The 144,179-nt window shown below is 31.5% G+C and overlaps 3 protein-coding genes across 3 annotated transcripts; 2 read left to right on the top strand and 1 right to left on the bottom strand.

Annotated features, from left to right (window-relative positions):
- Positions 1 to 54,415: 54,415 nt before the first annotated feature.
- LOC142317292 (uncharacterized) lies at positions 54,416 to 58,511 on the top strand. The gene is made up of 2 exons (XM_075353723.1): positions 54,416 to 54,958; positions 57,491 to 58,511. Exon 1 carries the CDS (start codon positions 54,576 to 54,578, stop codon positions 54,915 to 54,917), a length of 342 nt encoding a protein of 113 aa, XP_075209838.1. The 5' UTR covers positions 54,416 to 54,575; the 3' UTR covers positions 54,918 to 54,958; positions 57,491 to 58,511.
- Positions 58,512 to 92,541: 34,030 nt separating this feature from the next.
- LOC142317293 (E3 ubiquitin-protein ligase RBX1) lies at positions 92,542 to 100,708 on the bottom strand. Its single transcript, XM_075353724.1, has 3 exons — positions 100,588 to 100,708; positions 97,649 to 97,734; positions 92,542 to 92,932 (listed from the first exon to the last, which is right to left on the bottom strand). The coding sequence occupies exons 1-3, from the start codon at positions 100,666 to 100,668 to the stop codon at positions 92,920 to 92,922; spliced, it is 180 nt and encodes a 59-aa protein (XP_075209839.1). The 5' UTR covers positions 100,669 to 100,708; the 3' UTR covers positions 92,542 to 92,919.
- Positions 100,709 to 118,315: 17,607 nt separating this feature from the next.
- LOC142317962 (uncharacterized) lies at positions 118,316 to 129,881 on the top strand. The gene is made up of 4 exons (XM_075354494.1): positions 118,316 to 118,396; positions 126,251 to 126,404; positions 129,027 to 129,199; positions 129,804 to 129,881. The coding sequence occupies exons 1-4, from the start codon at positions 118,316 to 118,318 to the stop codon at positions 129,879 to 129,881; spliced, it is 486 nt and encodes a 161-aa protein (XP_075210609.1).
- The last annotated feature ends 14,298 nt before the right edge of the window (positions 129,882 to 144,179 follow it).

Below are 144,179 nucleotides of genomic sequence, written 5' to 3'. Positions count from 1 at the left end.
CATAACTGTAGTCCTCATTAATCAGATTCTTGTTTTTATTGTTTCGATTATGCAATTCTTACAGTTATATCTTCAGTTATTTCTTCTTTCTTAATATGATATGCACCCCTATCGTACTTTTTACATAAAATTGTCCTTCTTCTATTCTAGTCATATGCCCAAACCAAACTAAATTAAATCTTTCATTCTACGGACTGCTTCACAATCAGCATTTCAAAATAAACATAAGGCAGAGGATTGTCTTACCCAGTAAAAATTTTATTCACTGATTCAGCAAGCCTTTGTTTAACTACATGCACAATCATAAGAAAGGGCTTTTTAATAAGAGTTACAGTAATAACCCCATTATTAAGAAAGGTTGCTAATTCTCATTTCTTTTTACTTATATATGCTATTTATACACCAGATTCCTTGTTAACTGACTAGACGAGACCGAGCAGTTAAGCAAACAAGTTGATTAAATGAATTATTTTCCTATTAACAGCAATACTACTAGTAACAATCTGAAAATTCTTAAGATAATAATGGTACTATATTTTAATTATAATTACATTTTTTATACATCAAATAAACTTTTGTTTAAAATTTTAGTCCATTAATAACAATGAACTCTCTCTATGAATCATGAGACCTTGTCAATGGTGAGGGGGGCTTCAGTGCTCAGTGATACAGAGTAGCTGGACCAATGGTGCAACCATATCAGAGAGGTATCTGTTGAGAGCCAGACTAAGGAATGATTACTGAAAGAGGGCAGCAGCTCTTTAAGTAGTTGTTAAGGGCATAGGTCAGGAGGACTTAAATGGCCATGTCAACATTACTCAATCTTCTGAATACTGCACAGCTGAAAGCAATGGAAACTACAACTGTTTTTTTCCCCAAGGAAAGTAGCTCTACATTTTCATGTAACAAAGTTGAAGGTGCCTTTCTCAGCAGAATATTCCAGAGGTAAGCCAGTTCCCTGTTTGGATCTCCAAGTGAGGAATACTAAGGAAGGGTCACTAGAAAATTAAAAAATAACATTCTACGAGTTGGAGCTTGATATATTAGAAGTCTAAAAAAGGCTGGTAGGTTAGAAAGTTTAGAGGGAAATTGATAAGTTACATGTACATATAGTAGAAATTAGCAAGGTTTTGTGGGAAGAGGAAAATAACTTTTGGTTAGATTAGTTTAGAATAAATAACTCAGCATCAAATAAAGGGCAGGCAGGAATAGGTTTTGTAATGAACAAGACAATAAGGAAGAGAGTAGAGTATTTCAAAAAGCTTAGCAATAGAATCATTGTAGTAAGGATAAAATCAAAAACCTAACCCGACAACGATTGTTAACATATATGCCTACAAGTACCCATGATGATGATGATGAGTTAGAGTGTGTATAAGAAATTGAAGAAGCAATTAAAATATAAAAGGGAATGAAAATGAAATAATAGTTGCAAATTGGAATGCAAGCATTGAAAAAGGCAAGGAAGGAAATATTGCGGGTGAATATGAGCTGAACAAAAGGATAAAAGCGGGGACCGACTTATTGAGTTTTGCACGAAATATAATTTAGTAATTGCCAACACCCAGTTTAAAAATCATAATAGAAGAACATACACATGGGAAAAGCCAGGTGATGCTGAAAGGTATCAGATAGATTATATCATGGTTAAACAAAAGATTTAGAAATCAACTCGTCAACTGCAAAGCATATCCAGGAGCGACCAAATATAGCTATCATTATCATTGATAGGAACCAAATTTAGTGACAAAGAAATCTTGTAGATTGGGATTTAAAAACCTGAAGAAAAGGAGTCAGATGTATTGATGGAATTTAGAGAAGCTTGAGGAAAAGGAGGTAAAGAAGATTTTTGAGGAGGACATTGCAAGAGGTCTGAGTAAAAAATATAAGGTAGAAAATATAGAAAAAGAATGGGAGAATGTTAAAAAGGAAATTCTTAAATCAGCAGAAGCGAACTTAGGTGGAACAAAGAAAACTGATAGAAAACCTTGGACATATTGCAGCTGATGGATGGATGGAGAAACTATAAGAATGCTAGTGATGAAGAAAGTAAAAGGAGCTACGGCAATTAAGAAATACTATAAACAAGAAGTGCAAATTAGAGAAAAAAGAGTGGATTAAATAAAAAAAGAAATCAAAGAATTTCATAGAAATGGAAAGAGACATGATCACTGGTAAAACAGACGGAGGATACAGGAAAGTTAAGGAGAATTTTGTGGCAGATAAATTAATGTCTAATAATGTGTTAAATAAATATGGTACAGCGATATAATATAAAAGAAAAGGTTGATAGGTGTGAAAATATTGAAGAGTTATATGATGGAAATAAATTAGAAACTAGTGTTATAGAGGAAGAAGAGAAAGTTGAAGAGGGTGAAAAGAGAGATACAATACTGAGATCTAAATTTAATAGAGCATTAAAAGATTTAAATGGAGAAAGAATCCTGAGATAGTCAGGATACCTGCAGAATTACTGTGCAGTGCAGGTGAGAAATCAGTAGATAGATTATACAAAGGGGTGTGTAATATTTACGAAAAAAGGGAAGTTCCATCAGACTTCAAAAAGAGTGTTATTGTCACGATACTAAAGAAAGCAGGAGCAGATAAATGTGACAAATACAGAAAAATTAACCTAACTACTCTTGCATAAAAAATCTTAACAAGAGTTCTGTACAGAAGAATTGAGAAGAGAGAGAAAAAAGTGTTAGGAGAACACCAGTTTGGTTTCAGAAAAAATATACGGACAAGGGAAGCAATTTTAACTCTCAGATTAATAGTAGAAGGAAGATTAAATAAAAACAAATCAACTTAGATGGCAGTTATAGACTTTGAAAAGGCATTTGATGATGTAGAATAAAATGTTCAGCATTTTAAACTATCAAGATCTGTATGAAGGTATCTGTTAAAAAATCATCGCCTGGTAAGTTACCTCCAGCTATCCAGGCTTCCCCCCACCATCTCCTCTTCAAGGATATGAAGACTGATGAAGTGTCCAAAGAAGCAAAGCACTTTATAAAAGTTATCAATACTTAAAAGAAAATCGGATAGTATTTGACAAATAATCTGCACACATAATTTTGTATATAACAGAAAAAGAATATTTATATGGATACAAATATTATTCAGTGAAATCTTTCCGGTCACTGTACTCGCCGTGAGAATGTCGAAATCCTACTAAAGGAAGAAAATCCTTCAATACAGTTTCTGCAGGAAACTCACTTCCTTCCCCAGGATGATGTATCTTTTTGCGGTTACATCTGTGAAAGATGCGACCATTAAACTGAGGGCAGAGGACGTGAAGATGTGGATGTTTTCCTGGAAGCAATCGTATTAGCCACGCCTATTCCACCAGCGACAAACATTCCTGCCGTCTCACTGAAGATACTTGCGCCATTTAAAATAAATATGCACAACTTATATCTTCCGCCAAATTCCGATATCAGTGACGATGATCTGTCCAGTCTGTTTTCAGACATTTCATTTCGCTGCCTAATAATTAGCAATTTCAACACCGATGAATCATCATCATGTTCTCAAAGCACTATAGTTAATCAACTGAGGGAGAACTTAAATCTCTTCTTACTGAATGATGGATGGTACAGATTTATGTCATCTTCATCAGGTACATTTTAGTGCATCTATCTGTCCTTGTGTTCGTCATTTCTACTCCTACGTCTTACCTGGAAGAGATCACTGATCGGTTGTTATCTCAGTCGTTAGTAGTAATTGTTATCTCAGCGGTAATAGTGAACGCGACAAATCACAAGAGCCCTTAATCGAATAAGAAACACAGAAATGTAAACTGTTGTGTTACACACCAAATGAAGAGATCGGAGACAAGTTTAGAAAATACTAGAACATTGGACTCGAAAAATAGACGCAACAGAAACTAAATGAATACTCTTTATTATTAACCAAGGACCGAAGAAAAGGGTGCCACAAGGACCGGCTTCGTCGATTGTGACCATCAAGAAAGAAAGAATGAAGTAGGAAGTCTGCCTACGCAAACTTATTGAAACAGGTCAAAGGTAGTACTGGCGAAGATTTTGCTGCGTATATCTTACCTGTTAAAAAAGGCAGATCTGAAACTTTGGAGTTACGGGTCATCGACTCGCCAGCAAAAAGAGATGAGGTTAAGAGACGCCTGAGTTCTAAATTTGCAGATGCTGTGGTAGAAGATAGGCCACATGAAGGCAGAATGATAGCTTTATACGTGAAAGATTTAGATATTGACGCCACTGCCGAAGAATTCACCGCGGCAATTAAAAAAGGAGTTTATGACATCTCTTCGAGAAAAGAAGTAGTTTCGAGTCTCTTCTAAGCGACCCGCGTTCGGCACAACACAAAAAGAGACGGTCCTATTCCGGGCACGAGATGCCAAGATTCTAGACGATAAATACAGAATTAAACTAGGCTGGCATTCTTGCCGTATCGAGGTTAGATCTGATGAAGTGAAATGTTATAAATATTGGTGCTTAGTTCGTGGTAATTCACGACACGGCTAGAAGACCGGGCGCAGGCGGCCTTGTCAACCGCAGAGGGGTGGATCAACATTCAAAATTTAAAGATTTCTGTGTCCAAGACGAAGTTTATGCTTCTTAAGGGTGTAGACAAATTATCGTACATTCGTAACCCCCGTATTAAATATAAAGACTGTGTAATCAGTCGAGTTAGAGTTCATAAGTACCTAGGTGTTTTGTTTGATGAAAAGTTGCTCTTTGGTAACCACATTAGGTAAGTAGTGGCGGTCGCCGTCTGATGCACAAACTTAGGAGGATTGCTCGGAATGACTATGAGTTGTCGGGCCGTCAAATGTACATGGTGTACCGAGGTGTCTTCGAAAGCATGACCTCTTACGCGGCGCCCGTTTGGACGCATAGATTGAATATGAATAGAGTATTTATTTGAAATTAAAGTAGTTTCTAGTGCAGAGCCTTAATTATATGCAATGGTGTTTTTAAAACAACCTCCTACGAGGCTACCATCGTATTCGGAAAGGCTCTCCCAATCGATTTACTGATGAAAATTCGGGCAGTCATGTCCCGAATAATCACTGACCTCTTCGTAAAGTCATGGACAAGCCATGAGTTTGCGAAGAGGCAGGGAGGCTGAGGTATTTAGGATACAATTTCGAGCCGGACCAGTACCGGAGCGGAACGGTGATCACATTGCACCGGATCTAAATTTCGTTCAATTGCCCATCTCCCGCAGAGGCTGCAGAGCCTTGCGATGGAAGCATGGCAACTGGAATGGGACACCACAGCTAAGGGAAGATCCCTGCATAAGTTTATCCAGGATCTGGAGGGATGGTATACCTCGAGCTCCTTTTTAAGAGCAACGGGTGCTCACCAACCACGCTAACTTGAACCAATAATATCTGTTTCGGTTCCGCCCACCGCTGATGAGCTGTACGTCTGCGAGGAGGTCCAGTCAAATGAACATCTAATTTTGACCGTCCTGCTCTAGGGGGGACCAGTGACCGGGCCCCCTGGAACTTAGAGGTCAAGGGGAAAATTGGCCACTCACAAGAGGCGAGTTAAAGTGGCGAGAGCCGCATTGTCGCGTAGGAGTTCCCAGATACAGTTGATTGGTTCAAACAGCATCAGTAGTTTATTTAACGGAAAGACTCTTACCGCATGGCCGTGGGAGGCTAACCCTGAGTATAACTGACCACCAGCCAATTATTATGACTCCAAGCACTGTAAAATGGTGGACAGGTACTTACTGGCATTCAGCGACCTAGGTGTGGCAGCGAATTGCTGCCTAGAAAAAATAAATTTTATTATGGATGTCATACATATTTTTAGTAGTTGACGGGGTGCGCATACCCATTTTAGCAAATATATGACAAGTGAGCGGTTGGGACACGAAAACCGGTGGTGTATGGCACCGCGCTTAGTCCGCTCACGCTGTTAGGTAAGCTCTAGGAGCTATGTTATGATAAAACTGTTCGGGGTTCATTAGATGATCTACTGTGGCGAAAATCCGCTATGTTCGGGACAATTAGGGTGTTTCTCTCAACAGTTGTTTGTGGAATGCCAGTCTCACGTCAAGTTGATTTCTTCGACTACGTGCAATGCTTTCATTTGTTCCACAGCTGCTTCAGGGATGTATGGGTCCTGGTGATTTTTAATGTTTAATAGAAAGAAATTTTTTGTTTCTCAACGAAAGTTTTGTGCAAAGCGTAAATTGTATACCTACCAAGAGGTTTCTTAACGTACTATGTACAAAAATTACGTTGAACCGCAAATTATAAAACCAAAACATAGTGACCATGTTCCACACCAGTAAATATATCAACTTTTAAAACATGGTGACCGAATTAGGTGCTAATGAACTAAGTGAATCCAAAACTTGATGTGTTTTGCTATGAGACGAGAGCTCATCTGAATCCGTAAGTTATCTAAAAAAATTTTATATTCTTTTTATAAATTGTTAAGTCCCTTTTGAATCACCAGCTACAATGTGTAATTTTTCTAATATGTTTATATTCATTAAACATTTAATAAGAATGATATGTCTGAAGTAATTTTTTTTGTCAAATTTAACCAACTTTTATATTAAATTTAACTGAATATTTTGTAACCTGTTCAATAACACTGTACATTCTTTTGATCAAATTGTATGTTCTCTGGGTCAAAGTTACATCTACAGCTGATTAAGCTAAGTTTATGAGATTCTTAAACAGTACTGGATCATAATCCAAAATTCTGTATATACTTCATGCTGAATTTGGTGAAAATATACAGGCCTACTAACTGGAGTAATTTTGTTGTGGTCAGCATTCATAACAATACCAAAGTTCACACAGTTTGATTAACCCAGGACAGAAATGAATTAGAGCGGCAAAACTTCAATCTGACTGTGTATTTGGCCAAGGGATTTTATGCAACAGGTTTATAGAGCTAATAAAGTTATTGGATGTTATCAGTATTAATGGAGATTATGTTAAAAAAAGTAAAATGGTTTTCAAGAAGACATCTTGTTGAGTATTTTTATGACAAGCATACACGATTTACTTAATGACTCCCTCCAGGTGTACCTGGTATAAATGCTTAAATTATAAATTAAAAAAAAAAAATTAATTATTTAACAACTCAGTAATAATACCATGGATAAATTCCAACACTATGTTCGTACAGTAACATCTACACACACGTCTGGGGCGGGCAACAACACAGTACTTTGGTACCTTTACTTATGTCGGCCTAAGAGGCAATGGTTTTGCTCAGGAGCTCCCTATGGAGTAAGGGATTGACGGTACTTAGGTGGTTGTGATTGTGTTTCTTGGTTTCACTGTTTGGGACGGGGGTAAGAAGCATGATTGTGATCTACTTTTGCTGATGCTGGGTAGAGTGCTCATTCCTCTTCCTGGTTGTGGAGTCGTATTTAGTGTGGGCTGCTATGTGCTTGCTCCACCAGAGTCTCGTGCCGCCAGTGTGTTAGTCAGTTGAACCCTTGGTGGGGATTATCCCATGGATAAGGGTATTGGGGCCCTTACTCCTACATGTGAGCCCTGGGATGTTATCATGGATCAGGCAGTACCCGATTCCCTAGTCAGGATTAAATTTATGAGGAAACCCAGGTACGATCAATCATCTGGGACACGCCAAACTGTCTCTCTGTCTGTACCTTGACATATTAACTGGCGTAAATATAGGCTATGGAGACTTCTACATCAACAACTTCTGTGGCAGAGAGTTGTGTAAAACCCCTTGTCTAGCGAAGCCTTTGTCTTCAGAAACAAAGTGTTTTCAAACATAGAGAAGCCGGATTGAACCAAAGTTTCAAGTGAAAGGAAGCACAGTGATACCAACATATTTGGCTATTTGAAGAAAGGACAGAGATTGTAGCAAAAATCAGTCCATTCATGATAACCTGAGGCATCACATTAGCCGACGGAGTAGTGGTAAAGGAGGTTTTAGACTGTCATTGGACTGTTTGTAGAAATCATGAATGATGTACAATCGTTACGGTTACTGAAAGCTAATAAAACTGGAGTATTAGACACTGAGGTCATGCTGGATGGAACATTAAATAACTCAAAGGGTGTTATGTGGAGGGACTTATTGAACTGCACCAAAGAGGAAATTGATGATGAGTTACATGTACAAACTGTGCTGATGATTAGATACTCAACGAAACAGAAGTTGTTCCCTCCTAGTTGCACCTTTTATAAACTGAAGTGTTTAGATAAAACAAAAGCAAGATTTCACAGATTGATTAAAGGATTTCAGATTCTTTTATCCTGAAATCATTATGATGCTTTGGATGTCAATGATTCAGACCTACAGTGACAAAATATATCAGGAAACAAAACTGCATTTGTGGCGAGTCATTGCATCCTGATGACCCATGCAGGGACCTTCATATGTGTCAATTGTCATGGGCACCATTCTGTGAGATTCTGGAACTGCCCAACTTACAAGGAAGAAGTAGTTATTCAGGAAGTGAAAACAATTCAAAATTTAGCCACTTGGAAGCTAGGAAAATTGTGGTCAGTAGAACACTGAAGGTTGTGACATATGTGCAGGCTGCTGCAGCCCCGATACCTCTAAAGGATGTAATCTCTGAACTAGGAATGGTCCTACCAAACATAGTCAAATGTAGCATCAATTAAAAATTGAAGAGTCGACCATCAAGAGGAAATAAACCAAAATTGATGCAGAAGAAAGCAGACTCATCTGAAGAAAAGATTATATCTTTAAGCCTAGGCATGAGCCTATGACTAGTAATAAAGTAAAGCAAATGGAAGCCAAAATTGAGAGAAAGCCTGAGCCTACTACTTAAAAATTAAAAGTTCAGATTGAAAAAATTTCCACTAGGGAACTGCAAAACCAGAGATAAAATTATAATGAAAAGAGCATTAAGAACAAAAAAAAATGCAGCCTCGAAGGCATGGAGACCTTTAAATGTGAAGACGTGCACTTCAGCTGCCTCACAAGCTTTAGTGGGAGGAGCATTAAGTTTTGATTCTGATACACCGCTGACCACACAATTGCAGCTGGTATCAACTGAAGCTGGCACCAGAAGATCCTTTGTGATTTACTGCAATCATAAGAATCCATCACTGAGGCCTCTGGCATTTGACATCGAGGCCTTCAGGAAGATGGAAAAAAGAAGAAAGAATGGATGGCCTTAGGGTAAACCTAAGCGATAGATTTTAAGACATTAGTTCCTTTAGGGCACCATCGCCTGACGTTATGATCAATGGTCGAGTTATGCCGAAGTGTACAAGTTTTAAATATCTTGGATCTATATTGAATCAAAGAGGCGGCTGTGAGCAAGATGTGAACCATCGAATCACCGTGGCATGGTTGAGGTGGCAGCAGATTTCGGCTGTTCTTTGCGACAAGCGTATGCCTCCAAAACTTAAGGGCCGAATGTATACTACAGTGGTTAGACCCGCACTTACATATGGAGCAAAGTGTTGGACACGATACGAGCAGTTTGATCGAGATCTCACGACCGCAGAGATGAAAATGTGTCGAATGTCTCTTGGTGTAACTAAGTTGGACCACATCAGAAACGAACGAATACGAGGCTCCCTTCAAATAAAAGAGTCGGTGGCGGAGAAAATCTCTCGAGAGCGAAACGATTGGTTCGAAAAGATTGATTCTCAGCACCCTTTAAGTGTTACAAAAAAGATAATGGCTCTTGATATCCCGCCAGTCAGGAAACGAGGAAGATCAAAGAACAGTTGGTGTAGGCAGTTGGAAGATCGACGATTCAAACATGGCTTGACCCGGCAAGAGAAGGACGATAGAATGACACTCCGTTCAATGAGACCAAACTGAATTGAAATTTTTTACTGTTTTACTGCTTACCCTGGAGACTTTTGTCTCACAACAGGAATTATATATGTAATATTAGTCATTATGTAAATTAATAAAGCAAGGAAGAGAGAGTTCCTACACACTTTTAATTTAATGTTTTGATTTATTTTGTTATTTTTTGACATTTCAGTTAGAATTGGTCAAGTGTTTTAAATGCTTCTAACATGTTTCTTTTTATTAGTGCGTTAGTTATCAGTGGCAAGGGTCTTTTACATCCTTGTCACGTTGTGTTTCTTTGGGGTTTTAAAATCCTTTGACAAGGGTGATTAGCTATGACAAGACTAGCCTTCTGCCTATGTCGCTAGCATTTTCATCCAGGAGGGAAAGAGATTTTTTTTTCTTTTTTGATGTGGAAAAGGGCTAATGATTTTATAACAACAAATAAGAAATATAATGAACACAACTATAATCTATTATTAACGTCATACTTGAAACATGATGTAATGAGGAAATTATTTGAAAATAATATAAAATTTAAATAGCTATAACAATACATTACTAAATTTCAACTCTTCAAACATGTAGCTTAAACTTAGTTCTTTCAATGTTAATATTTCCTCAGGATATTATATAACAAATTAAATTCTTATTGTTTAAAATAACTAATCTCTTATTTTTTTAACTTCATTTAATACAGAATAAAAAAAGAAAAATATGTTATCAACAATACCCTATTAAATGTAACAAATAATTATATAATAAGCTAAAAAATCATTTTAATTTTCTAAATAATTAACATTAAATTATATTTTGTGTACGGAAAGGGTACATCATGTAATACAAACAATTTTTAAAAATAACATGGCAAATATTTTTAAACAAATAAAAATACAAATAATAGATTAAATATATGGCACATTTTTAAGTCTAAAAGTTTCAAAATTATGATAAAAAAAATTAGGTTGTTTATAAAACTTCATATAAAATTCTGAATTATACTATAAACTAAGTGACTCTTTTTCATTACATGGTAATTACACAAAATTTTTTTATACTTTTAAGTAATTTTGTTGTATCAGGTATTTGCACATTTTATAATTGTTTTCTATTGCAATTTAATGGTATTTAAATTTATAGTAATATGTAATTTATAAGTCACAAAATTTTATACCTTTAATAAAAAATTTTACAATACTTGCTGTTTATACATGATATGCATTTTGGAATATTTTCATCAGAAATATTCTATGTTGATGTTCTGAATTATATATAAATTAATACAATCTTCAGTCTATGAAAGAATTACAATACAGCATATATATGATGTTACGGAGATACCCATGTTCCCAGTAATGCTAAAAAAGGACTGATTGAACTATGTTGGTTGTCTTTGTCTATATCTACTAAATTCATGTCATAGAATGGATTGGACTGGAAATTCTGGTGGTCATTTAATAACAGATCCTGATTATTTATGCCTAAAAAAGCTTTATAAATAAATTCCTTTGAAACATTTGTACAATGACTTTTTCACATATAAGTAATAACAACTATACAAAACTTCTAAAAACACAAATAATCAAGATCTATTATTAAATGACTGATGAAATTTCCAGTCTAACCCACTCAAACTCAAACAACACAAGTATGTTTCATCTATTTGTGCAGTGAACATCATGATTTTATTCATGTATTTGTGTTTTGATATTAATATTATGGTGAAATTCTTAGAAATCTGTAATGTAAATATCCTGAAATGTATAACTTTAATATAAGGATAATCCAATAACATATTCAGAAAGACGTTCACAATTTTTTTTTCTATGTGAAATGTCATATCACAAACAAAAATATTTATAAAGACATAATTTATACTAATATGAACAATATTATGATCTATTTTCTTTAAATATGTAAATATGAATTAAATACATTAATATGTTCATTAGCAAATAAAATTTAATTACTAGATTTGAAAACTTTGTTAAACAAGAAAAATGAGAGCTTATTTTGTATTTTAGAATCAAATTGTTGAAAGGTTAGAGAATGGTCTAACATATAAAGAGAAGCGAGTCAAGAATGTGTATTATTACCTTTATTATTTATTTTAGGAACATTTTTTAAAATAAGATTTAACGGAGAGTAATAATGTAATCAGTAATCAACAAAGAGATATTAAAGAAACAATGATACTAACTGATGATACTTCTGATCTCTAATTGCTGACTGGGCATCTGAGTACACAAGTCAAAGAATAATCAGTAAAGTTCATGATAGTCTCGGAAATTCTAATTTAACTCAAAATTTGCTAATAAATATGGAAAAATTTGATAAGAATAAGTATTTCTGTACCAAAATTAAAGAAAAGATATACAGAAAGAAATATCAATGAAAAGAGAAAAAACTGCCTTGTTAACACAAAAAAACTCATGTTTATATTACATAATTTAAATATGGAAATTTTAACTATGTTTGTGTTGTTTATCCGATTTTACTTTACAAAGTGCAGACATAAAAGAAATATAACACTGATAATAATACTATTGATGAATAAAAAATTTATTAATAAAGACAAAATTCAGTACTTTGGTCACATTGTAAAAGGAGTAAGATACAATCTGCTGCAGTTATTCTAGAAAGTAGGAGTTGAATTCCATGGTTATGGAAATCTAGGTGAATAGTTTATTATTTCATTGACTTTTAAAATCAGGTTTCACAAAATTAAAAATGCCATTAGAATAGCCAACCTCTGTTAAAAGATGCAATTCAAATAAAAATGAGATACTGCTAAGACTATCATATAGTAAAGTAGGCTTATTTTAGAGTTCACGGGGCAGCAGTAACTTATTTTACTTAACAAAAAAATTATGATCTTTATAAAAGAATTTATGGTGAGGAAATACATTTTTAGTTTCTTTAAATTCAATTAAATAACTGTCCTTTTCTTTGGAAGTGTTCAAAATACAAAAGTAGTTTTAAGTTGAAATATTATCTGAGTTTTAGAAAAATAAAACTGATTATTATACTTCTAATTTCAAGTATAAAAATTTTAATTTGTGCCAATGTAATGAAAAATACAAAAAATAACAATTCAGTTGTGAAATTAAATCACATTTTTTTATCAAACTATCAAACAGAAAATTGTTTTATTCCTTTATATATATATATATATATATATATATATATATATATATATATATATATGAAGTTAATGTGAAACATTTTATTACTTTTTATTGGGTTATATTTAGTAAATCGTAAAATATAAAAACATAAATAAAAGAATGATTAAAGCTATTAGTTACAAAAAAGTAATTATTCACAAATAGACTAACATACGTATCAATTTTTTAGGAGTTTCTCCCATGAAAGTATAATCATATTTTTATCAATAATTTCCCTCACCAGTACTTTTCCTCATCTGAATATATAGATAATATAACAATTACACATCAGTACTGGTCATCAGAATTAAAATATAATAATAGTAATGGCAAAGCAGGTATCTGACAAATTTTCTTTTCTTTTATCTGTTTTATTTTGACTTTTATCTATAAACTGTTAATGTGAAATACAAGTGAAACTAGAAATTATTAAAAATCTAATCTTTATCTATTCACATTTTTTGGTAAATTTATAAATATGTCAGTCAGAAATTTAGTTAAATAACCATTTAAATTTTACAAAGTTACCGTTTTGGTCAATTATTATAACATACTTTTGATTAGAATGTATCTTTTACATTAAAATTTCAATTAAATTACAGTAAACAATAGTAAAGCTAGAGTTAACTGATTCAATGGAAATAAGTTTAATGTTTCTGGAATTTATTTTTAAGTACAATGTTTACTAACTTGATCCACAAACATATGTATTTGGAGTATATTGTGATCAGAGAGATCAAGGCTACTTTTAATATACTAAAAGATACTACTGCTCCTACCTGAATGAGCCCATTTATAGGTTTATAATTCTCTTATTCAGCTCTTCCTTTTTCCTTACTTTTTCTAGACTAGGTACCATAAAACATTAGTGACTCTGCCCTGTAACACTGCTTAAGGGTTTTATAAAAGCCAAAATTAGTTGTTTACACTCATACTGGGTAAGCTAGGTTACATACTCCTGCTAAATTCATTATATGTGAATGATTTGGCAGATGTACTTTGTATAGTTCTACCAAATCCATGCTGAGCATGGTTCACCATGCTCAGAAATATATGATTATATAAGTGACATTTAAATCTTCAAACAAGTAGAATTTTAAATTAAAACTGTTTTTACGAGAAAAAAAATGATTTTTTAGAGTTATTTATCATTCAGATGTTACAATTTTTTTTCATTTAAATCATTTTTTGTTATTGTATGGTATTAATCCATCTGACTGGTTTTACATCCAATTACTGGAGAAAGAAGAATTTCATGTGCTATGAAACTCTTTCATCTCCCACAAAAAAAGTAATACCACTAGAAGTTACCCTGTTAATGTGATTATAAATAAATATTTGCAATCTTCATTTACCTGTTATATATATTAATATTTACCTTCTTGTAAATTTTTAAGTAATTATTTTTCTGCATTTGATATTTTAGAAATTGATAACTCTAAATGAAAAAATAATACTAAATCAACTTTTTTTAGCAGTTTTTATTTCTTGCTCAAGTTTTAACAAATAATTAATAGTTTTCAGTCCTTTTAATAACAATATCAGAAATTGTAACCTTATCCCTTTTCATGAGAAAATGTGTCTTTTTAAAAATATATAAATTGTTTTACCTTCAAAAATGTGTAATGAATGATGTATAAAAAAATAATTGTACAAAATTTCTAATTCTATATTTATTTTTCATAAATTGTCAAATCAATCTCAAATTTTTCATACAATCTCAAGTACATGTTTTAAAAAAATGTATAATATCAATTGCATTTTGAAAATCTGCATCAGCCATATTCTATTGACTTGTGGAAATCAGATACACAAAAGTTTGTTATTTGTCACTGTTAAGTTGTTTTAACTTGGAAGAGAATTTTTCTATGCCATGATAGAAAGTATACATACTACTAATCATTAAAAAAAAATGTTAGTGATAGAAAATTATTTACTTCTGAAAGTTGAATACACCATGGAGTATTTTAAACAGAGCGATTGATGATGTTTTCACTATACTATTACATCAAAGAAAGAAAAAATTAAATTTTTAATTTTATTTGAATCATAGAGATTAAAACTTAAATCCTATTCTATTTTCTTTTAACTAAATGTCAAACATGTACTGTAATCTCATTCCTCTTTGTAAAATCTTGTAATAAAACTTCAAATTCCTGTAAGTATATTATAATAGTTGTAAATGATATAAAGTATGAAATACATAATATATATGCATTGAAAAAATCTGATGAGGACATCACATGACTTTCTTGTATGCCTATTAAATTACATATAGACATTTTTTTAAAATGAAAAGTACATAAAATTTTAATTCATTAATTACTTCTGATATTTTTTCATGTTTTTTATTTTTTATTGTTATTATTTATTGCAATACCTTTCTTTACAATCAGAGGTTAATAATTATTAATAAATCAATATATTTAAATTAAAAAACAGGAAGTCTGATTTGAACCAATGTGCCTCCCAAGCTAAGATCCAAATATTTAATTAATTAAAATTTTATTTGGGTACAACTCTGAAACCAATGAAAAGAAGTACCACTTACGATACATCGCTGAAAAGCTCTCAATGAGGGCTTATTACTGCAAGAAGAAAACATCCAAAATAGGAGATGCACAACTAGATGTTACAACAGTTCTAAATCCAAAATTTCAACATCCTATGGCTAATTATTTTTGAGTTATGCGAGATACATATGTATATACGTCACACCAAAACTAGTCAAAATGGAATCAGGATAGTAAAAATGCATATTTCCATTGAAATCTGAGAAATTTTTAACGATTACAATACTTTGTACAAAGAAGAAAAAAAGGAAATAAAATAGAATGGTTTACAGATAAAACAATATTACTTAAATTATCTCTTTGGGTTTAGTATTTTATTTCTAAATGTTAAGAAAATAAAATAGGTGGTAATAATTAAAGTGTAAATAATAAATTAACAATAAAAATGAAATATTATTAAACAACACAAATATAATTACTAACTAAATTGTATTATTACGACTTATAACTCGGTGGTTAATAAAATTATCATAAAAGTATTATTCTAGTACATTCAATAATCCCTTGTAATTGGCAAATTTTTATCCACAGTTATGAAAGATTACTAAAACAAATATAAGAAATTACATAAATTACGTATTAAAAGTAAGTTGGAGGTTAATAATTATTATACAGAGAGAGAGAGAGTGAGTGAGTGAGTGAGTGAGTGAGTGAGTGAGTGAGTGAGTGAGTGAGTGAGTGAGTGAGTGAGTGAGTGAGTGAGTGAGTGAGTGAGTGAGTGAGTGAGTGAGTGAGTGAGTGAGTGAGTGAGTGAGTGAGTGAGTGAGTGAGTGAGTGAGTGAGTGAGTGAGTGAGTGAGTGAGTGAGTGAGTGAGTGAGTGAGTGAGTGAGTGAGTGAGAGAGAGAGAGAGAGAGAGAGAGAGAGAGAGAGAGAGAGAGAGAGAGAGAGAGAGAGAGAGAGAGAGAGAGAGAGAGAGAGAGAGAGAGAGAGAGAGAGAGAGAGAGAGAGAGAGAGAGAGAGAGAGAGAGAGAGAGAGAGAGAGAGAGAGAGAGAGAGAGAGAGAGAGAGAGAGAGAGAGAGAGAGAGAGAGAGAGAGAGAGAGAGAGAGAGAGAGAGAGAGAGAGAGAGAGAGAGAGAGAGAGAGAGAGAGAGAGAGAGAGAGAGAGAGAGAGAGAGAGAGAGAGAGAGAGAGAGAGAGAGAGAGAGAGAGAGAGAGAGAGAGAGAGAGAGAGAGAGAGAGAGAGAGAGAGAGAGAGAGAGAGAGAGAGAGAGAGAGAGAGAGAGAGAGAGAGAGAGAGAGAGAGAGAGAGAGAGAGAGAGAGAGAGAGAGAGAGAGAGAGAGAGAGAGAGAGAGAGAGAGAGAGAGAGAGAGAGAGAGAGAGAGAGAGAGAGAGAGAGAGAGAGAGAGAGAGAGAGAGAGAGAGAGAGAGAGAGAGAGAGAGAGAGAGAGAGAGAGAGAGAGAGAGAGAGAGAGAGAGAGAGAGAGAGAGAGAGAGAGAGAGAGAGAGAGAGAGAGAGAGAGAGAGAGAGAGAGAGAGAGAGAGAGAGAGAGAGAGAGAGAGAGAGATATTAATAAGAGTAATATGAAAAGTGAAGATGAGGAAAACACTGTTAAACCAAAATTCAGTCAATGAAAAATGTTTACTTTGGTAATAAATTTATAAAACAAAGTTCTGGGGTTAAAACCATCTATGAAATGAAGCATAAGTTAAACCAGCAGTAGATTGAAATTTAAATGCCACCAGACAGTTAATTTTGATAGAAACTTGAAAAAAAATTACAATAAAACATTACAAGCAGCAGCACAAAAAAGATGTAATCAATTTTATTATAAAGCATAAATGCTTTTAATACTTATTTAAAAAAATGCTACATTGTTATCTGTTCACTGCAGTAAGTGCACTTTGTAATATTAGAGAAGATATCATACAAAGAGATAGATTTAGAGGGAGAAGTTTGACGATGTTTGTTGGTAGAAATATTCTTACTGCAGGAGTGATTTATTTCTGAATGAAGAAATGTGTAGAAGTGTAGTAGGTTATGGAGAATCGCCATGAAATGTTAAAAATCATTTATTTAATTAGTATACTTTTTGTTTTGTTGATATCCTGGCTGAAGCCATTATCTTCTACTATATTTTTTATTTTTGTATGTTTACTAAACTGGTGGATCACTTATAGTTATGTAGTACGCTGTTTCTAAAATTTGATTTAAATTAATTTTATTTATGCAGTATTGCTTTTCTTTTGTTCTCGTTATCTACATTCTTTCTGGCAAAGAAAGAAATTTTATTTTTATTTCCATTTTTCTTAATTATACTATTTTCTTTTTAAGGTTCATTAATTAGTTTCTTTAAATAAAAACATTATCATTATTTAAAAAAAAAAGTGTATAGTACATATTTTTGTCATAACTATCTGTCAAGCTTCCAGCATTAGAAGAATCTGAGATATAGTCAATCCAGGTTAATAATTTTGAAAAAAATATAAAACAATCACACTAAATCTTGTCTCAATAAATCTTATTTTTTATGAAATCAAATATGACAAAAATATTTACTGAATGCACGATTTTTTTTTTATAAATAGTAAGTTTCCTTTGACATACCTTTTTAAAAATAAGTAATTAAAATGATGTAACAATTACTTAAAATATATAAATTTGTGGTTACATATTTATACGTACAATTTCTTTAATTTTAATGAAATAATTTTCATTTGGTTTGTGATATTGTAAGAACTAAGTACAAGCCCAATTTATAATAATTATTTGAACACCTCCATTATCTATGTACTTAGGAAATCGAGGATTTTTCTTTCACAGACAAGTTTTTAGGGAACCACTCTCCCCATCTCTTAGATGACTCAATGATGTTTGTTTTAACTCTAAAGATCTACAGAACCTTAGAATAGAAGCAAGTAAGCCTTGAACACCAATAAAACCTCTTGGGATAGAAGACAGACATTTTTACAAAGGATGGAGCAATGTATGACTGAATAAGAATTTTTAACCGACCAGATTATACAATAAATTTTTTCCAGAAATTGAGAAGCTACACAAAAACACGGTTAGGTTTTTTTAAAAGAATTATGCATCTCTGAAATTATATTGTACGTTTAAATATTTAAAAAACTATTTAAATCTCTTATAGAAGTTTTTTACTGTAGGGGATTTAATAAATTATTATGACTCAAATTTAACTAAATTAGCTGATAACAATGGTTGAATTAAAATTGGAGATACTGTTTATTATGTGAGGATTATGATCTTAAAATTATTATTTAAACTATTTTTAATGAGCGATTTGTTAAGTATGATCAATTCCACTTTTAAGTAGTAAAGAGTGTTTTTCCTTTAAATATTTTTTTATAAGAATAAATTTAAAAGTTTTACTCCATCTTTGGTTCCTTTTCTTCACTTAGATGTCATAATTTTTCCCGTTTTGCTTTACGATGTCAAGATATTTTAGTAGTATAATATGAGGGTGAATCAAATATAAACTGGAATACTTGTTGTTGTTGCATATGGGGGTGAATCAAATATACACTGGAATATTTGTGGCTGTTGATGCATGGCTAATGGAGAGGGGCTTGGCTTCTCAGTGTTGTACATAGAGGGGATCCTGCTCTTAGAAAACAAGCTTACTACCTTTTTCTAATAAGTATCACAATGTCAGAGCAGGAGGTATCATTGCGCTTGTGCAACGTATTATTATTTTTAAATTTCTCATGGCAGAGGGTAAGAAACCATCTGAAATTTTGAGAAGACTTCAGGCACAGTGCAGGGACAACACACTTAAAAAGACTCAAGTGTATGATAGGCATAAGCAGTTTTCAGAAGGAAGAGAACTAGTTGAAAATGAAGGTCACAATGTCGCCCAAGAACAAATGCTACTGCTGAAAACGTTCTCATGGTTCTCGCCTTATCAAGGACGACTGTTGATTAACAATTGCTTCTGAGTTTGGAATAAGCTACAGCATACTCAGGCAATCATTACTGGGGATCTTGAATTTAAAAACAAGGTAGCACGATGGGTCCCTTATCTTCTCATTGAAGATCAGTAGCTATATTGGGTAGAGGTGGGTAGAGAAATCAATAATTATAATCTAATGATAAAATCTACTACATAAAGCTTACTAACCGAACATTTATAATTACATACAAAAAGCATAAATAAATTTATATAGAAACAAAATATTAAAATGACAAGTTAGCAGCAGAATATTTCTGTATACTATATAAATGAATTAATGCGTGAGTAAATGAATAAAACATATGTCATTTTTAACAATAAATAATAACTAACTGGTAAGACTTTTTTGACAAAATTAGGCAAAATAATAAATACTAAACATTTACTGACTGTAGAGAAACAAGCAGTTGGTGAGATAGATTCAGTATCTTCTAATTAGTGTTGAATAAGTTAAGTAATTATTATATTAGTGATAAAATAAATTGTTATATTATCTAATGTTATTACTTATTAATTGTAAATGTACAATTAATATTGTAAATAAATTTTAGATTATTTTTTAAGAACAATTAATTATTTATAAGGTGTAGAACATTGACAATAATTTTATTAATTAAATAATAAATTATAAAATGAACATAATTTTTTCATATTAGACTGATACAATATTTTGTCAATTTATTACAATATTTTGTCATACAATTTATTTTATCACTAATATAATAATTACTTAACTTATTCAACACTAATTAGAAGATACTGAATCTATCTCACCAACTGCTTGTTTCTCTACAGTCAGTAAATTTTTAGTATTTATTATTTTGCCTAAGTTTGTTATTATTTTTTTAACATTTCTTCAATGCGGGACTGCGTGGTGTGAGTGGTAGCATCTTGGCCTTTCATCCGGAGGTTAGGTTCGTGTCCCGGTCAAGCATGGCATTTTCACACATGCTACAAATCATTCATCTCATCCTTTGAAGCAATACCTAACGGTGGTCCCATAGGTTAAACAAAAAAAATTTAGTTCAATACAACAATAATAAAAAATATCTTTTAACATTAATAAACTGACCAAATTAAACCAGCTAATACTATATTTAGGTTTACTTTTAAAGAAATTATAGTGTGATAGAGGAACTATTTTCATAGTAGACACTGAGGTGAATTTCACTATAAAATAGAATTTTTTTTTTTTTTAAATAATAGGTAAAAGTTTTAATATAAACTTACAATATCACACATTTCTTTTCAATCTTACTGTTTACCACTTGCTTCATTTGGATAAAATAAGTTCATAGCGAGGACAAAGTAAGTCCAAATAAGAGTTTTAAAGATGTCCATTTCATACATTTGAAATGACAAAAAACAAAACACGCACTTGTTATTGGTGGGCTATATTCTTAAGCTAACTCAAAATGTTAAGCACGGCAGTTCAATTTATCATGATTGTTTCCGCTCTAATAAAATAATGTATTTTCTGTAGTAAAAATGAAGTTTCTTTTTTTGAGATAACAAACGTTTAGGGTGCATACATTTGATGCATCTACTCTATAATAAATTATTACTGAACACTGGAAGCCCATTTAAAAAACAAAAAAAATAGCCTTTTTTCAAATTTCATCCATCTGCTCTCTTGATTTCTTTCTTAAAATTCATTACTATGTTATCAAGATTTAAATCTTTCTGTACGTTAAATACTAATTTTACAAACAACTATTCTATAGGCTGTCATATTCACTGGATCTTTTATGACTTTTACAATTGAATTATTTTTTTTTTTAAATTAAACAAATTTTTTATTACTTTTCTGTCATCATTTTTTAATTTCTTCCCATACCGTTAAAAAGTCCTTCATTTTTTGGAGTCATTCACCATTTCACTGGTTTAATGGAATTCTGATTTCTTTTATTCTAGGCGAACCTTAAATCTCAATTTCAAAGTAATTACTAATCCTATGTGTATATAAAAAAAATTTGTTTTATAAATTCCAATCTTTGTTTTTCTTGGGAGTTTCTATTCTCTACACATAGATTCCATATATTTTAATTTTTATCCCTACCATTCTGGCTATTTATTAGGCAAATATAAACAGTATACTAGAATAAATACTATAAACTAAAAACAAATTACTGTATCTATTACTAGAAAAAAGCAAAACAATTTACAGTAAAATAAACCTCTCATTCCTAATAATGAGTTTAAATTTAATATTCTACATGGAACATGCTTTCCTTTTATGGCACAATAACTGTACTTGGAACTACTACTAGTACTTGGAACTTCTGCTGTGGCCATTTACATATACGAGTACCAATTGTGTTATGTATTAGTGACAATTTTAGACTGAAAATTGGTTGTTTACTAAGTTAAGTATAACAAATATATAAAATTTTATTTGAAAAAAACATAAGTTTTTTGCATGTATAGGTTGTAGTATTGTATGTATGTAAGCATTAAAAATTCTTTGTTTTTTTAGATAAAGCTATTGCAATATTTATAATCCCATATTTTATTAAAATATCACCACATTTATTCAATGTCATTTTAATGTCTATTTTAAAACTGTATTATTTCTTTTTTTATTCCAGATGTTATCATATAAAAATGTAATGTAAGTAGAAAAAAAAATTTCAAAGAAATATTGGTTTTTGGCCAAAAAAATCAATCAATATTTATATTTTTTAAATACCTTCTTCATTTACCTTTTTTTTAAATAAAAATTGTGGATTGGTAAATATGAAAGAAGTCAATCCCAGTAAGTTGTTTAGCAATGAAAAACCAGTAAGCAGGAAGCACCTTCTATAAACAAGTACATTTATAAAATGTTTTAGATATATTAAAAATAAAAATATTTTTGCCTTTTAAATACCTAAAATTTATCTTATTTAATGAACTTTAAAGAAAAAATATTTAAAAATATATTAAAAAATATTTATAAATGTTTAATTAAATCTATGAACACAGGTTTTTTTACGTGAATTACTCTAAATTACCATAATAGGTTAAATTTTGTCTTGAGAATTCTCAATGTCAAATATTAAAATATGTCAATGTCAATTATCTTTTCAAAATATATAAACTGATGAATTATTTAATAATAATAATAATATATTTATTATCAATGTAACAAACAGTAAATTAAAATGCATTATTACTATATCAAGAAAAAATTAACACAAAGAATCTATGAGAGATTTGTAACAAAGAATTAGATTTAGTGGATAAAATTATAAAATGTAAAAGTTACATACTTCTAATAAACGTAATTAATTATATATTATTATGTTCAAAATGACAGACCATAATTAAAAAATTCAATAATGTAACAAAGAAATTTTACAATTATAAAAAAAACGAACATCAATCTGCTACCTTACCAATACAAAATGACAATAATACTACTTTAATTATTCTAAGGCAGGTAATATTAGAATTTATCGAGCCGTTTCAACAATTATCTTTTCAAGGCACCAGCTGATATTACTTCCTTCAAGAAAAAGGATTAGACGCGAAAAACCCATTATGTTCTAAATAATATGCATTTATTTATTATTGCTTATATTAAACCTAAAAGATTATCAGCATTCATATATCTGAAATAAATAAATTCTAATTAATTCTCATGTTTGCCAAGATCCTTATTGTCCTTATAAAATGCATCTCTGAGCTTTATGATTGATATCTGCTTACAAATCTTTATGAAGCACAGAACTGAAAGAAAGCTGTTTGAAGTCAAGGCATATTAACAAAAAGGATTTACAAATGTCAAGTATGAATTACATCTGTTAACTCTTGGTTAACTGGAAAGGAAGGAATTTTTTACGGCAAATTTGATCCAATTCTGAAAATAGCTAAGGAAATAATAAGTACATGAAACGTGGATAAGAGTTTTAATAAATTACAATATAGTTGAGATGTTTTTCGAAAATACTACGGAAAGAAAAAAGAAAGAAATTAAATTAAAATAAATAAATAAGTAAATTAACAGTCTATCAGCTGATAGAGTATTTAAAAGGAAGGATATGTTCGAATGAAGAGGGATAATTAAAGGAAAGATCGCTAGGACAGATATGCAAAGCACAGTTTAGAATCTATTCTTGCCTTAACTAGATTTTTATTATTTTAGAGATTATATCTTTGTATAAAGTGTCATCAAGAAAATTTTATATAAATGAATTTTCAAATTTGAAACAATTTTTTTTATAAATTAGTTTGCCTCGCCAAATGATCTGTGTTAATATGAAGTTATCTAATTACAATATAAAGCATGTCAAAAGCTATATATATATTTAATACATTCTACAAACAGACAAATAGAAAAAATATAATTTTACTAACAAATCTGACCAAATTTATAGACAGTAGAGGTATTGAAAAATGTCAAAATCTTTTTATAATGTATTTAAAGATAAGAAGCTGTTAAAAATGAAAACATTACTGCATTAAAAAGAAGCTTATATCAGGATACTCGATATAATTTGGACCTTACAAAATCCAAAAAGTATAGATCTGGTTTATGGATGGATTGATTTTAATTGTACATTTTTATGATATAATCTGGTGGCCAAAATTCTGATTTGTCAAATTCAAGAAATGTGTAATGGAGACATTTGAAATGATTCAGGTACTGGAGCAATTAAACTGGGTAAGGTATTTAGAGTGGTACTTATTCATGTCTCAAGGCCAGAACATCACTGGAAGATGAGAGAGGCAATCCTTCAAAAATACAAATCTCAACTGCATCAAGAATTTGGGTCTGAAGAATAATATTCAGTGTAAATTTTATTATTGCATGAAAGGAGTTACATGCTTTATCTTAAATGCTTGTAAAACATATACTCTCATATACCTTATAGAACATGATTATTTTTGCAGGAACAATATGTCATTGCTCCAACCCTCACACTTACCAGACTTTGTATTCCTGTGAATTATTTTTCAAGATGAAGCTAAAGCTGAATAGTTACCGTTTTGACACTAAACAAGATCTAGTGTGAACTGCAGCAGGTTCTCTTGAAACAGCTACAAGACAAGAGGTTTTTCACAGAATTTTGACAAAAGGTGTAGAAAGATGAGCAGTGTATCAATGCACAAAAGACTACTACTCTGAAGGGATGGCAGTTAAATTTATTTTAGTTACCATTCTTTTTAATAGACCAAGACACAGAATTTTTTCACACCTCACAATGTAATTAATTAGGAAGTAATGAATCTGTAGCAGCTGTAAGTTAAGTTGGTAAGGTTGGGAGCAGTGTAATGTAGGGAGCATATGCGATATATTGTTCCTTTAACAATTTTTTTTATTTTAAAATTAGAAATATGATGATTATTTAATTTCATGAAAAAATAAACAAAACATATTTTCTCATGAATCTTTTTCTCAAGTAAAGAAAAAAAAATTATTGTTTTTTTCTGCAGGAACTAACATATCTTTGCGGAAAAAACTTTTAAAAATGTTCTATATAACAGAGACTCTTATTGCATGGATCTAAATTGTATAGTCAGAAAGAAGGAACATTATTGTATAAACTTGAATTGTTGTGGTAAAACATGACAAAAAATGAAATGAAGGTAAAATATGAAATGGGGAATTATTGAGAAGAATAAGAAGCAAGGATTTAATGAAGATGATATGAAAGAGGAATACATCTTGGTCAGAGTATATTTTAGGTAGAATCTCATGATCTTCATTGAAGTATCATGAGAAGAAACATGGAAGGAAGGATTGAAGAAGGATTAAAATAGATACAACCAAGAGATGGAGAAATTCATTTGAGATCTGATAAAGAATATTTTCTGTACAATAGGTAACATAGGAATTTTTAATGAACAAATGATAGTTTCTTTTATTGGTACTTTAATTATACCAATAGAAAGAAGAATTCATACACGTTAATGTACACAAGACTTCTTTTTCTAAAGGTTTAAAATTGGGGATTTATAAAAACATTTTACACATTTTACATTTTACACTGCCAATATTAAAAATTTAATATGAAAACTTCAGTTCAATTTTTATACTTCTAATTTTTTTAACTGAAATTTTATGTTGACAGGTATAACAAATTTAATATTTTTTGAAAATATTAATTGAGTACATAAGCTCAAAGGTAATGTATAAGAATATGCTGATGAAATTTTTTAATGCATGAAAAATGCCACAGTTCATTGGAATTTTGAACACGGGATCTTCTGGATGAAAGACTAAGATGATAGCACTCCATCACAGACGTTGGCAAAAGTTATTTCTTAAAACTCACCAATTCATTCATTTTATATGAGTCAGTCTAGTACATATATATATATATATATATATATATATATATATATTTAATTAGTAATTTTTTATATCTTGAATTTACTGTTTATTACACTGTTATCAATGTAAATTGTTAAGGCAGTTTTTATGAAGGCTACATTAGTTTCATTAAGTAGTATACGCATGGGTAGTAAAAATTATATCAATTAATAATATAACAGATTTTAGATTCCTATTTTAATATTAATGACAATAATAAATTACATATTTGTAATTTATTATTATTATTATTATTTATAACACACTTAAGTATATTAACAATAATTCGTTTTCCTATTTTTATATAACAGTATATACAGACTGGAAATAAATATCATTAAATTAATGCCTACTTACTATTATAACTTAATAACGACTAGCATACATGAATTTATTTTCAAACTGGAAAAATAGAACAATAATAAGTAGTTTTAAATTTTATATAACATTAACATTCATACAAATTATTGTATTGTACATAATATATATTAGATAAGCATATATTTAAGCACTTGCACAGTAATAAATGTATACATTTAATGTTTATTTTGGGTATAAATAAAAATAAGTAATGAAAGTTAAATAGAACTATGACAGTAAATAATCATTTTTAACATTTAAAAAGGAATTTTTAAAGTAAAAGTAAAACTAAAAGTGAAGGAAAAGTATAATTTACAGTGATCTTTTTTCAATTTTATCTATTAAGTTTGTAGCTGAATGACTAGCTTCTTAATTGTAGTTAGATAATGAATGTAGTCTTATTTGATTCTTTAATCTTTTTTCTTTCATCAACAAAATTTATTTCGTAACTGAAAAGTCTTAAAAAGAAATTAAAGAAAAGTATAATTTTTTTACTTTTTTACATCATCAGTTTTACGTCCATGTAAAATATACATACACAATTTAAAAATATGATTTATTAATTGGCAAAGAGATTAATCTTTTACATAATTAATTAATGAACCGAATTGGGTGTTTTTTTTTTCAATGGTTTTTTCTAATGCTATCAGTCATTCTTCAAGTAATAGTTATTACAATCAGGAATGGTTACTTTTTAAATATATTAATATCAATTTTGATAAACTACATAAAAAAATATGAAATAAAATTAAAAATAATTATTATTGCTATTGGGACAAAGTAGTGTTTGAAAACAATTCTTGGAGAAGTCTTGCCCAAATAAGAGACAAATCATTTTCATTTGCAAATTATTATTCTATTGCCTATAACTTGGCATTTATAGACCTAGAAAAGGCATTCAATAATGCCTTTTGGAATAAAATATTCAGCATTTAAAAAAAATTAGGGTTCAAATACAGAGATAGAAAAACAATTGTTAACATTTACAGGAACCAAACAGTAACAGGAATAATTGAAGAACATAAGAAAGAAGCCGTAATAAGAAAGGGAGTCCGACAAGGATGTTCCCTATCCCCGTTACTTTTTAATCTTTACATAGAACTAGCAGTTAATGATGTTAAAGAACAATTTAGATTCGGAGTAACAGTACAAGGTGAGAAGTTACATATGCTATGATTTTCTGATGATATAGTAATTCTAGCTGAGAGTACAAAGGATTTAGAAGAAACAATGAACGGCATAGATGAAGTCCTACGCAAGAACTATCGCATGAAAATAAACAAGAACAAAACGAAAGTAATGAAATGTAGTAGAAATAACAAAGATGGACCACTGAATATGAAAATAGGAGGAGAAAAGATTATGGAGGTAGAAGAATTTTGTTATTTGGGAAGTAGAATTACTAAAGATGGACGGAGCAGGAGCGATATAAAATGCCGAATAGCATAGGCGAAACGAGCCTTCAGTCAGAAATATAATTTGTTTACATCAAAAATTAATTTAAATGTCAGGAAAAGATTTTTGAAAGTATATGTTTAGAGCGTTGCTTTATATGGAAGTGAAACTTGGACGATTGGAGTACCTGAGAAGAAAAGATTAGAAGTTTTTGAAATGTGGTGCTATAGGAGAATGTTAAAAATCAGATGGGTGGATAATGTGACAAATGAAGAGGTGTTGCGGCAAATAGATGAAGAAAGAAGCATTTGGAAAAATATAGCTAAAAGAAGAGACAGACTTATAGGCCACATATTAAGGGATCCTGGAATAGTCGCTTTAATATTGGAGGGACTGGTAGAAGGAAAAAATTATGTAGGCAGGCAACGTTTGGAATATGTAAAACAAATTTTTAGGTATGTAGGATGTAGGGGTATACCGAAATGAAACGACTAGCACTAGATAGGGAATCTTGGAGAGCTGCATCAAACCAGTCAAATGACTGAAGACAAAAAGAAAATTGCCTATATCAAAACAAAATCATATAATCACATATTCATTTTTAAATATCTTGTCCTTATCATAATAAAATAATGGTTGTTTTGAGTTTAATACCAAAATGTTCTTATGTAGATAAAACAAAAATAAGCTCATCAGTTTTTTTAATTATTTATCAAAAATAATCATTCTTATCAAAATAACTATTAGGTGTTTGAGAAAAAAACTGATCGTCTAGAAAACTTAATATAATAATTGACAGATTGGATGAAAACAATTAGTAAAGATTAATAATAGTATGTATTTAAAATACATTTTAGATAAACTTAAAATTCAGTATGGTTACAGAAAAATAAAAAAAAAGTTAATTAAGCTTTTCTTCAATTTTTTAATCTAAGTCAAATTTCGGTACTGAAATAAAATTGTGTGGTTAAACAGGAAACTAATTTGGAGATAAATTAAAACATTTTTTTTTACCATTAATATGAAGGTTTTTTATTATTAATCTTCAAACTCATCGACTTAAATATAATGCAATTAATGAAAAAGCCAAACTCAAAAGTAAAAGAAAATACCATTAGTATTAATTTAGTATGAATTTTAGCTACATTAGAAGCACTATTAAATTTTACTTTCAAGTTATAACACTTCAATATGGATTATAAAAAAGTCTTCTCCATTGTCTTGTAGAAAAACTCATGCTACAATGATAAGTTTAACTTGATAATCAAAGAACATTGCCAGTATGTGAAGGTTCATACAAAAACTTACTAATTGTTTAAAAAATTAAAAGTTCAGACTGAAATTTTATAAATCAATAAGAATGTAAAATAAAAAGCTTATTCAATTTAATAAAAAGAAATAATATTAAAGGATGTAATAATTTTATTTACTTAATGTTGCTTTTATTATGAATTTAATGCTTATTCGAATATTACTACTACTTTTAAGAATCTATTTAAAAAATAAATAAAACAAATTGATGTTTAAAGTGGTTTGTATTTCATGTAAATGTCATATGATTTTGACAAAATGAAATATTATCTTATTATTTTATTTATTTACTTTTTTAAAATCTATTACTAAAGCATTTTTTATATACATATGTTGTTTAAGCTTGTAGGGAAGTAATATTTATTTTGATACAGGAACTAAATTTTGGAGTGCTTTCCTATGATCCATAATGAATTTGGTATTATTTAATATATTGATGATGAATTTGATCAAGATGAAAATAAGAATGTAAACAACTAATATAACTACAATGTTAACAAGATATAATCAATTGTTTGTTTAGTAATAATATCCAGTTCTTTCCTAAACTAATCTTTCTTGACACATCATGTACAATTTTGTTCATAATGATTTATACAAATTAATATATTATAATTTATAGTTACAACACTTCATTTGATAAATATTTAAGTAATAAGTAATCATTTTGTCCTTTTTTTTAATTACTGAATTAATGGTTCTTGTTCTTAATAAAATCAACAAAGAAATATCTGTTACAATTATTTTGTAATAAATGAAAATTATCTCAAAATATTATGCATTTTTGTATTTTGGTTACAAAGCAAAAAACAAATTAAAAATAAATTTATTAGTACACTTTTTTTATTAAAACTTTTGCTTCCACTTTGTATTTTAATACATATACAATATAGTAATATATTGGTATTAATAATAAAAAAACACAATGTAAAAAAAAATAACTGAAACATGAATGATATGTAATCAAAACAACTAAAATATGGTTCAAGCCGATTCCATGATGATGTAACATAGGCAACATTCACAACAAAATAAATTTTAAAATTTACTTTTTTGAGAGCGGTTTAATGAATAATTTTCTACTGAAGCTTGAAGGCTTTTGAATTAGAAATGAGATTTGTAGAAAATTAAAAATGCCTTGTTTGATAGGGATTTGAATCCATAACCAAAAAAGTGACAGAGTGGTAGTCCACCATATATCTTAATTCAAGGTAAATTTTACAGCAAAACAATAATACTTGCTGTGTTTATTTTCCTTACCTGTGGCAGAAATGGTATTAAAAGGAAATATTTTACAATAACAATGATAGAAAAAAATTTTATTACATAGGCTACAGAGTTGCTCAATTCATATTTCTGTAAAGACACTAAAAAAAAAAATTAATAAATCATTGAATTTTCAATCGGACAGTAGACATTTTATTTCTTCTACCAAATAAAAATCACTGTTGCATGATTTCATATAAACTACTTTATGAAATGAGGTATAAAATCAAGTTAGAAATATTACAATAAATGGAAGAAAACAAAAATAACTCTGAAATGGCTACTATAATTTTTCATACCAACAAGGCATTTTTGGGAACTTTTTTATTTTTAAAATAAATTGATTTAAAAGATTTAGTTTTATTCTAAGATTTCAAATAATATATAGAAATAACCCACTACTTAAAAGGTGAGATAATTATAGTGATTATTTTTTTTTAGGTTGCAGCCCTTTGTAAACAATTATTGAATGATGGTTTTTATAAATATTTAAATGGCATTATTATTAAAAAATTGTATACTCAGTTTTATAAGCATTAATAATATATAAGTCATAACTGTTACTATTGCTTACTTAAAAAAAAAGAAAAAAAATTAAACAAGCCACCTAGTACAGAATATTAAGGTAATACATATATTAGGAGAGGTAAAAAAAAAAAAAAAAAATATATATATATATATTACTTAATTTTTCATGAGAGTACTTTTATGAGATCCTGCATCCTTGGTCATGATTAAAATAATTTCTTTACTAGATAATAAAAATTTAAAAATAGAAAGAAATTTGTTTTATTCATGTATAAGTACTCCCATGAAAAATTAAGGTAATATATGTTTATCTCAATATTCTGTACTGGGTGGTTTGTTTAATAGAATTTAAATATAATATAACACAACAGAGGAATAATACGAATCTTAAAAAGATTGATTTCTTTAAAATAATATATATATACTTATTATCCTTATTGTTACAATTAGAAACGTTTTTCTTCGCATTTTTGTTATGTTTTATTTGAGTTTTTTAATGTTTTTCTGTAAATAGTGTTCCTCAGGTATTAAAACTTCATAAAAATTAACTAAATTAATCAGTTAAAACTATTATAATAATTTTATACTCCAGTGTAGTAATACATTGTAAACTATGTTTAGTGTAAATATTATTAGATATATTTTTATGTAAATTAGACTCAATGGATATCAAGCATCAAATACAGCAAAATCAAAATATATTACAATGGCTTGATGAAGATATGATGGATGACGAATTTCTAGCAGACTCGAATAACAACAGTGAACAATCAGATGCAGGAACAATAAATACTGACCACAACAGCTATAGTTAAGTTTCTGATGAAGATGATTATAATTACATTAATGATCTGAACCCTCAGTATGTTGGCAAGGACAGTATTACTTGAACTTTGTGGAATGTGCACCACAACAAAGAAAAGGTATATATATATGGACGAAATGATTCCGGAACCGATTTAAACTTTCTCCATACTTAAAATCTCAATTAAAAAAAATCGGTTTGCGCCTCCACGTTGGTTCGTCTGGATAACCAGTTAGAAACGTGGAGATTTCTACTGGTGAACTAAATCGGAATCACCTCTCTGGATCACATCCAGAGTTGTAACTCGGGAATTTATTCCCACCCAAGGCTGACTTGCCTTTGAAAGTCAAATATGGAAGGTCTTTTAAGAAAAAATCCACCGTCTGGTAAATACCAGAGAAGGCTGCACTCGGATCCGGTGGGCAGCTGCTTAAAAGATAACAATGAATCGGAGCGTTTGGAAATACCCAAAAACAACACAACTTCAAAATTGAGGATAAGACACAAGCAAATAAACTACATTGCCACTCACAACATTAATTCTCTAACTCAACCCGGCAAACTAAAAACTCTAACAGACATAATGGACAAACAAAATATCCTAATCGCAGGACTTCAAGAAATGAGAAACACCGATCGAGAGCCGTTTGAATATCAGGGTTACAGAATTTACAAAGGAATCCCCGGGAAACGTGTGATGAAGAATTGCCCACAGTTCGGAACAGGATTTGCAATCAATCTTAAAATAATTGACTCAGTCGTAGAATTTAAGTCTTACTCCCCCAGGATTTCAACCTTAACCCTAAAATCAGCCAATAAACTCTACACCATAATAAATGTCCATGCTCCCACCAATGACAAAAACAATCTTAAAAAAGATAGAGAAGAGATGGACAAATTCTGGGAACTTCTTGACCAAACTGCAAACAACATAAATAAGACCCACACAAAGATTTTAATAGGGGACTTTAATGCCCAACTTGGTAAAGAACGAAGATATCGTGATATTATCGGAAAATGGCCTGCCCAAAAGAAAACTAACAAGAACGGCCAAAGACTTGTCGAATTTTGCAGAAACCATAATATGATCTCAAAATCCACCTATTTTATGAGAAAACCAAACAAATTGAAGACTTGGAAACACCCAGATTGGAAAAAAGGAGAATGGCAACTGGATCATGTTTGCGTGGACCGGAATTATCACAAGGAGATTTATAATGTAAAAGTCTTGAGAGGAACAGATACTGGATCGGACCATTACTTAATTAAAGTTAAAATAAAATTCACCCCGCATAAAAAGAAAAAATCCCAACCTAAAAACAAAAGAGCTTATGATCCACATAAATTAATAAACAATGCCATCTTTGAAGAAACAACAAAAAAAATCAAATTAACTAATAATTTAAAAGAACTGACATCCCAACTGAAAGAAATAGCTAAAGAACTAGCCCCTATAAACCCAAGAAAAAAACACCAATGGTGGAATGAAGAATGTGACAAAGCAGTCAAAGACCGACACCGGGCTTGGATCAACCACCAAACCCAGAAAACTGAAGAATCTAACCATGAATTCACCAAACAAAGGAAAATAACTCAGAAAATTATAAGAGGAACCAAACGACAAGCCCAAAAAAACTTGATTCAGCAAATAGAAGAAAGTTCCAAGAAAACTAATTTCCGAGACTATTATAAAATTTTTGGTCAGGCTCTTCAAAGAAATGAACCACCCACCCTTATGCTGAGAGGAAAAAAAGGAGATATGGCCCACACCAATAAAGAAAATGCTGAAATTTTGGCAGAAACCTTCAATAGACTCCTCAACTGTGACGACCCCCCAGAGCTTTTTGAGATTGACACTGAAACTCCAGTTAAAACTTCACCAGTAAATATCAACCCGCCAACAATTCAAGAAGTTCTCGCAGCCTTAAATGAAATAAAAAACTACAAAGCAAGCGGAGAAGACCAGCTTTTCGCAGAACTCTGGAAACACTCATCAGTTTATTCAGTCAAAACTTCCCTACATCTATGCCTCGTGAAAATATGGAACGAAGAAAAACTTCCAGAACACTGGACCACAGCCCTCATCCATCCATTACATAAAAAAGGGGATAAAACTAATCCTGAAAACTACAGAGGCATATCTCTCCTGGATTGCACATACAAAATCCTGTCGAGAATCATATACAACCGATGCAAAGACCAACTTGAACTGGAACTTGGGGAATACCAAGGGGGATTTAGGCCATGGAGAGGTTGCCCGGAGCAAATAATATCCCTAAAAGTTATAATGGACTTATATAAAAGACGGAAAAAACAACTAATAATCACCTTCGTCGACTTTAAAAGGGCCTATGATTGTATACACCGACCATCCATGCTGAATATTCTGAGAAACCTGGGCCTTCACCCTAAACTCGTAAACATGATAAAATTAACTTTAACCAATACCCAGTCCAGAGTGAAATTCAGAGGTGAACTCTCTCAACCCTTCTACATAAAAACTGGATTGAGGCAAGGAGACGGCCTCTCACCACTCCTTTTTAACTGCGCCCTTGAATTTGTCAAGAGAAAATGGTATGAAATAAATCCCAAAAATATAAAAATGGGTACTAAGAAAAACTCCATCACACTAAATTGCCTAGGATTTGCAGATGACCTCACTCTTTTAGCAAATAATATTCAAGAAGCCAAAACACAAATCATGAGCCTTCAAAACCTAGCACAAAAGATAGGGCTTCATATCTCTTTCGAAAAAACTGAACTAATGGCCATAGATCCTCTGGTAATAGAGCACATTACGGTAAACAATCAGAAAATTAAAATAGTAAAACAATTTAAATATCTAGGGGAAATAATAACTTATAATTTAAATGAAAAAGTGACATGGCAAAACAGGACAAATAAAATGATTAAATCCCAAAAATTAACTTGGTCAACATATAACAAAAAGTGCCTTTCTGCTAAAACAAAACTTAAACATTATAAAACTGTAGTACAGCCAGAAGTCACCTACGGAAGCGAGACCCTTTTCAAAATCACTCAGAAAAACCGAATTGAAAAAATTCTGAAAATAGAGAGGAGAATTGTCAGAACGTGTATCAATAAAAAACACCAAAAAGAAGGCCAATGGTGGATTATGCCAAATGAGGTGGTGTATCGAGAAATAGAGCCTGTTACTGATACTATGTGGAAAAAAAGAATCTCTTTCTTCGGTCATCTCATAAGGACACCGCAAACAAGACTGTCAAGAAATATCATTGAAAAGCTCAGGTTCCAAAAGCTAGAAGTAGGATGGATCAAAGAAATTAGAGAAGATATGAAAGAATTGGGAATTTCCCTGACTGACCTACAGAATAAAACTGGAAAAATTACAAAGCTAAAAGATAAAAGCATTAGATTTAAACAAAAGACAGACAAACGACAAAATACAACGAAGAGGGTGTTTACGGATGAAGAAAAGAAAGCAAGATCTGAACGGATGAAGAAATACTGGGCAGCTCGAAAGAGTAAAATAACACGCTTTTCTCAGAAAAGATCCAACTAAAATTGACTTAAGTGGTCCCATGTTGGCCGTAAAAGCATAATAATAATAATAATAATATATATATATATATACTGTTGAGATACATCCATCCATAATCAAAATTTTGACATTATATAAGCATTAACTGATACTGCTAAAAAATAACTTTTATTACTGATGTTAATCTTTTAATTTATTAAAAATAATTAAAACTTTAAAAAGTGCAATTAGATTTTATTACTATTTTTTGGGAAGCCTGGATTTATCAAATAGGCAGTTCATCTATTAGGCTTATAGGCTTATTGTGCAGCTACCAGATAGGTAACTGAGCCCCTGAATAGATTTACAAGCAGAACCTTATTAGATACTATACGGACGGAGTCATATGTGCACAACTGATAAGGAGGAAGAGGAGTGAATTCAGATGACCCACCAAGATAGGTTAGAGTAGTTTAAAAAGATCACTACTACAAACTTATTTAATTATTCTTTTAGTGATATAAATGCACACCTGATTACAATTAATTCCTTTTTTTATGAAGAGGAAGATGTGAATATTATAGCATGTGAAAAAGACAGGCCTGACCAGAATTTGAGCCCAGAACCTTCTTTATAAAAGACAGAAATGCCAAACAGGAAATAAACAAAGTATTGTATCAGTAGATTTAAAAAAAAACAATTCTAAATTTAAAATTAATGGAGATGTCAATGATCATAATACAAGGATTAAGGTTATATAAAAAGTTAAATTATTTCAAAAGACTCCCTATATACTTGGGGGCTAAATTAATACAAAATGTTTCAGTAAGAGTTGTAGAAATGAAAAATCAATGATAATCTTAAAAAAAGTTTAACTGATAATGAAAAATGTAGGAAAATATTCACAATTAACAACAAAAAGATCCATTGCATATATGGGTTAAATTAATGAAATTATTTCCAAGTAGACTAAAAGATTGTAAAGAAGAAAAATATCACTACAAGATCATTTAGGATATTTTTAACTGACAATGTCTCCTATTCAAATGATGGATATCTTTCATCAAAAAAATAAATATGTTTTATAGATTAATATATAATATTTGGTGGTAGTAGTATCATATAATTACATTTGATTTTGGTAGCATAGCTTGTTAATTTAAAAAAAATACTTATGGCTCTTCCTGTGCTTCTTTAAGCTATTTGGATTTTGTATGTTGCATATGATAATAGCAAAAAAAAAAGAAGAGCTGTAGTCTGTCAAAATAGTTTTAAAACCCATGATAATTAAAGATTAATAAAAAAAAAGAAAAGTCTATTGACATTATTTGAGTACAATGCTGAATGAATTCTATATATTTGAAGCTATATTATTTTCTCAGGGTTAAAAAAAATATTTCTTTACCTGAAATAATGATTATTTAATAATCAAAGATATAAAAAATGTATAGAAATAACTACATCCAAATATATTTACTTTAAGTTTTAAATATATTTATTTAAAACTTCCACTCTGTTATTAAAAAACAATAACATATTTCTAAATCAGAACTAGATAATCAACAATAACATCAAATTATATATAGCTCAACATAAAATAAATATTTTCTATTAATTTTTCTTAAATAACTAACACAATACTTGAAATTATCAACAATTATTCAATATATTACAAAATTAGGAATTTGTATATTTTCTAGTTAATAACAAATAGTGAATTACAAGAAAAACATAAATTAAAAAAATAATAAATATAACAAAATAATATTCTGAACATAAATTATAACTTCTCATTATTTTGATAATAAAATGAGAAGATTACAATTTGAAGATATTTACATTGATCTTGTAATACTTGCCTGTAACATTTTGAACAATAATTACTTGTTTGTGGGTTACCAAAAAAGCTACAACCAGCTGCTTGACATAATTGATTGGTTTCATAAAATGTTGATTTACATAAATAAACAGTAGTATCTTGATTTGTTGCCGGTTTAACTGGTGTCAACTGACTTACTCTATCATGTGATTCACTATCTGCTTCTGCATAGAACTGTGATTTGCCAACACCATATCTTGGGATACCTCCAGGAAGATGTTTCTATAATAAGAAAATATGCATAATATTGGGCATTTACTGTACTATTATGTGTTAAGTAAGATTTGTGAAGATCTTTACAGAGAGTTCCTTACATTAGATTATATTCTCTATATTAGATTAGATTATTTACCACTACTAGCTTAGCTTTAACTCATTTTGCAGTTTAGCAGAAGGTTTGACTGACTTTTTGTACAACCTCTCCTTGGATAGAAAACACTGTTGTAATTCAGTTTCTTACTTATGATCAATCTTGTATATCTACAACATCAAAGTAATGGAACATTTATCCACTAGAGAAGGAAATCAAAGTAAAAGTGTGACTTAAAATAAAAGAAAGCATGGTGAACAAATTGAAAAGGGAGAATAGAAAATGAGATAAATGAAAGAATAAATAATGCAATATCAAAGAAGATGTAGACAAATGAAGTTCCAATAAGATATAAAAGGTAATATATATCACTGAATAATTTAAATAGTTTGAGAAAATTCTTGTGAGGTCAGAATTTTGTTCTGTGACTTCCTATTACTTATTTGCAATTATGTTATTACTGCCATAGTTTATAGATTTTTGTGCTCTTATATTTTATTTTTAATTAGTTTTTCTAGATTCTTTTAGTTTACAGAGGAAATCAATCTAACATAATAAATATAATCTCATAAAAATAAGCAAAAAACACTTCCTTTCTAAGCATACATGCACATCTATGACAAATTGTCAATAAGTATAGTTGATTTTGATACTGTCAATGAAATATTAAAGAGGCTAGCCTGAGTAATTTTTGGCAGTGAGTGGGACAAATGCTTTCATCATGACAGTGCATTGAAGATTGTTAGCAGATGGAAAGAATGCTCATAAACTAGAAAAGTAGCAGTTAGCCTGAGACTATCTGAAAAAAGAAGCTTACTCGGTCAAAAAACCCAGAACTGTTGAGAAATGGAAGAATGTTATTTTCTTAAATGAGAGTATTTTACTTTCAATTTAGGCCAGAGAGTATCTTACAATCAATTTAAAATTTTGCAAAAGAGAAGACCAACATACCATCATTAAAAACCTAAATACCCGGCTAAAATGATGTAGGGTTGTTTTATCATGACAAGGTTACTTGTATTTGTAGGGAGAATAATGAAAAGTGATCAATACATTAAAATGCATTTTGAAAAGAATAGTCATGCATATTAAGAAGATTAAAGAACACATCTTCTAACAAGACCGTGGCCATGCAAGTGAGAGTCCTTCAAAAACAACAAATTCAGATGTTTCAGAAGCCAGATAATTCCTCTGAACTTCACCCTACTGAAAATTTACATGCCAATGAAAAGAAGATTAAGACTGAATTTGGTGGTTACAAGGCAAAGGAAAAGACTGGTTATGTTTGTAGTGTTGATGCCAAGTAAGATAAATGCAGTAATCAATAATAAAACAATTATTAGATTCGTGTAAGTTTTATTACTGTAAATATTTTCAAGAAAAACATACATTTTCTCAGAAGAAAGAAGTTTAGATTAATTTACTCCCCAATGAACAATGTTTAATGATAGATATGTACTAAACAGATTAAGAGCATCTAGTTTACTTGAAAAGCAACTTGTTCATCCATCAGCTATAACAGAACATTGGTTGGGAATTAACTGTATTTGAAGTAAAAGCATTAGTTTTATAATGAGAATTTAATAATTCTTTTTATCGTTAGTGGAATGATCCAGTTTCTTAGTTCATTCCCCAAAGACATTGACAGAACATTTTTGAAGCTGATGATGGAACATCATTGGCAGATTCCAGCATAACCTGTGCAACATCAAAACAAATCTCTTTCTATTCATAGAAAGCAACATAGGCATAAATTTCATAGCCAATCTTGTATGGTTAAATTGTCTGTTAAAATCACGTGTATGAAACCATCACTAATCAAGTGTTATTTATGATTTCTTGGATGTCAGCCATAGATTTTTTTTTATTATCAAAATGTACATGTCATTAATGATACTGAATTTTAACTTGGCCTATAGATACACTGGTCAGTCTCAACTGTAGTTTTTTAATTCTGAAAATGGCCACATTTTAATTTATGAAACCCTCGTAGCTTCATTCCTGAAAGCCAGCATAATTTTATAAATTGTTTTGCTTTGGATATCATTAAGCATTTGCAGAGCTTGATGCGATAATGTTGTTAAATGTATTCCACCATTATGCACAAAATAAAAATGTGATAAGCACCAGTTATGCTGACCACAAAATGACCTGCTGGACATCTATGTGCACTACCAGTTAAAAAAAGTATGTATGGCACTATATGTTTACTAGTGTTACAATAGACGTTTTATCACTTGCATTCAAATACTTTGAAAAAAAAAAATTGTCAAATAATTTTTGAACAGATGATGTATGAAAGTGTTTTATCATATTTTTGACCCAAACTTATGTGATAATTCACAGATGTTCTTCATAGTATAAAATGAGATACATACATTTTGAACATTAACCTATTTGTTAATGTTCACAACATTAACTTCTAAAAAAACCACAACTTGCTTAGGAAGCCAGTGGTGGATTCATCTTATACTAATACAAACATATATGTAAGGGCTATATTAAATCTATACTGTTTGTTCTGCAGCTGTGTCCAGATGGTATCTTCTTTTTTTTCATCCCTGAAAAAATGTAACTGTAAAAGGGATAAACAAAAAGTAAAACATAAAAGGTTAGAGAGAATACTATTAAAACATTTTATTTTGAAATAATTTTCCTCTTAAGGATGTGCAACAAATTCTGTAAGACGTGATCTCAATGTATGAATGATCATTGACTTCTGAAATTGAGGTTTTTTATTGTCTATTTTGTATTGTCGATACATTTTTAACAGCATCTTTCAGCAACAGCTTCAATAGTATCTTCTTCAGGTAAAAAGCAAACGAAAACCAGTTTCTATGTTTCATAAGATAATTACCACAGTTTTTCATGCTGATATTTAAATTTTTTTTGCTGGTGGAATATAAACAGTGCTAATGCATTGGCTGTCATCCAGGTTTTATTTCCAATTAATGTATATCACAATGTTAATCCTCAAAAAATGTGAGAAATACTTTGGTATACAGCTAATCAGTTTTTTGTTGAACATCTTGTAAGCATTTTTGGGCAATTTACAGTTCCTGATAGACTTAACTCTATTTAAGAGTTATAAAGAAACGTTTTTAATACATCAGGATACTGTCCATAAAGTTTATGGAACAATTAAGTTCTATGAACATAAATCTTTCCTACTATTTTCTGAATAATTTCATCAGTATCTTCAAGTGGTCTTTACCTTTATTATGATCAACATTTCTTTCTCTTTAAATTCATTGCAATATTTTTTCACATTGTGCCTACTTATAACATTTTTTTTGCCACGCATGTAAACAAGATGATATATTTCAGCAGTAGTTTTCCCTATTGTGCAGGGAATTATGTGTCTATACATATGTTGGTCTGGTGGGATTAAGAATGGCAAACATCACTTCAAATCAAACACTTAAAAAGTGTTTAACTATTCAGAAACAGTGACTTATTTCCTTCAGCTCTTGTGATGTGAAGTTCAGCCACTTGCAAAGTAAACCCCTTCTTATGAGTTCTTCAGTTTTTCTATAGGATAATACAAAAGCTTCCCACTTGAAATGTTCATATTGTTTTATTTGACGGGAGGTGCAGGGTCATTTCTTTTTTTTTGGAGAAGGCACATGCTGGCAGACAATAATCCTTTCTTGCATTTCTGAATCACTTGTTGCAATCATTTTACTTTTTTACAATACGATTATGTAATATGGAAATTCAAGATGGATATGACAATTTTGTGGAATACACGTGAATATTTTTCACTGACTTCATCAAGAATATGATGTCAAACCTACCTGATGAATACATTGATATTATCCAGTGAATCATTGTAATAACAGTTGGATGCTTAGTTAAATTATTATCATAACTTTCTTCTTGCATTTAATTTTTTAAACCATCACTACATTGTGATTTATCTATAAGATCACCATAAACATCATTAACATCTGACCAGTAAATTTCCGAATCATAAGTGGGCATTTACTGTGATGAATTCTAAAAAATAATTGTTCATAACATGGTACCGTTTTGAAATATATTGTTTTAAAACTTTGAATCATCAAACTGAAAACACTCTTAAACAAAATCATCTATTTACCATAACAGTTTTTTAATATTACCAATATAAATATAATCTGGTTCCATATCCTTAATGTAAAATTTTTCATCATTTATTTTTAATATTCCACTCAACATATTCATTTAATATATTTGAATATTTTATCATTAGACAGATGGTAATCATAATAAATCAGAAAAGTAATCATAGTAAATCAGAAAGATGGCATCATCATAATCAAAGATGGTGCCATAATAAACACAGATGACTGGTTTGGTAGAAGTAATGGTAAATAATGCCTGAAATAATAATTGTAAAATGAGAGGCCTAAAATATATATATACATATCATGGTATATATTACAGTACATAGCAAGAAAGCTTCAAAAAATTATCAACATATGAAATTTACAAAAAGTTTTGTTACATTTGCTTCAACAAAAGAAATACACCTTTAGTGATTATACATGTTTGCAAATGTTCATAAAGTTTCTAGAAAGATTCCTGAAACTCTTTCTTACAAATCTTCTTCAGCTACTTTATTGATAACCAATACTTTGTATTGGTTCCTTCCAGAGTTAACTTGAAGTAATGAAATTAGTAAAACTAGCTAATACTGATTTTTATTTTAATTATTACAATCTTAGGCATGCCACTAACAAACATGCTAAGATTATACTGGTTTTCAATTCTGATGATGACAATGGAGCCTATGAAAGACATCAAGTTTTTCTGTCTGAGTTCACTGTTTGATCTTTTATAATGAATTCAATTGGGGGTCGATAACTCTGAAACTTAAAAAGAACTTCCAGTATAACTTTTAGTTTGGTCTAGACCAAAGCCTTTTTCTATGACCAAAAACATGATATCAATAACTGAACATTCCAGTAATAGCCATAATGTCTGAAGACTATTAAAAATAAGACTAACGCCTCCTGTAATAAAATTGTTTAGAGAAATTTTATCATGATCAGTAATGAATATCTTCCTGCTAGTTTTCTTTTTTTATTTCTTTGTGATCTGTAGAAAACATTTCTAAACAATGTATTTTCAAATCATTGAAAGTAATCTTTCAGAGCGGTGAATGTTAGGTGTTATAACAGCAGTTATAATAGTTTTCTCTTATTTTTATTAATGTACAAACAGTATTAAATGATAATTATACATCATTTCATACTGTCCAGTATAATGATAAAATATACTTGATCATCTTATTCATTAAAAAAATAATTGACTGAGGTGTCACAAAGATATGGGATTATTTTTTAAATTCATATTCCAAACACTTAATTCCTGTTCTTCTTTTTCCTGTTTTAGCCTCCGATTACTACTATTCAGATAATACTTCAGACGATGAATGAGGATAATATGTATGATTGTATATGAAGTGTCGTATTGTACAGTCTCAGTTCAACCATTCCTGGTTAATTGAAACCCAATCACCAAAAAACACCAGTATCCACAATCTAGTATTCAAATCCATGTAAAAATAACTGACTTTACTAGGACTTGAACACTGGAACTCTCAACTTCCAAATCAGCTGATTTGGTAAGACGTGTTCACCACTAAACCAAACCGATGGGTTAAACAATTAATTCCTAGTGCGATTATAAAATATTTCAATTGTTTTTACAGTATTTTGTATTAAAAAAAATACTGTATTTTTTAATATGAATGTAATTTTTCATTAAGGGTATTATGTCTTAAAAATATTTGTTTTCTTATACTGCCTAACTTTTTAAATGATTTTTTTTTAACTCAACAATTTAGTTAATGATTTCTGTTTCTATGCTTTTGTATTGTTTTGTGTAATGTGTAAGTTACTATTCTACATTTTTACATTAATTAAAATTCATTATTATTACCTTTTATTGAATAAATAATTGGCATATTTAGGATGATTAATACATTATTGTTGGTGTACAAGATTACAAATGACAAAAAAAAATGACTGATCAGTTTAAATGATCAATTAAATTTTAAAACTAACAAAATTAAGTATGAAAGTATGTAAAAGAAGTATAAAATGTAAACTATTAAAATCAACAGTAATATAAAAAACTGCATTTGTTTAAAAGATGTAAGAATTACTATACTAATGATGTCAAAAAAACTGCCAACAAAATTTTACTACTTTCCTGGCATTGGTTATTTATTTTTATATATATAGTGTAGAAATAATTATACATGAAAAAGTTAGCTAAAGTTTATTTTTTTTTGTGGTGTGGGTGGAATTTATTGTAATATTATTAGTAGAAGTTTAAATTTAAACCTTTAATAATTTAAGTTTAAATAAGCCAAAAAGTTTTTGGTTGCTTGTACTAGTATGCTTAGGAAGATTATTAAAACAAATTTGGTTAAAAAATATGCAATAAATAAAATAGCTTTTTCAATTTTTGAAAAGAGGGAATTTTCAGGCAATTTTTTTTTTTTAACTGTAAGGTAAGCATGAACAAATAAACTGCGTTTTAATAAAAAGGGTTATCTTTGCAACTTCTTGAGTAAATCGACCCCAAAAAACTATCTAACCCACCCCCTGGAGATGTTGACACCAAAGTTTTACCAATAAATTGATTCATACACACAAGTTTCTTTAAAAAATTTCAATAAAATTAATTTATCCAGTCAAAAGTTGTTAGGCTTGCATACAGTTGTTAGACATGCCAATACATGTCCAAAACGAGGTTTGATATAAAATATATGTAGAATTTTACTTTTTCTCAAAAAATCTTTATTTATTCATCAATGTTGATTTTGTCATTTTCAAAGTATTCCCCTTCAGATATAATACATTTGTGCCAATGCTTTTTCCAGTCTTTGAAGCACCTGTGGAACATAATTTTCAGTATAGCGTTTAGCCATACATATGATAGAATCAGTGATTCTGTCTTTATCTCTTCAATGTTGGCAAACATTGTCCTTTCATGGTTCTTTTCAGCTTGGGGAATAGGAAGAAGTCACAGTGGGCCTTGTCCAGCAAGTACGGAGGCTGAGGTATCATAACGGTGCAGCTTTTAGCCCAAAAATTCACAAATAAGCAGTGAAGTGTAAGCAGGTGCAATGTCACGTGAAATTGCCTAGTATTTTTTCGCCAGGAGTTTTCTTCGGATTGCTTTATTCAAAATGGTGTAGAACTTCCAGGTAGTACTCTTTATAGACCTTATGACCTGGAGGCCACAACTCATGATAACTAAGTCGTTGAAATTGAAGAACAAAATGATCAGAACCTTCACATTTGATTGCACTTGAGCTTTTTTCGGTCTTGGCTCTTTAGGAAGTTTCCATTGGGCCTTACTTTCAATGTCATACCCTTACAACCATGTTTCAATCACCAGTTATGACTTGTTTGAGCAGTGGACATCATTTACTTCATTCAGCAACTCCTGAGCAATGTTCATTCGGCACTGCTTTTGGTTGAAATTCAATAATTTTGGAATAAAATCTTGTTACTATATATTACATACCCAAAACATCTGAAAAAATTGCTTGGCATGAGCCAAATGAAATGTCAACATCATTACCCACCTCTCTTGACAGTGATTTGGCAAGTGTCCACAATCATTTTTTTCACTCTTTCAATGTCACCAGTTGTTGATGTGCTGGGACGTCCAGGGCACTTGTAAACCTCAATTTCTTCACAGCCCTCGTGGAAATGTGTACCACTAGTAAGTACTTGTTTTATTCGTAGAAGAATTGCCAAAAGCAACATTCTACATTTCCAATGTGGTGCTGCACTTTATTCCACGTAAAGCAAAATTTAATGTAAATTCTTTGTTCCATTTTTTCCAAAAGTTAAAAATTACTAACCATATCGAAACACGTGTAACTTTTTCAACAGCCAACAATAAACTAAGCATCCGATATGGCTAAAAATGTAAAAAGAACAAGTGTACCAACACATTAAAAAAACTGTGACAATCAGACTTACATAGCCTGGGAAATTAAAAAATTCTGCTTATTGTTTTTATCAAACTTCATACCCATGTACATATGAACGAATATTACCCCGTTTTTTGTTTTTGGGGTTTCTGGGTCATGTAGCATAGCTCTAAAGCTATGTTGCCAGGAAAGTAAAAAGTTAGTTTTACTAAATTAAGCGAAATTTTAACACTATAAGTAAATACGAATTTAACAGAACAGATTAAACAATTCAACTCAGCTTGTAATCAACACAAGTATTTCTGCAAAAATACTGCTAATATTTCAGATGTCTAAGTAATAATAAGGTGAAAATAAAGAAACATTCTGTATCAGCAAATTGTAGTTTAATAAGTTTATAAGATGAACAGATTACATACATTAAAATACTAGATGAAGCTGCAAGAGAAAGATGAATAATAATAATAATAATATAATAATAATAATATAATAATAATATTATAATAATAATAATATTATAATAATAATATTATTATAATAATAATATAATTATTATATAATAATAATATAATTATAATAATAATAATAATATTATTATTATTATTATTATAATAATAATATATAATAATAGGCCTGTTATAATAATAATATTATTATTATAACAGGCCTCTACTTATATGAGTAATGAATAAGAGAAAAGTATGCTAGGATATAAGTTAATTATTCAAGCATTGTTGATAAAAAATCACATTGTTCATTTAAAATACTGAAATTTAGAATCCCCTAAAAATATTAAATTAAGAACAATCTTTCTGCAGTTATTATTTTTTTAAAGATCCAGTTTAAAAATTATTTTAACAAGCAAGATGGATAAAATGGTAAGTGAAATAGCATGGATGAAATGGTATAAGAAAATATGCCAGAACTTTTTCCAGTTATTTAACCTGAAACCAGCTGATCTTCTGCAACAATGTATCTTATGGTTAAGGGGTTGATTTACTGCCACTCTATGGGAACTGCTGATATAATTATAGTTATATTGTATTTTTTATTTTACTGCACACTGTACTAAATGACAGAACCAACCAATATTAAAATAAAATGATAAACAGGCACATAACTTTATAAAATTTGTAAAAGATGATTATGAAGATTTCTTTACCCAATGAAGACATTTTATACTTGCTATTTTCAGAAAAACTAACTACATGTTTGTTGTTATATTACATATAATAAATTGTATTTAATTTATTCCTTTTTGTAATGTAGAAAAAATTTAACTGTTTGTTTTAAAATCATTCTATTAAACATAACATGTACTGTTAATAAAATGAAGTAATAGCAAGTTACCATTTATTAATCATAAGTTCAAACAAATATTCTATTTAGTAATAATTTTGTTAATTTGTATAAATGATTAAAACATATCTATTTATATACAAACTGCTAAAGTGATCACATCAATCACATCTTTAGAAAACCATCTTGCTAGTCGTTTCATTTCAGTATACCCTCTACATCCTACATCCCCAACAATTTGTTTTACATACTCCAAACGTGGCCTGCCTACACAATTTTTCCCTTCTACCTGTCCTTCCAATATTAAAGCGACTATTCCAGGATGCCTTAGTATGTGGCCTATAAGTCTGTCTCTTCTTTTAACTATATTTTTCCAAATGCTTCTTTTTTCATCTATTTGCCGCAATACCTCTTCATTTGTCACTTCATCCACCCATCTGATTTTTAACAATCTCCTATAGCACCGCATTTCAAAAGCTTCTAATCTTTTCTTCTCAGATACTCCGATTGTCCAAGTTTCACTTCCATATAAAGCGACACTCCAAACATACATTTTCAAAAATCTTTTCCTGACATTTAAATTAATTTTTGATGTAAACAAATTATATTTCTGACTGAAGGCTCGTTTAGCTTGTGCTATTCGGCATTTTATATCGCTCCTGCTTTGTCCATCTTTAGTAATTCTACTTCCCAAATAACAAAATTCTTCTACCTCCATAATCTTTTCTCCTCCTATTTTCACATTCAGTGGTCCATCTTTGTTATTTCTACTACATTTCATTACTTTTGTTTTGTTCTTGTTTATTTTCATGCGATAGTTCTTGCGTAGGACTTCATCTATGCCGTTCATTGTTTCTTCTAAATCCTTTTTACTCTCGGCTAGAATTACTATATCATCAGCAAATCGTAGCATCTTTATCTTTTCACCTTGTACTGTTACTCCGAATCTAAATTGTTCTTTAACCTAATGTTGTTACACTGGATTAATGCTTAGTTGTATTAAAATTGGTTTAGGGCCTGTTGTTATCAGTTGAATAAAATAAATATGTAATCTTGTTTATAACATTGATATTACCAAAGAGTGACAATTTTACTATGATACGTTTTTCAACTAAACTAATTGCTATTAGTCATCAGTTGTAAAAAACGTAAACGAATAGACCGGTTTCGAAGACAGGCCCAATTCACATCATTTTCACACTTTCACAAGCTACAGCTCCAAAACGGTAAGTCGGACAAGAAAATTGTTTAAATAAAAATTGTCTTTTTTTGAGATTAACAACTTTTCCAAATGCAATACAGATGAAAAACAATTTTTTCTGGTGAAAAAACCAAAAAAACATGTTTTTTTCAACTTCAGCGCCACCTAGTATTTCAATTTCAAATTATACGGCATAACTTCAACGACATTAATTGTGGAGGAGAATGTCTTCTACATTTTTTATTTGAAAAACATTTCTCTAAAATGCATAGATTCACAGAAAAACGTATTTCATAAACCTTTTGAGTTTTTCAAAAATCTATGGGGTATGTTAAAATCTGGAGTTAAGCTTTCCTCATCACCCCTAACATAAGGAAAAAACATCAATCGGTAGGTAAGGATTTTCAATTAAAAATACAAATTGACTGTACTATATGTACATGGATAATAATTGATATGAAAACGGATCTGTAAACATGTATCTAAACTTTGATCTTCCAGAACAGAAGTAAATGAATGGCATGTTTCTTTAGCAGTGACTCAGAGTTGTTAGGAGTCAACTAAATCATTAACTTCTGAATTACAAGATATATGAAAGAGATAAGCAGTGTTTTTCAAGAACATAAATTTAAGAGTAAATTTCTTGTTTACAACATGAACTTTAGTAAAATTGCATGTCATATGAAACTAACTGAGCTGTATCGACAACTGGCATAAAAGGAGATATTGGTACAGTGAAAATTATTTTGAAGCAGTAACTAAGGGTGTTTATGTGAGAAAGACTTTCACTTTTTGATGAAATGGGATTGTAAATCTTGCAGGTATAATAACTTGAGATAATTATATGAGCATGGTTAAAAATAATACATTTATATGGTTTATGATGCATGAAGAAAACTTTGTGGAATTCAACATAATGGTGTTCGAGCACATTATGTCATTATGAACCAGGTTGTCAGATATCATCTCCTGATGGATCTTTTTTTTTGTTCTGGTAAAGGATTCAGACATTTTCTAGACTAATGGACTAGTTTAGAATCGATAAATAAAAAAATATTTTACTTGCAGTTTACTGAAAGTGTAGTCCACAATAGAATAATTTTTGTTGAGAGAGTTGCTAGGCCGACATATTTAAAATCATACTGCAAATAAGTTATTAATGTAAATGTAATATTTTGTGTAGTGCTGTTTGTAATTCTATTTAAAATTTTGGATGTCAAATCAATAATTTACAATAAGCACGTCTTTGTAATAAGATTTAATAATTGTTAAAAACATGTATCATAATGGATGAATCTATGATTAGTCTATAGAAAGTTCATAATATTCTGTATGATAATTTAGCATCAGAAAGGTTTGTTAGTGATTTACTTAGAGACAGATGAAGAAAGATTTAGATTATAACAGACTTATTACAATTTTTTTTCTGAGTATAAAAACAACAGTATTTTTTCTTTCTGCTGAAACACTTCCTGATTCCCTCAATAATTAGAAATAAGTAAGAAAATTCATCAGAAATATTTTATAAATAAAAGGTTTGTGTTTTAAAATGTTATTAGTATTGGTTTAGGGACTTCTATTTTTTTCAGCACATTAATTTTCATAGTGTTCATTAAAGTTTATGTTACATTTTTTCTACACCTCATCAACCCAATTTCTTAATTAATATATATATATACACGAGGTTATTTTTTTTCGAGGTCTGATTGGTCACGAAATTAAAACCAGAAAAAATAAAAAATTTTTTATTTGTCACAAGTACTTATATAGTTACGCTATTTCTCTACATAGTCGCCACTCCGATTTACACATTTGTTGTAGCGTGGTAGCATCTTTCCAATACCCTCCTCATAGAATGGAACCACCTGTGTTTTCAGACATGTTTCTACACTAGTCTGCAGCTCGATGTCTGTGCCAAAATGTTGTCCTCCTAGCCAGCGTTTCATGTGAGCAAAGAGGTGAAAATTGGATGGAGCCAAGTCCGGGCTGTATGGTGGATGATCAAACACTTCCCAATGAAAACGCTGCAGGGGCTTCTTTGTTACAGCTGCAGTGTGCGGCCGAGCATTGTCATGGAGAAAGACAATGCCTGATGACAACATTCCTCTCTGCTTATTCTGAATTGCCCTTTGTAGACATTGAAGAGTCACGCAGTATGAGGCTGCAGTGATGATCGTGCCACGTTCCATGAATTCCACCAAGAGAACTCCATTCTGGTCCCAGAACACAGTAGCCATACACTTTCTGTTGGAGAAGGTTCGCTTGAACTTCTTTGGTTTACTGGGAGAATGAGAATGCATTTACTGTTTGGATTGTTCTTTTGTTTCTTCAGTTTTGAAATGGACCAATGTCTCATGCCCAAATTTTTTGAAATTTTGTTCAAAAAATCTTCTCCTTCATTGTGGTAGTGCTAGAAAAATATTAGGGAGGCGTCCATTCTCATTGTTTTGTGATGGTCAGACAGCATCTTGGGAACCCATCTCGCACACAGTTTGCGCTACTGAAGTCTCTCACTCACAACGGTATAGAGAGCTGACCTTGAAATTTCAGGAAACGAACCACTCAATACAGAAATTGTGAACCGATGATTTTCTCAAATTGCCTCATCCACTCGCTCAACGAGATCATCGGTTGACACTCGCTTCCTTCCCTGACCGCCTGCATCATGAACATCTCTGTACGTCCTGTTTAAAGTTCCTGCACCATTGTCCGCACTTTGCTGTCACTCATTGAAGTTTCACCGTACACATTACTTATTCGTCAATGAATTTCAGCTGCATTACACTCCTCAGCCTGAATAATTGAATTACCGCACGCACTTCACACTTGGCAGGGGATGCTATTGTTGTAGACATGTTTACGTGCTAGCTGCGTGTTCAGAACTAAACAAAGTGAGACGGCGTGATTGAAGGCTATACTAGAGACGCTGTGCAACACATATGAGCAAAGGTTCATCCGATTTTTACGCGGGTTTTTATTTCGCTACTGAACAGACCTTGAAAAAAAAAATCCCTGTATATTTTTATTTTATGTTAACCCTGTTTTTATAGATTTATTATTTGTAATTTAGTGATCTCTTGATTGTACCAATTTTTTTATAGTTTAAAATTTACATCTGTTTCATAATAGATAAAAATATTGAAATTATAAGCAGTATTTTACATTATAGTAATGTAAAACATCTTTTTTTTAAATGTACAATAAATAAAAAAATATTATCCTTAATGAAAAGTTAGAAAAACTCCAGCTTACTGTAATATTAAGGGTGATGAACTTCAATCCTACATGAATTAAGAAGCTAAAAATAAATCATACAACTTATGTTTGAAAAGAAATGTGTCAACTTAATTTGATGTTGTGCTATATAAGAATTATATGTTGTGAGAATAAGAGCTTTTAAGCCCATAAATTTTTGTCTAACAGGTTTTCCTTCAGTCTATTATCTACGGTAGCTTAAAAGATTTATAAAATGTTCATTTAAAAAAGCTATTTCCTTCAAAAAAAATTTCTTTAGCTTCCAAACACGTTTACCACCCCCATAAACTTATTAGAAAAATTTCTGGAAAGCTTACTTGAAACCTGTTTCATTATATTAGATTGCTAAAATAATTTACTTTCTATTATACAATTCATTTAAATTATTTTAAATACATTTTTTTTTATTTTCGGTCAATTTCAAGTAAAGAAATAAGAAAAAATCAGCTGGTGGGTGCACTAGAGATGTTACATTATGCCATGCAAGGTACTTCTTTGAATCCATTTCTTGCTTTTGAATAGCTTTTTAATTCCTGAAGGAAGAAGAATTTTGGTTGCAGGATAATTTATGTTAATCAATAATGAGCTGCCCCCATTTCATTAAAATTTTTTTGATCTGGGGGATTTCAATCTAGTTTTATTTATAACACACTTTAGAAGGTTATGTAATAAAAAAACATACGAGAATCAGGAAAAAGTAATTTAGAAGGGTTAACATATTTACTTTTTTAAAATAATACATTGTGATAACTTTTTTACTTTATGAACAGTTGTCAATAGAAAATGTTATAAGTATGACTTTCTAAATAATTTACTGACTACTTTAAATTTTAAATGTTTATTTTACATAGGCAAAAATGCTATCTGATTTATGGTATGTACACTTCTAAATGTTATAATTCTCAAGTACTTTTGAAATAAAGTAACCATTCAGTTGTGTGGTAAACAGAATTTTATTTTTGATTTTTTAATTCAAACTTTATCTCATTATTTATTTTTTTATTGTTAACTACAATTACTTATAGATACACAATAAAAAACATTATTTTACACAGTTATTATTCACCAATAAGATTTTTTTTCAAGTTCTTTATAAGATAAAATTAAGAAAGACAATAGGATCCAAGAAAGCACTTCATCTTAATATTAGAAGTTTATTTTTACAGAAACTTAAATCAATTGTATTTATAGTAATATATATAGTTAGATCAGTAAAGTAGTTAAGGACTGAATATTAAAAATCTATACATTTTATAATGACTTTCAACGATTCTTATGTAAAAAAAACCTGTCAGAAGTAACATTAAGCTTTATTTTAATGAAAATTAAACTTTCCTAATTAAAAAAGTCAGTCACAAAAATGAAATAAAATCTATTAAATATGTTAGACTTTATATAATTATGAAATGTATTGCATGAAAGAAATTACAAAATTTTAGATATGAAATATAGGAGAGTGTTATAGATTATTTGGCCATCAGACTAATTGTCTTTAGATAATAAGTATTAAAATTGGAGATCAATGAACATTATAAATGATTGGTAAGAAGAGGACAGCTAATTTCACTCAGTGAAGGGTTAACAATGTAAACGTAAACCTTTTTAAAAATAAACCTGAAATTTATGTTTCTTGGTTAAATGTGAACTTACTTAAACATTTTTTCCTTTCAAATTTCAAATTGCTAATGTTTTATACTGTTTTGTCAATTTTCATTTACTAATTCTATATAGAAAAGAATGGAGAATAGTTTTAAACCAAAAAATAATCCAAGTCCAAAAAAGTCCCTTTCCATTATTTATTATTTTGCACATTTCTTAACAAATACAATTTACTGTTACAAAAATAGTTATTAAATACACTGCCAAAAAAATACTAACACTTCAGGCTGACCAACAAATAGGAAAACGAATGACTAAAAAAAATCTCCATTTGTTTTTGTTTGTATTCTCTAATTGTTGATACCACTTAAACAAAAATGAATTTAGAATAAACGTAATTAAAAAAATTCTTTATGGTGTGGTACACACCATGTCTAATTTGTATATTTTACTGAAATCAATGTTAATCCAGAGGTTAGTTCTACTATCAGATACATTACCATCTGCTTCCTTTGGTCTTAATTATTTTTAAAAATAATTAAATATATTAGTTTCACTGACTATATTTATAATATTATACTGCTATGTATTCAATAATTTAGGTTGGTGAGAGGAATAATTCTAAATCAAAATGAAAAAAAATATTATAAATTTCATTGTATTTTCAATTCAGGTGTTTTACTAATTTCCAATCCTTTCATTAATGCATGCAAATTATTTGCAGTATTGTTGTATGGTAATATATGGCAGTGAATTTAATTGTCATACTATATATACAGTAACTCAAAATGGCAACTGCTTTTCTTTTCCTTTGAAAATTGTCCAACATATTTTAAACAAAACCAATACAGTGAAATTTGATAAGATGAATTATATCCGCAGTAATTAATAGGTTAATTAATTTTTATTAAGGAGGTTTATATTTTATAGTGAACTTTTTATTTAATTTTTATTGGAATTAATTATTTTAATATCTTATGACACTGTTGTAATCTTGATTTTCTCCAGTTTTTTTTTATTCCTCCAGCCAAATGCTGATGTAGTTCCTTCTGGTACATTGCTAGATAATATGTTATAATTTATATCTGAATTTGTGAATTAAATAAATTTTCTGTTAGAGATTCCAAATATCATAAAAGATTAATCTATTGCTAAAAAAGTAATTTATAAATCAAAATTGTACAGGTGGACTTCCTTGAATTAAAAGAAAAAACTAATATACAGTGCATTAGGAAAATTACTGTGCATGGGAATAATGGAAGTGCAACGACGAAACTTTCTTAATTATTGCTCTACATTTTTACTCCATTATTTTATAGAAACAGATATTACAATAACTGGAATAGTTTTTAAACAGTGTTGAGAATGACCAACTCCAATATTAATACAACAATGAACACATTTTCAATTTGTTTTCAAACACTTTAACCAGCTGATGTACTGAAATGTCTCGTACATATGCGGTTTCTAGTTTATCAAACGTACATAGTGATACACTGCTTATTTCGCTGCCCCCCCCTACAGAAAGTAATCTGGGGAAGACAGATATGGGGATTGTACAGGCCACAAACCCCTTGAAATGATTTGTTTATCAAAGAAATTTCGTAAAAAAGTCATAGAGACGTTAGCTGTGTGCACTATGGCGCCATCTTGTTAGAACCAACCATGACTGATTTTGACTCTGTTAACCAAAGAAGTTTGTTAAAACGACTCAATAATGATCACTATTAACCCATTGAGTACCACAGCGATGATTTATCGCCACTAGAATAATATGCGAAAAATGCTATGGCGATGATCCGCCATTGCCACCCTTCAATTCAAAAAATGCCAGGAGACAATTCGTTGTCGCCATATATTTTTGTAAATAAAAACCAGTTTGCACCAAATTTAATTTAAAAGTGATCACATCTTTTAAAACTACATTTTATTTGGAAAAATAAAAATACATTTGGAAATATAATATTTTATATAAAAATAAAATAATGACAACGAAGCAATAAAAGAGTTACAACAGTTGACAGAACAGTGTCGATGAATAAAGTGTGCAGTTCATTCAGTTTACATTCTTTGTTGTTTTAAGGTTAAGGTTTGTTGTTCTTAAGGTTATGATACGTAAGTTAGTTTTTGTTGATGGCTTATTTTTATAAGTTAACTGTGTGTTCTAAATATTTACAAAATAAGCTTTGATTTTGAATATGGATGGCGATAAATTAATGTTAAGTGAAAGCGACAGGCAATTGCTTAGCGATTTATCTGATATTGGTAATGATGATAGCGATAATAATTCTGATTATTCTGTGTCCAATTTATTTGATGATGACCCAAGATGCACACCTGAAGAGGAAACGCAAGGAAGGCCTTTGCTCGTGAACCATAATCGCCATGTAGGCCTAGATGATTATGATATGTTACGTCAACCTGGCCTATCAACTAGAACTATGCTCAGATTGCCTATGCCCGCAATTGATGTATGCAGGAAAGTATTTAGTGACAACTCTTTGCATTCAGACGAAGAGGATGATGATATGCCAATGTAACCTGGAGGTCCATTAATGAGGGAGGAACCAATTTTATCCATGTAGGTGCTTGTCCTATTGATTAATTTAATTTGTTTTTATGCAGACTCTGCTGAATATTTTTGTCAATGAAACAAATAGGTACGCCAATCAAATAATTGTTGGCTGACACAATATTTCTTTTCACAATCACTTCAACGACTGGCTTTCTGTCACCTATTCTGAAATAAGGGCATTCATTGTTGTCATTGTAAACATGGGTCTGATAAAAAAATCTACAATAACATCTTATTGGACAGTAAATAATTCACAGTCTACACAATGGTTTTGAAAAATGTTCACCTGCAATACGTTTCTGATATGGTAAAAGGTCAATTAAGGTATACTGCAAACAAAATAAAATTTTAGGATTAGCCTACACAGAAAAAAACCAAAAAGAGCCAGTCATCTTTGTTTCTACAAATTCTGAAGTAAGGAATAAGGAAAATACAAAAAGGCATGGTGGAAGAGTTATCACAGAAAAAGCCAGCTACGGTTTTAGATTGTAACAAATATATGGGTAGAATCAACACCAATGATATGACATTATATGTGTATCTGGATGAGCGAAGAACTCTAAAGTATTGGAGAAAGGCAATTTTTATTTATTTTCAAGAATGGTACTAAATTTTTATACAGAGTGATTCCGGAGGATAAGGCAATGCTTTGACAACTCATTCTAGAGGCTAAAAATAAGAAAAAATTTCATATAAACATAGGTCCGAAAACGCTTCATTAGCGAGTTATACTGGATGAAAGATTTCGCCCGAGTTTCAGTTCCTCCGGGTAAATTAAGGCTTTCTGAAATTCTGGGAAGGTGAATTAAGGGGCAAATTCAATTGTTTTTAAGCTGGGAAATCGAAAAAAATAGGTCCCAGAACTGTATCTCTCTTAGTTTCTAAGATATCCCATGTAAAACGCCAAAAATAGGGTCAAAATCACATTTTTTACGTATGACATACAATAACGATGTTAAATTGGTAATAAATCATACATTTTTTAAAAGTAAATTGTAGAGAATTTAATTATAAGAAGATTGATGTAAATAATGTCAACAGAAAACAAATAAAATTTTAAACAAGTCGACTCTTATTAACATTGTTTATAAACTGTACATACTATTTTATTTTATACTTGGAAACAAACTATATATGGTATATTTCAGATAATAAAAATGTTAACGTATTACATGTCTTTACAAAACATAATTGGCTGAGTTAGGGGTAATCATTATTTATAAATAAAAAAGAAAATTAGGAATTATAGGCGAACTATTAAAAATACAAAATAAACTGTAAAAAATCCTAATGGAAAAAAATTTAAATAAATTAGTTTATGCACAAATGTTTGCTAGCAGTGATCAGTGCTAACCACCATGTTTGTAAGGGGAGCTCTCGTCAAAACTGAAAAACTAATTTAAAACTATAACCTATTTCTGATGCTTCTGTGCTTGGCTGTTGGAGGAATGGAAGTCATCAAAAACAACACCCAAAAAAAATGAAAAATATTTTAATAGATAAACTGAATATAATTAAAAAGCAACACATATTTAAGAATATTACTTTTATTAAAAAGAAATAAACTAGATGCAATATAGGGTAAGACTATTCACGTTGTACATATGAAGAATATTTACTGAACATATGGGGAGGTACATGTGCATGCAATAAGAGATTGTAAAGGGGCATTGATGATTGCTTATAGGGTGTATTGCACTCATAAGATAATATTTTTTTCATGAATATGGAACATTACTATTCTATTTTAAAGTTGGTAAAATTCCATTATTATAGGGAATATTATCATTAAATTTATGAAAAAGTCACATGACTGGGAAATATTCTATTGTAAATTGAATTCTCTAATTCCATGTTGTTATAAAAAAACATTTACAGTAATATGTAATGACAGAAATAAAACTATGTATTTAAAACAAACAATAAAGTATAAATAATTAATTATATTAATACAAACCACTTACTACAGAATGCTGAGATAAGATACGATGTTTAAGATTATGCTAAACTTTCAAAATAAAATTAATGTAAGATTTGTTTTATCTCAGTATTCTGCACCAAATGGTTTTATTAATAGAATTTAAAATATAAGTAACAGTAGAGCGGAATAATATGTATCATAAAAAGATTAATTTCAGTAAAAAATAACTAAATTATGAATTACAATAGGAAGGATGTTGTTAGTAAATCTGACAACTTTTTAGAATAATTTATGAATTACTTTAATTATTTAACTGAAGTTGATGTGAAAGCACAAATTAACTAAATGAGCGAGTTCTTGATACTCTTTTTAACCATATCACAGTGGTTTAAAAAAGAAAAGCTTAATAATTCAATGGCGATATAAAATACAAATGATCCAAGTTATTAATTGTTTAAATGTGAAGCATAATCTTTTTTTACAATTATTATTAATTTTCCAGTTTTTTATTTCAATCTTTTAAAATTTACCAACAGGGTTCGTTAGATATTAACAAAACAGTTATTCCACAAACAGATTAAATAAGATTTTATAATAATGAAAATGTTTATTTTCAGGATGACATTACACTAACATTGGTGCTACCTTAGAATATCAATATAACTATGTGGATGAAGACTTTAAAGGCAAAGTGACTGAACAAAATTGCACAGTATTATCACCTAAGGCATAAATTTAAATACTTTGAAACCTCAAATCAAATAAATTTATTTAGCAAAAAAATTAAAACCTACTGTTTTGCTATAGAGTCTTAATGAAATGCTCTTCTCATCATTAGTAAATATTCAATATGAAACCTTTGTTAAAAATTTCACATAGCCTTCTGCCTTAAGTTGTGACAAAAATGTTGGGTTGTGATAGGTTCTGTGGTCGATGGGTTCCATTACGTCTTTCAGAACAACACAAATTGCAGCGTATGGGATCAGCTTGACTTTTCTCAAGGGCTATGACACAAAAGATGAGGGACTAAAGATAGTTACAGGTGATGAAAATACAGTCTCATATGTAAATGTTGAAACTAAACTACAATCTATGAAATGGGGTTACAAAAAAAATGTGAAAATGTCGGAAAACACTGTCAGCAAAAAACAGATAGTTCCAGTTTACTGGGACAGAAAAGTAATCATTTTTGTTGAATTTATAGAGTGTGGCGCTACAATAAATTCAGAAGTGTATCATGAGACCTTAATAAAGCTACAGAGAGTAATCCAAAACAAGCAATATGACATATTAACTCTGAGATTTTCTTCATCTATGACAGTGTACATATGTACATGGCTGATTATACTCGAGAACTTCAGGGAAAGTTTGGATGGAAAATTTTTGATTATCCTGCATACAGCCCACATCTAGCAGTAAGTAATCACCAAGTCTTCCCTCACATGAGAAATTGGCTGGTAATTAAGCACGGTGACAATGAGAGGCTCCAGGAAGGTGTCAGTGAATGGCTGAAAAACCCAGGCGGCAAACGTTTTGACAATGGGATACAAAAACTCATCCCCAGATATGACTAGTGTCTCAATTTATTTGACAACTTGATATAAATGTAGTTTAAGGATGTCTTTTCAAATTGAATGTAATAAATTTTTTCCTACAACTGCTGTTTTTCTTATACTAAAATGTAAGTTACGTTTTGGGCGCCCTCATATTTTTTACTTTATAATAAACATTTTGATTAAATTTTATCATGGTTTCCTTGGATCTATCCAAGCAAAAGGTGGGGTAGTTCCTTTTTTTATCTGTGGAAACCCACCTGATCTAGCCCCCTACCATCCTCTATTCACTCTATTCATCCTGATATATAAAATGTATTATTATGTAGCAATTAGAATAAGAGGTTTTTTATTTCTAGAACCAATAATGTGAAAATTGGTGGAGATGAATTGAACTTTTACAGTCAAGTAATGATATTCATCGTAAGATCAATAAGTGTTCATAGTTAATCCTAAAAATTTTCAAAAGGTATGCTTACCATGAATGAATACAAAATTACCCTAATTGGGGGTTTGGTATTTGCAAAATGTTTCTCAATACACAAACACAGAAAAAGCGCTTAATAGAATTGTTTCTGGGGAAGTATATGTGTATGATTACTTAAGTCAAATCAAAGTGTGATTCTATGTAATGGAAACATCTTTCTTCACTTTCAAGCATTAATTCCAATGTTATGGCTTCAGCCAGTTAAGATTATGATTGTGTTTTAAAATTCTCAAGATCTATTCACTTCCAAATTAAGAGGATAATATAAATTCTGTATCATGCTGTCAAGTTTTGTTGATGATTTTTTCGCTGCTATTTGAAGAAAACATTGAAGCTGATCAAATGATGGAATAATCCTCTATCATAAAAATGTCACATGTCACATGGCTCAATCAACCCAAGTGAAAATCGATGGAGTTGTAATGTCTTCAATAACAATCTTACTGTCCTGATTTATCAATATCATTTTGAAAACTAAAAAGTTGTTTTCAAGTCAGCATTTCACAGAATATTTTTTTAACCTTTTCAGATCATGTAGTCTTGGAACTGGTTATGTACGGCGTCAGTTTTAAAACGCTGTTACAAAATCATTTTATATGGCATCTAAGTCTGTTATTTTGTTTTATATTCACAAAGGAATCAGTTTTATTACAGAATTTTAGACTAGAAAGAATATGACCATGCTTGTGTGTGTGTGTGTGTGAGAGTTGTGTATTATAATTGCTATGATGGTTACGAATTTATTTATTATTTACACAAATAGCTTATCTTACTAGCAACATATCGATGCATTGAAACATATAATAAATTATGATATACGGCACACAAAAAAAAGAAGGAATTTGTAGTCATAAATACGTCACTTTTACTTGAGGTCTATAAATATCTTTTGTGACAAATGATATTGGTAAACATGTAACGCATATCAATACGTAATGAATAACAGTATAAAGTAAAGATGGTTTTTTGTCAATCTGAATAGCCTTTTGAGTGGTGGGGATTTTTATAAAACGTAGTTTTCTGAATCTACATTCACTTATGCTAACATATGTTACTAATCTGTGATTTATGACACGGGTTTTTCATCATATTTTGCCCAATTTTCAACCGATTTGCTTGAAAGTATTATTTTTTAAATCAGCAAACTATGTTTCATAAACACAAAGCAAAAAAAAAAAAAAAAAATTCGCTAATAAAAAACGCAGTAGAAATGCGCAAAAAAAATTCTGCAATTAAATTACCGTAATTTTTGTACCGTTTCAATTTTCTTTTGTTACAGGCATAAAAAATATAAAATCGTAAAGGTTTTTTTTGGTCAAAATCTGTTAAATTTCTTGTAATATACTGTAATTTTTTGAAATTTTTTTCACAAAAGAGTAGCACAAGACTATGAAAGGAGGCAATCAGATAACCAACATGTTTTCACAGAGCGCTAATCAACGGTGGATCATTGTGATGGGAAAAGGTTAAATAGCTAAATGCGATCTATTTATGGATATCTCTCTCATTAATAGAAAAATAGCAGAACTCACTCATTATTGGATGTTCACTTATTAATGCTGATAACAAAAATAGGATAGATATTATGTTTAGATTATACAAAAAAAAAAAAAACATAAGAAAATAAATATATGTATATATCCATACATAAATAGAGATCCTATTCTTCTTCTTATGAATGATTCCTTCCTCTACAAATCAAGAGACCCTGCAGGTTGTGACGGGGCTTGAATGCTCAGTGATACAGAATAGCTGGATCGAAGGTGCAACCATATAGAAGAGGTATCTGTTGAGAGCCAGACTAAGAAATGACTCCTGAAAGAGGGCAGCAGCTCTTTCAGTAGTTAAGGGTGTAGGTCAGGAGGACTTAAATGGCCATATCTACATCACTCAATCTTCTGAGTACTGCGCAGCTGAAAGCAATGGAAAACTACAGCTGTTTTTTTTTCAAGAAAATGTAGCTCTCTGCATTTTCATGTAACAAAGATTGAGGCACCTTCCTTGGTAAAATATTCCGGAGGTAAACTAGTCACCTGTTTGGATCTCTGAGTGGTAACTAATAAGGAGTCACCACAAAATTAAAAAAAAAAAAAAATCTTTTTATGAGTCAGCGTGGAATGTTGTAAATCTAAAAAAGGTTGGTAGGTTACAAAATTTAAAAGGGAAATGAATAGGTTAAATGTAGATGTAGTAGAAATTAGCAAGGTTCAGAAAGAAAAGGAAAACGACTTTTGGTCAGACGATTTTAGAATAATTAACTCAGCTTCAAATGAAGGGCAGGCAGGAGTAGGTTTTGTAATGAACAAGAACATAGAAAAGTGAGTAGAGTATTTCAAAATGCATAGTGATGGAAACATTATAAGGATAAAATCAAAACCTAAGCTTACAATGACTGTTAACGTCTGTATGCCTACAAGTGCCCAAGATGATGATGAGGTAGGGTGTCTATGAAGAAATTGAAGCAATTAAACACATAAAAGGGGATGAAAATTTAATAATAATTGGAGAATGGAATGTAAGCACTGGAAAAGGCAAGGAAGAAATATTGTGGGTAAAAATGAGCTGGACAAAAGGAATGAAAGAGGGGACTGACTTATTGAGCTTTACACGAAGTATAATTTAGTAATTACCAACATCCAGTTTAAAAATCATAACAGAAGAATATACACATGGAAAAAGCCAAGTAGTGCTGCAAGGCATCAGATAGATTATAACATAGTTAAACAAAGATTTAGAAATCAACTCGTTGACTGCAAAGAATATCCAGGAGCAGACATTCATAGCGACCACAATTTAGTGATAATGAAATGTAAATTGGGGTTTAAAAATCTCAAGGAAAGGTTTCAAATGAATCTGTGGAATTTAGAGAAGCTTGAGGAAGAGGAGGTAAAGATTTTTGAGGAGGACATTCCAAGAGGTCTGAGTAAAAAAAGATAGAAAGTATAGAAAAAGAATGGGAGAATGTTAAAAATGAAATTCTTTTAAATCAGCAGAAGCAAACTTAGGCGGAACAAAGAGAACTGACAGAAAACCTTGGATATCAGAGGATATACTGCAGCTGATGGATGAATGTAGAAAATATAAGAATGCTAATGATCAAGAAGGTAAAAGGAGCTACAACAATTAAGAAATACTATAAACAGGAAGTGTAAATTAGTGAAAGAAGAGTGGATTAAAGAAAAGTGTTTAGAAGTAGAAAAAGAAATGATAATTGATAAAGTAGATGGAGTATACAGGAAAGTTAAAGAGAATTTTGTGTTACATAAATTAAAATTTAATAAAGAAAGTACACCAATTTATAATACAAAAGAAAAGGTCAATAGGTGGGTGGAATATATTTAAGCATTATATGAAGGAATTTAATTAGAAAGGGTGTTATAAAGGAAGAAGAGGATGAAAAGGGAGATACTATACCAAGATCTGAATTTAATAGCATTAAAAGATCTGAATGCAGAAAGGCTCCTGGGATAGACAGGTTACCTGCAGAATTACTGAGCACTGCAGGTGAGGAAGCAATAGATAGATTACACAAGCTGGTGTGTAATATTTATGAGAAACGGGAAGTTCCACCCGACTTCAAAAAGAGTGCTATTGTCATGATACCAAAGAAAGCAGGAGCAGATAAATGTGACGAATTCTAACAATTGGCTTATCTACTCATGCATCAAAAATCTTGACTAGAATTCTGTACAAAAGAATTGAGAGGAGAGTGGAAGTAATGTTAGGAGAAGACTAATTTGGTTTCAGGAAAAGTATAGGGACAAGGGAAACAATTTTAGTGCTCAGATTAATAGAAGAAAAAATATTCAAGAAAAACAAACCAACATACTTGGCATTTATAGACTTTAAAAAGGTATTTGATAACGTAGACTGGAATAAAGTATTCAACGTTTTAAAAAAATTTAGGGTTTAAATACTTTTAAAAAAAGTATAGGGGCAGAAGAACAATTGTTAACACTTACAGGAACCAACTTGCAACAGTAATAATCGAAGAACACAACAAAGAAGCCATAATAAAAAAGGGAGTCTGACAAGGGTGTTCCCTATCCCCGTTACTCTTTAATCTTTACACAGAACAAGCAGTTAATGATGTTAAAGAACAATTTAGATAAGGAGTAACAGTGCAAGATGAAAAGATAAAGACACTACAATTTGCTGATGATATAGTAATTCTAGCTGAGCATAAAAAGGATTTAGAAGAAACAATGAATGGCATGGATGAAGCCCTACACAAGAACTACCGCATGAAAATAAACAAGAACAAACCGAAAAAAATGAATTGTAGTAAAAATAATGTAAATGGACCTCTGGATATAAAAACAGGAAGAGAAAGATTATAGAGGTAAAAGAATTTTGTTTGGGAAGCGGAATTATTAAAGATGGAAGAAGCAGTAGTGATATAAAATGCTGAACACTACAAGTGAAATGAACTTTCAGTCAGATATATAATTTGCTTACATCAAAAATCAATTTAAATGTTAGAAAAAATTTTCAAAAGTATGTTTGGAGCATAGCTTTATATGGAAGTGAAACTTGGACGATCGAAAGAGTACCTGAGAAGAAAATATTAAAAGCTTCTGAAATGTGGTGGGTAGATCACTCTATCTATCCACCCAGAGAGTGATAAATAAAGAGGTGTTGTGGCAAATTATGATGAATGAAGTATTTGGAAAACTGTAGTTGTAGAAGGAAGAGATAGACTTATGGCCACATATTAAGGCATCTTGGAATAGTTGCTTTAATACTGGAGGAACATGTAGATGGGAAAAGTTGTGCAGGCATGCAACGTTTGGAATATGGAAAACAAATTGTTAGGGATGTAGAATGTAGGGGATATAACGAAATGAAACAAACTGCAAATGTTCCTTGAACCGAAAATTGTCATCAAGGATAATACCCAGGTACTTTTGAGCCGTAACGTACCGAATAGAGAGAATGCTTTAAGGCACCACTACCCGGCGGGTGCCACACTGGTGGCGTTCGCCGATGATTTAGCACTTTTAATTCTGCGCAAAACAGAAGAGGAACTGATGGCGGCCGGTAAATAAGGGGCTGACATGATTAAGAGGTGGCTAATAGCTCATGATCTACGGCTCGCTGAAGACAAAGTGAAACTGATTGTTATGGTTCGGAGACGCAGACTACATCCATTGCATTTTAGAGTGGGAAACACGATGGTCTACCCTAGCCTAGCCGCGAAGTATTTAGGCGTGTGGCTGGATAAGCACCGGTCCTTTATTATACATGTTGAGGAAACGGCGATAAAGGACGAAAATGTGGTGAAGGTGCTCAGCAAAATCATGAGGAAAAAGGGCGGTCCTCAGATGGGAAAGAGGAAACTGTTGGCTAGTGTGCGATCTTCGGTAGTTTTATGTGGAGTTACTGTATAGCTGGAAGCGTTGTCGAAGGCCAGGAACGTGAGGCGTTTGGTTATGCAATAACATAGGCTAAATATACGTATCATCGCAGGGTATCGTACAATCAGGGCCGAGGCGTCATGGGTTGTAGCTGGGTTGCCGCCCATAGACTTACAAGCGCAAATGAGAGCTTCAATGGTGGCCAGACGGGACAGAAAGAAAGCAACTGACGGTCTCTACATGGCTTGGCATGACAGATGGCGGGATTCGGATAAAGGAAAATGGACCTATGGGCTCATCAGTGACATCAGGAACTGGGTGGAGCATGGTAACACAGGCTATGAATTCATCCGGTTCCTGTCTGGAAATGGATGTTTCCGGGACTATCTGTAGATAGTCACTGTCATGATTGCAGCCGGCTGGATACAGCAGAGCACGTGGTGTTCTTTTGCCCTAGATGGCACGACTTAAGAGTAGTGCTCGAGGATCAGGGTGTGGAGGGGACCAACAATATAATCGAGGTGATGCTCAGCAATAGCGATGAATGGGAATGTGTTTCGACTATGATCGCAGTCTCAAACAACCGGTAGTCTGTGTAAAGGGAAGAGTGTGGGACAACTGAGAGTAATCAAAAAAAAAAAATGTTCAACACATAAGCGGGTTTTTCCTGTGTAGTTCTAAAAAATCTGTTAAGAAGATGCATCACGAACTATCAATCCCGGTGATAGTGTGAATTTTTTAATGAAGTGCTTACATATATGTCCATATCACGCACAACTGTAACAGGCTTTGAAGCCTATCGACTGTGCAGTGCTTGCCGACTTCGTGATCGAAATGTTACAGCATGAAGTTGACTTTCTTGATGGTATAGTTTTAGTGATGAACAGCATTTCATCTAGGGAAAAAGTTAACTCGGTTAATATCTGAGGGCCAGAAAATCCTCATGTACTCTTAAATGGGAACGGGACTCCCAAAAATCCAATAACTAGTGATAATTTACCTTTTTAATTTTTATGAAAATTTTAAATAAATGATATACTCTCAAATGTATTATTTGAGGAAAGTACGCATCATATTCAAGTAAGCAACTTCTGTTATTTTGCTTTAACGAAAAAGAACGACAAGGAAAACTTGAACTTGGGTTATCTCTCAGAAGTTAGAATACATTTAAATATGCAAAGATTTCTGGTAATTTTTTTCCAGATTCTTGATCCCTTTCTCCCAATATCACGATTGTGTCATGATGTGCTCTATTCTATGAACATAAAAAATTATACTTCAGAATTTAGAACACCACAATGGAGTTTTCACCAGACTTGGAAAGCCAGCGTAAACATGGTATTATCTGACAAAGAGTGGTTTCCTATAAATCATTTCAGGAACTTAAATTTCCTGTGGTGACTGACAATTAGTTTGATGATTAATTTTTTAGCCTCTAAAAACCAACCCTTATTAGAAAGATGAATATGATAATACTGGAAGTGGCTTGAAACAAAACTGCAGGGAGGTTTAATTTGCTTTAAAATGACTACAATAAAATTTGCTTTTCAATAAAACTACAAAAGAAAAATTCAGAAGCTTTATGAATGATTTTAGTACAGAAATTTTTCATAATGATATTGAAACTGTTCAGATTATATATGGAAATTGTGCTTTATAATTAAACAAAAAGTAATGTTCCACATTTACACAATTAATAATCAAAAAATAAAATAAAATGAATATTTATTATTAATATAACAATAAAAATTATAAAGTTCATTTTCATAGCAACCATATAAAAATTATATTTTAAACATTTATTTAAATTTATTATCAAGAAGAATAGAATTGTGAGTTGACATATTTAATTAAAGCTGACAGAAAATGTTGAATACTGCAATCTGGAATAAGTCTACTATTATAATATTTTTACTTAGGTGAGCAAGCACATTTATTTTTACCACTCGCTCTTGGACTATGTAAGTGAGATTCACGGTACAGAACCTTTCAGTCGAATTTTGAAGCGCTTCTGCTTATCCATTCATTCTGAAATTTTGCATACAGGTTTGCTCCTGATAACACATTTTAGCAACATTTTCAAGTTGTTAAGATCCTCAAATTGCTAAGTGAAAAAAATGCTTGTTGAACTTATGCAACCTCTTTTACATGCATATTTTCTTAGTGAAGGAATTACCCATGTTTGTGATATTGTCGTTTCAGTTGACTAAATTGAACAAAAGTATTTTTTTCTACGGCTGAGGCAGAAATTCAAATTTCATACAACTGTTACATTCAACATTTGCCTGATGATTCATGATACTTATGAGCTAGTAAATAAAAGGCATTACTCCTCTTCAGTCATAAGTGAGAAGTGCACATTTCCCTGTGTAGATTACAAAGATCAAAATCACCATAAAATTGAAAAAAAAAAAAAAGCATTAAAAAGGTTCAGAAAAATTACAAAAAAAAAAGTAATTTTGCTGCCAGCAGGACTTAGAGACTAAAAAGTAGCAATGAAAAAAAAATGTGGCTGTTGTGGGACTGGCCGACAGAAGTGAAAACCTCAAACAATTATTACCGATTATTGGTTAATAATGATATTTTATTTATTATTATTCTATTACTGATTTCAGTGTATTTGGTTATTTATTTTAAATGACATAATACACTAATTATTAAATGTAATATGAAGTAATGGTTAATTAAATAATTTGACAATAAAAATTATAAATATTTTCCGTATTAAATATGTCTTGGAAAACATTTTAATTTTAAAAACGAATTATATTATTTTATTATAATATGTTGTTACATTATATTATTATTTTACAATTATTCTTTTACATTATTAATTTCTACTCTATTTACATTCTTTGTATTATCTGATTCTTCTAAAAATGAAAAAAATTGGTTTATGATAACTAAATATGAAATAAATACCCTTGAATAAAATTTATCTAAATATCTTGTAAATACGGCATCTATTGTTGTTCCATACTTATATGTTGTACTTATATTACAGCATTAAAATTATTGTAATATCACAGTCTTTATTTTTGTCCACTTGACATAAATTACCAATCTTTCCATTAGTCAAGCCATCTGAAACATCTACGTTTGTAGTTAATATGTAGTATTTATCAATAACAAATATTATTTCATATGGTAATCCTCCAGCGTCATTAGTAGTCATTTTATGTAATTTTTGTCTAACAAAATTTTGTTGTTCTGAGTTTTGACATCCAATACATACATATTTAGCTACTGAAACGATTTTATTTTCTGCAGCACTTAAAATACAATTGTTTAATTCGTGTACTGCTGCATTAGATAAGAAATATATAATAAAATTTAGCAAATTAACTATAAGTAAATTTTTAATTATAAGTAAACGTAAAAAAAAATTGTTATTCTTTTGAATATCTCGAATAGCGCGAAAAATATATGCTTTATCTATTGCATTGCATGTACTATGCCTATATATATATTTATAGAAGTATAATTTATTGCATTCTTTTTAGAATGTACTAATGCACATTAATATTCTATTCAAGATTCATTTATTTTAAAGTAATTAAAATAATTTTAATTTTTTTTTTCAGATGTTATGTTAAAAAGTAAATTAAAATGTATCTTTCCAGTACTAACAATGAGTACATTACAAAAAAAGAGTTAGTCAATATGAAATTATTGTTAAAAGTAATTATGAAAAGCTTCTTAAATGGTGTTGATTATGAAAGTAATAAAAAATATAAAATGGTAAAGCTATAAATAAAGGATAAAAGTCCACTTGCATATTTTACAAAGGTGAGCGTCAAACTTATGTTTATTGTTTAACATAATTTCTCTTTTTCAGGAAATTAACAATTATTTTCAGGCACATAAGAAATGAATGTAATATAAAAACAAATTATTCAATATGAAATTGCTGTTTAATGTAATTGTAAAAGAATGAAAGGGTGAGTGCCAAAATATCATTAGTTTTTTTAAAATTAAATCTCTTTTTTTCAGGATACAAATTTTTTTCACACCAAGACCAACACCAACACATTTTATTCAATTTTCAGAAAAGTTAGTTTCTGCTTTTTTTGTAAAAAATTATCCGCTTTTTTGTAACGTTTGAATAAAAATTCTGAATCATTTTTTCTCTTGTAGCAATACATTTTGCCGTTAAATATGATTTGTAATAGATAATCAATTAAGATACGGTTTAATCACATTTTATTAATATTGAAAAGTGGCTGTCTGTGTATGTATATTTTGACGTGATTAATTTACTGGTGGGAGATCTGTAGGCTACATCTATTTTGGTCATAAATGCAGATTTTTATAGTTAGCTATAGAAATTTTTCTATAGTGTTGCTTTATTGTAATAGCATATTATATATTATGCTATTATAATATAGTTATGCTATTGTTATATAATTTCTATAGTTATGCGCAGGTACAGCGCCTAAACGCCGTCCCTAAACTCAAAAATTGTACACCCGGAGTTTCATTTCACGGAATATACGACGGGCGTGGTCCCGAATGCTGCCTTGATGATCAAAGCACCCGGTTATGATCACAGCACCCGGTGGTCACCGGATGACATACCTGCATTTGGTATTTTAGAACGAACCCTAGAAAAAACTACTTAACTTACATTCGAGAAGTTACAATCGAAGATTTAAAAATCATTAATTATCAATAGAAATTTAGCTTATCAATAGTAAATTAAAAAACATATTAATAATTGAAACGTGACATTTAATCCACTAAAATTAAGTAAATTTACTAATATGTATTAAAATAATTAATTTACTCCTTTAAGTAAAATGTAGTTGTGTTATTCTTCGCTAGAGAAACGACAGTACATTGTATAGAAAAATCTGCCCGACCTATTTTCAGTTTAAAACTGTTTTAAATTAATCAAGTTGTAATAAAAATGTTGATAAAGCTGCATATCATTGCAGAAATAGATTTTCTTAATGAATTCAGGTTATTTCGATAAATAGGTAATAAATTTCGATAAATTTGTAATTTCAAATTTTTATCCTCTAACCGGTTTACAAATCGCGTCGCTAGATAGCAGTTCTTGATAATGATACGTAGCGATTAATTGAAATGTAAAATTTAAAAGAAAAATTTTAAAGAGATTATACTAATTTTATTCATCATCACGTCAGCCAGATTGATGTAGACATGCTGCAAAGAATTGAGGCCAGTTACCGTGAAAGTCTAAAACAACGTATTCCCCAAAATGGACATCACTTGCCGGACATAATTTTTCGTTCATGAGTAAGTAACAAATGCTTTGATTTAACAAGTGTTTCAGTACCAATAAAACTTTTTTAAAGTAAATATTCAATTTTTATGATTATTTTGAAAACATCCGGTTCCCGTGAATGACCCTGTATTTGGTTATAATACAAATAAATACAAATTTATTTTCTACTTGAATACTTTACATGTTATTATTATATCCCGCTACTTTGCAATTTCACTACTTAAACACCAACACATTTTATTCAATTATCAGAAAATTTAGTTTCTGCTTATTTTTGTAAAAAATTATCCGCTTTTTTGTAACGTTTGAATAAAAAATTCTGAATCATTTTTTCTCTTGTAGCAATACATTTTGCAATTAAATATGATTTGTAATAGATTATCAATTAATAGACGGTTTAATCACATTTTAATAATATTGAAAAGTGGCTAAATATGATTTCTAATAGATTACCAAATAATAAACGGTTTAATCACATTTTAATAATATTGAAAAGTGGCTGTCTGTGTATGTATATTTTGACGTGATTGATTTACTGGTGAGAGATCTGTAGGCTACATCTATTTTGGTCATAAATGCAGATTTTTATAGTTAGCTATAGAAATTTTTCTATAGTGTTGCTTTATTGTAATAGCATATTATATATTATGCTATTATAATATAGTTATGCTATGGTTATATAATTTGTATAGTTATGCGCAGGTACAGCGCCTAAACGCCGTCCCTAAACTCAAAAATTGTACACCCGGAGTTTCATCTCACGGAATATACGACGGGCGTGGTCCCGAATGCTGCCTTGATGATCAAAGCACCCGGTTATGATCACATCACCCGGTGGTCACCGGATGACATACCTGCATTTGGTATTTTAGAACGAATCCTAGAAAAAACTACTTAACTTACATTCGAGAAGTTAAATCTAAGATTTAAAAATCATTAGATTATCAATAAAAATTTAGCTTATCAATAGTTAATTAAAAAAACATATTAATAATTGAAACGTGACATTTAATCCACTAAAATTAAGTAAATTTACTAATATATATTAAAATAATTAATTTACTCCTTTAAGTAAAATGTAGTTGTGTTATTCTTCGCTAGAGAAATGACAGTACATAGTTTAACAACAGTACATTGTATAGAAAAATCTGCCCGACCTATTTTCAGTTTAAAACTGTTTTAAATTAATCAAGTCGTAATAAAAATTTTGATGAAATAAAGCTACATATCATCGCAGATAATGAAATGTAGATTGGGGTTTAAAAACCTGAAGAAAAGGTGTCAGATGAATCGGTGGAATTTAGAGAAGCTTGAGGAAGAGGAGGTAAAGAAGATTTTTGAGGAGGACATCGCAAGAGGTCTGAGTAAAAAAGATAAGGTACTAAATGTAGAAGAAGAATGGGAGAATGTTAGAGATCCTATTCTACTTCTTATGAATGATTCTTTCCTCTACAAATCAAGAGACCCTGCAGGTTGTGACGGGGCTTGAATGCTCAGTGATACAGAATAGCTGGATCGAAGGTGAAACCATATAGAAGAGGTATCTGTTGTGAGCCAGACTAAGGAATGACTACTGAAAGAGGGCAGCAGCTCTTTCAGTAGTTAAGGGTGTAGGTCAGGAGGACTTAAATGGCCATATCTACATCACTCAATCTTCTGAGTACTGCGCAGCTGAAAGCAATGGAAAACTACAGCTGTTTTTTTTTCCAAGAAAATGTAGCTCTCTGCATTTTCATGTAACAAAGATTGAGGCACCTTCCTTGGTAAAATATTCCGGAGGTAAACTAGTAACCTGTTTGGATCTCTGACTGATTTATTGAGCTTTACACGAAGTATAATTTAGTAATTACCAACATCCAGTTTAAAAATCATAACAGAAGAATATACACATGGAAAAAGCCAAGTAGTGCTGCAAGGCATCAGATAGATTATAACATAGTTAAACAAAGATTTAGAAATCAACTCGTTGACTGCAAAGAATATCCAGGAGCAGACATTCATAGCGACCACAATTTAGTGATAATGAAATGTAAATTGGGGTTTAAAAATCTCAAGGAAAGGTTTCAAATGAATCTATGGAATTTAGAGAAGCTTGAGGAAGAGGAGGTAAAGATTTTTGAGGAGGACATTGCAAGAGGTCTGAGTAAAAAAAGATAGAAAGTATAGAAAAAGAATGGGAGAATGTTAAAAAGGAAATTCTTAAATCAGCAGAAGCAAACTTAGGCGGAACAAAGAGAACTGACAGAAAACCTTGGATATCAGAGGATATACTGCAGCTGATGGATGAATGTAGAAAATATAAGAATGCTAATGATCAAGAAGGTAAAAGGAGCTACGACAATTAAGAAATACTATAAACAGGAAGTGTAAATTAGTGAAAGAAGAGTGGATTAAAGAAAAGTGTTTAGAAGTAGAAAGAGAAATGATAATTGGTAAAGTAGATGGAGCATACAGGAAAGTTAAGGTGAATTTTGTGGTACATAAATTAAAATTTAATAAAGAAGGTACACCAATTTATAATACAAAAGAAAAGATCAATAGGTGGGTGGAATATATTTAAGCATTATATGAAGGAATTTAATTAGAAAGGGTGTTATAAAGGAAGAAGAGGATGAAAAGGGAGATACTATACCAAGATCTGAATTTAATAGCATTAAAAGATCTGAATGCAGAAAGGCTCCTGGGATAGACAGGATACCTGCAGAATTACTGTGCAATGCAGGTGAGAAAGCGATAAATACATTCTAAAACTTATGTGTAATATTTACTAAAAATGGGAAGTTCCATCAGACTCTGCAGGAGCAGATAAATGTGAAGAATACAGAACAATTAGCTTAACTACTCATGCATCAAAAATCTTAACTAGAATTCTGTACAGAAGAATTGAGAGGAGAGTGAAAGAAGTGTTAGGAGAAGACCAATTTGGTTTCAGGAAAAGTATAGGGACAAGGGAAGCAATTTTAGGCTTCAGATTAATAGTAGAAGGAAGATTAAAGAAAAACAAACCAACATACTTGGCGTTCATAGACCTAGAAAAGGCATTCGATAACGTAGATTGGAATAAAGTATTCAACGTTTTAAAAAAATTTAGGGTTTAAATACTTTTAAAAAAAGTATAGGGGCAGAAGAACAATTGCTAACATTTGCAGGAACCAACTTGCTACAGTAATAATCGAAGAACATAACAAAGAAGCCATAAGAAAAAAGGGAGTCTGACAAGGGTGTTCCCTATCCCTGTTACTTTTTAATCTTTACCCAGAACAAGCAGTTAATGATGTTAAAGAACAATTTAGATCTGGAGTAACAGTGCAAGATGAAAAGATAAAGACACTACAATTTGCTGATGATATAGTAATTCTAGCTGAGCATAAAAAGGATTTAGAAGAAACAATGAATGCCATGGATGAAGTCTTACACAAGAACTACCACATGAAAATAAACAAGAACAAACCGAAAAAAATGAAATGTAGTGAAAATAATGTAAATGGACCTCTGGATATAAAAACAGGAAGAGAAAGATTATAGAGGTAAAAGAATTTTGTTTGGGAAGCGGAATTATTAAAGATGGAAGAAGCAGTAGTGATATAAAATGCTGAACACTACAAGTGAAATGAACTTTCAGTCAGATATATAATTTGCTTACATCAAAAATCAATTTAAATGTTAGAAAAAATTTTCAAAAGTATGTTTGGAGCATAGCTTTATATGGAAGTGAAACTTGGACGATCGAAAGAGTACCTGAGAAGAAAATATTAAAAGCTTCTGAAATGTGGTGGGTAGATCACTCTATCTATTCACCCAGAGAGTGATAAATAAACTGGTGTTGTGGCAAATTGATGATGAATGAAGCATTTGGAAAAATATAGTTTTAGAAGGAAGAGATAGACTTATGGGCAAATATTAAGGCATCTTGGAATAGTTGCTTTAATACTGGAGGAACATGTAGATGGGAAAAATAGTGCAGGCAGGCAATGTTTGGAATATGGAAAACAAATTGTTAGGGATGTAGAATGTAGGGGATATAACGAAATGAAATGAATGGCACTAGAAAGGGAATCTTGGAGAACTGCATCAAACCAGTCAAATGGCTGAAGATAAAAAAAGGAGTGATTTCTAAATGTAAATTAAAACTCTAAATAACATTCAACAACTGAGTCTGTTAACTAATAACCAATTATCTATGAATTTCAAAACCAAATTAACAAAAAATAATTAATATACAAATAAAGTAATAATATATGTAATAAAGCTAATCTTAAATATGGTAAAAAAAAATATGAAACTGATAAATAAAAAACAGCAGCAAATATAATAAATAAATTTAATGGCATAACAGGCTTTAGAATAAAGCTTACAATAAGCTTAAAAAAAGCAATTCAAAGAAGACATAATGTATTAAAAAAAAGTTATATAAGTTACTTATATAACTTTTATATAACTTTCATCCGGGGGTCATCCGGGGTCTTCGTGTAGTCATAAAGAATTTAGGCTTCCGGTGGAAAAATCTAAAAACAACAGAAATATTTTGATCGAGAATGACGATATAGTAGAGAAAAGGTTGCATTATTTACGCTCCATAATGCGGTGCAGAGAAGAAAATCGTCCATTTATACGCGTAGGTGAAACCTTTTCATCTACATCCTTTTTCTTGTTTAGCTCCCAGGAATGACCGTCAGATATTACTTCGGAGGATGATATGTACGAGTGTAAGAGAAGTAATCTTGTACGGTCTCGCTTCGGCCGTTTTTGAAGCGAGTGGTTAATTGAAACTCGACCACCAAAGAACACCGGTATTCACGATCTATTATTCAAATCCGTGTAAAAGTAACTGCCTTTATTAGGATTTCAACGTTGGAACCGTCGACTTTGAAATCAGTTGATTTGCGAAGACGCGTTTACACTAGACCAAGCGACGTTGGATAGATGAAATCTTTAATCTTTATACATTCTTCCCACACGAATACCCGTGGTCTTACAGTTATTCAGAAGGGCTGAAAACTCCTGTTTCTAAAGAAAGTCGAGAAAATAGTAGTTAATACGGGAGGAGAATACGGTTTTATCGGATATGCTCTCCTAATATTTAATTCGGGTCAAAAACCGGGCGATACCGTCACGATATGTATTATAATTATTTTCAAAAATCGGTTGTGTATCATTGGCTACCGAATCTTTCACAGAGATCTGTAATAATTACTATATCATCGGAAAATCGTAGTATCTTTATCTTTTCACCTTGTACTGTTACTCGAGATGTAAATTGTTTTTTAACATCATTAACTGCTAGTTCCATGCAAAGATTAAAAAGTAACGGGGATAGGGAACATCCTTGTCGGACTCCCTTTCTTATTACGGCTTCTTTCCTATGTTCTTCAATTATTACTGTTGCTGTTTGGTTCCTGTAAAATGCAAAAGATTGCGTAAATTGATGTGAGATTATTTGAATAGAATTAAAAATTATTAAGTAGGTATTTATTTAATTAAAATATATTATTAGTGCTAAAAATAAATATTTTATCAATTCAAACTAATTTCTAACGGTTAAAAATTATTTCATCTCCAAATTAGCCAAAACCAACAATTTTAAAAAACTTACTATTTTAAAATTACGCGATCATACATCAGCGCCATCTATTGTATTTTGTGAGAACTAACACATTTATAATATATGTAGCTCTATCGTCTCGTGATAATTTTGATTACGAGTCGGCTCTTTTTTTTCCCCATGGAAAAGTCTATCCCAAAATCTCCGTACAACGCGCCTAAAAAAGTTTTCACTTCAAAAAAGTAAATTTCATCTTTACCCATTTTACCACCTAAATTCGGAATTTAAAAAAAATCTTTCTTAGTTTGCAGTTACACTATAAGAAGAATTTTTAGCAGAAATTTTCAGTAGTTTTGATTTGGCGTAGATTTTGTATAAATCATGATATGTTGTCTTCAATTTCAATAATGAGAAATGCAGCACCGAAAGAATTATTTATTATTTATACAGTTAAATTAATAATTTTTCATTTTTCGATAACATTTCCGATTAACCGTTATCTGTTAGATCGAGAGTTTATGTGATGCATGCAAAAGTTATCTTTCAGTCTCCTAACAAATACCCCGTTCGAATCTAGAAAATCTGACGATTATTTAGAGAGATATCATAAAAGCATCCCATCGCACCTCCCACTGGACAAACTGGCGGCCATTCGTAGGTGGTGAAAATCAGTTTTCCAATTTTGTAGGACCAGGTAAACTTCCTAGAACCCACCGGGTTGGTCTAGCGGTGAACGCGTCTTTCCAAATCAGCTGATCTCGAAGTCGAGTGTTGCAGCATTTAAATCCTACTAATGTCAGTTACTTTTATACGGATTTGAATACTAGATCGTGGATACCGGTGTTCTTTGACGGTCGGGTCTCAATTAACCGCACATCTCAGGAACGGTCGGACTGAGACTGTACAAGACTAAACTTCATTTACACTCGTACATATCATCCTCTGAAGTAATACCTGAACGTTAATTCCCAGAGGCAAAACTGGAAAAAGAAGAAAGTAAACTTCCTAGGCTAAAAAGTTCTAAAATATCTAAAATTTAAGCTGTTAAATACCGAGTTTCTTCGATTAGTTACAGCTAAAAACCCAAAAACGAGTAAACAAGGTCGTTTTTTGCAAAGCCAATATTTATAGTAAAAATAACATTTTTGCTATTAGATGAATTTTATAAGCAAGTTACCTATTGTAATGGGTATCATGATTCGACTTCCGGAAAATTTCGATATATCTTCGCGTTTACCAATATACCGATATACCTTCAGACCCCAAAACCACCGTCAGGTTAAAAGTTTATATATGTTTCACTTTCTTGTGGACATAACTGCCGTAATTTTGAGCCGATCACTTTCAAATTGATAAATAAATTAGAACGACCCCAACTCTCGGTCGAGTTCGTAAATGGGAAAAATCGGACCGTGGGAGTGGAAATTGGGGTCTTTTTTTCGAAAAAACAAAATATCACGATAACTTTCTTATCGACTACAGTGTCGTTGATCCTTGATCCTTGCATATCGGGTAATTTCTGTCCAAAAGAGCCCAGTCCGTTCTTGTCCAGTATTTACTAGTACAGTCCAAACCAGACCGGTCCAGTCAATCCAGATCGGGCAGTAGAAATCCAGCATAAACTTGTGTTTGTATTATATTTATTTAGTGATTCTTGTTTCCACGGTTACGCAACAATAAGTAAAAATAAATTTCTATATTAATCGAATAATATAAAATAAAATTTTACAAAACAGCCAATTTGGTAACTACCCCTACCAATTACCTCTTAAGTAAGGAATGAATAAAATACCGAATTTACCATTAACAGTTATTAAAAACAGAAGGATTAACAGTTTAATTTCTTTTCATTAGATTATAATGTAAAATTATTTATCTAGGATAACAAATATCTTCTTAGAAACACCTTAAATAAATAATTATATAATACAATTTAATAGAAAGTTGTGTGTACATATAGGTCTTACGTAAAAGTTATAAAAATTCCTCAAATAATTTTTTTTTAAATATTAGGCATAGAGAATAGATTGTCAAAATGTCTCTGCTACAAAACTGTCTAATTTTTACTTCCTTGTACGAAATAATACGATCGAAGTAAATAATACGGGATTTTTTCTTTACCTTCTGTTCACTAAAGATCACGTTTCCAAAATGTCACATTTCTTCGGTCCATCTATTCAGGTTTATACTTTCTTTTTTTCTTTTTCATTGGAAACGTAGATTTCAAATCAATTTTCTTAATTTATCTCCGTCTTTACACAGATCATTATAATGTTTATTATTTTGAGATCTGTTTATGTAGAGATTAAATAGGGTTTAGTCAAGCATCGATTCCGGTGGCGGCTCGTACTTAAAATTACTGGGGGGTGCTGCTCCAGAAAAACCTTTTCTGGACCTTTTCAAGGCCGTGGTCAAATTTTTATGGAAATTAAAAGAATTATGGAAATTAAAAGAATGAATCGAATTCGGTTTAACCGAATAAATAATAAAATGTCAATACGAATAATATTTTTTAGTATTATTAGATAATAACTTAATAAAATGTCTACTTAAAAACACTGTACTCTAACGGTGCTTAATTTAAATTTCTATCACACAGAAACAAATACGTAGTTATTTTTTTACTAATTACCTTCTCTTTTGCCCTTCCAGCGTATTTTTGGACGGTTGTGGCGATCAAAGAGTTCTTGCTTTACACCATTTTCTGATCGCTACTGAAAAACAACTAAACCGCTTTCGTATTCCTTCCACCGACTAAACTAGAAAAGGGAACGACGAGGAAGTAAAAACACACACACACACGCGGAGTAAAAACAAAACTAAACTACCTTCTTCCAGCACGCAAGGGTCAGAACTGCGTGAGCGACAGTTCTTTCTCTTCCTCAAATCATCGTTCAGCGTTCAGCGTTCTTTACGCGCATGCGTAGAATAACCAAACAGCACGCCGTTGTAACTGTGAAGCTCACAGTTACATATAAAGATTTTTGTATGTTTTCATAAACCGCGGCACGGCTACTGAAATTAAGCGTAAGGATTATATATTGTACACGTATAAAAAAAGAATTAAAGTAAAAAAGGAATCGTTATATTAAATGTTATCGATAATATCAAGTGGAAATAGGGGATGCTGCAGTTCACCAGTGCCTGTACGATAGTCGCGTGTTGCTACCGAATATTATCGTCGCGTAATTTCTTTTATATGCATCAGGATTTACAGGAGATGCTTGCGAATCGGCCACCTGAACACTCACACGCGCAGTTTGTTTACTTGAATTCTATAAGCTAACTGAATAAGATATACATGAAAAATTGATGATTTGTGACATCGAAGTAACTTAACTAGGAAGATTTCCTTCATTTTTAACGCGATTCAATTTAATTGTGTCAAGAATGCGTAAATCTTGAAAAGACTTAAATAAAATCTAAACCGACAACGATTGTTAACGTCTATATGCCTACAAGCGCCCATGATGATGATGAGGTAGAGTGTGTATACGAAGAGATTGATGAAGCAATTATACACGTAAAAGGAGATGAAAATTTAATAATAGTTGGAGATTGGAATGCAAGCATTGGAGAAGGCAAGGAAGGAAATATAGTGGGTGAATACGGGCTGGGCAAAAGGAATGAAAGAGGGAACCGACTTATAGAGTTTTGCACGAAGTATAATTCATCAACATTACAAAAGCAGCTCATGTTTCTGTTACTTTTTTATAATAAAATGTAGAAAGTTAATTACTTTGTGTAATTTTTTGGAAATCTTTTCATTGCAATAATGTAGTTTCATGAACTATGTTATTATTATTTTTGAGAACTATATTATTATTTATAGAATTATTGTAGTATTATTATATTTTTATTTATATTATAAATTATTTATAGTATTATAAATAATATTATAAAATACTTGCTGATTTAAAATGTTTGTCTATTGTTAATAAGGAACAAATTTATTTCTAACCCTTATTATGGTAGTTGATTAGCAGTGTTATTAAATAATGCACGCTTAGTCAAGATTTGAAGTACCTTTAAATTGATTTTTTTTATACAAAAGTATTATACATATGTTTTCCATAGATCTCTGAATTTGTTTTATGAAACATCATGTATTACGTAACTACCAATTTTTTTCTGTAATTTCTTTTTTAAACCTTTATTGTTTTTAAACAATACCAACACTTGTGTGACTATATCTTTTATTAAAAATTACTTTTAGTGTTAGCGTTGTACAGTATAAATTATAAAATGTAGAACTAATATTATAAGTGATTGAGCATCTTTTAACAACATGAGATTCTTCATTAAAAATTCTATTATTATAGAATAATACAATTTAAGCGTATAATTTCCAATTTGGCTGTTTAAAAAACTATTGAATTATCATTACTTATCAGCCAGTTCAGCTGTATTTTTATCTGATATAGATTTGAATTTTTAAAATTATTCTTTTAATGGTTATTTAGGATATAAGTTGAACTCTTATAAAATCTCAATTTTCTAGAATTAAAAGTCAAGGAATTACTGTGATCGTGTAGGAGGTACAGTTGCGTCAATCATTAATAATTAATCACAAGACAGTAATATCTGTTATGGAAGTGGACTGTATAGATGTGACACAATAAGCTAGGTTTAGTCATTAGAGTGAAAGTCTTTGGTCATTTTAAATCAAAGAAAACAAAATAAAGTCATAAAAGTGATATAGCAGATTTTTTAATACTATATATTAAAAATACAACATAAGTACTGAAGATCTCTTCATCATCCTCATGGTAGTGTTCATCACAAAACATGCACCTATGGTAATTGTACAATTAGAAACTCAAAACACCAAAAGCCTCTGTCTATTCCTCTAACTAGACCATAACTTTCTAAATTCACATTTTAATGTGTGATTCCTCATGTTCACCAAGCATCTTACTATCTAGCTTCCTATGATTTCTATTTGAAAATTTCCTGTATTTCGCAATTTGAAAATGCCGTATAAAGAAAGGGTTGGAATTTTATAGCCAAGAGGATATTATGAAAAGTGTAACATCACTGCTAGATGCCATTCTGAATCAAGACCTCCAGAAATATTCTGAGCAATGAGAAAAGTGCTGGAGTATATATCTGGGATCAAAGGATCGTACTTTTAATTCAATATGATTTTTCAAACTTTTAGTCAGAGCTAAAACTTTGAGATACTTTTATTGTAATTCTTGAAGATGGAATACTTTTTAACAGATCTTAGAGAACCAATTTCTCTAAGGGCACAACCACAATGCATTCCAAGTTTTCCTACCGTGATCTTATAAAATAAATTAGTACTACAGTTGCAATCTTTTGTGATTTTTCGAGTAAAGGGCTAAATTTTGCCAGCTTTTCTCAATGAGAGTACGTCTCCTTATGTAGAGCTTTGTGCCAGTCAGTCATCAGTTTTTATTATATATAAATAAGGACCTTTGGCTGCAATATAAATATACATATTAGTTTTCTCCAATATCTAGTTCATGTTTCTGTATAGCTACTAAAAAAACATTTATACATTCCTACACATTTAAGTTTAGGAATCTGCTATTTTTGATATAGTGCAACAAAGTGTTATGTATTTGTAACAAATAACATTATTCACTTGCATTTCTCAAGAACCTTATCATGCTACTGTTTCCATTTTTAATAATTTATTTAAACATCTAAAAACTATTTTGATCAATTTTCTTATTTTGAAATTACTCAGGTTATTCTAAATTATTTTCTATACAATAACAGCCTTAATTAAAAAAAAAAAACTTAACTAAATCCTTTCAAAACTATTGTTTTATACTGATTTAATTTATTTTACTCCCATCGAGTATTTGCATCAGTGGTATTTTCCTAATCAGTAATAATTGTAAAAAACCTTCATTCTACCCATTACTTAAGGTGGAGTGTGTGGAGGTGGTTTATTTGTTTGCATATTTGTTTTTGCCTCTGTAATCCAAAAAGGCTATATCTATTTTAATGGAATAAGACTTGATAACAAATTATTTTTGTTAATTGTGTAACACTTGTTTGTGTTGATACGAAGAAAACAAACTGTAATTACTAGATGATATTTTCTTTCAGCTAATAAACCAAAATTGTTTGAAACTTGAGTGGAAATCAAATAAAAATACTAAAAAGGTGGATTTATAAAAGTAGGTGTGTGTGTGTGTGTGTGTATATATATATATATATATATATATATATATGTGTGTGTGTGTGTGTGTGTGTGTGTGTAGGTTAAATCATTATCATAAATCAATTGTTTAAAAACTGATTTTTGAAATCAAAGGTTCTGATGTTCAAATCCGAGTAAATGTTACTAGCTTTTAGTAGTATCCATTAGATAGTGAATACCAGTGTACTTTGAAATTTGGGGTTCAATTAACCATATGTCTCAGGAATGGTCGGCTTGAGTCTGTGTAAGCCTACACCTCATTTAGATGTCATACATATCATATCCACACCTCATTGGGCCATGGGGAGGTTACTTATTATTCATTAGTTGAACAATTAGCAACGTACAAATTAAGAAAAATAGAAAAAAAAGATTTCATTAAAATTGTTTCTTACTTCATTAAAAAGAAAAAAATCGTATTGGAGAAGACAGATTGTATCATAAAATGATATTCAAACTTTTTTATTTTACAGTTTCAGCACTGACTTGCCATTACAATTTCTGATAGAACTCTGTTTGAAAACAACAGAAAACACTATTTGGTTCACTATATAATAATGTTTCCCTCTATGAATCGTGTGACCTTGCTGATGGTGAGGAGGTTTGAATACTCAGTGATTCAGAGCAGCTGGACCAAATGTGCAACCATATTGCAGTGGTATCTGTTGAGAGCCAGACTAAGGAATGATTCCTGACAGAGAACAGTAGCTCTTTCGGTAGCTGTTAAAGGCATACGTCAGGAAGTCTTAAATGGGCATATCAACATCAACCAATCTTCTGAGTACTGCACAGCTGAAAGCAATGGAAAACAACAGTTTTTTTTTTCAAGAAAATGAAGCTCTCTGCATTTTCATGTAAAAAAGATGTCTCCCTTGTTAAAATATTTCGGAGGAAAAGTAGTACCTTCTTCGGATGTCTGGATAAATACTGCTAAGGAAGGGGGGTCACCAGAAAATTAAAAAAATAACATTCTAAAGTTGGAGTATGGAATTTTAGAAGTCTAAAACAGGTTGGTAGATTAGATAATTTAAAGAGGGAAATGGGTAGATTAAATGTAGATGTAGTAGGAATTAGGGAGGTACAGTGGGAAGAGGAAAACTACTTTTGGTCAGGCGATTTTAGAATGTGTAGAGACCAAGATTTGGTGTGGATACGTACTGCATCCTGACGCTCCGTAAGGTGGATTTTAAGGTGTTTGTTTCTTGTTTTATCGTGATAGAAATGTGTGTGTGTGTGTGTGTGTGTGTGTGTGTATATATATGTGTGCGCGCACGTGCTAGATCTGTTCAAGACGAGTGTTTTGATACAAAAACCTCCGAAATCGGTTGGTTAGTTCTTGAGGTAGAGAAGTTTTTAGTGTACAAAAACACGTGGAGCGTGAATACGAAAGTGCAATTAACGCTTATTTAGTGCCAATTATTAGTTTTAAATTAGTAGTAATAGATTAAACAGGTACGTTTAATAACAGTTTTAAGGTAATTTAAGCAGTTTTAAGGCAACGTGGTTAACCTACAATTCGCCACGTGCTTGGGAATTGTAGGTTAATATCCAATCGGCCATTTTGTATCCATAAGCTTTTATTCACATTGATAGTTGCAAAGAGGTTGCAGGCAAAACTATATACTATTGCTAGCATGGGTACCACCCTTGCGTTTTCTTCTGCAAATTGATTCCAGGAATCAGGCGTAGAGCGCGATTCTTCGGCCGGTGCAGAAATGTCGCAATCTGTATCCAAGAAAGTAGAGGAAATGGATATGAAGTTCCCTGCAACACACAGCAGGAAGACGTCGAGGTCCCCTATGGCGACCCCGACGACCAGTATGGTCGATCTGCGGAAGGGTGACGAGGAGGCTGGAGAGTAGTGAAGAAGAGACGTCTGACGGCACCGACTTGGAATACTCGCTCGACGAGGTCCATATGCCCGTGACACTCATCCGTCAGAGCATATATACTAAAACTGAGGTAAAGGAGTGAGCCTTTCGAACCAGAGATAAGGCGGAAGACTTGGCGGCAGTCGTCCATGCCATGCACTTTGCGAGATGTCGCACTCCAAATTCATGGTGAACAAGAATACTCAGACGGAGCGATAGGATACAGGAGAGATCAAATGGATGCTAATGGAGGGCTCAGTTGATGATCTGGCTGCAGCTGTACGGCGAAAATGGCCCAAGGAAGCCTTCATGATGGTGGAGGACAGGGATGGCCCCCTACCGGAGCGGTAAAACGGAGCGCTGGTGTACGTTCTTGACTTAAAAGGGAAAAGGGAGGGTTCATACACCAAACACGTATGCTCCAAGATAATTGGAGTATGCGCCAGGCTGAACAGGGGCACCTCCGTTCTGGCCTGGTGTTGAAGGATGTCTCCCAGGCATCTGTGGTAGGGGAGGCTATAGAGCAACTGGGATCTGCCACTACATACGTGATGATAGTCGCAGGAGACGACGACAGACTGGTGGCCAATATGGTGGATGGCCTGACGAAGCTGTCTACAATAAAGAACAGGTGGAGATAGTTGCGCTGAATGATGACAGGCATGATTACGAGAAAGGTAGTAGAATGTTGGGGAGGTAAGCGGGGAGTCCCATTTTATATGATGGGTAATGGGCCAAAAAAGGACCAAAAGCCCCGGAGGGACCGCAGACGGTCACGGTCATGCGGAAAGAAAGTGTCCCCTACAAATAGCTATTAAAGGATATTAAGAAAAGTGTGGGTGAGGAAAAGGATGTCACCTGACCGTTGACATCCTTTGGGTGCGGAAAGGGCCACGGGAAGAGTTGCAACAGCGACTCAAGGAGGACAGCGTTAAGAGGGCCTATCTTAAGAAGCGAGTCTGCTCCCATTTAGAAGACATAGTCGTAACGGACAGGTGCAGGGATGAGCGGGCGGTTCCTGAACACACCAAAGAATTGGATTTCGAACCACAAAGAAGAGTGGGGCTGCGGGGGTAAGAAAGAAGCTTGGTATAGAGGCTGAGCTGCGTATGACTTCCCTGCGGCCTGCGTATGGCAGTACGCAGAATGCCACTGTGGTTCTTGCTCAGAAGCACAGGCTGACCCAGCAGAAACGGATACCTGTAGGCTGGCATTCATGTCGAATAGAACCTAGGAAAATGTAAGAAGCGTGCTTCCGATTCTGGTATCCGGGCCACGGGACTGCGGACTGCAGAGGGCCAGATAGGTCTCGCAAATGCTACAACTGCGTGGGGGAAGGGCATTTTTGAGCTGCGTGCACAGAGCCGATTAAGTGCGCCAACTGCAGAAAAGATGGATATAGGATGGGCAGCTCGAGGTGTGCCAGGAACCCCCGCCAGCAATGAAGATATTGCAACTCAATTTCAACAGATGCGGGGCGGCTTACGATCTGGCATGGGCCTATGCAGTAGGAGGAAACTATGACTAAATTGTGGTAGATTGGCAGAACCCAATCGGCAAATGATGGCTGCGAGGGGATGGATCACAGATAGGTGTGAGGATGTGGCCATCTTTAACCTCACTGGTAGGTGCGCTCGTCTGGGTGTGGAGAGGGGAGACAGGCGACTAGTGGTGAGGACAAGCAAATGCACGCTGGTCGCCGAATAAGTGTCACCTAACTGCGCGGATTATGATTATGACGAGTATCTTGCGGCCCTGGAACGCAGCGTGAGAAGGGATGTGGGGGGGGGGGGGAATTGTGCTTCTGGGCGATTTCAACGCGGTCACTGTAGATGCTGGAGGAGACAGGACCAGTGCACGTGGCTACAGGTTGCTGGCTGTGACTAATACTCTGGCTTTGGCCTGTCTGAATGAGGGTCAGGAGCCGACCTTTATCGGGAGCGTCCAATTGTCTGTTATCGATGTAATCTTCATGTCGGAGAGTATAGTGAGGAAGGTGGTTGACTGGTGGGTCTTGTTGTCGGACTTTGCCAGCGACCGTAGTGGTTTCAGTTTCTGCATCGAGTGGGGGCTAGTGCGTCAGGAAGGCGCATTGTCGGTGTGGAGGCTGACAGAAGTACAGGCACAACAGACTGGCGGCCTGTGCGGCCCGATTAGAAAGAGACCCTCTGGCAGGGCTGGAAGAACTCATGGTGGTCATTAAAGAAGGATCTAACAGGATGGCACCTACCGGTTGCCCACAAAGGAAGAGAGTCTACTGGTGAACCAACATAATAATGGAATTGAGCAAGCAAGACATGAGCGCCGGGGAAGTTTCCAGAGAGCTACGAGAAGACACGGAACAGATAATCCCCAGCTGGTGGGAGAATTGACGGCTACCAGAAAAAGGTTCATTGCAGAGATCAAGGGTTAGGAGAGAGAGGCGTGGAGGAAGCTGTGTTCTGAGATCAACAGAGACCCTTGCGGGCAGGCGTACCAGATTGTAATGGAGATTATATTTAAACACAAAAACAAATACAGTACCTATTATTCTAGCAGTTACTTAATAGAAAAATATTACCATATATAATTTATAAAATAACATTTATATATTATAGCTACAGAGCTACAGGAAACTGACAAGAGAGAAAATTAAACATAGGCCAGATCAAAAATTATTTATATGAATTTCTGTGATAATTATGATAAAAACTGTAATAAATTCTTAACATTCTGTAAATTCAATTTATTTTTAAAATCTTACTAATTAAATTTCAACCATTTGTAAATTCAACTACATTGTTTTGCAGGATGATCTTTACTTACTTCTTAAAAAAACTAAAACTGAAGGCTCATCAGCAGTACTATTTGGAGGAAATATAGATTCAGAAAAAGAATGTAACAAATTCAGTGGATATGTAAACGCAACAGTTGAACCCCTGGTAAAAAATGTTACTGATGTTGAAAAAACACAGTGAAATGAAAAATTAGATATAAAGTACAGAATTATACTTTTAATCATTAAATAGTAATATCAACTATTTAATACATGTAAACACTGAAGTCAATTTTTGTAGCACAGTATTCTCAGAAAGAAGCTGGCAAAAAATATCATTACACATCCCCAGCATTTACCCTGAACTAAAATTACAATCTTTCTCCTGTGATGAAACTGAAAATTATTGATATAACCCTTGTTTACTTTCTTATTATTTTATTAAAAGAAAAACATTTGTAGAATGAACTGTAACTGATAAGAATGTTCAAAAATTTTACAAATTCAATCCCACACCAAGATACTCTGTCTAACCGTATTGTAAAATACACCCAAAATACCTTTAACAATACTTTAAGCTGTTTAAACAAAAATGAGATTTATTAAAAATTCTATAATATACTTTAACCTTTATGGAAAATTTGTAAATTAGAATATCCAAAAGTTGTAACATTTGTTTTATTCCTAGCATTATCTGTCCAACAAAATTTGCAACCTAACAACTCGACCTGGAATTTTAAAATATGGTATGCAAATAGAAATAAATGAAAATTATTTTTAGAGAATACCTTTCACCAGTATCTACCAGTTATAGCCCAGACTCTGGTAAAAATTCTACTCACAAACAGAATGTTGAGCTAATTAATAATAACAATAGTAATAAGATATTGAATATGTTCTTTTAAAATTTAAACATACTGGATTCTGCTAATGATTTATATAATTTCATTAAGACTGGCTCTTATAAAATTATATGTTGCTGAATGTTGGAAATTATTTACTCTGCAACAATATTTCCATGAGAACAATGAGCACTGAAGTGTTATGATTTGTACAAGAAATTGTTTTTGTTTTATTGCAAATGTTTTAAAATTAATCTGATTTTTATTTCTGTCTTAGATCTTCTCTTTAAAAAACAAATAAGTTTTTTAATGAATATCACCTTAAGCAGCATGTCAGTGACCTATTTTTTATTTTATGTTATAACTTTTATTTACTAAGTGATAATTAATATAAGTATTGATTATAATATGCACCTCCATACTGCAAATGGTAGCGTCTCTGCCTTTCATCCGGAAGTCCTGGGTTTGAATCCTAATCAGTCACGACATTTTTCATACAGTAAGTACATATCCATATCCCACACACAAGCTTTAAGATTGTGGCGATATCATCAAGCAAAAGAAAAAAAAGCAATCTAAATCAAGTATGTAAAAATTGGCCTACTTATTTTTTTACAAGTCTAATCAATCAAAACATTTTTCCCAATATAAGACATCAGAATGAAGGAAAACCTTAACATGCACAACTACTATATAAAGACTTTAAGAGAACCTAAAGAAACATTGATAATTACATCCTTCCTTTTCAGATTTCCAAACCTTTATTTGCTTTAGGGAATAATTTTGGGTAATTTCATCAAGTAGTTGCCGATTTTTAAGCTTCACCAACATTGGTCCTAACTTCGTAGCCAATCTCATAACTGGCTTGCTCCCAAAACATGTACAAAATTTTACTGCTCAACAATTTTCTGTAAGCCTAAATACAGTACATTATAATATAGTAATATATGTAACACTGTTCTATAATTTTAAAGATGTGCACAATTAAAAACAGCAATCAATTTCATTGAATGTTATGATTTTAGAATAAAAAGATTTAATCAGACCTAATGTAAAAATTATCTGATGACGTACCTCATAATTTGCTACCATGTCAAGACCACATTACATGTATTTGTTATTGAAGATGAGTAAAATGGGCTAACATTGTAGCTACATGGTCGCACAACAAACCCCATTATTCATTATTGCTTGAAAGTACATGTATTTCTCAATCAATAGCATGAGTTTAAAAATTTTTTTTTTTTTTTTAATTACACATGTGATATCAAAACAAAAAAAAATTGGAGTATATGTTACAAAATGTATCATTCATTAAAAGCTAGTTTTCCAGTTTGGTATGCTCCAATACAAAGTAAACAAAAAATATTTTACTCCTGTCAGTTAGTGTTTTTTAAACACCTGTTATAATGTTATGTGTTTATTCATTATGTTGTGCTGAAGAACTCTTGTGAACCTATAAACCTTAATCAGCAAGAATATATCTCTGGAAAATTTAATTTAAGTTTTAGAATCTAACAGCAACTTTTGGAAGTACAGATATCTAAATTCATCTTACTTGTTACTCGTTCAGATCTATTCATAAGATACAGAGTGTATCACAAAGTTCTCCTGGGACTTTCATAAAATATTCTACTCATGAAAATATTGGAAAAAGTTTGTACTATGTATATGTAAAACATATTTCCTAAAATGCTTTGTTTCTGTTACGCTAGTGAAAGATTTCACTTGGATTTCAGCAATCCTGGTGAAATGAGGTTGTACTGAAGTGGTTTGTACACAAATTGAGTGGTTTGGCCTAGGAAGAGAAGATGATAAGTGTGCAGTCTCCTCCTACATCTTTTTGTATAAAATGTATATTGAAAGTAAAATCAAAAATGATCTAGAAATATATGACACAGTCTATAGAAGGCAAGGAAAATACAATGCATATAAGGTGGCATGGCTTTTTAGAACATAAGCATGGTTTTTAGACAGAATATTCAATAGATCATTCCAAAATTTGGGATGTAAATGAACATGAATAAAAAATGTTGGGAAAATAACAATGAAAAATGTAATATTCTGCATACATGGAATAAATGAAAGATTAAAAAATTTAACTGATTTACTATAAAAAATTGACAAATCTGTCAAAGAAAAATATTAGTCAGCTTCCTGTTATGTAAATGTGAGCACTTAAAAATTTATATTATTTGAGTAAGACAATACTGGGTAGCACTACTGTATGTACATACGAGGGCTATTTTTTTTTCAAGGTTCGATCAGTCACAAAATTAAAACCACAGTGAAAATAAAAAAATTTTTATTTGTAACAAGTACTTACATATTTACGCTATTTCTCTACATAGTTGCCACTCTGATTTAGACATTTGTCATAGCGTGGTACCAACTTTCCAATACCCTCGTCATAGAACGGAGCCGCCTGTGTTTTCAGCCATGTTTCTACGCTGCTCTGCAGCTCAATGTCTGTGCCAAAATGTTGTCCTCCTAGCCAGCGTTTCATGTGAGGAAAGAGGTGAAAATCGGATGGAGCCACGTCCGGGCTGTATGGTGGGTGATCAAACACTTCCCAACGAAAACTCTGCAGGAGCTTCTTTGTTACAGCTGCAGTGTGTGACCGAGCATTGTCATGGAGAAAGACAATGCCTGATGACAACATTCCTCTCCCCTTATTCTGAATTGCCCTTCGTAGATGTTGAAGAGTCACGCAGTATGAGGCTGCAGTGATGGTCGTGCCACATTCCATAAATTCCACCAAGAGAACTCCATTCCGGTCCCAGAACACAGTAGCCATACACTTTCTGTTGGAGAAGGTTCGCTTGAACTTCTTTGGTTTACTGGGAGAATGAGAATGCATCCGCTGTTTGGATTGTTCTTTTGTTTCTTCAGTTTCGAAATGGACCCGTGTCTCGTCCCCTGTGACAATTTTGTTAAAAAAATCTTCTCCTTCATTGTAGAAGCGCTGGAGAAACGTTAGGGAGGCATCCATTCTCATTGTTTTGTGATAGTCGGCCAGCATCTTGGGAACCCATCTTGCACACAGCTTGCGATACTGAAGTCTCTCACTCACAATGGTGTAGAGAGCTGACCTTGAAATTTCAGGAAACAAATCACTCAATACAGAAATTGTGAACCGACAATTTTCTCGAATTGCCTCATCCACTCGCTCAATGAGATCATCGGTTGACACTCGCTTCCTTCCCTGACCGCCTGCATCATGAACATCTGCACGTCCTGCTTTAAAGTTCCTGCACCATTGTCACACTTTGCTGTCGCTCATTGAAGTTTCACCGTACACATTACTTATTCGTCGATGAATTTCAGATGCATTACACCCCTCAGTCTGAAGAAATCGAATTACCGCACGCACTTCATACTTGGCGGGAGATGCTATTGTTGTAGACATGCTTACATGCTAGCTGCATGTTCAGAACTAAACGAAGTAACGCGGTGTGATTGATTGCCATACTAGAGATGGTGTGCAACACATATACGCAAAGGTTCATCTGATTTTTGCACGGGTTTTTATTTTGCGACTGATCGGAACTTGAAAAAAAAATAACCATCATAGTACATATATTGTATTTTTCCTACACAATGAAGTAAGATTCAATATAAATAATTGAGGAAGATGTACAAGAGTTCATTTCAATTGTAGGAATTGTGTTAGGGATGTAAACCCCTCACCATATTGAAAAACAAGTATTACTCGAACTAAAATATGCACTTAACCTCTTATCTGGATTTTATTTTTTTTAACATACACAGTATATAAAAATTTATTTAAAAATATATAGCTTAAAAATCGGATTGAATACATGCACATGAAGCTGTAAAAAAAATCAATAACTCATGCTAGTTTTTATATTAATTTTTTTCAATAATTTAAACTACCTTGTTTAACTGTTGTAATTTTGTCATTTGTTTTTCATTTCTATTAACTTTTATTTCCTACCTTTTAAATTTTATTCTATGATTTACTCAGTCTTAAGGTACTCAGTGTTAACAGGTTTACCAGTTCCTCAAACTACTTGGTGCTTCTATTATGTAACAATGATTTTCATCCTTTATTTTCTTTTGCTTACTTTCAATTTGTGTAATAGAAGGATAATACTGAATTATAGTTTTATTGATTCAAGCACTTAGTAGCCCACTGCTTACTTGTATTCTTCCATATATTACGCATTTTCATGAAATATACAAATTCAGGTAAATCAGATTCCTATTACTATTTTTTATTACATAATAATTCATCTTTTTATCTTATTCAGCATTATTTTTTGATAAAGTAAATTAATTTACTGTATGCACAACTATTTTCTTTTTATTGCTGTAACCAATTGTGTGGAGAGGAATGGTAGTGGAATGTGACCAAAACTCTTTCTTACTGATTTGCACATCATTCACTGTTTTGCTACCATTGCAACAACCAGTTTGAAACCATTGCAGCAGTAAAAGTAAAATGCATGAGTAGCAACTGTCGTGTTCTCATTGCCATTCAAAATGATTGAACGGGCTGAGTAGTGAATCTGCATTAAATTTTGTGAGAACCTTGGCGACATGAAGTTAGAGACAATAAGAATAATTCAAACAGCTTTCGGTGATCAAACTATGGGCGTTATACAAATTAAAGAGCAATATTACCACTTCCAAGATGCCCAAATGTCTGTCAAAAATAATGAATGCTCAGACAGCTACTTCTTCCACCAGCAAAAGTTCCAAAAAATATCAATCAAGTTGAGAAATGCTGATGAATGATCGTCGAATAACCATTAGAGATCTTGAAGAATTATATTGGACTCTGTGAAACAGATTTTAATGAAAGATCTGGTATGCAGCATGTAGCAGCAAAATTTGTCCCACAACTTGTCATTCATGATCAAACGGAAAACCACCTGAAAGTTGTACAAAACATGCTTGAATGTGCTACTAGTGATTCCGATTTAATGAAAAACAAATACAATAAAATAACCGGAGATTTAACACGGGTCTATGACAATGATCCTGTTGTCATGCCTTTTGTCATGATGAAATCCATCATTTCATTGGAAAACTCCAAGTTCTCTGTAGCAAAAGAAAGGCAGGAATCACAAAGCATTTTGAAGGTCATGCTGAAATTTTTTTTTATATCAAGGCACAGCTCATCACAAGTGTGCTCCTCTAGAACAAACTGTCAATGAAGAGTACTATTACTATTACATAACTGTTCTTCGTAGGCTAAGAATTGCTGTTCGATGCAAGAAACTACAGCTTTGGGAAAATTCATCACGACAATGCTCCAGCCCTTGCATCACAACTTACCCAGAGATTCTTGCCAAATCACAAGATCAAACTACTTCAGCAGACTCCTTAATCACCAGACATGGCTATGCACCTTCCTATGTTTAAAATTCTGCTTAGAGGAAAGAAGTCTGAAGACAGAGAAGAGATCAAAAGAAATGCAGCAAGATGACTTATGGGTTCACTTAAAATGACTTTGGAAAAAGCTTCCAATAATAAAAACATTGTTGGGATAAAACTGTTACATCAAAAGAAGTCTAATTTGAAGTCACTGAACTATGTTAACTATTTTTGTTTTTATGAGCCAAGATTGGATATTTTTTGTTTACACCTTGTATTTTACTTCATCCGAATATAAATATGAAGCAACTCTAATTTTACGTTCATTAGTATCTTTGGATATCATTCCTTTAGTCTAGTATCTTACCAGTCAGTGGTTATCAGATGATTATTTTACAACCTAAAGAATTACAAATTTACACAACGCTAAATTATTGGCCACTAATTATGGCTAATGAAAAGTTTTTTACAAATAAAATAAGCAAGCAATGAATAATAAAATTGTTTTTATTTGTTGTTGATTAGGGCTTAATGAATACAAGTGCCCGTGTGTTACTTATAGCATGTACAAGGGATAAAATAATTTCTCACACATAAGATATCACATGAGAACAGAACCGATTGAACTAATGATGATCTAAACTGATAAATATTTTTTTTATAAAATCAAAATTATTTGTTTATTTAAGTTGGTTCATTAAATTTACACAAACAAGGTTGTAAAATAAATAAAATGAATTTCAAATTTAGTCAACTGAAATTAACTTCCATGTATTTAGACTTTAAAAATGATGTTAAGAATATATTTAAAATTAACCGAAGTAAAATATTCCAACTGAGTAACTGGTTGGTGAAACTGGAATTTAATTAATGGCGATACCTGTAAAAGAAAAAATATATATATATTAATAATTATACAAAAAACATATTTCAGTAAAAATGCTATTGAAAAACTAGCTTTTCTTCTTTTATACAGTCAATGCAGATGCTGTACATGTAAAAAGATGATGCAAGGATATAAAGCATGGTAATAACAACAAAGAATTGAATGATCCAAAAGTGAATGATGATTTTTAACAAAACAACCACAAAATGTAAAACTTTTTAACAGTATTTTGCTGTAGTTGAAGAAAGTGGAAAAAATTGAAAGATATATATGAGGGCCTTGCAGGCATAAGTCTTATTATGTTGCCGCATACTTTGCTTCATGTTGGCAAGTGCAGCAGTAGCCAGTTCAATGTCAATGTCAAAACACATGGCTACCCCCGCATCCACCAATCTGGCCTTGCCCACCAAGCACTGGCAGCTATGTAAACAGCAATGCAGGAAGGTGAAAGCATTTACTCTTGAATTCCCACCAGGGGGAGAAGAAAAAGATGGAAAATGTTTCCTGACCAGCCCAATGTGGGGCTAGGAGATCTGCTGATGGGATGCCAACATCCCCACCTCAGCAACAGGCCTGGTCGGCCCACCAAGTCACTAGGAGCAGACAGCACATTTCTGCCCCACCCTGCCAGGCTTCAAGCACTGTTACTGGCAACCCGACTAACAGGTTTACCAGCAGGAGCCGGCCCATCATGGGATCACCCACATTCCAACGAAACATTCCCACCAGCGGAACACATTCCCACCGGCCTAGCACAACAAAGCCTACTACAGCCAGGATACGTAGTGGTGACAACAACAGATGCTGACCCAACACTGTGAGCACTGGGAGCCACACAGTATTGGAGAACAAACTGTCACTGAGGAGAAGCTCAGTCTGATTCCAGCAAAATGAGCTGCAACTCCCCACCAGCTGAACCAACCAACCATCACCAGAGACCAGCAACTGAACTCAGCAGCCGTTTTCAGGGTTACCACATCAAATGCACAAACTGCACTTTTCAGGAACACCATTACAAAATCCCAAACAGCCCTTTTCTGAGCTACAAGGTTGTTATAAGGTACCATGTGCCATCAGAGCAATCTGGCAACAATTACAAAGAATCAATTCATAAAAGGTATTTATAAAAAAGTGATACTACAACCCTATAATTCTCCATACATTAGAGATAAGCAATGAAGAGAAGAAAAAATAGGCAGACAGATTGCAAAATTAAATTTATTAATAAGGTATGTTGATGAGCAGGATCAATATTAAAAATGACCATGGATATGATGAGCAGTAATTAGAAAGAATAGGAGCGTCAAATGAAATCATGATATATATTTTCTTTTTCAAAGAGTATACAGCGAAAAGGTTTTTACAACCTGAGCATCAAAATCAAAAGAATGCTATATTCAAAATTTATTGAAACAAGTATTTAAATTTTTGGTAAAGAAGAATGTTAAATTATTTTAAAAAAAGGAAGACATTATAATGGTAAAAAAAAAAAAATGGGAATGGATAAGCTCTTTTATTCAAAAAATTGTTAAAGTAAATGAGGTTATGTTAGAAAATAAAAACACCTTAACAATAAATAAATCTATTTCAGTTAAATCTACTGTCCAGATTGTTATAATAATATGAAAAAATCATGCATTAACCACAATTCAAACAACAAATAACATGTTAAGGCAACTATCACACACTGACAATTTTCATGGCAATAAAGGATAATCAATTCATCATAGCTTATTATGTATAATATGTGGTTGCGTACTCATTACGCTGCTTTTTTACCAGTATTTGTTACATACATTCTATCTACAGGCAATGACTAACTGTGGAGGCTATTCAGAAAGTAACTTCTGATTCGTTAATAAAAAAACACAAACTGATAAATAAAAAACGATTTCTTATGTACATCTTACAACTACTTTTCTACATAACTGCCATCTGAATTAAGGCACTTTCATATCTGTAAACAAGTTGTAAAATATCCTCATCATAAAACTTTGCTGTCTGTGAATTAAGCAGGTAGTAACACTCATCATTTTCAAAATACTGTGTGGCTGATTTCTTTATTTTTGGGAAAAGGTGATAATCACTGGGAGCCAAATCGGGGCTGTACATAGGATGGTTAAACAATTCCCATTTGAAATTGTCAATTTGGCGTTGAGTGTGCACTGCAGTATGCGGACAAGCATTGTCGTGAAGAAAAACAATGCCTGAACTCAGCATGCTGTACAGTCCTTCTCAATTTCTGAAACAACTCACGATAAGTTTCAGCGTTGTCATAACTCTTTACATAAAATCAACCAATATCACACCTTCATGATTCCAAAAAACTGATGCCATCAGCTTTTAAGAAAAAACTGTTTGACGCCCACATCATCACTGTATTGATTAAGCTTTTGTTTCCATGTTAACAAATTTAACCAATGTCACATCACCTGTTACAATGAGGTCAAGGATTTCATCCTTCTCGTTACAGCAACGGTGAAGGAAGATTAGTGGGTGACCTCATCCTCTTTTTTGTGCATTAGTCAGAAAGAAGCTTAAGCATCTAGCAAAGCACAAAATTTGTAAAGCCTAACATATCAGTTACAATTTTACAGCACTTTTGCAATATGCAAGGAAAAAATTCAGATAACTCTGTTATTGATGATTTTCTCAAATTTTCACATTGACAATAATAATTGCAGGTGCTTACAACAAGTGCATCTAAGACAAATGATAGTTAATCACTTCTTTCATTGTCTTGAATGTTTCTTCAACCTTTTCAAAACATACAGCACCACTGTCTTACTTCACTGTCACTCATGATATTCTCCCGTATACTGCAGAAAATTCACGATGAATTTCAACATCTGACAAGTTTTTTGGACAAAGGAAATGGATGAGGTCCACACAAACTTCACAATCAATGAGATTTTCTAAACAGCAGCCATTTTGAATGATAGTTTTACAAGAACAAACAAGAGAGCGATATTTCCAGTAACACTACTATAAAACCTCACTGAATTGGGTTATTCAACTGTACAAAGATAGAATCACTACCCCCATTCCTTCACTCAATACCAAGGACCAGAAGTTAATTTCTGAATAGCCCTCCCAGTTCAGCGAGCTGAGGAATTATTTTTTTCTCTGTGAAATCTAATTTCTCATTGCACTTGGTGATATCAAGCAAAATTTCTTTCCAAGATTTTAGCATTGTGTTCAGTTTGACTTTGCCAGTCATACAATTACATCCTAAAGTTGGTGTATTAAATGGTAAAACTTTTTTAAAAATTTATCTAATGTAGGATTTTAGTAGAAGCTCACTTAGATGTAACACTGCATTATATAACAAAAGAACTATGCATTTAAGCAAACCTCCAGATCTAAGATTATCACCAACTTGAGGGACAAGATGCTTCATAAACATTTTATGAAAATAAGATACATTCATGCATCTTTTTGTGTATAATAATACACTAGTAAATTTTTCACTGTGAAACCTTTTATTCTTCCTTTCTTTTAAGAAGATCTGAGAAATATAATATGCAAACGAATACAAATTGTTGTAGTCTATAAGAACCTTTAATATAATTTGAACAGTTATAGAGCAAATTAACTAAACAGTTTTGAAAAATGTAATACTAAATATAATAGAATTGAAGTAGAGCAAAAATGAAGCAAACACACTTAATATTATACACAGTGCTTTTTAAGTGCTTGGTTTATGCGCAGTAGTTCATTTTGTTTCTCTTTGGGTATGTGAACAGATGCAGTAAGAGTGCATAGCATGGGGAGGGAAATGAAGTTTCAGACACAAGACAATGTGTCTTCAGTCACTTTACAAAGTTTGCCAGTGTCATATCTATTGCACTTTGACTAGACTATTTTTTAATAAAAAACAAACAGTATTTTTTAAAAGACTTCCATTGCCTGCAGAAAGACATACACACTTAGTACAACAGTACACACTTAGGCAAGCACACACGTGTCTTGCTCCACTCGTGCTGCAAAAGTACAGGTCCCTCAACCATGACTAAAATATTCCTTTCAACCTGTACAAAAAGTACAGTTGCAGACTTACTGCATACTGTTTTCTAGAGAAGGTGACTTAAAAATTGCTGTTTGATTACACAAAAAGTTTGGTTTCTGAAAAATCCATTAATAAGACTGCATTTTTACTTACTCCTGTTTCTTCAAGACGTGCAATATACCTCTTCACCATGCTGTGTCACAGCATGGCTTTAGTAAGTTACAGAACATTGAAGACATTTGTGCATAACAAAAGTATTTTAAGTGGCAAAATGCCTTGTCTGAATCTGTACTATTCTGATCTAATGGAGATTTCAAGAAACCACACTTGCCTGTGTCTGTGATTCACCATACTTTACATCAGTTTGCACAAAACATTCATAAGATATACAGCAACATAAAGCTCTGCTGCAAGCTGGTCACTGTACTGAAGCCTTAACGACAATTGTTACACAAAAGTTTAGTTATGAAAAATATGTTGCTGTATAAATTTAATAAATTCAAGATAGAATTTGGAACATGATGTGGCATAGATAAGCAAATGTTATTGTTACTAGGGGCAGTGTCACATTTTTAACAATTGAAATGGTTATTTAGCACTGGATTTTAAGTTAAAGTTTTTCCAAACATTTTTTCTAATAACCACTTAGTATAGCTCTTTTTTCATATTTCCTAATTAATAATAGATATTAATAAACTTACTTTTGGAATTCCCATTCTCTATTATCCAATGGGCATACTTGACGAGTCTTAAGCCAGCGAGAAATGCAGTGGAAATGAAAAGCATGCTAAAATTAAAATTAATAATTACATACAAACAATATTATTAAATAAATGATGCAACATTAGTAAAATTCTATTATAACATAAATCACAAAAAAAAAATATCTATATATATATATATATATATATTAAAGTAAGTAAATTCTTTTACAATAAAATGTAAAAATTAAGCATCTGAATACTTAAAAAGCTGACAATTTAATCTAATCTTTACTTTCCATATTTTCTGGTTTCTAAAAGACAGTATATACTGTGATAAAGATTTATTTTGACAACTCTCAATTTTTATGACTGCTGTTAACAACTACTAATTATTAATCTTACAGATTAAACAAGAACTTAATAAAACAGGTTACCTCATAGTTAGACACTAAATATAGAGGCAACTGAAAAATAACTCTAATATTTAAGTGAACACTAAAAAGTGGAAAAACTAAATCATGGAACATCTGCTGAACTGCTGTTAGTCACTTAAGTAATATACACTCCTCATGTAAATTTTTTTTATATTTAATATTAAAACAGCAGCAGATGATATGAAATACAATTTCTTGGCTGATTTAATGCTCCGATACGTGATATATCACAGTAATATTTTTCATTGGCTTACCACAAAGAATTGCTCAAGTGCAACATAAATTTTTAATGTTTTAATTTTAAGGAAAAAATATTTGTGAATTTATTTTTAAATTATAAAATAGATCAAATTCAATTAAAATACAATGAATAGTTCAACCAATAAAACTGTGTAGTAAAAAAAGTGATATTTCAGTGGGTTACAGCATTTCTGGAGTAGACAAAAAAATCTAAGAGATTATATATGAATGAAACCAGAGTTGTATAGTAGGCAGTTACACAATTAACAAATTACAAATAAACATTACTGAATTTCTAACCTAAATAAATCGTACCTGATCAGACATCTGATAAATCAAATACACTTGCAACAACTAAAATAAAAGGTAAACCTGGTCTAATTATCTATGAGGTATAATACCATACATTAGCTTTACAGTATTGAGCCTAATGATGAGTCTTCAGATATAAAATAAATCAGCAAAAGAAAAAAGAGCAATAATAATTCAGAAAATACATTGTTATAAAATAAAGGTTTATGAGTAAAATGAATTATATTTTAAGGTTTTAAAAAAATGCAACTGTATCACAAGAACAATGTAATAAATGGCCAATTTTTGGCAAATCACTACTGTACCGGTCACGTCAATAAGAATTAACAATAAATAAAAACAATTAATATTTAATCGAATTAAACAAAAAGTGGAGGACATGAAAACAGGTACAAAATTACATCAATTTTCTGCCATAATTTGACTATTTGTTAACAGATTTAAAAAAGTAAAATGTCACTTTGTTCAAAATAAAAGGCTTAATTTTTTAGCAAATAACATAAATTTTGATAAAACTAATTAATATTTACAGAGATATAACAGACTGAAAAATAAACATGGCCGCCACTTTCTAATTTGCAAAGGTATTTAATTCCTGATTTTTTGCTAATTTTAAAACTTTATTGCCAAGATGCTTACCAAATATTAATGTGATTTGTCTATCTAAACTTGAGATATAAATGTTTATATAAAAATAACAAGATGGTGGACAGTGTTGTTGGTTTAAGAGGGGGGGGGGGGGTTGAATGAAGGAGAAATCATTATTTTTATCATATTTCATTTTTAGGATATTTCTTGTTTAGTTTTACAAGTAGAATCTGAAAAAATATAGCCAGCCCACCATTTTAGAAACACTCTGTACAATAATATAAGGTAAGTGTCATCCTGTCTAATTTGATTTTATTCTGTACTTGGTGGTAGTTATTACTTAAGTTATTTTTTTTTTGTCTTCAGTCATTTGACTGGTTTGATGCAGCCCTCCAAGATTCCCTATCTAGTGCTAGTCGTTTCATTTCAGTATACCCTCTACATCCTACATCCCTAACAATTTGTTTTACATATTCCAAACGTGGCCTGCCTACACAATTTTTTCCTTCTACCTGTCCTTCCAATACTAAAGCGACTATTCCAGGATGTCTTAGTATGTGGCCTATAAGTCTGTCTCTTCTTTTAACTATATTTTTCCACATGCTTCTTTCTTCATCTATTTGCCGCAATACCTCTTCATTTGTCACTTATAAATATATATCCATATTTATATTTTATTTATATATATCCATTTTTCTCTCGTCTTTTTTCTAGTATATATATATATTCTAGAAAAAAGATGAGAGAAAAATGGAAAATTGAATTGAATAAAAAAATAACAGATAAAATGAGAAAAAAGATAATATATATAATTTCTTATATACATATTCAAAAATAAATGTTTATTTGTTTGTCCCACATGCATTCCTACACCATTCATCTGATTGTAATGAAACTTTGGCTCAAAAAAAGTGTTCATAATCACAACAACAACTCCAAAATTCTGTTTAAAATTAATATTTAATCTACAAACATGACAATGACATAATTGAATGAGGTACAAAAAAAACAAAATTCATTAAAATAGTAAAATTGCAAAAATAATCTGTTTAAAACTTTATAATCATTAATAACATTTTTGTCATGTTTATAAAAATAGATATACATTTCAGGCTAAGTAATTTTCATTAAAAAGGATTACACTACGTAAATTTTCAAACTATTCATCCCCATTCCTTCTGAGTCGTTTAAAAACAGCATAAACTCTCAAGTTTGTAAAAAATGATTAAATTTTGAGTTTATTACATATTTCCACTAAAAATCAGTAACTTTTCAAGTTCCACTATAATCCATCAAGTTGGACATTACAGTAATTGTAATACATAATTAAATGCACAATTATTTACTTGAAAATAGACTTACATTGCAAACACCCCAAGCGACAGTGCATTCTTCACTTGTAGCTGAAGCCTGATTTGCCTGACATTCTATGCATAAATCCATGATGCTGTAAGAACATAAAAGTAATGTTCTCCCAAGGTAAATTTGGATGCATTATGCAATTTCCACAATTAAAGCAATTTTTCTCTTCTCTGAATGGAACTGTCTTCTTGGATTCCAATCATGCAAGTAATTTTCAACTACTGACCATCATCTTTCAATTTTAATTTGCTCATAAAGCAAACAGGTAAAATTTTTTTTTACATTTTAAAATATCTAGACTTTTAATTTTACAAGCCACCAATGGTGTCTATTTAAACAAACATATTTTTACTTAAGTAACTATAAATTTGGCTTAACTTTTTTTACTGATCAAAGCTACAGATTTTTAAATTATGTACTAATTTGACACTACTTGTTAGAAAATCGATTTTGTTAATATTTTACATATTATCCTGTTTGCAGTAGTTTTCCAGATGTTTCCTGCTTATTAATTTACTGAATTACTATTAGTCTTGTTTTTTCCACTTTTCTAAAAACTATATCATACAGATCATAACATCTAGTTAACCATATGCCTACTCCAGTAAATTGTTCATTATTTGTGCTAAATCATTAGATTTTATAACAGAACCTTGTGAATTATAAACATTTATGGAGTTGGCCTTTTTCAATCAAACCAATATAAACCTTTATCCACTATCCAAGTTTTCCTATGTATTCACTTTTACTAATGACATTTTGTAAGTTACTTTGATTTTTTTTAGTACACAGCTAAATACTGACTGCAGAATTCTTAATTTAACTGTTTCTTCTTTTTGCGTTGCTGTTCATTAATTGAGTGAAATAGTAAAGCAAGTATAGAAACAGGTTAAGTGCTGTTAATTTAAGTAGACAGATAATTTACTTAATTAAATTATTTTTAAAAAATGTACTTTTTTCACAAGTTTTAATTTTAACTAACTACTGGTTAGTACATACATGATGATTTACATCCGGGATTAGCCCGAACAGTGCTGGTTTTTTTTTGGTGCTATCAGGGTTGCAAAAATGCCCAGGGTTTGAGAATTTTATGACTGGGAAGAATTTTTTTCATTTTAGACCTATATGTTCGACATCGTGTTTTTAAACAGGCCATGCATCTCTCAGCCGACCTTGGAGCAAATGCTGGCATCGATTTTGACGGAGGTGTGGCTACTGGTCTCGCCACAACTTTTTACTTAGTCATTTGACAACACAACAGGGGCAATCATGTATGTAATTACTTGTCTACATGTGTTTGATCATTTTATCTCTATTCGTTTTTTGTCTTACCGTTTAGCAATGGGCAAAAGAAAATGTGTATTTAATGATGTTAACCTGCAACAGGAATACAAATTTTTGAAATTGTGTAATGACAGTAACAATGAACGTGTTTATTGCACGCTATGTACTGGAGAATTTTCTGTTGCACATAAAGGAAAGGGTGATATTGAAGACCATGTGAAAACAGCTAATCATAGGAGTGCTATTAATGGTACTGCTTCAGCAAACATGAGATTTTTTTAAAGCCAAAAATGGGTATAACAATAACAGTGATCTAGTGTGCTGTTAAAGAAGCTACATTTTCATACCACACTGCTAGACAGAAACTCTGTTTCAAAACATCAGACTGCACATCTAAACCGGTTAAAAAGTTATAAGACTCAAAATTTTCATCTGCTAGAACCAAAACCGAGGCAATTATTGTTAACCATTATTGTTTCGCCATTTATTTGATAATATGTTGAGTTCTTTGGAAATTCATTAATTATGTAACAGTAATGATGGATAGCTCAAACAGAAGTGAAGTAAAATTTGTTCCAATTTTGTAAGATATTTCGGTCTAGAGGAGGGAATAAAGTTAAACTTCTAAATTTTGATGAAGTGTCAAGTGAAACTGCCCAAATTTTGACTCTGAATCTTTTGCTGTGATTGAAAAAATACAAACTTGGAGAAAGGTTGATTTGTTATACTGCTGATAACACTAATAGTAATTTTGGTGGTGTGAGGAGAAGGAATGTGAAGAAAATGTCTTCAGAAAAGTTCTAAGTGATTTAGATAGACCTATTTTAGGAATTGGTTATTCAGCCCACATTGTACACAATTCAATACAAACACTCCTGGACATAGAGTTATTGTTATAAAAATTTATAAATATTTTCACATATATGCACTATAACTTATATTTACACATATATTTTCACATAAAACTTAAAGAATTCTGTAATTTTTTGGAAACAGATTACAAAAAGTACTATCTCATAGCAGTGCAAGGTTCCTTAGTTTGTTACCTGCAATAGAAAGAATTCTTTCCATTTTTGATGGCCTAAAATCATACTTATCTTGTCACAAATGCCCAAAATTATTATTTGATTTTTGGAAATCTAGAAAGTGAACTGCTTTTGAAATTTTTATATGGTACTCTACAATCATTTAATAATGTATTTCTGAAATTAAAAGCTAATTCTATCACAGCAACAGAAGCACTTCACACATATTCTGAATTAATTTGTCAACTTCAGGAAAGAAAAACCCACAGATTTATACAATCTTCTGCCAAAGAATTGCTATGCACTCTAAAAGAAAATGATGTTCAGGAACAAAAATTCTTCTCAACCTTAGATAATTTTTATAATTCTGATATCCAATGCCTAGAGTTGTGGAAAGCCAGTTTTGATAAAGTTAATAAGTTTTCAGTGGATAAATTTACAAACTGAAATTGCTTAGTCTGATTTAGAAGAGTGCACAGGTTGTTAATGGAATTATAAAAAAATTTGTAACTATTGATGATCTATTTGATGAACTTGCATTGTTGAACCAGGTAATTCAAAACCAAAGGGTAGGTTGTGGTTCAAGTTCTGAAAAAGTACCAGATACTACTGAAGAGAAGTGGAAAGCAATTTTTAAGTGTTTCAAAAGACTGATATTTCATGTTACAACATTTCTAAAATGGTGAGTTTGTGATGTCTTTGCCTGGGACATCTGCTCCAGTTGTGAGAGTTTTTCAATTACGGGGAATGTTTGGTCTGCAGAAAGGGGTAGACTTTCAGTATCTACTGTTAAACATCTGCTAAATTAATTTAGAATTTTCTTGTTATGAATTTTAGGATGTAATTAAAACAAACAAACAAACCATTTTTGAAAAAAAGTCATGTCTAATGAAAAATACAACTGAATAAAAATAGTTTAATGTTTCAGTAAAATGTTAAAACTTTTAAGTAATTTCAAAAATATGTCCTGGGTTGGACCCAAAAAAAATATGATAAGCCTATGTATACTTAATAATCTCATATACTGTCATATGACAGTTAACATACTCTCATATGACAGTATATAAGATTATAAAGATTTCTCTTATTGCTATAGAAAGACACAGATTTTGTCCAGTACTACTGTACCAGTATGAAAAATTCTGCAGTATTTTAAAGCATAATCCTTTCAAAGTTCATAGATTGATAGCAATCGTACATATCATCTCCCAATGCTTCAAACTTCATCCTTTGGTGGTACCCCTTCCAGTATATATTAATAATATGTATTCCAATATATATTAATAATATGTATTCCAATATATATTAATAATATGTATTCCAATATATATTAATAATATGATTAATATATATTTTGAGAAAACCACTTATCCACTACACTTGCTATCCATTAAATTTTGTGATTAGATTCTTTATGATCAGACATTCTGTTTTCATTCTTGGTTTTTCAACCAAGATGAAAACATTGTAACACCTTCAACTGTCTGATTTCATGGGGAAAAATAAATATCATAGCATGTGAATTATTCTTCAAGAAATGTTCTATTTTCAGAAAAAATTAAAATCATAATAGGTCTAATATATTTGGGTCCCCTTGCTTCTCCATGGGACTCTTGCAGTAGTCCCTAATCCCTTTAAAACTCCCTAGTGCCCTTAAATACCAAGAATTAAAATATTTGATGTTTGAATCATTCTCTTTGAAAATAATTTCTCCCTCAAAAAATATTTTAAAAAAAGCTGGGAAAAGTTTGCATATCCCAGGTTAACACTTTACAGGATATTTAAATATTTAGAGTACTACTGTGAAAAAGGTCAAAATGCTCATTAAAAAATTTTTGATTTACTTGATCAACTGATGTTTTTACCTTAAAAATTATGCAGTGTTAAATTTAAAAAAAAAATCAAAATTTGTAGTAAAAAATTTCCATCCCAGTAGATTCCCTTAACCAAATCATCAAAATTAATTTGATTTTATCATCAAAATTATTTTTATTTTAGAGTATAATTGCAAAAAAAATTTGGGTCCTATTTGACCCCTATCAGTCAACAGCTACTTAATAAAATATTTTGAATAATAGCCTACAATTTGAAAAACAAGTATCAAAAATTATAAAAAAATTAAAGAAATTTTTAAATTCTTAAGTTAGGGATCCAACTTGAGTTTTCTTTTAAATTTGCATTTAATACTAATATAGTGGATTTTCAGTCTTGAAAATTAAAATAAGTTATATTTTATTTATTCCCTGAATGGAATCTATACTTTTTTGGAGGGATGCTTAAAAGTTTATTTTCTGGAGTAATATTCACTTAATAAGTTGGCCCAGTTTAGTGCAATGTTACTTAATAAAGGTAAAGAAAAATTACAGTTTACTAAAAGAAATTATAGGTACATACTGCCCTCTTGTCTGACGGGGTTGTAGATCAAGCTAGAAATGGGTTTATTCACAGCGAAATATCTGTGCCAAATTTTAACTATTTGGGCAATAGGTTTTGAAGATAGGAGCCAAAAGCTGTTTAGAAATAATATTGAGTAACTCACACCACTAAATTCGATTAACTTGAAACTTTGGAATTTTAAATATTCTTAGTATTTTTGAAGGAACCTTCAATGTACTAAAGATCAACTTTCCACGACCACCATACAAGAAGTCAATAATTAAAAATGTGAAAGCTATCCCTCTCCATTTTTAATTTTATTCAAAATTTAATTCCATTAATGTTCCATGTATAGAGATTGTTTGAACATTTTCACAATGTATATTATCCCAGATTGAAGATATAAAAGTACAGACCAACTTTCCCTTCGTTATGTTTTTGAAACGGCAATAAATAGTGCTCTAGCTGAAAAAGTAAAAACATTCAGATGTTAAATACATTAGGTCACCTTATTACTCAAGGGACTCTAGCTCCTTGCCACATTCAACTCACAAAAATTGAAATAATGCAGTTTGTTTAAATGGATTTTGTTAAAAAGTATTGACAATCAAAAAAAAATTCAAATCCACAATGCCCATGATCAGTCAGTCTTGTCTCCTGAAGCTACCTACCCTAGCCGCTTAGGAAATACTGGTATTGAGAGTATTCTTCAAATTCATTTTATTTGAAGAAAAGATTAAAAGAATAATTATGGCTGGGAAGTCTAGATTACCTCAGCTCTCAAGGGTCTCTAGCCCCTGATCCCTGTAAAATAATAAAAATTAAAATATTTCAATATTTTAAGCATTCTTTTCCGGTGTTTCTTCTAAAGAAAAAATTAAAATAATTGCATCCAAGATGGAAATATCCCTTAGAGTTCTAGTCCCTTATCTCCTTTAAAAAAAATTAAAATTATTTTGTACAGTTTAGTACAGAATAAGTGAGCTTTTGACAAAATGTGTTTGACAATCTGGAAAAATTGAAATAGACAAGATTTATTATTTTTTATAAAACAAGTTCCTTGTTTATAAAAAACTGTTTATTATTTTTTTATAATTTTTTCATTGTAAGAGTATTTTGAATTTTAAAAAATTTTTATATCGAAAGAAAAATATGTGCAGTAACCTGGATCAACAAAAGTATTTTTGAGGTTTTATTGGAAGGACTGTCGACCTTCACTTTCCAATAAAACCATTTCCAATAGAACTTTTTAGGAGTTTGATAAAAATTCAGTTAGAACAAGAGTTAGATGATGAAACACTGGAAGAAAATGAAATATTGTTCTTTAAAATAGTCATTCGCTAGTATAGTGTGATGATAATGCATAAAACGTAACCGTGTTTATTAATGTGTGAACATTTTCCTTAGAAAGAATCATACTCGCTATAGTTTTTTAAAACTTGAATATTTATTTATTTATCTAATGATCAGTGCAGAGCTGTCTAGAATGAAATTTATAAATCCTTAAGTTGAAAAAAATATACAGAAAAGAACAACCGTGACTGAGATCATTCACATTATTTCACACGTATACAAATGCACGCACGTACGCAAGCATGCGTGCTAAAAGCCCTTTTAAAGCTATTATGAAACCATTTTTAAGTGAGTATTATTAACAATAGTGGCAATGGTAACAAATTAAGAAACAGCTGCATAGTTAGTTCTTAAAGATGCTCTGGAAGCCAATTTTCTTTTAATTTTAATTAACGTATTTCTGTTCTTTTATTTTTAGTAAATTACTGGACCATTTAAAAACATTTCCCATCCATTTATTTAAAATATAATTAAAAAATTTTTCTTTTACAGAAACAGTATTACTCTTGTTGATGGATTTTTAAACAATAATTAATGAAAAGTTAAACATATACATAAATGTAGGCTCATATAATTTTCATCACCTTTTGAATTGTGTTTATATGTAAATATTATTTCATGTGTTTATAATTTTAAAAATACTGGCAAAGTATAACATGACTTTCCTGGATGTTAATAATAAAAATTAAAATAGTTAGAGCCTAAAAACAAAAAACATTATATATCTTTTAGAGTTGGGAATAAAATTTAAGAAATGGTTTTCTAAAATTATTCATATATAGGTTAAGCTTAACAAAATTTACTTAAATAAAGTTTTCTCTAAATCTAACACCTTTTACTAAATCCTATAATAAGAAAAACATTTTTTCAAAAAGACTTTTCTGCATTTTAGATCCAGGGTCTAATTTATAAAAAAAATTATAGACATTTCTTGATGACCCTGTGTATGATATATAAGTTTTTAAAATTTTTTGAAAAACTGAAGGAAGTTGGAGCAAAAGAACAAAAACTTTCAATTTTAATTTACACAAAATCTCAATTTTAAGAGGTGGTGGTTGATTTTTAAAAAAAGATCTTTTGGATTACTCATATATGCATTGTAGGTAATAAATTTACTTCAATTTTGATTTTTTTCAAAGACATTTTAGAGAAAAATGTATTAAAAATGTATTTTTATTGCAACCCCTTTAATGAAATTAAAAAAATATATATCAGTATATATATAAGAAATATTTGACCTGATTTGAAGATCCATTTGATCAGTCCTGAGAAGTAAGGTCAAAAGCGCATAAGTAGATTTTTTTTGGTTTAGAACAACTAGTTGGATCCTAAAATGTAAAAATTCACAAAAACCTGATGCTCCATTTTCGACATGATCACCATACTTTCTCTTTTAATAAAGTAATACAAACTTTATGATTTCTTTATTTTTATTTTTAACTTAATTAAATTAGTTTTAATTAAAAAGACATGTAAATTATCGCATTTTTTTATTTTATAATTAATTGTTCATTTTTTAATACTCCTCTGTTTAAGGCTTTATCATGGATTCCCTTGATCCATTCAGGCAAGTGCTGGGACTATTTATTTTTTTTTCTCTGTAGAATAGCTTATCTACCCATTGACACTCCAATCTGTAACTAAAATTCAAATGAATTGCTTCCTGAAATCTGTGATAGTACTTTGGTCCCGTTGTTGCAGTTACATTTCGCAGATATAAAGTGAATAAGAATATTGTTGGGTATGATATTCTCCTACAAAAAATTGCAGTTAATTCAGTTTTTCATAACTAATGACAGATAACTTTCATTTATATGGCTTATGTTAGGATATTGAATTAGTAAATTATTACAGTACTCTTTCGGAATCAAAATGAAAGTAATTTTACCATTACTTGGACTTGAATGCTGCCCATAATATTGTGTAACAGCTGATCAGTGTGTAACAGCTGATCAGCAACAACACTGATGAAAAATGAAAAACCTGAATTTTCTGCATCTGTGTTCAACATATACATAAATGTAGGCGCATATAATTTTCATCACCTTTTGAATTGTGTTTATACGTAAATATTATTTCATGTGTTTATAATTTTAAAAATACTGGCAAAGTATAACATGACTTTCCTGGCTGTTAATAAAAATTAAAACAGTTAGAGCCAAAAAAAAAAAAAAAAAAAAAAAACATTATATATCTTGTATCCGCATTAGTTAATCCTGTATCAGCAAGACAAAACTGTTTTGTTTGATAACAATTGGAAGTCTTCGGGTTTTTGATAAACTCCAGTACAGTTGTCATTTATAAATTTTTTTTCAGAATGTAATAAAAAAAATCTATAATCATGATACAACTCTGTGCTCTTCAATAGGAATATCATTAAAGTTAATTTCTGTTTTATATTTATTCTTGCATGGAAGGTGTGTGTACGTAACTCTGTCTGCCGGTCTTTCTGAGTGTGATTTTAGTGCAAAGGAACAAGCAGTAAGAATGGCTAAACCGTTTTTAACTGCTTGCTTGTACTATGTTAGTCTCTAAATTAAATCGGCTAGACTTAATTTTTTTGAGTTCTAAAGCAGATTTTTTTTAATGTGCTGCATGTATATAACTTAATCTATTATTAATTGGCCTCAGAATAGTAATCTTTCCCTGCCTAATTTAATTGAGAATGTAGAATCAGGTTAGATAATGGAAAAGGCCTGATGTGAACTTGTAAAAAAATGTTACTGTTAAGCGATAGAGAAAACTTCTTATTTGAGAAGTAATAATGGTTATCTTTTCTTTATTATAATGTATAAAATTTTAATTTAAGTTGGATTTACATAAAGAAAACTTGTATGTGCATGTCTGTGTATTTTTTTTTTATATTTCTGTTCTATTACGTACATGTATTTTCAGGATGTGTAATTAATAAGTGTAGTGGTGAGTGTACACACATATGATTAAGTTGCATATTATTTTTTAGTTACACTTAAATAGTACTTAAGCATTTATTTGCATAGTTTGTAGATATGGTACATATTAATTGAATAGCTAGTTAAATAAATCAACATCACTATAAAATTTAAATAAGATATTTTTTGAGTTAGTTTACATTTAATTATCATTTTTAAACAGGCCATCTTTCAGTTAACTAAGCCATACTTATTTTTGATTTCATAAATGTAAAATTTGTAATTATTTCAGCTGTTTATGCTCATGAGATGTTTCTAAAACTTTCAAGTTATTTTGGAAATTTACATTTGATGATTTATTTTTAATGAAATATTTTATAACATTTTCAATTTTTTCTGTTTATTTTTAAATTTATTCATTTATCAAAAAATCTTCCCTTCACATGGTCTTATGGATCTAATTGCAATAAATAGTACTTGTTCCAAGTTAAAATATTTCCTTCATCATTTAAAGTAGAGATTACCTTGTTCAAGTTGAGCCCTCTGTTAAATATTAAACAGTGAAAATATATTTTTTATTTTAAGACTAGTAAAAGGTTTTGAGAGTATAATGTTTACACGTGCCTGCTTCTTAAGTTCTTTTATTCTAATAATATGTATTGTAGTATTACTAAAAGTGATTCGTAATTTTTAAAAATAGAAAAGTTAAGACAAAAGATTACATAATCGTATATAGCAAGTGTTATTTTAAAGGAATGTTGAAGTGGACTGCCATTTTGTGTAGCAGATGTATATTATAATAATATTACTATTACGATAATTAAAGTATTACTAGTAAAGTATGTAATGTTCAGATATGTTTGAACAATAAGAAGTTTAACTAATTGCTAAGTAAACTTAATAATTAAATACTTTATTTATTTATGTAGTTAAAGTTCTGAATGACTTCCGACATGAAATGTTTATAATAATTAATTAGCAGCGATGCTAACAACTTGTCTATTTCATGTTTTAAGTTATAACTAATTAGTGATGTTGCAGGATGCACATTCAAATTCAGTTTGTATCCAGTTTAATGTATCATTACTTTTCTATATTCATGTTACCAGTGTTCTTGAACTGTCACGATTCAATTAATTGCTTTACATAACAAATGTCAAATTTAAAAAAATAAAATTGTAGTTATATGAGCTAAGTAATTTATATTTCTTTAATATTAATATAGTATAAGGATTCATTTATTTAGCTCATATTATGTGAAATAATAACTATTGATTATAGTCATATCGCATATAGTTACAGTAGACCTATCTATTGCACAGATACTGGAAATGATTCACACCATCGCTTTTGGTGATGGAAATAATATATTGCTTTCAATCTTAATGTAAATTAGTAATAAATTAAAGATTTACAGGCTGGAAATTGTTTTATTTATAAAGCAATATTAAAAACAAGGGTTAAATCTTTATTATTGTAATATTCTAAAATTACATTTATCATATAGTAGTAAGTAATGTGAAGATACCGAGCATTCTCATTCATATCAACCATTCCTATCCTATCCGGCTTCAAATTCAGAAAAAGCTTTTTAAGATCTTCACAGGTTTCAGAAACCTCCATCCCTGCATCTGAATAGAGGCAGTATTGACCTCAGTTTGTTTCCTAGAAACAAATTAGGAATTTCCTGCTCTCCAGAAAATAAATGATTTAATGTATGTAATTCTGCAGTATTTGCAGTTCAATACTCCCAAGTAAGATGTTGTCAGAGAATATGAGTTATTTTACACATGGTGACCTTCATGTAACAAACCGCTGCATTGTCCTCAACTGAATACACTGTGGATACTGAAAGATTCATATTTCCTTATGTATTAATAACGCAAGTTTACTTTAAGTGCTGGGGGTATCAAAATGTGCTTGTTTGTAGAATGCTAGCCATTTTTGCTTATATTTGTAACTTCGTAAATTTATAACTAAAAATAATATAAAATTGGTACTTAAAACAACATAAAACCTCAACTCTTCTAGTTTCAAATGATATATAATATATACTTCTACCATTTATGAATAAAAAGATATAGCAGATTTTTGAAAGCCTGTTTTTAAATTAAAAAAATTTTGTTTTAGATTCGGTTCACACTTAAACTATCAAGAACACTAATATTTATTAAAATTACAGTAGGCTACACCGAAATTACAACTACACCAAAATAGGTTTACTTTTAAAAAAATTTAATTTTCAGGTTATTTTTTTTTGAATGAAAAGTTTTAAAACAAGGATCTTTACATAAAGCGATTTTGCATTCACAACATCGAAATGATGTATCCTTTCTTGTCACTTTCCCATTTTCATTCAATCTTCATCACCACTTTGTAAATCAAAAGTAACATCGACTGCATCATTATACGAATTGTTAGATGCCATTATAACTGTAAAAAACGCAAACGTAAACAAACGCGCAATTTCAACAATTGTAACTGCACGATACCAAATCGATTTTATAATAATCGATATTACCAAAAGCGCACTCCTTGCCTTATTTAGGTACTAAAATGTATACGAAAAGTAGTGGAGTTTAATAAATCCAATCCTTTTTTTTTTTGAAAAAAAAAATCTTTTGACGGGACTTGGTAGCGATAACGAGATGGGTGCATGTTGTATGGAAACTTGTCTTTCTAAAATCATTTTAAATTCAGTCAAATTGAATGCTAATTAACTTACTTATAAATAAAGTATTATTTTAATAAATAAAATCTTCCAATATATATTTATTAGCTGTAATTTTATTTTAAAAAAACATTTAAAAAAAAATACAACTAATTTCTTATAATATATCAGAAGTACATATTTTTAATAAAAAAAAAGATAATAGATTTGGTTCGGTTTGTTGTTACGGAAGTATGTGTTTTTAAATTAATATCATCTCCGACCATCATGGAAAAAAGCTATGAAATAATTAAAAATGATTACTTGTTGTTTAATTTATTAACGACAATGTTATTTGAATTTTTATATCCAACTACTACATTTTTGTATTACTTATATATATATAACGAAAACATTATTATCTTTTCATCTCAGAGATATTTCACATCTGTAACTCCAGTACGAGAGGCCATTGAGGTATACCTCATTTAGTGATGTGGTACATTTAACACAGTCTGTACAATCCTACACTTCTCCAGAATTACCGATCTTTTGTAATTTTGTTTTGAGGATCCAGGCCAACCTTTTCTATCCACTTCTTCAAATTTTGATTAATCAATCAAGTTGCTGTTATCACCTCTCGATTCCCCCCCCCCCCCCACGAGGGGAAAAGATCCCACCTCGTAGCGTGTCCGGTCGCTGCACCACCCCCTCCGTTCCTAGCCAGTTGTGGCTTTAACGGAGGACATCTTCTCGCCCTCAAACTGATTGCGCACCACAGCTTTCAGTCCAGGCCCCGCAGAGATGCCACCGATGCAGGTGCCCCGAGGGACATCTGCATCGGTAAAGTTCACCCCGAGATAGTTTTTCGTGTTTATGCCTTCAGAATGAAGACAACGGACACCTGCAGCTTCCACGTCGCCCTCAGGAACTAAGCTAGAAGCCTAACCGCGAAACGAAGACCCCGCGCCTAGACCTAACTATTAAAGAGCCATTTTCTGAATGTCTCAGATCGGTACTAATAACCTCAACAACAAACTTTCCCACTAAAGTTTTATACATCGAAAATTAGACCTAGCTCCCTTAAGAACCCGCTTAATACTCAAAATGAGTTTCTATCTGACTCCGCTCCGGTCTGCCCGGGAGAGGAGAATTAACGCCTACTCCCGCACAGCGTCATCACGGAGTCCCGCGTGACATTCATCATCTTTCGCAGACCGCCGCCAAGACTCCCATGCATACCACCAAAGCAGTACCCAGAGAAGCCCCGCCGACAGTGTCATTAGCTCATTAATGCCCCCGTCGGAGCGCGACCGCACCCACCGGGCAAGAATAATCCCGCCCGCCGACAACGGCCGCAACTCCGCCGACAGCGTGATTAAATACATGCCACCAATACATCTAACCGAGGCACGCTGCCTTAAGCGCCTACCTTCGGCCAGTCAACTGCCCAGGCGGTCCCTAGCCACCCAGGTTCCTATCACCTACTAAATCCCTTCGGCAGCCCTACTCAGGGCGAGGAAGCGAAGGAAGCCAGCAACTACTGTCCACTCACTACGAGTCCTCCAGTTGACTCGTAGATCCAAAATACAGTTTACTCTCTCGAGTTCCCTAGCAACTCTGGTACGTTCAGCTTCGTACCGGGGACATATGTGAAGGACATGGTCCACGGTGCCATCGACCCTACAGTCCGGACAGAAGCCGGAATCAACCAACCTAAACTTTGCCAATTTATCCCTAAAGGCACCATGTCCTGAGAGGAACTGAGTGGTATGCCGATTGGGGGATACCCAGCTAACCGCTCGCAACTCTCTAACATTGGGAAATATACCATGCGTATAACGACCTGTCAAAGAAGTATTCCACCTATCTTGCCAAGAGTCGAAACCTTGGTCTTCGATCTCACGCATACGCCCAGCAGTAAGAAGGCCTCCACCCTTCTTTGCAACAAATCGCTGGCTACGTTCGGTAGCCGAAATATCTATAGGTTTGATGCCCGCGATCACAGTTACTGCCTCTCGCGAGACAGTCCTGTAACCACCGACAACCGCTAACAAAAGAAGACGCTGGGCTCGTAATAGAATGTCCCTATAACATTGCTACCGCAAACGATGAGCCCAGACGGGCGCAGCGACAACATAATGGCCTCACAAACGCCTTTATAAAGAATCCGCATGGTACGGAAATTCAACCCCCAATCGGGATGGACCACTCTACGGACGCCGAAGAAAGCATCAACTTCCTTCTTCGCCACATACTGAATGTGCTCCTTGAAGAGAAGCCTCTCATCAAGGTTAACACCCAGATATTCTGAAGGGTGACATACCTAATTGAACGACCGTCCATCACAACCCGCGGATGGCGAGTTGCAGCTAGACGGCCCTTCAAAAACATCATAGTGGTTTTCTCCGCACTGAAAACCATCTTATGCTGAAGACTCCACAACCGCAAAACCCTACATGCCTGCGCCGCTCTGAGCTCGATCTCAGCACGCGAACTACCCTCAACCAGCAGCAGCCCATCGTCGGCATAAGCCACGACGCGACAGCCACCGGGCAAGCGCAGCCGCTTGAGAGAGTCAAACTCGATGGTCCAGACGAGTGGACCTAATACACTGCCCTGTGGACATCCTTTTGACAGGGTCTTTCCTACTTGCGAACTTTCTGTTCGCAAGTAGGAACTTTCTTACTTACTAACTTACTTACTTTCTAACTTACTTCGAACTTTCTTCAGTTCTTTCGCTGAAATAACTCGAGAGAGTCCTAATTTCTTCCTGCGTGCAACCACGCTTCTGCAATGGAAACAAGGCAGAGGGCCACCACAAGTTATTAAATGCCCCGGATATATGCAAGAAGACACCGAGTACATACTTGCACTAACTGCCTGAAGCCAGATCCAGGACCCTAATAATCGCATCCTCTGTACTCTTACCGGGTCTAAAGCCATACTGGTCGTCCATCAGCATGTGATTCAAAGTGAGCCTACTATTAATGCGGAGGTAAAGTACCTTCTCGAAAATTTTTCCAACAACTGGTAAGAGCGTCAGAGGTCGGTAAGAAGAACTAACGGTGGGGTCCTTGTCGCCACCTTTTAACAACAGCTTCAAAATTTCACGCTTCCAGCAAGCCGGGAAATACCCGGCAGATAAACACCTATTGAACACCCTAGTCAACGGGCCAAGAATTACAGGCAGGGTGCGAACAAGGAGCTCCACCGTGATACCATCATATCCGGGGGCTTTATTTCTGTAGCAAGGCTACAGATTACCTGGCGGACCTCCGCCTCAGTCCGTATTGAAATTTACAACCGCCGCTCGAACTCTCCGGTAATACGAGGTCTCACCAACCTCGGTATCATCGGGGAGCAGATCGTGCATCAGAAGAGATAAAACAAGATCTTTTTCAACTACAACGCCGTCTTGGGTCGAGAGACCGACAGAAGACTCTCCTTTTTACGTTTGTGACCAAGTACACGATAAAAAACACCCCAAGGGTCTTTATTCCCTTGCTCCTGAACAAAATAGCGCCAGGAATCTCGCTTAGAAGTCCTAATTCTATGAAAATACTCGTTCCTTTTCTGACGATACTCCGCAAACAGGGCCTCGCGCCGGTTAGCATCACGCGCACGCTGTGCGGCTCTCCTGAGTCGGCCCACGGCCTGCTTTATCGCAGTCAAGTCCCGAGACCACCAACCAGCTACTCTCTCTCGACCCGTCCTACGGGGGAAGTTCTGCGGCTTCAACCACCGCAGAAGAGAAATTCTCTGCCAGGTTATCTAGAGGGACCTCGTCCAGGGTGCGAGTGAACACCCGCAACCTGGCCGCAAGAATGTTGGAAAACTTGGGCCAATCCGCCCGCCTGTGCAAGAAGCGTCTTGCTAAGATTAGTCTTAAAGACTAACCTACACTGCTCTTTGAACGTGGCCGCATCCAAATCAGTATTCTGCTCTCGAATGAGAGACAGAACTTCCTCATCAGAGAGACCCCGCTCGATGTCATATATAATTACTCGGGGCTTTCTCAATCGCTTGGGGTCCACCTTAACCTCAAGCTTCTGCACCGCTGGAGAGTCCTTGATGACTTGGACCGTCTCCTTGTTATCCGCAACGACGACTAAACCCTTGCTGGTCTCCCGTATATCTCGAATCCTAAACCGATTCCGGTCGCCACAAAGGGCTTCCCGGAAATCGCGCTTCAATTCCTGACTCGTGGTCTTGGAGCCCTCCGCCTTGTTAACAAAAACTACCTCCGGCTTCTTTACCGCTTTGCTGGCCTCTCGTTTGGTCTTCAGGACCTCACCGTAGGCGCTACGCTGGGGCCTGAACAACCACCTTGGGAGCCTTGACCTCTTGGGGCTTGGAGGCCAAGGCCTCGAAACCCTCGCTTACCGCCGCAAAAGCTTCCCTCAGCTTACCTAGCCGGGGGAGAATTGTCTTCCTCGCACCCGAGCTGACCTCGCCGGGAAGCGAAAGAAAGTCTCTACCAAGTAGTCCAGGTCCTCCTGGACTAGCTTCAACAGCAGGGCAGAACTACCAGGTCTGCCCTTTGAATTTTTAAATGCCTCTACTACAGGAGAGGACCGCACCTGGGTGGATGCCCCTGTATCCATCGCTTCGCTTACCTCGTCCTCTGAGGAGCTAGTCGACGGTACCGGCGCTGGTTTCCTCTTCCGCATGGACTTCTTTACTACTTGGAACTCCGACATGGCCGAAGATTCCCTAACGTAGGAGGGCTCTATCATCTTCTTTAAGAGATACACAGACGTTTCACTTCGGATTTAGGGTGATGGATTCTGTATTTTGTCATCGTTGTGCGTACAAAGATGTTCATGTTTCAAGATGTCTGGGACCAATAAACAACTCCAAACAAGTTTATGAGAACTTTATTATTATTATTATTAAGTGACGGATTATTTTTTTTTATTTTAATAAATTACAATCGCTTCTAAGAATTTTATGAAAATTTCAGTACAATTTTTATTTTTACATTAAACCACTTAACTTTTCCGTGAATGAGAAATTATTTAATAAGTATAATGTGCAATATTATACGTATGTATATATTTTTTTCCCGAGATTATATCCAGATATCGTATGTATTAAAGTATACATTTGTATGTGTTGGCATCACTGATAAAATTGTGGGAAAAGCGTTGTTAGGAAGATCTGTAGTAGATGTTCTAATTTTATTATTGTGTACTTGTTGGTGTTTACTTTGTTTATCTGACTAAGTAAGTAATGTTATGCTATTCTAATATATATCAATAGAATTTAAGTTTTAGTTTTTTATATTGATAATTAGTAGCGTGAGCTTTAACTAGTCATGTAAATTCATTTTACTTCGTTGTAAAATCGTTTTCCACAAAAGGAAAGTTGTTCAGAAACTTGTATAATCACATTTAAAATGTGAGACTGTAAATTTCATTTACCCCATGCAAACACAGACTGAACTTTAATTTCACAGTCCTTCAGAAATGATTACACATATATCATATTTTGATGTCCCAATCTTTCATGCTATTCTTGTTACAAACCAGTTTTATCCCAGACGGAACAAAAGTTCTCAGTAGAATGGGGAAATAACCTTAACAGTTAAGTTCATTTATTGTGCTATTGACCTAAGAGTGCCAATTTCATTTGAACTTGGCAGGATGAGTGTCAGATTTGTTTTACTCCCAACCATACTTCTTAGGCAATGATGCAACTAGCTACCGTTAAGAAATTTCTGTCTAAAGAAATAATAGATTTTTAGTACTTTCTTTTTTGTCTTCAGTCATTTGACTGGTTTGATTGCAGAAGCTTACAATTTGTAGAAAACAACATCATGTTGTAAGGTGGTATTGTTTTCAACACCCATTTGAAAGGTGAGTAACAGCATTTTTAATATTTAGATTTGTATGACAACATTTAGCAAAAGAAACATTTCTTAGGTTTTCCATACAAAACCTGGCACAGTAAAGTCACCTAATAATAAGAATTTAACTGTTGCTGCGCTGTTTGTGTATGATAAGCGAATTACATATACAATTTATTTTTTTTTTTTAAATTTTACAATAAATCATAAACATATTTACTTTGAAGCATTTATTTATTGTTTTTTATTACAGAAAATAGATTCAGTACAACTGAAAGAGGAGGAACTGCTTGAAATTATGAATAATCAAAAAATATCTCTAACAATTGAAGAGTTTAACTTAGTTAAACCAGAAAATTTAAAAGTTGAAAATGAAGTGGTAAGTGTTAGATTTTGTATACAGTGGCACACCAATTATCCAGATGGACATTTCAAGGCCAAATCTGGATAATTGAAAAGGGTAATTTAAAAAAGGTTGTGTGATTCTATATTTAATGGGTAATACAATACATAAAAAAAAATAAAAAGTAAATGTGTTTCAGTTAAATTAAGAAGAAATTTGAAAAATGAAAATACAATGTACAGTGTAAGAGAAAAGAGATAGTAATATAGTACAAAAGATAGTACATTTGCTTTTATAATCAGTTTCACAAAGGTTGGTATATATATATGTATATATATATTTTGTTACTAATATTTGTTGAGTTGCAAATAGGCAGTTAAGTAACACTGCTGTAACAGCTGATTTTTGAAGTCAAAAGGTTGTAAAGTTCAAATCCTAGTAAAATTTAGTTGCTTTTATTGATAATTAAAATCTAAACCATGGATACCTATAGACTTTGATTGTTGGGGTTCAATAAACCATATGTCACAGGAATGTTACGCCTGAGTGTACAAGACTAGACATTGTTTACATGTCATACATATCATCTTCATTTAAGTGGATGTTCGTGGGGTAGCTTTATTGTTCACTAGTTGGTTACTAGTTTCAAAAAGAGTAATGACAATATTAGTGGTGTAGCCATGATTAGGAGTTTTTACAATTTCTGTGCCTGCATCTACGTATGCTATCAAATTTTATTTTCATATATCCAGTTTCTGGCTCTGAAATGTCTTAATATCAAAGTGTGCTCATTTTATTCTAATAAAGTGAATGAAATTTAGCCTACCTTTCCAGTAAACTTTCATCATCTGCTAAAATTTTACTTGCTATGCTGTTAGTGTGTATATATATATACACACTAACAGCACAGATATATATACATATAACAGCAATATATATATATATATATATATATATATATATATATATATATATCCCTTTCAGATCTTTTCCTTTTTTTTTTTTTTTTAGAAAATAATTATGCAATAAAGTTGTATATTAATTTTTGCTGTGAAGATATTTACCATGACCTTGTCATTTTTTCAGGTGTTATTAGAATAACAATCTTTTCTAAGCCTGTACTAATAGTACTGTCAGCAATATACATCACTATATGTGGCACATAATTATAAATAAGTTTACTCAGTAATAACTGCAATTTCTGCATATGCTCTTAAGCAGCAAAAGTTTTTTTTTTGTAAATGTAATTATATACATAACATTATAATATATAATTGTAATTATATGATATATATATTTTGTTATAAAATTTAATGACCTAGTAATTAATGACATTTTATTAACTTTGTAATCTGTTGTACTTATTTCAAAGCAAGTTAAGCACCACTTAATTTGCTTACTCCTGGTTCAGTGTGTAGTTACTTAACCAGGACTTTTGAGTAACTGCGTACATCAATGGTAACTGCAATGCTTTCTAGTTACTGTAAGCATAATGGATTTATTGTTGTATGTAAGTATAAGGAAGCTTAAGCATCTTCAATTCGCTGGTATTTGCCTTATATTCAGCCTTACGATAGAATGATGCTAGTGCTCAAATAGCTTTCCTTTGAATGCCAAAACTGTTTTTCACATGTGGGTGAAAAGATAAAATATGCATTTTTAAAAATATTTTAACTTTTTCCCCTAAGCTGCAAAGTGAATAAATGAAGTGCTGATATTAACGTTTAACAATAAATTATGTATCGGGAATCCAACTTAAAAGTGGGTTAATTAAATACCTAAAATTTATTATCTCTTGGGTTAGAAAGATAGTTATTATTTATCTTAAAATTAATAACATTAAATTTGATGTTTCTTGATTAACCTTCAGTTTATAATGGCAAAACAAATAACTAAACCTTGGTTTACTGTAGTTACTATTTTTAACATGTTGACCCTTTTTTATAAAATACTGCTTGGGCTGTGTTTAAAAAACATGTTATTAAATGAATTGTATCTTTTAAAAAATTATGTTGAATCTCTTTTCCAAGAATTAAACTCATAACTTGCTGTAAAGTCTAAAGGCTTAATTAGATTACAAAAAGTAACCGTTGAGAATAGCTTCCCTCTACAAAATATTATATTAAGTATACTAAATAAATTCACTATTGCATAATTGTAGTTCAACCATTCCAAAACCTGAATTAATTTCTCCATGAATGTAATTATATAAATTAATCTGAAAAGATTATCATTTTAAAAATCTTTACAAATTTTTGAAAAGAAAAATTTCTGTATATTTCCATTAGGTAGGTTATTTACACTAAAATGCCAACAGTCTAAACTATGTTTAATTTCTGATTCCCAGTAATTATATTAGTACAGTTACTTCTTTTCAACACTGCTGAAAAATGGCAAATATTAATTGATAATTGTGTAAGGTTTTTTAATTTTTTGTAAATTTGTTTAGCTCTTAAGAGACCTAGAAATGTATCATCAACATATTCAGAGAATAACTTACTGAAGGATTGTGAACAATAAAAGAATTTATTAGACAAACTATATTCATTTTAAAGTAAACAACAAATTTATATGAGCCTGTACAATAATGGTCATCTGCTGACACTAACTAATACACTATAGATAATGATGGTTATCCATAGGTTTCAGCAACATTGGATACAGTTTCACTTTACAGTATCTTACTTGGAAGCTAAGGGTAAGAAATTGGTTCCATTTTAAATTTATTAAAAAGTACAAAAAGGAAGAATTATTCAAATTATGTACATGGAGATTTAAATTTTCAAAAGGATATATGAAAATTATATGACTATAATATATGAATATTTTCCCAAATTTATGAATATTATTTATTGAAATTATAGAAAATTTACAAGGAAAAATTCATCCCCAAGAGAAGTAAATTCACAACAATTAAATTTTCTATCAGAATTTCTCGCATGACAACAATTAAACTCAACCAATTTTCTCGTTTGACAAGTGGATTCACCTGCAATTTTGAGCAGTAAAAAAAACAAAAAGATAGTTACAGCTATTTTTCCTATAAAACACTGCTATAGGTCTTAATGTTAAATATTTTTTGTGAGATGTGAAATGTACCTTATTCTGATTTTTAAGATAAACTATCGTAAATCGTATGAAATAGTTACCACCAACAAAATTTAATATCATAAATTTTCTCCAATCTTGTAGGCTCCCAAAATTAATATCCCTACTTTTCAAGACAAATTTTTTATGAAATAAAATGTAAAATATTTAGTTTTGAAGATAAAAATCAAATTAAAACAAATTATGGCATAAAATACATCAGATATAATATGTACGGTTGAGAAATCTCAATTTCTAAAATGAACAGTATTATCAAATTCAGATAATTTTTTATTAACTATTAGGATAGTCTGATGCAGACCTTAACACAAAATGATCTCCATGCAAAAACCGTGGTAGTCTCATTGTATTATCTAATGCTGCATAAAACCAATATATGAACAACTAAATCACTCTTTATGCCAAAGTAAGACTAAAATTACAGTATTAAATGTAATATATTTCAGATTTTGTGACAACAACCTGTTAAACAAGAAGCATCACAAAATAAATAATTGCTGTTTCCAGAATTAAGGTGTATTATGTTTTTCACACAGAGTTTTTCAAAAACAACAATACCGCTGAAACTTAAAACTTGCATTTTAATTGTAATACATTTTTTATTGTATTTGTGGTTGAATAGGAACAGTGCTTATTGTATTATATATTTTAACATGGGGAAGTGTTTTCCTTACTCCAAGAAATTTGTTATCTTGTATAAAAGATTGTTTCAAGCATTGTGGTGTTAGATGGATATAAATAGTATGAATGATATATATTGTACATCAATATTTCTGTAGCATTTAAGGGGAGTAAGTAGATTACTTACCGTTCACAAAACTATTTAACATTTCGACATATCCAAATGGAATTACATCTTAATGGAATTACCTTTTCTGATCGATAACTTAAAAGTTAGTTTTTGTTCATAATAATGTTTGGATTAAGTTAAATTCACTTAAATTACTTTCTAATTAATAATTTACTTTAATAAACAACTTCAAAGAATTAAGTTCTTGTTTCATCCATTATATTTAGAAGTTTTTTGTCCATGAATATCTCAAGAAGCTCTAAATATATTTTTATGTGGATGTCATAAATTGAAGTAAGAATCAGAAAGATTTTTGCTAATGTAAATCTCAGTCTTAAGTACTTTGGCCTGAATATATCTGAAATTAATCATTTATACGATTTTTTCCAACATTTGTCTTAAAAGTTTTTTTCAGAGATTCATGAATAAAACCCTTGATAGTTGATAAATAATGTTGGGAATATAATTATGCAGCTTTTAAAATATTGAATTCCACAATAAATTAAACAATTTTTTTTTTTTTGTCTTCAGTCATTTGACTGGTTTGATGCAGCTCTCCAAGATTCCCTATCTAGTGCTAGTCGTTTCATTTCGGTATACCCCCTATATCCTACATTCCTAACAATTTGTTTTACATATTCCAAACGTGGCCTGCCTACACAATTTTTTCCTTCTACCTATCCCTCCAATATTAAAGCGACTATTCCAGGATGCCTTAATATGTGGCCTATAAGTCTGTCTCTTCATTTAGCTATATTTTTCCAAATGCTTTTTTCTTCATCTATTTGTCGCAACACCTCTTCATTTGTCACTTTATCCACCCATCTCATTTTTATCATTCTCCTATAGCACCGCATTTCAAAAGCTTCTAATCTTTTCTTCTCAGATACTCCGATCGTCCAAGTTTCACTTCCATATAAAGCGACACTCCAAACATATACTTTCAAAAATATTTTCCTGACATTTAAATTAATTTTTGATGTAAACAAATTATATTTCTGACTGAAGGCTCGTTTCGCCTGTGCTATTTGGCATTTTATATCGCTCCTGCTTTGTCCATCTTTAGTAATTCTACTTCTGAAATAACAAAATTCTTCTACCTCCATAATCTTTTCTCCTCCTATTTTCACATTCAGTGGTCCATCTTTGTTATTTCTACTACATTTCATTACTTTCATTTTGTTCTTGTTTATTTTCATGCGGTAGTTCTTGCGTAGGACTTCATCCATGCCATTCATTGTTTCTTCTAAATCCTTTTTACTCTCAGCTAGAATTACTATATCATCAGCAAATCGTAGCATCTTTATCTTTTCACCTTGTACTGTTACTCCGAATCTAAATTGTTCTTTAACATCATTAACTGCTAGTTCCATGTAAAGATTAAAAAGTAACGGAGGAGATAGGAAACATCCTTTTCGGACTACCTTTCTTATTACGGCTTCTTTCTTATGTTCTTCAATTGTTACTGTTGCTGTTTGGTTCCTGTACATGTTAGCAATTGTTCTTCTATCTCTGTATTTGAACCCTAATTTTTTTTAAATGCTGAACATTTTATTCCAGTCTACTTTATCGAATGCCTTTTCTAGGTCTATAAATGCAAAGTATGTTGGTTTGTTTTTCTTTAATCTTCCTTCTACTATTAACCTGAGGCTTAAATTGCTTCTCTTGTCCTTATACTTTCTCTGAAAGCAAATTGGTCTTCTCTGATCATTTCTTCCACTCTCCTCTCAATTCTTCTGTATAGAATTCTAGTTAAGATTTTTGATGCATGACTAATTAAACTAATTGTTCTGTATTCTTCACATTTATCTGCTCCTGCTTTCTTTGGTGTCATGGCTATAACACTTTTTTTGAAGTCTGACGGAACTTCCCCTCTTTCATAAATATTAGAAACCAGTTTGTATAATCTATCAATCGCTTCCTGACCTGCACTACGCAGTAACTCACAGGTATTTCGTCTATTCCAGGAGCCTTTCTGCCATTCAGATCTTTTAATGCTCTCTTAAATTCAGATTTCAGTATTGTTTCTCCCATTTCATCCTCTTCAACTTCCTCTTCTTCCACTATAACACCATTTTCTAATTCATTTCCTTCGTATAACTCTTCAATATATTCCACCCACCTATCAGCTTTACCTTTCGTATTATAAATCTGTGTACCATCTTTGTTTAACACATTATTGGATTTTAATTTATGTACCCAGAAATTTTCCTTAACTTTCCTGTATGCTTCGTCTTTAATTCACTCTTCTTTCACTAGTTTCCACTTCCAGTTTATAGTATTTCTTAATTGTCGATAGTTTCTTTTACTTTCTTCATCACTAGCATTCTTATATTTTCTACGTTCATCCATCAGCTGCAATGTGTCGTCTGAAACCCAAGGTTTTCTACCAGTTTTCTTTGTTTCGCCTAAGTTCGCTTCTACTGATGGATTTCCTTTTTAACATTCTCCCATTCTTCTACATTTTCTTCCTTATCTTTTTTACTCAGACCTCTTGCGATGCCCTCCTCAAAAATGTTCTTTACCTCCTCTTCCTCAAGCTTCTCTAAATTCCACCGATTCATCTGACACCTTTTCTTCAGGTTTTTAAACCCCAATCTACATTTCATTATCACTAAATTATGGTCGCTATCAATTTCTGCTCCAGGGTAAGTTTTGCAGTCAACAAGTTGATTTTTAAATCTTTGCCTAACCATGATCTAATCTATCTGATACCTTGCATTATCGCCTGTCTTTTTCCAATTGTATATTCTTCTATTATGATTTTTAAACTGGGTGTTGGCAACTATTAAATTATACTTTGTACAAAATTATAAGTCGGTCCCCTCTTTCATTCCTTTTGCCCAGCCCGTATTCACCCACTATATTTCCTTTCTTGCCTTTTCCAATGCTTGCATTCCAAATTTTAGTAAATAATAATAATAAATCTATGCTTTTTAGATTCTAATTAATTTCTCCTTTTATTAAAAATTTAATTTTAGTTGTGATAATTGTGTGATCAAAACTGAAAGTTGTATAAACTATTTTATTAATTTCTGTTTTTGTTTTCGCTTAACTATTTTAAAAGCAAATATTTCAGAATTTTGTTATATTATGTCCATATTATAATTAATATCAAGTTTTGTTTTACTCCTATTTTAGAAGAGTTCAGAGCTTTTTTGGAAAAAGATTTAATGGCTATTTCTACACAAGTATCATTAGAGCAGGCTAACAGGCTTATTTCCATTTTGTCTTGCAGTAGTTACATTGGAAAATAACAATTGTGAATCAGTTTTGAAGATAAAACAGATTTGTGAGACAGTCACAAAAATTCAGTTATTTCTGCCTATTATTCCTGTTTTTTATTTGTTCCACCCCTAATTTTTTTACTATTTCTTTAAATAATGTATATATTATTATTTTATACCATTTCATGTTATCAAACTTCATGTTAAAAAGTTTCTCCTTTTTATTATTTTCATCTTCATTAAGAACATGATTCTTTTTTAATACTAGTGTATTTATTACCAAACTGTATTGTTTACTGTGAATAAAACATAATGTGTTAAAAATAGCATTAGACAGCTATCGGCTGGAGCTATAAATAAATCATTTCTTTACAATCATATCTTATAATTATAAATTATTTAACGCATATTACATTTGAATGAATTTTTACTAATCTCTAAAGTGTATTTCATTTTACTCTACTGGAGGAGAACCACGTTATTTGTCTTATTAGTTATTTGTACATGTTATATATACACTAACTTTGACATATTCCATTCTGAGTAACAAAAAATAGTAAAACTCTGTTAAGGGGTATGGTGTATCGACTATAGATATACGTAAAGCAAAAAAAAATAATAAATTTGATACAAGGATACTTAGTAGTAATTATTAGTTAGGAAAATTGAGCTCAAGATTTCTGTTTGAACTGTAATGTACTAATAATTGCGTAGCAGAAAATTGAGTTGAAATGTAACGTAAAATTTATCAGTTTTTGGTTACAGGACATGAATGGTGAAGCTCTGGCACCGATCCCATTTGGAGGTATATACTTGCCACTAGAGTGTTCAGCATCTGAATGTCATCGCTCTCCTTTATTATTAGCATATGATGGAGGTCATTTCTCAGCACTTGTCGCCATGGAAACACAGGCACCTGGTATTGTATGTTTACAATGTGTCATTTTTGAGATGTAAATAACTGATCATCATTTTTTAAGTAGCTACCTAAATATTGTTTGGTAATAGTCTGTTATCTTCCTCTTTTATGATTATTTTTTTGTCACATCAACATCATTAAACTATAAAGTCATTCTAATCTTGTTCTTATATTAATCCAGTGTATTGATTTCTGTAATTAAAATCCATTTTATTTCATTCTTAACTTATAGCATTATTTTTCTTTTTGGTAAAATTAAAAATCAGTTTAATTATTAAATTTTATATACAGACTTATTACCTGATTTCTGAATGCTAGCTCATCTAAACTTTGCTGCATGTGAATGCTTATTTGACTTTCTTAATTTAACAATAGGCTCACTTGACTTGATTACTTTCCTCTATTAAACTGCTGGCCACTATGAGCTGCCCTTTTCATATGAGCCTTATTTTTACTCACACTTCTGTATTGTGCAACTGATAAAGAATAATTTAAAGTAGAAAGAACAGTGTCTTTTTAATTGTTGTTGGCATGCTGAAAGGAATTTAATATAAAATTAATGGAGATGAATAAAAGAATTAAATTTGTTAAATATATATTCCTTTGAAAAATTTGTAAATTTAGATTTGCATTTTTTAGAAAAATATTGTGCTTGACTTTACTCAGACATCTGAGTCATAGTTTAATTGTTAGTAGAAGAGTAATATCTACATTGAAGAGTCCTTGGACAGAGTTGGTATTCTATTTCTCATTAAAGAAATAGCTATCTTATTGGGTACTAAAGTATATAATCATGACACATGGAGACAAGGTTTTGATGTAATTCTTATGGGCCTATCCAAGGAAAAATAAAGTCATTGATTGCTTGATTTTTACTTTTTTCTTTGTTCTCAAATGCCTGTGGAATTAAATAGTGTACCTGTTTAATCATAAAAATAAATAAAAAGTTATCTAAACAGGAAAGCGTAATTAAAGCATTATAACAGACAGCATAAAACTTTAAAAGAAAAAATCAAACGTAAACATTAAATAAATAAAAATAAAATATGTTAGGGAAGTTGAAAGGAATTCTCAATTTTATTTCATCATAATTGTAATTAATTAATGGTTAAAAACCTCCTGCTCTCGTATAAACTTAAATAATAAATGGTATATTTAGGAAGGGAGTTCTAGAAACATACAGCTCAAACTGATAAGGTAAGTCAGTCAACTAAAATTTAGGAAATACTAAACTTTTATACTGAAAAAATTATGTAATGAATTCATCACTTAGAATATTTGAAAAACACAGTGATGTACTAATAATTAATTAGCATTAATACCATCTGCAGCTTAATTCCTCCATAAAATAGTTATAAATAATACAGCATTACAATAATCAAAGGGAAGTATAATCAGACATAATTGCTATCCTAATAGCAGTAGGAAGTAATCTCATTACCTATTTCAGATGAAGGAATGCAGCAAAAACCCTACAATATAATTGCAGTGGTACACAAAACAATTACAAATAACTATCACCTGAGAAACTCCCCAGAAAGATGCATCAGTTTCTCAACACCAGTTGACATTTTGATGTTTAGTAATAACATGTATCATGTGAAAAAATAATTTATAAGATTTAATAGTCTTCATATTGATTATTTCATTGCATTTTGAGACAGATGTTTTGTCATCAGAAATGTTTAGCATCATAAAGATTATCGGAGTATTAAGATTTAAGTTAATTGTAGTTGTAAAAGTTTACTAACTTATTAATAAATAATAATCACAGTATACACATAACTTAAGAACACTCTATGTAACTTACCAAATTTGGTTTTGGTGTGCACTAATTTAAATGCAGTCAATGAGTATTGATTTTATCCATAGCCTAGGGTGTCTAAAACAAACATAATAATAATAATCTGTTGGTTTAGTTATTATAATAATAATAATCTTTTGGGATATTAATAAGTTTATTTAAAGATAAAAGCTTTATTTTTTTGGAGATAACGGGCATTGATTGCATTGGTCATTTTGCCCTATAAGAATGGAAATTTGTAACATATGAAAAATGCCATGCCTGACCAGGATTCAAACCCAGGACCTCCAGATGAAAGGCTGAGATGCTACCACTCCACTATATATATTTTAACTGTCTTCTTGATATGATACCATCTAATGATGAATCATGTTAGAAGAATTAGCATATAAACATGTCTGACAGATAAATTATTTTATTTTATTTCAGCCTATCTGTATTTTCATAATGTGTCGATAACCTCTGACTGTGACAGTTGGGGACATAGAAAAAGAAAATATCCTACAATAATATACTCAGTATTTCATCTAGTTAAACTGGAAATTATTAATCTTTATTCACTTGTAATTGTTTGAAATTATCAACTTTAAAACAATTTATGAAGGACAGAAAATTATGATTTACTTAATGTATTGATTGAGGTTTGTTCTTTAAAGGTTAATATCATTGTAAAGGGAAAGGAAAGATAAAAAAGCACAGATTACAAAGCAGCCAGTCGGAGCAACTGCCTCTGATCACGCCCTGTAACATAATTTAAACTTAAATCGTATAATATTTGAGGTTTTATTTGTTTAACGTTTTTATATTTCTTTCTACAGTATCATTAGCTTCAGCTATCCCTTTGACTGATTCTAATCATGAGTTGCTGCCAATTCAGTTTAGTATAGATCCAGAAGACCGTGAGGATTTTGGTGGTAAAATGGAATTGAGTTATTCTGAATCAATTGCACTGTTAAAAGAGAACCTGGATGTAGTTCGTATTGAAGAACAGGTAAGTTATTTTTTTATTTGAAATTGAAACTTTTATTAGAATCATTTCTATTTCTGAAAGTCCATTATTTGGATGCGTAAGACGTAATTGTTTAGAACTTGGGAATTAGTTTTTTATTGTTATATGAGTAGTGTTTTTTGTAGTTATTTCAATTTTCTTGTAGTTATTTTATATAGATATAGTTATCTTATTTTCTCTTATAGAGTTATTGTAGTCACTTAGTTAATTGTTCTGTAGATCGTACGTTTAAGTTCTGGTTTCATCTGATTTCCTACTGCATGATTTAATTTCATTTTGAGAGCAGATGCTCCTTAAAAATACTAATTAATCTAAATTGCTAATGGACATTTTCTGTCCTTTAACCAAATTCACGACTTGGATGATAAATTTTATCCTTTTTTCCTTTGTCATTCTCTTCTTCATCTTCTCACTTCTGTTAAAAAAATACAGAAGTGACCTATATTCTTCATTACCTAACTATTTGTCATTTTTCGGTTTATTCAGTGGTTTCATTTCTGTCATCTCTTGTAAAAGTAATTTTCTTGTCACTCCTTTATCATCTAATTTACATGGTCAAATTGTCTTATTGTATTTTATTTGTTAGAAAGTCCAAATTGAAACACAGGCAACTTCCCCACCAGATAACATCAAGGACACAAAACTCATATCAAGCATTCCTTAAATATAGCTATGTTAGATCTTTCATCCAGAACCAGTAATAGGGAAAGAGGTGGGTGGAAGTAAGGGACTTCTAAAAACGACTCTTTTTTAAGGAAGTCCTTTCTAAAAAAAAGGATGGTCCACACTCAGAGGAACTGCAATACAAGGAAAACTTAGAGATAAGCTCGAGGCTTATCTGGAGCAATTCTTCCCCATCTTCCATTCTTGCCCAAAATATTTCTTGGAAGATTGATTTTTTTTTTATCCTTATGGAACAAAGAACATTACTGACCAATGATTTCAGATAACCTGAAATATATGCTGCAACATTCTTCATTTTCATAACTTAGCTTCACTTTTTTCCATTATTGATGTGTCCTGCTTTTTAAATTATGTTTGGATCAAAAACATTTTGATCTTTTCAAATATCATCACCCAAAAGGCAATTAATAATGCCTTCTATATTACGCCATTTCTATATTAAAAAAACACTTCTATATTATGCCATTTCACTTTAATCTGCAAAAAAAAAAAGCTATATCTTATGTCCAAGGCATATTTTGGCCTTTACTGAAAAACGGCTAAAAAAACTAATTGAAAATCTAATTATAAAAACACAAAAGAACTAAATATTTTTGGAAAACAAAGAGACTCACCTTTAAAGTGTTTTTTTAGGTTTCTATTAGATATTTTCAATTAGATACTCCCAGTAAAAGTCTGAGAGAGTGATATATTTACTTTTTATTTTTATTTTTCAAAACTGCTTACATGAAAATGTTTTATAGTACGTTTCCTTCTTTCTTTCTTTTTCCTGTTTAGCCTCCGGTAACTACCGTTTAGATAATTCTTCAGAGGATGAATGAGGATGATATGTATGAGTGTGAATGAAGTGTAGTCTTGTACATTCTCAGTTCGACCATACCTGAGATGTGTGGTTAATTGAAACTCAACCACCAAAGAACACTGGTATCCACGATCTAGTATTCAAGTCCATGTAAAAATAGCTGGCTTTACTAGGACTTGAACGCTGGAACTCTCAACTTCCAAATCTGCTGATTTGGGAAGACGCATTCACCACTAGACCAACCTAGTGGGTCAGAGTACATTTCCTGGAAAGTAGTTTCCTACAACTGTAACAGTTTCCAGACTTTTGCCAACATCAGTAAAGTTGTTGAAAACATCCCTGGAACCCATTTTGAGATATCGCCCTCTGCTCCATCGTCACATCAGCCATCACATCATCAGCATTCTTGTATTACTTCAGTGCATTTTTCAGGTGAGAAAACAAGTAAAAATTAGCTAGTGCAAGTCTGATGAGTATGGAGGATGCTCTAGAATTGTTACTTTGAGGTGTGCAAACTACTTCTTGAAAAGCACGGATCAATGAGCTGGTGCATTGTCATGAAAAAACATCCAATTCTTTGTTTCCCATTTTCAGGACACTTCCTTCTTACTTTACCCTATGAACAACGAAGGATACCTATGTGTATTTACTTCTTCATTATCTGCTGTCAGAAATGAATCTGTTGTGAAAAATATCCTACTAATAAAAAATACTTCCAACATAACTTTTCCTTTGAAACTCCTTAGAAATTAAATTTTTACATATAACTACTATTTAAACAAAATATCTGTGACCAGGGATGTGATGTTGATTTCCACTCTAATGATTGGTATTTTGTTTGTAGATTTTATTTTTAAAAAACACAATCCCATCAGTTATACTCTTGCTCAGAAAATTTTGTTCTTATAGTGATGAAGTCTCCTGTTGAGTGATATGAGCTTTTTGGTTTCTTCCTGATCTGCAGATAGCATTTTTGGAACAGTGAGTTGAAAAATGTAATGCAGGTGCAGATCATTATGGAAAATAATATGGTAACTTCATAGCAATATCTTATCTAGTTCCTTGACAGTTTTTCATCTATCACTTTGAACACCAATTTAACAAAACTCAAATTCTTTATTTGTCAACATAGATGAATGTGTACTACAAATTCATTTCAAAACCTTTCCTTCTTGAAATTTTTAGTAAAATATGGCTTCATCAACTGTTGTCTGTAGAGGACAAAAAAATTGGATGAAAGCAAAGTTGATGTTTCGTAATTGATTCAAAAAGTTCTTAATAAAAAATAAAAGGGCGAAAAATTTTTCTATTGTTCATACATTATTCTTATATTCTTAATATCATTCCTGGTAATAAAAAACACTACTGAAAATCAGTGCAAGTCATTAGGATTATTCAAATCGCTCAAAATTTCCTTTAAAGCTGAAAAAATTCAAACAAACTAAGTGCATCGAAAGTGATGTAAAGCATTTTCTAGAATTGGAGTGTAATAGCAAAATCACAGTCCTACTGCTAAACACTAAGTAGCTATATTACATAATACAAAACAGATGATGCGGAGGCTATTGTCAACCAATATCATTCTGCTTCATGACAATATTTGTCTGCACTCAGCTGCAACAACTCGAGCTGTGTTCCAAAAATTTGGCTGGTTGTACTCAAGCATCTTTTTTTGTCCTGGTATCATTCCTCCCATAATTTTTATTTATTTGCTAAACTTAAAAATTTATCTGATTGACATTTTGGAAGCATTACCGATGTAGGTATGCTGTCACTGAGTGGTAAATAAAACAGCAGATGTATAACAGTACTATAATTTTAAAATAAGAAACTGGCGGCACTATAAATAAAGTTTTAATACAAAAAGCATTTTTAATTAGTATTTTTCAAAAATGTTATTATTACAGCTAAATGTTGAACATGATTATTCATGTTTCAAAAGTTAAAAATTTATAATTCATTTTTATAATTATGCATAGATTTTTTTTTTGCTGTTTCAGTGAATATGGTTTTATTTCATAAAATATTATATAGGTTTTAAAATGTTAATAAGATTTTAATAAATCTTGGTGGTTTATTATGTGCTGTACTACATTCAGAGAAAAGCCATGAGTACCTAGACAAAATGCTTAATAATTATCTGTATACTGCTCGAATTAGATTTCAACAAGAGCAAGAGAAGGTGATTTTTAAAACAAAATTTTAATAAAAATTGCACAGTAAAATTTGATAAAAGCATGTACAGAGTATACAGTGTTGATATATCTTTATTTTGCATGTTATATAACTTCTAACCAACTTTATATAACTTTTATAACTCTTATATAACTTTTATAAGTTAATTACTCTTTAATTAACGACAAACGTTTCCTCAGAGACGGGAAGATCTCCATGCAGTAAATGAAACATATTCACCGTCCTCCGAATAACACGTTTATTGAAATTATTTCAACTTGTTCCTTGGCCTTTATTTATCCGATGAATACCGACTTCGTTTCCACTCCGAGCTGTTCTTGTCGGTTTAAAATGCGCTGAAGGGATCTAAGGGACACATCGGTCGCTTTACTGAATCTGAATTTCGTTAAGATTTTTTGCAAGTCCGTCCGCAGGCTCGAATCCCTAAATTTTGAAGAGACTCTTTCCCTCAATTTTACCTGTTTTTGTCGACATTATCGGTTTACGTTTACACTACAATAAATTACATTTATTAACGATTTAAATAAAGTTGAACGGTTTAAATAAAGCGTCGTTGAAAAAAAAAACACCCTTAGCGTAAAGGTATGATTCTCTTTATAGGACGCTCGGCCTCAGATAACTCAAGTAACTCTAGAGACAGATAAGGAATCGGATCGGGGAATACCACCTCATCTGCGTACAACCCTGACTTGACCCGTAAGATTTAGACATATTTGGTCCGCTCTAGGAAGCGCAACACGATAAAGAGGTTAATGGCAACGACGACGTCAAAGAAAACGTCGAGCTGAATTGACGCTGAGCTGAACTGAATTGACATAAAAACAAATTTTTTACAGCGGGCACAAAGAAGGTGATTCAGACATCAGAAAAACGTGTAATAATGTTGAAGATTATGTTTAAAAGTAAACAAAATGTCGCTCTGATTAAATAAACCGCTCTGATTAAATGACCCACGTATTTTAATGAAATTTCATATACATGTACCAGATAAAATCTACAAAAATTAAAATGAAAAAAAAATAGGTTTCAAATTCCAAAATGACGCAGCCATTTAAATTATTTAACGATTAATCTCCAAAAAAAAAACTTTTATCGAATTACGAATTACTAATATAAAATATTTTTAATTCGGTTAGCGAACGAAGTAAAAAGAAAACCACAAAACCGTCTGAATACATGATTTTTGCAATTGACTTGCAACTTCAGCCACATATCAGACGTCACGCCGAACCTAGTCGAAATGGATTCAGGGACGGTCAAAATAAATATTTCTGTTGAAATTTGGAACCGAAATTTTTGCGATCGCAATACTTCCTTTACTTCGTACAAGGAAGTAAAAAAGGACGGTGCGTTGTTGTACGCGGTCGCATTTTTATTTTAGCTGCCGTTAGCGCAGAGCGGACCACGTGGTGCGTACCGCACGAACGATTTTTCTAAAGATCAGGGAGCGAAACGAGCGTACGTTAAGTTCGGTTAAATTATAATTTATAAGCGTATAATTATAACACGAGTAATTACTAATACGTAACGCTATAATTAAACATGTTACACGTACACGCTAAGATATACTACACGTACACGTACATACCATATAAATCTATAAATAGCAATCGTATTAAATCAAACAATAACAGTCACATATATTTCGCAAATATGTGATATGTAATAATCTGAGTTAAATAGAAGTCGGAGATAATAACTTTGTTAGAAACGAATTAACGATTGAGAACATAATAATGTACGTTCGGGAAAGTCTTACTAGATTTTTGATCGATAAATGTATTTTTTCTTTTTTTTAGTCGGCTCGAGGATTCATTTACATAACAAATTAACAAAAAAATTAGTCCTCGAATATAAGCTAGATAACTGTAATGAATTAATTTACACAAGAGTTTTTTCAAGGTCGTTTATGGAAATGGAATTTTGTAGCGTATAAAAAATACCGTGCACGATCGGGATTCGAACCCGGGATCCCCGAAAGAAAGTCCTAGAAGTTCTCTGCCACGTAAATCGGCAAATTAATTACAATTTAAACCGTACACTTTTTTAATGTTAACATACGGTTACGAATCTAGACGTTTAAAGTGGGCGTTAACAAAACTCGATCGACTTAATCGTTCCAGTAAGGTTAAAGAACAAAGGTTTTTATTTATTTCCCCCCTCTACCACTCTCTCTTTCTCTGTACGGTGCGTGTAACAACAGCAATTACAAACGCCTCGTGTACAGCAAAGGTTCTCATCCTTTTTTTATGTCCCGTTAAACTATTCAACCGTTTATATATAACGTGTCATTAGGACAGCCGTAAAGTTACATCTCAGAAAGAAAACGAAACAAAAAATTACAATCTTTTTTCAAGTATAAATTTATATATTATTAAAAAAAAATCCTATTACGATTTTTTTAATCGTTTATTTAAAAAAATATTTATTTACTTCACGCAAAAAAAATGTTACATTACCGATTAAAAATTCAATGAAAAAGATGATTCTGCAAGCTTGAAAAAAGCAGAGATATTTGGTTCAATTGAACTTAATTTTAAGCGGAAATCTGTGTCGAGGTTAAGTTTATTACGAAATTTATTTTTTAGCGTCATTATAACACAAAGATATGCGGTAGAAAACAGAAGTAAAAATAACAACGCTTTTCTGGACGTCATCGGATATTCATTTGTATTAATTAATTAATCTTCCCCCAACATTTCCAAAACTATAATTTAATATATTCCGTTTTCAAAATTCCATCGTTAAGGCACTTCTATTAGAGATTCCGTTTCTTTGTCGATTAGGGTTCCAGGAATTATATCAGGTACGAAAGGAATTCAAAATAATATTCTTCAAAAGTTTAAGAAAGCATTAGCCGGAGGCGCATTACCGATGAAATTATCGTTCGTTTCGATTTTGCTTACGGTCACAAAATTTTTTAAAGTCTGAAGATCTTCATTCATAGGATAGACAGTACGCTGTCGCATGTAAGAACGTTACGTGTTTGTTCTTACTAGCCGAATAAACGGTATGTTGATAGCTGTACGCACCTAATTTCCTCCAGTTACGGGAAAACGGTTGATCTACCGTAACAACTATCCGGTCCGTCTAGCCAGAACCTGGGAAAGGGCTCGCTTCGTTCGCCTTTCCCGTTTTACCAGGAAGACCGGCTTTCCCACCCACAGAGCTTACTTTGGTCGCCATTCTCATCTACCCGGAGGGCTCCACCCCCTTGAACCCTGCGCTGTACGTTATCCTCATGATCGCGAGAATAATATCGATAAATAATAATTATACTATTCGAGCATTATAGAAAACCAAAACAAGAAACTAAATTATAAAAGACAAAATAAAAGTAACTTTCGGTTAATTAAGACGGCCTAATGAATTTTTTAAACGTGAAATTTTAGCAAACAAATTTTTTTTTTCTTTTTAAATCGATGTCTTGTAAGCTTTTCGTACTGGCCAACACGAATTAATGCTAAATATTGTTCTATTAATTTATCGCTAAAAATAACACACAATGGCGTTCAACTTTGATCGGTTACATTTCAGGAAATAATTAACGTAAATATTAATATTCTCCAATGTTGAATTATAACATTTTTAGTGAGGGTACTATGTAACTTACGAGGGACGTAACTCGGGTGAAAAATTTCAATCGTAACGAATAACTTGGAATATACGTTGTGTGAGGACCTAACTGTAAACAATTACCGAAATTTTAAAATAAATATAAGGTATAGTTATTTATTAGTTTTTTGTTATAGCCTATAACAATTACAACTATCATATTTTTATCACAAGATATTATTACAAAAAAAAATTGTTTTTATTTTTTTTATTAAAAAAAACATTATGTACGCATTGATTTTAATGAATAAAAACAAATTGAAATTCCTTAAATTGTACTTCTGAATCTTGATTATACAAGTATATTCAAATTTATAATTTCTTTACCGGTTACGAAATAGTAAAAATATAGATGATATCAGACAAATGGAACAGCGATTATCTCAACTGATTTGCCCAAAACCAAATTCGAATAATCAAAATTCTGGATAATTGTAAAATTTAAAAAAAGTTTTATCGTAACTGGATAATCGTTGTAATGTTTGATAAGAATTATACTTAATAAAAAGACGAAAGAAAAGTAAATTAAATTATAAAGCTAATCGAAAAATAGGTACGATATAATAAAAAACACATGCAGTTGAAAATCTTACCTTTTCCCATCACAATGACCCGCGGTTGATTAGCGCTCCGCGAAAATATGTTGGTATCTGATTACCTCCCTTCATAGTCTTATGCTACCCTCTTGTGAAAAAATTTCAAAAAATTACAGTATATTAAAGAGATTTAACAGATTTTGACCAAAAAACCCGTTACGATTGGATATTTTTTATGCCTGTAACAACAAAAAATTGAAACAGTACAAAAATTACGATAATTTAATTGCAGATTTTTTGCGCATTTCTATCGCGTCTTCTATTAGCGAATTTTTTTTTTTTTGCTTTGTGTTTATGAAACATAGTTTGCTGGTTTTAAAAATAATACTTTCGAGCAAATCGGTTGAAAATTGGGCAAAATATGATGAAAAACCCGTGTCATAAATCACAGATTAGTAACAAATTGAAAGAGATTCAGAAAACGTTTTATAAAAATTCCTACTACTTAAAAGGCTATTCAGATCGACAAAAAACAGTTTTTACTGTATAGTGTTATTCATTACGAATAGTTATGTGTTACATGTTTACCAATGCCATCAGAAAAGATATTTATAGACATCAAGTAAAAGTGACGTATTTATGATCACAAATAACTTCTTTTTTTTGTATGCCGTATATCATAATTTATTACGTCTTTCATTACATCGATATGTTGCTAGTAAGATAAGCTATTTTTGTAAATAATAAATAAATTCGTAACCCTCATAGCAATTATAATACACAAGTCTCACACACACAACTGATCACTCTGTTCAGTTGATTAAATATTTAAAATATTACCTTAATATTAGTGTATATAAGTATACAAAATCGGTTTCGGCGCACATTAACTACTTCGTAATTTCAATTAAAACAGAAAGCCGGTATAGCAGTCATTGTTTATAACCGATATCGTATTTTACGAACGTTATAGTTAATTATTAAAATAATAAAAACAAAATGACACGTACAACGTAATTTTAACGCGTATTTACGTAACATTCCCTACATATCGACACAACTAACAATTTAATATATATAACTACCGTTTAAAAACAAAACCGCACACAAAATTTATAAACATATATCTTCCAGCAATAGAAGCACCGCGTTTTTTAACATTTCTAACCAAAACAACGCACGCTGCTTTTACTAACATGTATAATGGAGGGAACGGTTTAGCATACAGGCTGCGCATACAATGTACAAATACACTTGCGCACGCGCATCAAGTTGACTCGTCCATTGTCACTTCTTGATCGGTTGTTTAACCTGTAAACAAATCTATTAATGTCGATCGAGAAAAATCTTTTAGACAAAACATCGATTTACATTATTACTTTAAAATGAACGGTTTTTTATAAACATGATATCTTTTCTACGACCGATTAGCTCAGGGAATAAATAAATAATTTTACGAATTATTCTACGTATTTCTGTTTAAGTAAATACGATTAAAAGAGATATAAGGAATTAATTTCATTCTTATAAATATTATACACCGTTTCTTTTTTCTTCAGAATTATTACTTTTTTACGATGAACTACAGCTCTAGAATAAATCTTTTTTTTAGGCAAAAGTAAAATTTTTTAAAGCGTAAAATTTATCTTAATACAACTTCATCGACTTTGATTAAAATAAATACGCACTTGATTTATTAGAGATACTCATCCTTTACTCCGTTTACGCAGTGACACTACGTATGTAAATTAATTCGTACGAAATTTAATAATATAAATAATAAAAAATTCTACTTTAATGTTTAGCTTTACCGGATAAGTAAACGTATTCTTAGTAGCCGTTTTTGAATATAGATGTGGTTTTCCAAGTATTTTGTTTAACTAATTTTTCTGAACGATTTAGTTATTTTTTGTATAGTACTAACACTACTGGTAATGTTAAATCCGACTTATTTTTGTACCGAATCAGAAAAAAACATACACCAGCCTCTGCAACAAAATTAATTTAACAAACTTGAAAATTGAAGTGAAAAGGAACGTGTACATTGTAACTGATTGTGGAAGGTTTATTTATTTATAATTTTTGTTTATTTAAGGAAAAACAGTCTGCGTGGGCTATTATCGTCAGTAATTCACGACTAATCCGATAAGCACACACTTGCGAATAACCACAAACATCGTAATTTTTTTGCAAAAGATTTCCAAAAAGGAAAAGTTGTAATGATATTTTATAGAGAATATAAATTATTTTGGCAGTAAAACTACGTTCAGTAACGAAAACAAAAACATTCAATTTTAAAAAAGCCCTCTCTCCAAAAAAAGACTTTCATTAAACCAAGATGAGTCCGCATAATTAAACTGAAAAATATGTAACCTAAAAATAAGCCCAAAAGTCAGAAAAACGTATTGAAAAAGAATCTCGACGAACTCAAACAAGTTTTTTGCTTTATATTTGTTTTTACAAGGGAATCTTTTTATAAAGTATACCAAAGAATTGTACAAAATGACAATTTATGAATGTTTATTCGTCTTTTACTTTTCCGACTATAGCGATATATCCTGCTGTAGGAGTTTAAAATATAAAGGTAAAGTACGTAAACCGCTTACTGCTTTATATCCTAGACAGATAAGCTTAAAAAAAGTTCCCGAAAAACTGGAAAAGAAGCCTATACGAAGTTTCATACAAGTTTAAAATATTACTTTTACTTTCCGAGCTAAGGCTTTTATCAGTTTTAGTGCAACATCTGTTTTTTGTGTAAGACAGACGAGTCTAGTGAAAATTTATCTTATACCGAATATCACCAGGAATTATATTGTACACTCTATTATCTATATACTATATTGTTTATTATTATCTTAGTACTGTCTCAAGAAGGAATATTTTTATTCGGTGTCGTTTTTAAATAAGCGACATAACCATCTATTGAGCGTTACTACGGACCGTCTACAAGCTGTTATTCCTAGCAACAGCGAATCATCGCATGTAAACAATAACCTACTATCTCGTGTAAACCCTAACCTACAAGGTAATAGAATACGCGGCTTCTAAAGTGTTCCGATAGGGACCCCTCAATAGCCGCGGCGTAATTTAATTAGTAACGACATTATCGATAACACGAGTGACTTTTCAGAAGCAGAGAGTAAAAGTGATATTACGGATTTTAGTGCAAACCCTTCCCGACAAGCAATACTAATATTGCGCATACAAAACGAAAATGTTAGTCGGCAGAAGGATGAAATTCCAGCGGCAAAAAAAACGCCAACGTACAAATTATACTGAACCTAATATTCGCGTACAATCCGCTAATATCGCGTATCTACTTTTGCTATTCTACATCAAATAAATTTATTCTTCTTGAAAACACTGCTGACAACATAGGTAGACGTGCAGAATTATTAAAACCTGAACCTATTTTTGTAACAGGCGTTAATGCGATAACCGAATTGAAAAATTGTCTTTCACAATTATTTCCTAATTGTAATGTTATTAAATATAAACTGACAACAATGAAATCTGGCCACACGGTAAAAGTTCTGCCGACTGATGATATTGAAATATGTAATATTATAACGTCAAAAATGGTTGAAAACAATATGTAATTTTACATATAAACTTGAAACATGAAATAGCATATAGGGTGGTCATGCGAGGCGTGCATCACTCGGAAGATAAATCTGTAATCATTGATGAATTGATGAAGTTAGGCCACGAGGTTAGAGACGTTATTAACGTTCTACATCGTCAAACGAAGGAACCGCTGCCACTTTATTTAATAGATTTGTATCCCAAATCTAATAATAAAGAAACTTTTGACGTGAAATCTCTCAATTATACAATTTTAAGCTCTGAAGCTCCGTATGTTAAAAAATAAGCGGTCTAATGCAAACGTTGCCAACGCTTTGGCAATACCAAAGATCTACGCAATCACCCGCACCGTTGTGTAAAATGCGGTACAGATCGTGCCATAACAGTCTGTTATAAGGCACCACAGGTTCCAGCTTCCTGCGTCAGCTGCGGCGAGTTACAAAGGGTGTAAAATCTATCAATAGTATAAAACTAAGGTCTATTCTATCAAACCTGCCCTATCTTTCAGAATTTCAACTAATAACAATTCTACTGATAATAATTATACTTTTTTCTTTTTTTTCCAGTTTAGCCAACGGTAACTACCGTTTAGATAATACTTCAGAGGATGGATGAGGATGATATGTATGAGGGTAAATGAAGTGTAGTCGTGTACATTATCAGGTCGACCATACCTGAGATGTGTGGTTAATTGAAATCCAACCACCAAAGAACACCGGTATCCACGATCTAGTCGGTGTAAAGTTAAGTCGGTGTAAAAATAGCTGGCTTTACTAGGACTTTAACGCTGGAAATCTCGACTTCCAAATCAGCTGATTTGGGAAGACGCGTTCACCGCTAGACCAACCCGGTGGGTTTATAATAATTATACCGATCGTGTAACGAACTCTAGTAACAATGGCTTTCATAATTATAATAGTAGTAACATTAGTGTAACAATAATAATGAATATAATAATAGGCTGAATATTTTTCGTACTACCTACGCTGAAAAAGTTAAAACGAGTTGTCCCTATGATCAACAAAGTATTGATAACCAAAATTTTCACGGGCCGATGAATGTCCTTGACCGTACGTTGCAAAGATTTGAGTGAACGCTTGAAAATATGAACTGGACTATTCATGAATCGTCTTGAGAAAAAATGATCGACTGTCTCAGACTAGCAATCTGGAATGATAACGGGTTGTCTGATAAAAAACTAAAATCAAAAGCTGTTTTAAATATTATTAAGATAGACATAATGCTTATATCTGAAACAAGGTTTACTAACAGACATTCTGTCAAGTTTCATGGCTATATATATATATATATTCTAACTGTTCGATCTCCCACTCTGTTTAATAAAATGACCAGTAAACGACGTTTTCGAGATTTTTGGAGGAAAATACAAGGTTTGGACGTGCCTTTAAAATCATCCGCCCATGCGGATAATGCAGTACCAGTAAATTGACCAAATTTATTCAGTCAGCGGTACGGGCCCTCAATCCCAATTTGGATTCTGCTCCCCCCCCCCCTAAGCTCTCTTTTTTTCCTGTTTAGCCTCCGGGAATTACCGTTCGGGTATTACTTCAGAGAATGAATGAAGATGATATGTGCGAGTGTAAATGAAGGTAGTCCTTGTACAGTCTCAGTTCGACCGCTCCTGAGACGTGTGATTAATTGAAACCCGACCGCCAAAGAACACCGGTATCCGCGATCTAGTATTCAAATCTGTATAAAAATAAATACCTTTAGTAGGACTTAAACGCTGGTACTCCCGACTTCTAAATCAGCTGATTTGGGAAGACGCGTTCACCGCTAGACTAACCCGGTCGGTGGGTTAAATTAATATGTAACCTGTAATATCTTTTTTATCGATATTGTACTGAAGCTACCTTTGCTGTTATTACAAAATGCAAATCTGTTTTTAAAATGTAATCTGGCGGTAAAAAAACATACATACTTTAACTCGATTGAATTTTTATTTTATTTTTTTACTCTAATCTGTTGTTGTATTATAATTTACATTATTACTTCTTTTTTCGTAATTTATTGTAACTCAAATTTTTCATTAGCACGATATGGGTACAATAGTTAAATTCAGTGTTTGTTAATTCTTATAGGATGTTAGGATATTTTTTCCTAATCTATAATTGAATATTTTTTATTAAAATAGGAATGCAAGACGCATTTTTATTGCTAAATCTAACCTTTATTTAAAATAAAGTTAATTAACTTTTTTATTTTACATTATTTTCTACCATAATAAAACACTTTTTTGAAAATAGTGCATTACACACTGGGTTCGTTCTTACTGAACTGTGAATTTAAGAGAAAAAATAAATAAAAATTGCAGTTAAACGTTAAATTTACTCCATATATAAACATAAATGATTTTTAAAATCGTTATATTCATTTTAACTGTGTAAAATCCATTTTGACCATAATATTTAAAAAATTTAATTGTAAAAAAAAAATTATAAAAATATTCAAAGTCGATAAATTAAAAACTTTAGTTAAAAAAATTTAGCGATGTAATTCAGATTCTTTTGTTACTTTATTTTAAATATATAAACTGATTTCAACGATTAAACGGTTTTTCAAATAAAACCAAAACAAATATTAATTTTAAAATAAATGATTTATCTTTAACGATGGCCAGTTCTTTATACCTCCTCTCTCTTGCCGACACGAACAGTGTCCATGTACAAGCCTTTCTGTTACATAGTTTTTTATATACTTGACCTTGAATTGGTTACATACAATAGCGTTTGTGTCTGTTTTAACTACTGTCAGTTTTAACTGATTTTTTTTTTAGCACAAGCGGCAGTGTAATTATAAAAAGAGTTTTAGACTATATTTATATATCTATAAATTAGACTATATCTTACAGTTTTATACTTGTTCATCAATAATTTTATGTATATACAAAACTCTTGACCGAATAAATACAAAAAAAATTTCAATAAAAAATCCTTTTTTCAGTCTTACTAGGGAATATAGAATAAGAAATGAATTAGTTTCCTGTCTTCACAAAAGACGAATATATATTTTAAATATCGATATACCGATTCAAAATGTTCATTACGATCTCTAAATGGATTGTCTAATTAATAAACATCATTACTTTTATAGAAAATATTATCTTTTTATAATCTTAACAGTACAAATGAAATTTTTCTAAAATATTTGTTTTATAAAGTCGTTACACCTATTAAAAAATCCCGAAAACTGCTTTTTTCGATATGTATCTGAAGAAGTATTTGGAAGCCCCAATCTAGTGAATACGTATCTCGTTTAACATTGTCGGAAATGGGGAAAATTTGCAAGGAATGTTCAAATATATTTTGTTTAAATTTTCTTAGTACTTTCAATGCTGATTTTCAAAAAAAAAACGTAGAAACTTGTTTTTAAATATTTAAATGAAAATTACATTCATCAAAAGCAAAGTTGATATCTACATTTGTTACTGACAAATTAAAAAATATATATATACATTGTTACGTATTAAGTCATATCCCTGCTTAAATTAGGTCCATCTAAAGAGATATTCATCAGTCAAATT

Source organism: Lycorma delicatula, chromosome 1 (assembly GCF_047948215.1).
Source record: "Lycorma delicatula isolate Av1 chromosome 1, ASM4794821v1, whole genome shotgun sequence".
NCBI lineage: Eukaryota > Metazoa > Arthropoda > Insecta > Hemiptera > Fulgoridae > Lycorma > Lycorma delicatula.
Note: the sequence above shows the minus strand (reverse complement) of the source record. Positions and strands in the feature narration are given on the sequence as shown.

Bases quoted from the DNA above. Each gene is read 5' to 3' on its own strand.
- LOC142317292 (XM_075353723.1), top strand. From the start codon at position 54,576: ATGGATGGCGATAAATTAATGTTAAGTGAAAGCGACAGGCAATTGCTT.
- LOC142317293 (XM_075353724.1), bottom strand. From the start codon at position 100,668: ATGGATTTATGCATAGAATGTCAGGCAAATCAGGCTTCAGCTACAAGT. The intron at 97,735-100,587 runs GTAAGTCTATTT...TTTTAATTTTAG, and splicing joins TCGCTTGGGGTGTTTGCAAT to CATGCTTTTCATTTCCACTG.
- LOC142317962 (XM_075354494.1), top strand. From the start codon at position 118,316: ATGAATAATCAAAAAATATCTCTAACAATTGAAGAGTTTAACTTAGTT. The intron at 126,405-129,026 runs GTATTGTATGTT...TTCTTTCTACAG, and splicing joins CATGGAAACACAGGCACCTG to TATCATTAGCTTCAGCTATC. The intron at 129,200-129,803 runs GTAAGTTATTTT...TTTATTTGTTAG, and splicing joins TAGTTCGTATTGAAGAACAG to AAAGTCCAAATTGAAACACA.